The 102,787-nt window shown below is 52.8% G+C and overlaps 9 protein-coding genes across 28 annotated transcripts in view; 3 read left to right on the top strand and 6 right to left on the bottom strand.

The window, feature by feature from the left end:
- PRODH2 (proline dehydrogenase 2) overlaps positions 1–9,890 on the top strand; it is a 13,750-nt gene extending 3,860 nt beyond the window's left edge. Inside the window, exons 5-10 of one of the 2 annotated variants that reach the window (XM_033128481.1) lie at positions 4,142–4,222; positions 4,305–4,460; positions 4,537–4,703; positions 8,133–8,243; positions 8,641–8,726; positions 9,661–9,890. In XM_033128481.1, the coding sequence (XP_032984372.1) occupies positions 4,142–4,222; positions 4,305–4,460; positions 4,537–4,703; positions 8,133–8,243; positions 8,641–8,726; positions 9,661–9,845 (786 nt within the window). In that variant the 3' untranslated portion in view covers positions 9,846–9,890. Of the gene's footprint in view, positions 1–4,141; positions 4,223–4,304; positions 4,461–4,536; positions 4,704–8,132; positions 8,244–8,592; positions 8,727–9,660 lie in introns of those variants that run through there. The other variant, XM_033128483.1, reaches the window with a different exon arrangement.
- A 10,203-nt stretch (positions 9,891–20,093) lies between these two features.
- Positions 20,094–33,110, bottom strand: ARHGAP33 (Rho GTPase activating protein 33). Its single transcript, XM_033128377.1, has 22 exons — positions 32,930–33,110; positions 30,787–30,884; positions 30,624–30,708; positions 30,191–30,271; positions 29,948–30,085; positions 29,410–29,502; positions 28,720–28,842; positions 28,553–28,630; positions 28,400–28,466; positions 28,257–28,316; positions 28,014–28,166; positions 27,827–27,929; positions 26,479–26,623; positions 26,316–26,398; positions 26,124–26,231; positions 24,669–24,814; positions 23,884–24,037; positions 23,654–23,799; positions 23,500–23,574; positions 21,743–22,417; positions 21,273–21,652; positions 20,094–21,188 (listed from the first exon to the last, which is right to left on the bottom strand). The coding sequence occupies exons 1-22, from the start codon at positions 32,933–32,935 to the stop codon at positions 20,391–20,393; spliced, it is 3,795 nt and encodes a 1,264-aa protein (XP_032984268.1). The 5' UTR covers positions 32,936–33,110; the 3' UTR covers positions 20,094–20,390.
- Positions 33,111–35,030: 1,920 nt separating this feature from the next.
- On the bottom strand, positions 35,031–44,150 carry PROSER3 (proline and serine rich 3). 5 transcript variants are annotated; one of them, XM_033128419.1, is made up of 11 exons: positions 43,796–44,150; positions 42,865–43,037; positions 42,461–42,663; positions 41,492–41,619; positions 41,279–41,388; positions 40,539–40,621; positions 40,305–40,414; positions 38,057–38,229; positions 37,034–37,937; positions 36,863–36,944; positions 35,031–36,708 (listed from the first exon to the last, which is right to left on the bottom strand). In XM_033128419.1, exons 2-11 carry the CDS (start codon positions 42,868–42,870, stop codon positions 36,567–36,569), a joined length of 1,941 nt encoding a protein of 646 aa, XP_032984310.1. In that variant the 5' UTR covers positions 42,871–43,037; positions 43,796–44,150; the 3' UTR covers positions 35,031–36,566. The 5 variants fall into 5 exon arrangements, with proteins under 5 accessions (XP_032984310.1, XP_032984309.1, XP_032984308.1 ...); XM_033128418.1 differs by having other exon boundaries at positions 40,305–40,444; positions 41,279–41,385; positions 43,796–44,149; XM_033128417.1 differs by having other exon boundaries at positions 40,305–40,444; positions 43,796–44,148.
- A 702-nt stretch (positions 44,151–44,852) lies between these two features.
- HSPB6 (heat shock protein family B (small) member 6) lies at positions 44,853–47,488 on the top strand. The gene is made up of 3 exons (XM_033128552.1): positions 44,853–45,271; positions 46,210–46,332; positions 46,432–47,488. Exons 1-3 carry the CDS (start codon positions 45,074–45,076, stop codon positions 46,600–46,602), a joined length of 492 nt encoding a protein of 163 aa, XP_032984443.1. The 5' UTR covers positions 44,853–45,073; the 3' UTR covers positions 46,603–47,488.
- A 50-nt stretch (positions 47,489–47,538) lies between these two features.
- LIN37 (lin-37 DREAM MuvB core complex component) lies at positions 47,539–52,557 on the bottom strand. 3 transcript variants are annotated; one of them, XM_033128546.1, is made up of 9 exons: positions 52,360–52,557; positions 49,699–49,774; positions 49,458–49,505; positions 49,098–49,127; positions 48,931–49,016; positions 48,679–48,845; positions 47,918–48,000; positions 47,756–47,829; positions 47,539–47,671 (listed from the first exon to the last, which is right to left on the bottom strand). In XM_033128546.1, the coding sequence occupies exons 1-9, from the start codon at positions 52,391–52,393 to the stop codon at positions 47,622–47,624; spliced, it is 648 nt and encodes a 215-aa protein (XP_032984437.1). In that variant the 5' UTR covers positions 52,394–52,557; the 3' UTR covers positions 47,539–47,621. The 3 variants fall into 3 exon arrangements, with proteins under 3 accessions (XP_032984437.1, XP_032984435.1, XP_032984436.1); XM_033128545.1 differs by having other exon boundaries at positions 47,546–47,671; positions 47,918–48,058; XM_033128544.1 differs by having other exon boundaries at positions 47,756–48,000.
- Positions 52,558–53,628: 1,071 nt separating this feature from the next.
- Positions 53,629–55,037, bottom strand: PSENEN (presenilin enhancer, gamma-secretase subunit). 2 transcript variants are annotated; one of them, XM_033128561.1, is made up of 4 exons: positions 54,895–55,037; positions 54,609–54,720; positions 54,095–54,199; positions 53,629–53,906 (listed from the first exon to the last, which is right to left on the bottom strand). In XM_033128561.1, exons 2-4 carry the CDS (start codon positions 54,667–54,669, stop codon positions 53,767–53,769), a joined length of 306 nt encoding a protein of 101 aa, XP_032984452.1. In that variant the 5' UTR covers positions 54,670–54,720; positions 54,895–55,037; the 3' UTR covers positions 53,629–53,766. The 2 variants fall into 2 exon arrangements, with proteins under 2 accessions (XP_032984452.1, XP_032984451.1); XM_033128560.1 differs by having other exon boundaries at positions 54,609–54,700; positions 54,895–55,031.
- A 157-nt stretch (positions 55,038–55,194) lies between these two features.
- On the top strand, positions 55,195–60,700 carry IGFLR1 (IGF like family receptor 1). 10 transcript variants are annotated; one of them, XM_033128523.1, is made up of 8 exons: positions 55,195–55,644; positions 56,393–56,503; positions 56,636–56,731; positions 57,048–57,169; positions 58,006–58,221; positions 58,699–58,871; positions 59,176–59,506; positions 59,627–60,699. In XM_033128523.1, exons 5-8 carry the CDS (start codon positions 58,068–58,070, stop codon positions 59,950–59,952), a joined length of 984 nt encoding a protein of 327 aa, XP_032984414.1. In that variant the 5' UTR covers positions 55,195–55,644; positions 56,393–56,503; positions 56,636–56,731; positions 57,048–57,169; positions 58,006–58,067; the 3' UTR covers positions 59,953–60,699. The 10 variants fall into 10 exon arrangements, with proteins under 10 accessions (XP_032984414.1, XP_032984409.1, XP_032984411.1 ...); XM_033128518.1 differs by lacking the exon at positions 56,636–56,731 and adding an exon at positions 55,999–56,048; XM_033128520.1 differs by having other exon boundaries at positions 55,195–56,018.
- KMT2B (lysine methyltransferase 2B) lies at positions 60,422–79,673 on the bottom strand. The gene is made up of 37 exons (XM_033128369.1): positions 79,301–79,673; positions 78,123–78,195; positions 75,858–77,878; positions 75,528–75,641; positions 75,284–75,434; positions 74,716–74,995; positions 74,500–74,555; positions 73,978–74,256; positions 73,568–73,662; positions 73,191–73,289; positions 72,944–73,057; positions 72,658–72,804; positions 72,459–72,554; positions 71,903–72,020; positions 71,240–71,353; positions 70,888–71,072; positions 70,724–70,813; positions 70,542–70,646; positions 70,335–70,408; positions 69,432–69,547; positions 69,244–69,335; positions 69,027–69,164; positions 68,165–68,323; positions 67,813–67,933; positions 67,659–67,737; positions 67,400–67,560; positions 66,105–66,332; positions 64,726–66,022; positions 64,548–64,637; positions 64,357–64,466; positions 62,361–62,498; positions 62,203–62,277; positions 61,939–62,116; positions 61,529–61,636; positions 61,339–61,422; positions 61,093–61,222; positions 60,422–61,000 (listed from the first exon to the last, which is right to left on the bottom strand). Exons 1-37 carry the CDS (start codon positions 79,661–79,663, stop codon positions 60,725–60,727), a joined length of 8,154 nt encoding a protein of 2,717 aa, XP_032984260.1. The 5' UTR covers positions 79,664–79,673; the 3' UTR covers positions 60,422–60,724.
- A 436-nt stretch (positions 79,674–80,109) lies between these two features.
- On the bottom strand, positions 80,110–89,335 carry ZBTB32 (zinc finger and BTB domain containing 32). Of its 3 annotated transcripts, none has more exons than XM_033128470.1 (6): positions 89,198–89,335; positions 82,221–83,203; positions 81,894–81,967; positions 81,720–81,785; positions 81,426–81,596; positions 80,110–81,243 (listed from the first exon to the last, which is right to left on the bottom strand). In XM_033128470.1, exons 2-6 carry the CDS (start codon positions 83,102–83,104, stop codon positions 80,987–80,989), a joined length of 1,452 nt encoding a protein of 483 aa, XP_032984361.1. In that variant the 5' UTR covers positions 83,105–83,203; positions 89,198–89,335; the 3' UTR covers positions 80,110–80,986. The 3 variants fall into 3 exon arrangements, with proteins under 3 accessions (XP_032984361.1, XP_032984360.1, XP_032984362.1); XM_033128469.1 differs by lacking the exon at positions 89,198–89,335 and adding an exon at positions 84,285–84,345; XM_033128471.1 differs by lacking the exon at positions 89,198–89,335 and having other exon boundaries at positions 83,054–83,201.
- Positions 89,336–102,787: the final 13,452 nt, after the last annotated feature.

The raw sequence follows: 102,787 nt of genomic DNA, 5'->3' as shown, positions 1-102,787 counted from the left end.
TTGATTCCCTTTAATGTATTCTTCATTTCAGTTATTGTATTTATTTCTGACTGGTTCTTTTTTGTTTTCTATGTCCATTTTTGTTTCCTACCTCTTTGTTGAAGTTCTCCCTGAGATTATTGAGCATCTTTCTAACCAGTGTTTGGAATTCTGCATCTCATAGATTGCTTGTCTACATTTTGTTTAGTTCTTTTTCTAGAACTTTGTTCTGTTTTTTATTTAGAACATGCTTCTTTGTATCCCCATTTTGGCTGGCTCCCTGTGTTTGTTTCTATGTATTAGGTAGGGCTGCTAACCTCCCTGTCTTAGTAGAGTGGCCTTATGTAGTAGGTGTCCTGTGGGACCCAGTGGTGCAGTCTACTTGGTCACCAGAGCTGGGTGCTTCAAGTGTGTCTCTTGTGTGGGTTGTATGTACCCTTCTGTTGTAGTTGAGCCTTGGTTGCTGCTTGCACGTCAATGGGAGGGATCAACCCTCAGGCTGATTTGTTGTGAGGACTGACTGTGACTACAGTGGAGAAGCTGGGGTGCAGAGCAGTGTTCACTTAAGCAAGGCTCCAATCTGCCCTTTGGGTGTATCGTCCCTGGAGGTGGCTAGAAGCTGGCCACTGGACCTGCCAGCCCTGGGGCCTCTTGGGAGGGGACCAATGCAGGCCAACTTCAGCCACAGTCTGTGCCTTGCCTGGGGCCACTGGCATGAGCCACAAAGCAATCCACCACCCATGCTGTGCTTGGAGGTACCTCGAGAAGCCAAGTCTTAAAAACCAAGGCCAGCTATAATTAATGCTGCGTCTAGGGCTGCTCAGCCAGAAAGACCAGACAGGCTGAACCCAGATGCTGCTTTCTTGGGTTTTTATGAACCTTTGAGAGATTTTAGGAAAGTCCAAAGCATGAGCCAAGGCAGGCTGTTTATATGCAAAAGCCACTGGAAGCGATTTGGGTGTGCCCAAAAGTTAGGTGGGGCAGGGCCTCAGGGAATAACTAGAGTGGAGCAGATGAAAGCTGATAGCCAGTTCGACAGAGTCTCAGATATGGCGTCTGCGTCTGCATGCAGGGAGGGGGAGGGCTCAACAAAGAAACAATGGCTTCCACCAGCTCCTCTCTGTCCTGGAGAAAGCTGCCCTTCCCACCCTCATCCTGAAACCAGACAACTCAGTTCCCCTTCGTATATCTCTGGTGCCCCTCTATCCACCACCCCACTGCTGGAGCTCAGTGTGAGTAAATCAGTCAGTGAGTAAGTCTGCACACCGGCCCCTTAAGAAGAGCGCCTAGGACCCCAGCTGCCCTCTATCACACTCAGCCACAATCTTCACTGGTTTTCACAGCCAGAAGTTATGGGGACTTCTCTCTCAGGCACTGGAACCCTGGTCTGGGGATCCTGGTGTGGGGCCAGGACCCTTTGCTCCTCTGTGGGGGACCTCTGCAGCCGAGATATCCCTCCTGATATTTAATGGTCACACACAGGTGTGGAACCAGTCTGTTCCGCGTCTCTGCCCCTCCTATCACTCTCTAGGTAACTTCTTCTATATGTCTGTGGTTGTAGGGCTTTGGTTCAGCTAGACTTCGGGCGATTCTCAATAATGGTTGTTCTGTGGTTTAGTTGTAATTGATGTGGTCCTGAGAGGAGGTAAGTGCCGTGTTTACCTACTCTACCACCTTGACTGGAAAAAATCTCTCTGCCTGTCTCTTAAAAATGGAGTCCCGTCTCCTTCCTCCTTCATTCTTTAGTCCCCTCAAAGAGGCCTTCTCATATGCCTACAGCCTCAGTTTCCCCAGCCAGCACTAATGATGCCCATGTTTCTGTCTCAAGCCCTCAAGCCCTGAGCACCCTGGGCATCCCCCAGACCCCTCACAGCTGCTGGGTCCCACACTGGCCTCAGAGTCTCTTCAGACTTTCTCCTTCTTCCTGTCTCCATCTCAGAGGCAGCCCTACCACCTCCCATCTCAGGTCTGAGCCCCCACCCATCCTTGCTGTCCACATTCTCTGGTTCTATGGCACCATTATTCCTGTTTATTGCCATATCCCCAGCCCTTAGCACCCAAACAAGATACGATATATGCTAAATGAATGAATGAGTGAATGAATGAAGCAAGTGATTTTTAAACAATAAATTAACAGTGGAGAACTTATCACTCACAACATACCACTCACTGTCCTAAGTGCTTCATACAGTAGTCCCCTTTCATCTGCAGTTTTAGTTTCAGTTACCTGTAGTCAACTGTGGACTGAAAATATTAAATGGAACATTCCAGAAATAAACAATTCATAAGTTTTAAATTTTGTACCATTCTGAGTAACATGATGAATCCCATGTCGTCTCGCTCTGATCCGCTGGGACGTGATTCATCCCTTTGTCCAGCGTGTCCACACTGTATTTGCTACCCACCCATTAGTCACTTAGTAGCCGTCTTAGTTATCAAATCGACTGTTGCAGTATCACGGTGCTTGTGTTCAAGTCACCCTTATTTTACTTAAGAATGGCCCCAGAGCACAAGAGAAGTGATGCTGGCAATTCAGATGTGCCAAAGAGAAGCCATAAAGTGCTTCCTCTAAGTGAAAATGTATGAATGCATAGGAAGAAAAACATAGTATACGAGTATATAGGGTTTGGTATTATCTGTGGTTTCAGGCATTCACTGCAAGTTTTGGAATGTATCCCCCTCAGTATAGGGGGACTACTGTTATGTGTTCGAGGAAACAGCTCTTCCCTCCTCCTGGAGAGAGTTTTCTCCCCCAGGAGGGTGGGTGCCATGGTCAGATCAACCTGACCCCAGGGAGAGTTCTATTAGCAGACCCAGTCCTGCGTCACCCATATTGACCCTGTTAGAATAGAACAGGGTAGAATAGAAGCTAAATCCCACCGGTTCCTTTTTCTTTAACTTCCCAAAAGAAGTTATTTGAACACAACTGGACTCCTTGAGTCACCAGCAGCTCACATTCATTCTCTGAATCCCCATAACAAGAGTGTGAGTTACAGACAATTATGATTTCCATGTTACAAATGTATTAATTGCCTAAATGTTTATTGGCTATCTGCCATGTCCCAGATGGCTATGCTAGGCGTGGAGGAGCCAATATGACCAAGACAAACTCCCTGCCCTCAAGGAACTCACTTGCTACTCAGGAAGGGCAAGAAACACTTCATAATTAAAACGAAAGCCAATATGTAACAAGTATAAATAAGCATTGTAGGGGAAAATAAGGCTAAGGAAGGGGAAAGGAAAGCCCCAGATAGGGAGTTGCAAATTTAAACCAGGGACAAACCTCATTGAGAAGCAGTTGTTGGAACAAAGACCTGGAGGAGAGGTAAGTGGACCTCTGGAGAAAGAGTGTTCCAGGCAGAAGGAACAGCCTGAGCAAAGGCTCTGAGGTGGGAAGGTGTCTGGCCTGTTCAATGGCAGGGAGGCCAGTGTAGTTGGAGGGCAGAGAGCAAGACAGAGTGGAAGGAGGTGACAGCAGAGGGGCCAGACTGGGTGGACCCTTTGTGGGCTGCAATGAGACCTTTGGCATTTAATGAAGAAATTGAGGACCTAAGAGACTAATAAGAGGAAACGCTTAAGGCACTTACTATGAGCTAAGCACTTCTCTAGGCACTTTCTATAGATCAATTCCAAGTCACGTCTCTCTCTGAGCTTCGGTTTCCTCACTGGAAAATGAAGTTTGGAATAACACCTGTCTACTAGGATCACTGTGGAAATTAAATAAATGAAATAGTGTATGTAGTCACCTATTATTATAATAATGACAACATGTACTGAGTGCTTATTATGTGCGGGCACTGTCCTGTCCTTATTATGTCCAGGCACATTTCACATATTAACCCATTTTTATTCACACAAGAACCCCCTGAGGTATTATTATCTATTATCATCTCCATTTTACAGAGGAGGAAACTGAGTCCCAGAGAGTTTATATGAGTTGCTCAAGACCACACAGTAAGTGGCAGAACCAGGATTTAAACCCAGATTCTGGGCTCTAAGCACTGTATTATCCCTCCATAAACAGTATATATGTGATATAACAACTTTTCAGATTTCTGACAATTTCTAAACTTTTTCTCCTTCCTGGTGGTGGGGGAGAGGAGATGTAGGCCCTGAAAGGAAGTCCTGAGCTGTTCTTGCCTCCCCTGCTGCCCTCCCCCAGGACCTCCATGTCTCCTGCCTCAGCACTGAGCAAAACCAGCATCTCCAGGCCTCTCTGAGCCGCTTGCACCGAGTGGTACAGGTAACGCCTTCTGCTGTGACCTGGCCCCACTGCACCTGCTGCGCACCCGTGGGGCTCTGACCACTGTCTCTCTCACCCTCAGCACGCCCGGGCCCAGCGAGTGAGGCTCCTGGTAGATGCTGAGTACACCTCGTTGAATCCTGCTCTCTCTCTACTGGTGGCTGCCCTGGCCATGCGCTGTAACAGCCCCAGGGAAGGCGGGCCCTGGGTGTGGAACACTTACCAGGCCTATCTGAAGGTGTGTGGTGCGCTCCAGGGGGCTGTCGGCTAGAGTCCCAGCGTCCTGACCTGAAGCTGCCTGTGTGCTCTGCCAGGACACATATGAGCGGCTGAGGCGGGACGCTGAGGCTGCAGACAAGGCTGGCCTGGCCTTTGGAGTAAAGTTGGTACGAGGAGCGTATCTGGACAAGGAGAGAAAAGTGGCCCAGCTCCAAGGGACTGAAGATCCTACGCAGCCTGACTATGAGGCTACCAGTCGGAGGTAGGACTGAGTCCGGCCAGCCTCTGAGACAAATCATAGCATCTAACCTTTAACTAGAGTTCACTACCCATGATGCTGAACGTCCTGTGTGTGTCTACACGTTACTCCCTCTCCCGGGTCCAGGATACTTCCCACCTAACAGCAACCTTCTCCTTGAGCTCGCTGCTTTCTCTTTGTCCCCACTTGCCACTGTGTTTTCCATGTATAGCCAGAGGAGCTTGTTTATACCCCATCAAATCACGTCCCTCCTTCAAATCACGTTCCCCATCAAATCACGTTCAAACTTCACGTTCAAACCCCATCAAATCACGTTCAAACTTCTTCCGTGGTTCCCATTGCACCCTCACTAAACCCCCAGTCCTTACTGTGGCTCACAAAGCACCACGTGATCTGATCACCGTCACCTCTCCAATTTTTCCTTCCACTCTTCCCCTCACTCACTATAGTCCTTGATGCTCCCCAGGGCCTTTGCACTTCCTGTTCCCACTGACTAGACCGTTCTCCCTCCGGACAGCTGCATGGCTCAATTCCTCACCTCCTTAGGTCTTTAGTTATTAGTATCTTCTCAGGGAGTCTTCCCTGACCTCCCTGTAAAAAAGTAGAACACCCCCTCACCCACTCTCTTCCTGGATTTATTTTTCTCTTTAACACTTATGGCAGCTGAGTTTTTATACAGTTTCATATAAAATTGCTCATTGTCTGTCTCCCCCGCTAGAGTGTGGGCTCAGGAGGGCAGGGGTTTCTGATTTGTTCACTGCTGAACCTTCAGTGCTTAAAATTGTGCCTGTTGCATGGTGGTACTCATTCAGTACAGAGCTGCTGAATGACTAAATAAACAACTCTGAACAGTAGGTACTAGTATTCTCATCCCCATTTCACAGAGGATGAAACTGAGTCTCTGACAGGGGGAATCATTACCCCAGGTCACATAGCTAATAAGTGGCAGGGCCAAGATTTGAGCCTAGGCAGATTGGCTATAGAACCCACATTCTCTTACCCACCTCAAATCGCCCTGTGCTGGGGGCAAGATGTGGGTGAGTTCCTTGGATCCCCATTCCATGGCTCTGGGCAGAAGGAATTTATTTCTTCAACACATACTTGCTGAGAGTCTGATTTAGGTCAGGACCTGTTTTGGGCTCTGGTCACAGTAGCAACCAAGGTGGCCCACAGGTCCTGTCCTCAGGGAGCTTACAAAGTCTGACTCCATTTCACAGTGGGTTAAGGAGAGCTTTGTAGAGCTGCAGAGACTTACCCAAACTCTCAGGGCAAGTGGCCAAGCCATGGTTGGAACCTAGGCTTGTATCCAAGGCCAGTGAGGGCTTCCAGGCAAGCACCATATAACCCACATACCATAAAATTCACAATTTGTCAGTGTACCATTCAGTGGATTTTAGTATATTCACAAGGTTGTGCAACCGTCACTACTATCTAATTCCAGAAATTTTCATCTCGCCAAAAAGAAACCCATTGGCAGTCACTCCTCCTTCCCTCCTCCCCTCAGCCCCTGGCAACCACTAATCTTTTGGTCTCTGTGGATTTTCCCATTCTGAACATTTCATACAAATGATATCATGCAATGTGGGGCCTTTGTATTTGGCTTCTTTCACTCAGCATAATGCTTTCCGGGTGCAACCATGTTACAGTATGTATCTGTGCTTCATTCCTTTTTATGGCTCAGTAACATTCCATCGTATGGATGGACCGCAATTTGTTGATCCACTCATCAGTTGATGGACACTTGGATTGTTTCTACTTTTTGGCTGTTGTGAATAATGCTGCCGTGAGCATTCCCGTACACTTTTTGAATAAGCACACATTTTCAATTCTCCTGAAAGTTCAATTCTCTGGGAGTGGAATCGCTGTCACACGGTAACTCCATGCTTCACCTTTTGAGGCACTGCCAGGTGGTTTTCCACAGCGGCTGCACCATTTTACAGTCCCACCAGCACTGTATGAGAGTTCCAATTTCTGCACATCCTTTCTGGCCCAGTACCATTCATGTTTTAATATACATTTCAAATAAGTAATAAATTCACGTCATTCAAAAAAATCAAAATTTGATGAAAATGAATACACTGATGTATCTCATTTTGACCCAAATCCCCATCTAATCATGGAGTACCCCTGGCGCACTTAGGTAGCCCCTTTTGTTAGTTTCTTACATGTGTTTCCCAAGTTCCTCTATGCATACACAGGCAAACACAAAGATTGTGTGTGTGTGTGTGTGTGTGTGTGTGTGTGTTCAAAAGGCATCATGTCTACACACTGCTTGCTTTTTCATTCAGCTATTATGCATCTTAAAGAATAGTCCAGTGATAATGAGCCTAGGCCCTGGAGCATCAGGTAGCCTGGGTTCAAATCCCAGCTTTGCCACTTCTAGCTGTGTGACCTGAGGACTAGAGACTTAACCTCTTTCAGCTTCAATCTCCCCCTCTGTAAAATGGGGATAACCAGAACACATACCTCATAGAGTTGATTAGAGAATGAGATGAGTGAATATATGTGTGTCAGACAGGGTAGCAGAAGAAACAGATTCCATGCAAAGGGGTTTAACTAAAGGAAAGTTAGTGAAGGAACTGGATTTATGGAGTATGGGTAAGGTTCAGGGAACCCACAGGGAATGCTGACGCGCTCAGGAACCCACAAAAACCTGAGACTGTTATGACCTCTATGCTGTAGGTGAGGAAGAGGGGCCATGCTGGAGGAAGTGTGACCACACATGGCACAGTCAGGGTGGGCCAGGGAGGGGGCTAAGAGGCAAAACACCCGAGCTCTTTCTACTTCCACCTTCTGATCTCCTTCCTAGGACTCCATCGGTGATACAGGATGTAGAAGTTAGCTTCTAGGGACAAAAAAGAGCAGAGAACAGATCTGGAGGGCAATAGCGTAACACATGAAGGCCGTCGGGCGGCAGCTGGCCTACAGCAAGCTCAGAAAGCATTTGCCAGTCTTTGCATCTTTCCGTATCAGTGCCCAGACTGTCTTTGTTCTTTTTACCGCTGCATAGCGCTCCACTATCTTCTGTGTGCCATTGTTCATCTAGCCAGTCCCCTATTTATGGACATTTGGCTTGTTGCTAATCATGTTCTGTAGACCATATGGCAGTGAATGACCTTGGGTTAATATCATCTTGTGTGTGTGATGTGGCCCTTTGTTGTGGGACTGCCTTTGTGCCAAAGGCTTTATATACACCCTCCTCTCATTCCATCCTCACAACCTCATGTTAGGTGAACTCGCATTGTTATAAGAGAGGAAAAAGGCTTGGAGCAGGGATGTCCCTTGCAGCTGGTCCAGGTGAAAGGAAGGTATTTCTTGACTACACAGTCCTTGCCCTTCAACATCCCACCTCCCAAGAACAGAAATGCCGAGTCCCTGGGGCCTGAGCCTCACTCACCAGGTGCCATAGCTGAACAGAGCATCTCTCTTCAGTTACAGCCGCTGTCTGGAGTTGATGCTGACCCATGTGTCCCAGCGTGGTCCCATGTGCCACCTCATGGTGGCTTCCCACAATGAGGAATCTGTTTACCAGGCAACCAAACGGTATGAGGTGGGCCCCTCCCTTCGTCTCCCCCGCTCACATACCAGGGATGGGCAGAGGGTGGTGGATGTGGAATAAGAAGAGGAACAGTGTGAGGACAGTAGGTTCAAAGGGATTCTGGGGAAGATATGAAAAATATTTAATCCCTGTTCGACCTGTAGGTCCTGTAGACCCCATTGAACAATGCAGCACCCCTTATTTACTAGGGCATGAGGAGGCCAGAGTGTTCCAGGGAAGGAGCTGGGGCTCACTGGGGAGCTCTCAGGGGCCTCAGAGCAATTGTTATTTATCATTAAGTTTAGAAATATTTAAACAACTGGAACAGCCATGTGGGTGCCTAATGGCTTTCAGCTCTGGATCCAGCCACTGTCTGGATGGATGAGGTGGCCTTTTCTGTAGGATGTGGGAGCTGGGCATTCCTCCGGATGGGCCTGTCTGTTTTGGACAACTTCTGGGGATGAGTGACCACGTCTCCCTGGCACTGGGTATGTGAATGACCCATTCTCCTTCACAACTGCTATGCCCCACCCAGCCCCAAGTCTTGTTCCCCTCAACCGGATCCCTTCCCCCATTCTCAACCAACACCTGGCCATGCGGATGGCTTAGTCTCCAGACCCTTCCAGATAAATCTGTTGTTCCAGTGTCTAAAGGCCTTGCAGACCTGTGTCTCTGTGCCTGCTCTCTGTAGTTTTTGCTGGCTCTTTATCATGGTGTCTTGTTTCCTGTGTGCATTACCTTTACCATGTTGCTCCCCAGGGCCTGAGAGCAGAGCATTTGTTTTCTTCTGCTAGATGCTAAGAGCGTACAAAACTATTATACCTTAAATTCCCAGCCTGAGGCATCCCAGGGATATAAATCTGGGCTGCAAATATGTGAGGAGACTAACGCATGGCCACCTCTCAGAGATTGATTTCTCTGTTTTCTTCTTTGCTCTACTTATAGTCAGGGCCATTTCCTGGGAGTGGGGGAGGTGGGAAGGGTGGTTTCTTATGAACTCTTACTCTGAGGGTGTTCATTTTTATGTTCCAGTTTAGTGTGGGGAAGTTCTTCTTTACACCTGTCACCCTAGTCAGGTTTTGGGCCTCCATTTCTGTAGCCCCTCAACTCTGTGAAATCATCAAATAGCAGCTCAATTTGGCTTTCAGGGCCGAAGTGCTTCTCGTACATCCCTTCCCTCTCTGGTTCTCACTTTCTCTTAATTCTTGGATTAGTAAATTCCATATTCTCTTGCTAGCATTTTAGTAACTTTAAAATTTTTCAAATGTTTACTCCAGAATTTTTAGTTTTTTTCAGTGGGAAATTTTGTCCAACTCACCTAGTCTTCCATGTTTTCAGAACTGGAAGTCTCTGTTCCAGATGGGGCCTGGGGGAGCCTCTCCCCAAACATGAGTCCACATCCTGCCAACACTCTCCCTGCAGGGCAGGCCGGCTACGCAGTGTATAAGTCCATCCCCTACGGCACCCTGGAGGAGGTGATCCCCTACCTGATCCGGAGGGCCCAGGAGAACCGGAGTGTGCTACAGGGTGCCCGCAGGGAACGGGAGCTACTCAGCCAAGAACTTCGGCGGAGGCTGCTGGGGTGGGGCCGGAGGGTACCCCATTAGCACCCCCAGGGGTTATGTGGTCAATAAAGGTCCTGAGCTGCTGCCCAGGCTGCTGCCCTGCACTGAGGCCACCTCCTTGGGGAACGGCTAATCTCCACCTCAGCCAGGCCAGCTAGGGCACTCTGCAGCTCAAGAGAGACCTTTAGGTAACCCTAGAGCATAGCAAGGGCACTGACCAGAGACTAATGACGCCTCCCCCCAATGCTGAGGCAGTCTATCCTGCGAGGGGCCTGGGGTCAGTTCTACGCAGCCAGTTAGTGGCTGATGTGGCAACTTTCTTCACTCCAGTTGATGCCCAGATGAACAGACACTGAGGCACTGAAATCTGGAGGCTGGGTGTTATGAGCGCATGTAAAGGCAGTCATCACATTTCAGTCTATTCCTGAAAGTGAAGGGGACATTAACCCCTCCACAGGTCCCTACGTCCCTGCGTGGTACTTCTGACGCAAGTGGGGAACAAAGTCCTGGCACACAGGTGCAGATAGAGTGAGTAACACAGCTTTATTAGGGAGCAAGTGTCCCTCCAGAGGCCAATGCTCTGGTAAGCACAGAAGGTTATACAGAATAGAATAGAATTTAATGACGAACCAAGTCCCAGAGTCAATTGAGGTGGTGAAGGTCCCTGGTCCGGGAGAGGCGACTGGGCCCACAACGGGTCTGAGGTGAGCTGGTCTTGCAAGGAAGAACTTCGGAGAGTCCCGGAGTATCGGGGCTTGCACCTCGTACAGGGTTCTGTCAGATAGTGTCTCACCCGGAGCTTCGCGGAGGGTCTTAGCCGAGCACCCAGTCAGACCACTCCCAGCATTGTTCTGCAGCTCTGCTTTTGTCCTCTTTTCCTTGGACTTGTTTACTGCTTAGGTGATAACCAGAAGTTGTTTGCCAGGAGTTGTTTATCTCTTAGGTGATAACGAGAAGTTGTTTGCCAGGAGTTGTTTATCTCTTAGGTGATAACTAGAGTTGTTTGCCAGGAGTTTTTACCTCTTAGATGATGACCAGAAGTTGTTTCATAAATGTGTTTATCACTCAATTTTGTTAGGCTCAGTTTCACACAAAAACATGTTTTTTACTTTATTCTAATCAGTCTCACACATGTGCGGCCATAGTCCTGTCCCTACTAGTAAACAACTTGTTTTGCAAACCTCAATCCAACATATATAATACATTTTATATGCTCTCTACACTGGGCTAAGGTCACACACGCAGGGACGGACAGAAGGAAGAGGCAAACCACTCTCATTCAGTAACATTTTCTGAGGCCCTTTCTGAGCTGGACTCTGAGCTGAACAACGCTGGGGACACAACAGTAACAAAGATGGCTGCAGGCCTGGCCTCCTGGGTTCGTAGTCTACTAGGGGTAGACGGACCTATCTTTAGACAGTGACAGCCCAGAGTGGTCCAGGCTGCAATGAGGGAAGCTGAGGCAGAGCATCAGGGTGATTTTGAGGAAAGCTGGGCAAGACCAGAGGAGGTACCTGGTGATTAAGAGGGCTTCCCAGGAAATTCATAAGAATAACCAAGTGAATATTGAGAAAAGCATTCATTCAAAGGCAAGGACATGTGCATAAACAGAAGTGTGAAACAGATTGGGGAGTGGGGAGACAAAGATGGAGGATGGGCAGGGCCAGATGACACAGTCTTAGATTCCAGACTACAAGGCTTGAGCCTCGTCCAAAGGGCACTGGGGAGTCAGGAAGATTTCAAGCAAGGGAGGGACAGAGTCAGGTTTTGCTTTAGGAAGATACCCCTGGCTGCCATGTGGTGGGTGGACAACTGCTGGAAGCAGACAGGCTGGGAGCCCAGGGGAAGCTGGGGTAGGAAATCCCCATAGGGAGACGCGGTGGGAAAGGAAGGAGGGGGCTGGCAGAAAGGACAACCAGGAGGCTGAGCCGGCCATGGTGCTGATAGGCTGGATGGGAGGGAGCTGGTCAGGGAAAGGCCCAGGGCTCTGGCTTGAAGAGGGCACAGTGGGGGCAACCCTGGGATGGGAATCCTGGAGGAAAGGCAGTTTTGGGGGAGATACTGAGGCCAGTGTGGGACCCGGTGAGTATAAGGGTCCCAGGGGCTATCCAGGAGGTGTCCAGGGCACTGTGGAGCTCCAGGTGTGAGGCAAAGAGGAGAGGCTGAGGCAGGGACTGAGAGAGGAAACAGCCCGTAGGAGTGGGCGAGACGCACACGAAGAATACAGCCCGGGAATCAGGAAGGACCGGTCACCTCAAACACGTCCTGGAAAGGGGGTAAGAAGCGGGTCACACGTAGGGCGCGGCTGACAGTTCTGTGGCGGATATCACTGTCTCTTCTCTCCGGTCATCTCAGGGCCGTAGGGGTAGTGGTGCTTGTCAGGGGAGGGAGCCGACTGCACAAGAGCCAATGTGCCTGGAGGCCACTGATGCGCCTGCGCTTAGGATTCCCGCCCACATCGCCAGAGTCGATGCTCCAGGGTAACGTGGCGATCATATGGGGGTCACCGTCGGAGCCCAACGGTAGGTGCCAAGCGTCCAGGACTGGGGTCTGGGCCCCAGAACCTTCTTAGAGCTCACTGGATCCTAAGCTCTACGCCAGACCCCACCCCCAGCCCGCAGATCCCGCCCTTGGACCACCCCCTTCCTCCCCACCCTTCCTACAGCCCCAAGTCCCACCCCTTTATCAGAGCCTGGCTCCATTCTGTAGATCCTTCCCGAGGCGCACAGATACAGTCCTCAGACCCCTTCCTTCCTCAGTCCTTTCCTCTGGCCCGTGGACCCCACCCCAGCACAGAGATGCTTCCCCAAACCTCAGCCTGCCCCCCAACCCTCAGAGCCTGTCAGAGCCCACAGACCGTGCCTTAGACTGTCCTCCCTTGGATTCCCTCCCACAGCTGGTAGAATCCCACTACCTCTCAGATTCTAACCCTCAGGCCCGTCTTCCTCCAGCCCATAGGTAATCTTCAGACCCTCTTGCCAGCCTCCCTCCCACTCCTTTCCAGGGCCCAGACCCTATCCCTGTAACCCTTACACCCCCTCCCCCAGACGGTGCCCCACCCTCAGACTCCCTTAGACTCCTGATCCAGTATGTAGCTCTTTCTCAAAGCCTACTCTCCTTTCTCATTCGGAAGCCTCCCTCCAAATCAGACACCCCCTTGAATCTCTTTCCCTTTCTGACCGCCCCCAGGACTCCCAGCCAGCTGTGACCTTCTCCTTCTCCTCCCCTCGTGAGACACCCTAGCTGATCCCTGCCCAGGAGCTGACTGAGTCAGGATGTTACCGAACTCAGGTTCAGTGCAGCTTGCTGCCTGAAGAGTCCAAAACACTAGGGTGATAAGAATTGGTGAGGAGAAAAACCATTGTTTATTCTAGATGTCGGCGGCTAGGGAAGAGGGCAGACTCATGTCTAAAGAACCACCTTCCCGGAGCCAAAATGGTTAAGGGGTTTTACAGGCAGGTAAATGGGAAAGAACAAAGGAAAGCAGGCTTCATGGCTGATAGTTGAGAAGTCTTCCCCTGGCCTCTTCCGAGGCCTCAGGTCTGTCTCAGTGTTATCTTAAATCTTACTGTCCACAGCCCGAAAATTATCACGAACTGCTGGGGAGGTGAGATCATGAATCCCGATACCTGGGTGCCTGCAGATAAAAGAAGCCGCTTTTTTTCAGGTTAGGATGTTAATTAGTAAGATATGGGTAGCCTTGAGAAAGGGAACAAACGGAGTTAGTTAATCAGTGAGGGGAGAAACAAAGAGAAAACAGCTGAATATTAAACTGTAAACTGGCTAATTTTAATTACCTTGATCTACCAAGTTTCACCCTTACAAGGAGGCCACAGGTGCCCTCCCTGAGCTCCCCGTGGAGCTTGGCTTCGTTGGGGATCCAGAAGCCCAGGTGGGCCATCTTCATCGCCTGGCTTTTGCTGGGGCCCAGGCTGGGGCCTCATTCACCTCCTGAGGAGAGGTAAGGGTTTGGCTGCTGAAACTGCCTGTGGGGATCGAGGGGCAGTATGGAGGCTGCAACTTCAGCTGGCCAGTAAAAAACGTTGTACTAGGCACCTACTGTGTGCCAAGCTTTGTTGTCTGTGATGGAGATTTAGGAGTAAACATGACTTTCTGGGTCACTGTGAATGAAATTTATTATGGGAATTTAAGAGAGTGATGAGGACGAGGTAGACACACTATAAAGGACGGCCTTATGGGTGGAGTGATGCTTGAGTCTCACAGTATTCGAGCCAATCATACAAAAAGCTGGGGAAGAGCATTTCAGAAAGATGGAATAGCCAGTGCAAAGGCCCTGACGTCAAAACAAACTGGGTATGTGTAAGTAGCAGCAGGGAACAAAGGGACTCAGGGAGAGGACCAAAGCTAAAGAGGCAGCAGGTTCAGACCGGAAAGGGCCTCAAAATGAATATGAATTTTGTTCTGTGTGTGATAGAAAACCATTGGAGTTGTAGGCAGGAAATTAATATTACCCAATTTACAATTTCCGTTTTTCATTAATTTTTGTAAATTGATTGTGTATTCAGCCACTTTCTGAACTTGCTTAATAGTAGTAATTGTTTATTATCGGCAGATGGCGACAGTTTGGTCTCAGTCCTTCAATCTTGAAACTAATTTCTTTCTTTCTTTTTTTGTCATAAGGTGTTGGCCAGAACTCCCAAACCTTGTTGCCAATGGGCAACTCTTTCCTTCTTCTTGATATTTAAGGAAATAAGTCTAGTCTCTGCATTAAATATTATGCTTGCTTTTGGGTTTTGGTTTATAATTTTTATCAATTAAGGAAGTTCCCATCTAGTCTTAGTTTTCTGAGGTGTTTTTTCCTTAGTAAGTATTGAATTTTATCAATTGCCTTTTCTGTATCTACTGAGTTAAACATGATGTTTGTCCTTTACTCCATGAATGTGTTTTATTACACTGATAGATTTCCTTTTGTGGAATCATCCTTGCTTTCTGAAAATAAATTGATTGAGTTACCCCTTTTATTTTATTTAGGGGTTTTCATATATGATTACAAATGGAATTGAGATATAATTTCATTTTCTGGTTCTGGAAACTCTCATCTGGTTTTGGAATTAAGGTCATGCTCGCTTCATAAAATGAGTCCACCCCTCTTTTTCTGTTTTTCTGTTTTTGGAACAACTTGTGTAAGAGTATCTGTACATGAAATGTTTATCATTGTAATAATTATATATATCAAGAACCATTTGTGTTTTAAGAAGATCCCTCTGCAGGGATTATTCAAAACAAATGCAGAAAACCAATGTCATTGCAAGAGAGGTGGGCTCCTGAGTAAAATAAGATGCAGTGAGTGTGAGATTCAGAGATTCCCAAGGGACTTCATTTGGAGGGATTTTGTGGGAGAGACCAAGCTGGATTGGACCAAGTGCATGATTGATTAGCCATGTCTACCAAGAACATAGGAGTGCGAGGATAAGGATGCCATGCATTTGCTCTCCCTGAGGATATGGGACAGGGCCTGGAGGAAGAGGAACTCAGGGATGATAAGTGCAAAGAAATAGAGCTTGGGGCACGTTGGGTGCGGAGATGAGGGCTTGGGAGGGGTGATCTGAGCAGGATGATGGAGAGAGAGAATTGGCAAGGCTGTGGAAGCCGAGGTGCAGAGGAGGTTGCTACCTGGATTCTGCTCTTACATGCAGTGTTCAAAAATAAACTCAAGAGATTTCCTGATAAAATCCAGAGTTTGCTTTTCTTGAAGAATTGGATGGGACCTGTACACACACTGAATTCGAGCTGGGTGGAGGCTGCCTGCCCTGGGCAGTGCACAAGGCTCTTGGAAGCCCAAATCTCCAATGAAGTCCACTTCCTCTTGGCCCCTGGGTAACCATGTGATGTTGAGACCTCTGCGAAGGGGGATGGATGTCAGCATGGCAGATAGATGTCACCCCTTGTTCCAACTCTCTGGACTTAATGGTGAGTATGGCATTGAGATGGATTCTGAGGCAGAGTCCCCAGAGGCTGGAGGGCGTGGTTTTAGGACATAGGGATGGAACCTGGGGTCAAGAGTCACCCAGTCAAGGAGGGACTGTGGGGGCTGGGAAATGGCAAAGATATTGCCTGGAGTAAAGGGCAGGGACAGTCCTAAACCTCGCTGGCCCTCAGTTGTCCAGGTAAAAATGGTAAGAACTCTGCTGGGCACACGGGGCTCTTCCTCTCAATGCTGCTGGGCCACAGCTCTGCCACGCAGCTCCTGCTAGCCTTTGGCACCAACCCCAACCAGTGAACAGGTGGTGGTGCCGCCACACTCCCAGGGCCCTGAATGTGAGCCCTGGAGAGCCAGGGCCCCATCCCATCCCCCATGACGCCAGCCCCCAATGACCCTCCTGTCCCCAATGATCCCTCTTGTCCTCCAATGACTATTCCCATTCTCCTGGTGCCTCCCACGCTCACAGGGATCCGCTCAAAGACCCCACCAGGTCCCCAAGCGATCCCTCCTGTCCTGATATCCACCTACCATGTTCATTGACTTCTTTCATCTCTCATTGCACCTATCCTGCCACCTCTTGTCTCTGTTCTGTCCTTTTCTAATCCATTCCTGTTCTCATTGTTCTGCTGCAGCCTCTGCCTCGATCGCAGCTTACCTGTGCCCTCAGGCACCCTCTCTGGCCGCAGCCTGGTGATGCTGCACCTTCTGCAGGTAGGGGTGACCTGAGTCTGCACGACCAGCAGGGTCACACTCCTCGGGACTGGGCAGAGCAGGATGGTGCCAGGAGGTGAGCAGTGGCCCAAGTGGGGTGGGGCCATTGGGGCCAGCAACTCCACCCTACCTCATCCCACATGACCCCCATCCAGGTGCTGGAGCTGTTACAACTCTGCCGTGCCCACATGTCAGCACTAGTGCATGGCGGTGACTTGGCACCCACTGCATCCCTGAGCCAGTTGCAGGCTGGCTCTGGACACAGCCTGTGTGGCTCCCTGTCCTTGCTGCAGCTGATGCAGGCAGACAGGTAACTGTCCACACTGTGAAGCCTGCCCACCCACCACTCCCAGCTACCCCAGACTTACTCTCGGATTGCCCTTTACCCCAGGGCACCAAGGCCAGAGAAAATCAGGAGACCCCACCAAATCCTAGCCTTGGGGTTCAGCCAGGTAAGCAAGAGAGGTTGGGGGAGCAGGGACCACCCCTGTCCTCTTCATGCTTCATAGTCCTGCTTCCCATCCATAGCTGGGCATCCTGTGGCCACTGGAGCTGGTACCAGGCATACCCCCCTCGTGGACCCCGAAGAGCTGCTGCCAGCCCAGGGCGAGCCTGACCGTGCCTATAAGGGCAGTTCCCTCACACTCATGGCCAAATGAGAGACAGTCCCTCCCACACCCCTGCCTGGCTGCCCAAAAGAGCTCTGGGAAGAGTCCAGCTCTCCTGCTCTCCTCATAAGGAAAACCCCCTTGTCTCAGATGGACACTTTCTCTCCTCCCCATCTCCAGCCTCCTGTGGAGGGGCCACTCAGTGATCATGTGGCAGCTGAAGGCACTTGGAACCCAGCCTGATGTGCTGTTGGCTGACCTTCAGCACTGCCACCCCCAGCCTTCTCCCCAGGCCAGCCCAGTCTCCTTCCTGCCTCCTGACTCATGTTTCATAAACAGAAGACCAGGGAGTGTGGCAATGGCCGTGGTTACAGAGTCTTCACCTCTGGGCCAGCACCCGGCACGGAGCCCTCCTACTGGAGTGACTATCCCCTCCACTGGAAAGTGGGTACCCAGTTCTGTGTGCTGTCTTGTAGGCTGCAGAGAGGTGGGTGTAGGGAGGGGTACCACAAATGGAGTACAAACCGGGTGCTGGCTCTCTGACGGCCAGGCTGTGTGACCCAGGGTCTGTTTCTCTCTTGTCTGGTAGCTGGTGTAGATTGGCACACGGTGATCTGTTCCCAGGGGCAGCCCCCACCCCATGCAGTTTGGGGCCTCCTCACGAGTGGCCTGTTCTCCTCTCATCCAGCACCCTGCACCACCCCAACCTGTTGCTGTTGATGGCACTGAGCTCCTTGGCAGACCTGTTGGGGCTGTGCCTTCTCTTCGAGCCCGTGTGGCTTGTGGTATTGCAACCCCTGGAGACCGAGTGAGGGGTGGCCTCGTACTATGCCCGCTTGCTGCCTGGCTGCCTGCTGGTACAGGTGCTGGAGGCCCTGCTGTTCCTGCAGGCCCACTGCCATGCTCATGGTGGCCTTAGCTCACATGCTGTGCAGCTGGTGCTGCCAGGCCTGGCCAAGGTGAGCAGCCTGAAGCATGGGTCCCACTGCACCAGTGCTGGCTGCGGCCCAGGTGAGTGCCTGTCTTACCTGCCTGCCCAGCGTCCCTGTCTAGCAGCCACTGGCTCACCTGGCTCCTCGGCGTCCATAGGCCTCAGCAGGACTACCCCAGGGCTGCCCCTGCCTTCTGAACTGAACTGTACCTGTGGCTGCCACTTGAGCTCATCTGTGGTGATATGCCTGCCACCACCTCAGACCACTTCAACTTCTGCATCCTGGCCCAGGAGGTCTTCACTGGCCAGTGAGTGACCCTACACCTTACCCCATTGAGGCACCACGCCTGTTTGGGTCTTCCAATCATACTTCTTCACAGGAGAGCCGCCCAAGGCTGCAAAAGAAAGTCCTGAGGTGAAGGCTAAACTGGAAGTAGGTGAGAGCCCCAGCTCTGGACCCCCTGGTGCCAGCCTCCTATTAGCCCTTGGTTCAGGGTTCAGGCTGGGTTGGGCCAAGGGCCTGCTGACCACTGGGGCAGCCTCCACAATACCCGATACCTGCTGCGGAAAGCTATGGCCCAGGTACAGGGCAGGTTGGCAGGGGTGGGTGGTAGCCATGGAACCTCAAGCAGGGCCCATATCCCTACATCCAGGGGAGAGTCCTTTTGACAGGACTCGACTCCTGAGGTGAGCTTCCAGATGTATTGGATCATACTGTGCCCTGCACCCCATGGTACCCCATAAGGTTAGAGGGCAAGGAGGGGAGGTAGCAGGCGCTGGGCACAGCTCAGCTGTACCCCCTCCCCATTCCAACCACCTGGTCTGTTCCCCCAGAGACATTGTACTATGAGGTGGCTCCCAGAGCCAGGACTACACCCAGGCCTGTGCCCGCTGTGCTGTCCCTAAGCCTCTTCCCATCCCAGGTAGAAGCCAGGACAGGGATGCGAGGACCAAGGGAGCTGTGGGATACCTTGGTCACCCACGCGAGCTCTCTGCCATCGCTCTCTGCAGGCCCCGGAGACTCCTGAGGTCACGGGCCATAGCAGAGTCCACAGGGGCCCAGTCGGGGAGTTGGCCAGCAGCTTGACTCTAGACAACAGCCCCAGTCCCAACGCTGGCCTCTGGCCAGGCCACAGCCCCACCACTGAGGTCGCCTGCACCGCTGCCTGGAGCCAAATTCAACAGTATAGATACCCTGAGTCCTGTGTGACCATCCAATCCCTAACCTGTGACACCTTCCCCCATTGTTACCAACCCCAATTTAACTGGCTGTCTCTCCTCTGACCAGGGACCCCCATGGGACCCCAAACGTCCCCTGACTGACCTGTGACCCCTGACCAACACTGGTTCCCCCAGGATCCTGCCCTGCACTCCAGCCTTCAGGACCCAGCCTCCCTGCTGGGAACCAGGGCTTTGTGGAGCAGTGTGAGCAGAAATTCTCAGCCAACATGCCAGCCCTGCAGAGGCTGTGGTGGCCCACACTCAGGGCTGCCCGGCTGGACCCCCAGCCCTAGAAGCCCACCTCTTGCCTGCTGACCCATAGGGAGGCTTCCCATACCCTGGAAGCTGCTGGCAGGGAAGGCCACAGGGCAGGTGAAGCTCAAGACCCTGAGCCCATCTCTCACCCCATCCTCCACCTAGGCTCATCCTGAGCTCCATGGCCACCGGCTGGCAGCTTCAGCCTTTTTCCCTGCAGGAGGCTAGCTCTGAGCTGATCCTCTGAGAGGTCCCTTCTCCAGCATGCAGAAGTGAGAAATGGGCCCTGCTGGGAGGGCCTCTGGGCCCCTTCCTCAGCACTGTGGTAACCCTCGGTCCAGCCCTACTTCACTACTCCCCAAGATGGATCTGCTGGAGATCATAGCAGAGCTGCAAGGGGAATGCCATTTTGGAGACAGGCCCAGCCGTGACCCTACTCCTGACTCAGATTCTTAGGGCGCCCATGGCCTCCTCTGCAGATAGCTCCCCTCAGAGCCTCCCAAGAGGGACTCTCCACTCAACACCTGCTGAAATGATAAAATGAAATAAAATGATAGAGCAACTAATCTGTCTCTGCCTCTTTGTTCACCGCTCCAGCATGACAGTAGCAGTCACATTTTCACATTTTTATTCATTAATTTTGTCAGATGGTTTAGTGGGGTATGTCGGGGGAGATGATCAGGAGTTGTTCCCCATGCCCTGTGCACAGGACAGGACATGCTGGGGGGATGGGTGTGCCCCTTAGCCCAGGGTAGGGAAGCCATGATAACAGGTTAGGGACCCACATCAGAAGCAAGTTACAAAGTTAGAAACCTGGGGCAGGGATCAGAAGCTCAAGAAAATACAAAATAAGGGATTGGGTTGGGCCAAGATCAGTGAGGGAGAGAGAAGGGAGGAAGGTCTCTTGCAGCTCTGGCTCAGCAGTAGCTTCGAGTCTGGCCCTCAGAGTGGAGGGACCAGCTGGGAGTGGGGTAGGGGGGTGGGGGACCAGCCCCCTCCCTTCCTTGCCCCCCATTCCTGTACAAGGTCCCTCGGTGGTGCTCACCACCCCTCCCATAGGCTGGGGGGGCTGCCCTGTAGAACAGGAGAGGCTCAGGAGGGCCCCAGGGCCCAGGCACCCTGTGAGGGGTATGGGGGCCCCAGGGGGCCCGCTGTTTCTGGGGGAGGTGGGGAGCTGGGGGGCCAGGATCTGAATGGCTACGGGGGTGAGCAGGAGGGGAGGAGGAGCTGGAAGAGGCAGGTGATGGACCCCTGGGCCCTAGGGCTAGGTTGACATAGAGGGGCTCCGGCCGGGTGGAATGCCGGGCAGGGTACTGAGGGGCTGAATAGCCCAGGTGGTTATGGGGAAAGGAGGAGGCGGGTGGTGGGTAGCTGAGCAGGAAGTCAGGGGACCTGTGGAGCGGTGGTGACTGGCGAAGTATGCCATATGAGGCGTTGAGCCTATCTGGCGGCATGGAGCAAAAGGGACTCCAGGACCGGCTGGGGCCAGAGTAGTGGGAGCCATCACCTGCCTCGATCTCATAGTACAGGTTCTCTCCCCTGTCAAGTGGCGCAGGGGGACCCAAGGAACTCCTCCAGACTGGGGATGGGGAGCTGGGCTGGAAGGATGGGGAGGCCAGGGGGTACAAGCCTGGTTTGGGGACCCCAAGAAAGGGTGGCAAGCACTCTCGGGGGGCTGAAGAGAAGCCGCCAGGGGTTCTCACAGAAGCAGGAACCTGCGAGGAGACAGAACACGGGAACTGGGCTGATGTCTCTGGCACATCCCTTCAGCCCCCGCCTGTCCTGGGCTGGGCACTGACCTGCGCAGGGCCTCTGCGTCCCCTCCTTGAGATCCCTGTGGGCCGCTGGCTCCCATCACTTTGTTGCCTTGGTAGGGAGGGTAGGGGTCCTGGAGCCCAGACACCTGGGTGGGCTAGGGAGTTGAAGGGTGGCCCATTCCCTGAGGACCCCGGGGGCTTACAGCCCACCTCCAGGGACAGTGAGCGGCAGAAAGGGGAGTGCGGAGCAGATGGGCTGCTCCCATGTTCCTGTTGGTTCTGTCTCTGGGCCACCTGCTGAGCCCGCTCAGCCAGGGCCAGGGCCATGAGGCGTGCTGGGTTCTTGGGGGGTGGAGGCGGGGCTCCCCCAGGGCGCAGAAGGGATAGGGGTGACGGAAGCATCGGTGAATCCATTCCAGGCCCTACACAGAGAGGAATGGGAAGGCGTGTCAGCCAGGTCTTGGGCACAGCCTGAGTCTGTGAGGGTGTGAGGGGGGCAGAATAGGACTCACCAGGCTGGCCTTGGGCTCCCCGGGGGCCCGGTAGTGCCAGCTTGCTGCAGATCTCCTGTTGGCAGGTGTCACTCAGCTGGGCTTCAGTTCCATGAAGCAGTAGGGGGATGAGATGGGGGCGCAGGCCTGGGCTGGGGCTGAGTGCTGGCGTTGGGGTGACTGAGGCAGGTGTTCCCCCAGCCCCCAACAGCTCCAGGACAGCAGGTGGCACTGATACAGCCAGGGGCTCTGAGATGTCCAGGGCAGTGGGTGAGGCAGGGCTGGTGGGCCCACGGGGTGAGAGGGCCTGGGGGGTTGCCCTGGGTGGGAAGGCAGAAGCGGGGGCTGGGGGGGCTGGGCTGGCAGGAGGTGCGGGGTCCCCTGGGGTGGGGCTGCTGCAGCGAAAGGTAAGGGGATCAAAGTCAAGCCCTCGGAGCCCCTCTAGGCAGCGGGGTGGGCTGAAGTCCAGCTCGTCACCATCATCCAGCCAGGCTGAAGTTCGGTGTGAGGGGGAACCGGAGAGTGCCCCGAGCCCAGCTGCTGAGGGCTCGGACGACTCGGAGGCCTCGGAGGAGGAGGTCGACGCAGAGGAGGAGGACGAGGACAGGCTCTCACAGGAGCCAGCGGGGGCCGGGCCCACAGGAAAAGCATCACTGCTAGAGTGGGGTCGCCGTAGCCTGTGTAGCCTCTGGAGGCCTGGAGAGGGGTAGTGGGGGTCAGTTAGGGGTCAGGGCTCACAACTTTACATCCCCTTACATCAGTGAGAATAGGGCACACAACCCAGGAAGTTGGGGAAATAACAGGCAGAGGCACATCCCTGCATAGGGTCACCGTGGCTGCAAACCCAGGGAGAGCTGTTCAGACTCACGGTGATAAAGGAAATGAATGGCAAGTCCACGAGGAGAACCATTCCAGACCCAAAAGCCAGAACGAAGTCTGACAACCCCACAGGTTGTGAGCATGAGACCAGCAGGATCTCAAACAAGGCTGCTGGGAGTACAGATGGGGGCAACCACGTTTGGAAAACAATTGGGCCTTGTCTTGTTCAGTTGAACATGAGCATACCCTAGAGTATGTACCGCCACTCCTGGGTGTGTGTACAGCTCTCAGGAGTGCGGGCATGGCCGGGAGTGCTCATAAGAGCCCCCAAATCCATCAGGAGTAGGATGGACAAGCAACTCCCGAGGGGATATCCACATGGAACAATAGAGAGCAGCAGAGGAGAGTGAGCTACACCTGGCAACACGGATAGTAGTCTGTAACGCAGTGGTGACAGTCAAGTTCCACAGACAGCATGATACCCCCTTTCTTATGATACATTTAATTCAAGTTTCCAAATGACTAGAACTGTGCAGCATGTAGTTACACATATACCTGCACAGGATAAAACCTTAAAAACAGGGAGATGACGACCGTCAAATCAGAAGGATGCCTCTAGTGGGGAGGCAGCAGGTGGGAAACGGGAGGAGCTTACAGGTAAGGTCGTGGGGCTCTTTCAGTTCTGGCCAGTGGGTTCATAGATGTTCATTATATATTTAAATTTATTCAAAAGGAATGAATAAAAGACTTATTTAAAAGGATCCTGTATGGACCAATGATCACAGTGTGTCATGAACCAAGGGTGATGTTTTATCCAACTCATTGTATCTGATGTCCAGATTAAAAAACTGAAAAAAACCCCAAGACCCCTAAATTTGAAGTACAGCATTTCGAGGCCAGCTCAGGGCTCCAACCCTTCCCAGACCCCCCGGGCACAGGCCAGGCCACCGTGAGCTCACCAGCCCCACTGGCCTGCGATGACAGAGACTCCTCACTCTTGGCAGATCTAAGTGTGACTGTGTCAGGTCGGCTGCCTGCAAGGAGAGGTAGAACGATCGCAGGGACAATCCAGAGTGCATCCCCCATCACCATGCCAACTGCCTAACTTCTGACCTGAAGGCTGCGGCGGGGTGCGTGTGCCCCCGAGCCAGGGAAGAGGCTTCTTTCGGGGGATGCTGGGGCCCCGGCCCAATGCAAAGAAGGTCTTCCAGCTGCTACCTCCTGGCTTCCGCTGTTTCTCGCCTCTCTCCCCTTTCCTCCTGGGGTTTGGGTGAGACACAGGAGGCAGTCTGAGGAGCTGGGGCCTCCAAGCTAGTCCGTCCACTCCCTGGCATTCCACTCACCTTTCCACAGGTGAGGCTGAGGCCTTGGGAGCTGTGGACTCAGTAGGTGTCCCCAGCCGGCCCTGGGTACGAGCCTGGGCTTCCTCCAGTGTCAGCAGGCGAGTGGAGGGGCCGCTGCCCGCAAGGGACTTGGGCCTGGGGAGGAGGCAGCGGCCTGGGGAGTTGGGAAAGCGGGCAGCCGTCAGCGCAGGGGCCATTCAAGGCCACAGGCAAAGCCAAGCGCTACAGCCCAAGCCCCGGCCCCAAAGCGTGCCCCCCGGGCTGGCAAGGCAGGGGACCAGAGAGGATCAGGCAGGAATGGGTGGGCAGCAGGCAGGTGAGGAGGAGGAGTGAGGCGGAACCAGCTGATGAGGCAGCTCCCAGCAGCTAGCGAGGGCAGCAGCTCTGGCTTCAGTTACCTCGGGCCAGAGGGCCCTCCGATGTGCTGAATCCTGACTGGGCTGGGGTCCGGGGCAGGGCAGGGAGTCTGGGTGGGGCCGGGGCAGGGTCAAGTCTGGGGACCTCCCACCTCCTCCCAGGTGGACCCCTGGCCCCAAGTGCCCCCAGGAGCTACAAGGGGTGAAAGAAGACCGATGTCCGGGCCAGGAAGTGGGGATCCTGAGCGTAGGAGCTGAAATGAGAAGGGTGGGGAGGGGAGGGAGAGGCCGGGGCGGGGTCCTCAAATAGCCTGGAGGGAGGTCCAGCTTTAGTGGGGAGGGACAGGGCTGGAGCCCACCTGCCCTCCCACTGCGGCCCTGACAGTGAGGAGGCAGTAGCCAGGATATCAGGGGGTGGGATGAGCATACCTGCAGGGTCGAGGCCAGCAGAGGTGAAGGTGTCACTGAATAGGACATCCACGTGGGTGAGCAGGAATTCCACCACCACTGACTGCACACGCACCTCCCGGAAGGCCGCTGCTCCACCCAGCCCCACTGACTCCAGCTCCATGGACCTGATGGGAGGAGGGAGAGGGAGGCCAGGTGCCTTGAGCCACAGCTGGGGAATTCTGGGTAGGTGAGGTGGGGAGCCGACAGAAGTAATGACTGTCATTCAACACCTCTGACCTTCTCAAATTGATCACATCTAGAACTGAGTTCTTAACCTTTCTCCAAACCTTCCCCATCTCAGTCAATGCGGTCAAACACCTTGGAATTGTTCTTGACCCCTCTCTTTCCCTCGCACCCACATCCAATCTGTTCCCAAACCCTGTGAGCTCCACCCACAAATCTGTCTGGAATCGAAATTCTTCTCCCCTCCCCTCCACTGCCCCACTCTGGCGGAGCCTCCAGCCTCTCCCTCCCAGACCTCACAACCCTCCCCTCCCTGGTCTCTTGCTCCCACCCCCACTCCCAGACTGCTTCTCCTGCACAGCTGCAGGGAGCCTGTGAAGACCTGAGTCAGGTTAAGGCCCTCCCAGCTCAGAGCTCTCAGCTGGCTGCATCTCATTCCTGGTAAAAGCCAAGGCCTCATGATGACCCAGAAGCCATCCGTCACTCCTCTATCTGGTACCCCATCATCTCTCTAACCTCGTCATCTCCTCCCCTCAGCCACTCACACTCACTAGCTCACTCACTCAGCTCCAGCCGCACTGGCCTCCCTGCTGTTCTTCCTGACCCAGCCCCAGGACTTTTGCACTTGCTGTTCCCTTTGCCTGGTTTGCTCCTCCCCAGATATCCACCTGGGTCCCTCTCTCACCTTCTACAGATCTTGACTCAAATGTTACATTCTCAGTGGAGTCTTCCCTATCCACCTTATTTAAAATTATAAACCTCTACTCCAGTCTGTCTTTGTTTCTTTTTCACCATAGTTCTTATACCCACCATAGGCTGTACCACCTATTTTATTTAGGACAGAGAGCTTGCCTGTCTGAGGCTTACCCTGCTAATGGCCACAGAAGACTTCTTGCTGAAGCCTTCCTTTCCACTCTATCTAAACATTCTGGAATGCCATGGCCCTGTGCATCCCCCTTCCCTGCTTTGTAATCCTTCTCCTTGCCACTCGCCACTATCAGACCACAGTCTGTATTTTCTTGTTAATGGTTCATTGTCCACCTCCCCCATGAGAATCTTGCTCACTACTCTGTCCCCAGTGCTGAGAACAGGGGCTGGCACACAGAAGGTACTTAATATATGTTGAATGAAATGAACAAGATAACAAAATTTGGGTGGGTTCCTGGGGAGGGGGTGGGGGGAGGGGGCAGACTTGGGGCTCAGCCTATGGGAGGGAGTTGTGGGTGGCAGGCTGGTGAGCTGCCATCTTACCGTAGCAGGTTGGGTGCCCAGACGATGGCCAGGTTGCGGGCATGCATGCTGGTGTTGGCACTGTGTCTTGCCATGCGGGCCAAGTGCCTCAGCAGGTATTCCAGAGTCCTGGAAGTAGGAATAGAGGGGGACACCTGAGCCTCAACACCCTTGGGAGCCCACCACAGCCCTTCCCTGTCCGTCATGGTTTACCTGTAGTGCGGTGGGGGCAGCTGCTGGATGACGTCGTGGACACGCACCAGGCGTTCCTCCTCCCCGGGCACCGACATGGCCTCCTAAAATTGTGCACAGGTGAGATGGGGTCTGGGCCCAATGCATCCCAGCACCCTCCAACCTTGCCAGCTCCCTTACTCACACTGAACTTCCCGTAGAGCTGATATGTGAGCAACGGGTTGGGCAGCTCTCGGAAATAGAGCTTGCAGAGGGAGGACACACTGTGGATGTCCTGCAGGAAGGCGGGGCCAGACAGTTCAGGGATCCTCTCACTGTCAAACTCATGCCTGAGGCCACCAGGCCAAGGAGGAGGAAGACTTGGGTCAGAGCTGGCCTACTGGGCCGTGCCCTCCCTGCCCTACCCCCGCTGTCCACAGAGGGATGCAACCCTCTTCCTGTGCTGGGCTCTTCTGAGGCAGAGCCTTACTGCACCTGTAACAACCCTGTGTACCAAAGACAAGGGTGCTCCATTTTACAGAGGACACTAAGGCTCAGGTGGGAGGTGCCCCTGCCTATAGCCACCCAAGGCCATCTGACTCCAGAGCGTATCCCTGCACCTTACACCAAGTTGTACCATTCTCTTGGCTTCAAGAGGTCACTGGAAAACATGCCTGAAATCCCAGCAGCCCCCTCCTCCCAACTGTCTGGTGGTGTCCTACTGCTCAAGGGCAAACGCTCAATACACTTGACCTCACGCTGCATCTCTCACTGCCCCCAGGCTCCGTGCTCTTCCTCATAGCCCTGTTAGCCTCAATGCTTGTGTCTCACTGTTTCCCAACTGTCATGCGCACTGTCCCTCCTTGGCTAAGAACCCTCCTGTGGGTCCCCCCTCATTCCAAGTAAAAGCCAAAATCTTAACAGTCATCAAAAAGGCCTTGCACGCTTTGCTCCTAATTACTTCCCAGACATCAATCCTCTCCTTCTGCTTTCCTGTTGGGAATGTCTGTTCCCTCTACCATGAATGCTTTTCCCAGGACAAACACATGGCACGCTCACTCCCTCGCATGGTCCCGAGGGAGCTCTCTCTCAGGAGGCCTTCTCTGTCTGCCCTATTTCAAACTGTAGGACCCCTCCTGGATTTGTTATGATCCTGCTTACCTCCCAATATCTTGTTCTTCACAGCACTTGTCACCTACTAGTAAACTCTCTCATTTCTGTGTCATTCCCTCCAGCACGTGTTCCCCATGAGCGTGGGAGTCTCTAGTCCTCCTTCACCACTGTGTCCTCAGTGTCTGGTGCTTGGCATGTGGCAGGTGCTCAATGAAGGTGATCCCTCTGCTTCTAGTGCTCATTCTGCTCTCACCTCTCAGGTCTCAGGTGGGGTGTAACTTCCTCAAAGAAACCCTCCCTGCCTCCAGCCCTGGTCCAGCCCTGTTCTATGCCCTCCTAACTCCCAAGAACTGTGTCCCCAGCACATGGCACGGGGCCGAGACTAGAGATGATGCTCAGTAAAAATTTGTGGAGAGAAGGGGTTGGTGAAAGGCCCTCACCGTAGCCTCTGGATATTGGATGACACGCCGGAGAGCCGATAGATTCCATCTACCACCCCGTGGGCCTCGATAAACTCAGAGCAGCAGCGAAGTACCTGGGGCACTGGGAGAAAGCAGTGGGGTCAGGGCTGGGGAGGTGGCATCCTGGGTAGGAGGGGTGGGCTGGGTAGGCAGGCCTGGACCTCACCGTCCTGGCCCGAGTTGCTGAGGTGCTCTCCCAGGTCACAGCCGAACACCCTCTGCCGCAGGATGCCCCGCTGTCGCAGCCGCTGCCGAGAAGGGCGGGAGCGCATGAAGGTGCGCAGCAGGCCAGCCAGCTTCCCACGTGGCCGGGGCACAGCTGTGGGGGTAAAGGCAGATCACAAAGGGTCAGTGCAGCCACCAGTCTAGTGGGATGGGGGGCAGGGGCCTGGCCCCTTGTTTCCATTACCTGAGGTCAGAGAGGAGACACCCTGGGGAGCCGGGACACCACATGGGAGACCGTCGGCATCTGTGGGGTGAACGATGGGTGGGAAGGATGAACAACAGACAAAGGATGCAGGAAGGCCTCCCCACTTTGCCCTTGGCACTTACCCCCCTTGAGTCCTGGACTGGGCCGCTCTGTGAACAGCTCCACACACTCGCTGGGGAAGAAACCGACCTGAGGAGGGTTCAGGGTCAGTGCCTGGGCCTTCCTAGCTTGGTGTGGTGCCCTAGCCTTACCTGTCCACCCCAAGCCAGGCTCACCTGGAAGCCTCGCTTGCCCCGCCACCAGCTCCGATCCTCTGTGGGAGGCATGTCGATCACTGAGACGATGTCTCCTACCTGGGAGTGGGCGGAGGAGAGGAGGGAGGGTCAGAAGCGGCTGGGAAGTGGGGAGTCCAGCTCTGGAGTCTGCTCCCCCACAGCCTCACCTCGAAGGACAGCTCGTCTGGTGCTTGGGCTGTGTACCGTTTCACCACATGGGCAGCGGCCACCGCAGGGATATTGAGTGAGGCCTCCTCACTCAGGAGCAGTCGCCGGCCATGATTGTCCAGCTGAAATGAGTGGGAATGTGGCCGAGAAAGGCCAGGACATAATAAAGGCAGAGAAGGTGTCTCCATGCCCACTTGTCCCTGACCTAAGAGCCCCAGTCACTCAGAGCTATAGGTCAAACACCTAAATCCGTGCCCCTTCCAAAACAAAGCCCCTCCCTTCCCATCTCATGCCCCAGGACTCCCCTGCCCTGAATCCCTCCTAATACAATCCTGCACCCTCAGCCTCCACAGCAGAGGCTGCACATCTGCTATCCAAAAAGCCGCTGGGTTAAGTCACTCATAGGCGTTCTGTTACAACCAAACCTATTTTTAACTGATACACCTTGAAATCCTTACATCCCCAACCCTCACAGCCCAACACCTGCTAACACACACACACACACACACGCACACAAACACACGCTCATTCTCTCTCACAGGCATGCGCCCACACAGACACTGAAATACCAGTGCCTCCTCCACTCTGGCTTGTTTCTTTCCTGTGCCCACACACATTTCCAGGCTGTTTCTTGCTGCTCAGACATGCCTCACTCACTCCCAACTCCAAGCTCTGCTGCCTGGGCCCACCTCCATCCAGGTGAGCACAGGCCCACAGTTGAGATTACTGTCCACCAGTCCTGACAGGGTCTCCAGGTATTGCAGCAGCAGTGGCACCAGCATCTGTGGGCAGGTTGTCAGGGTGGGCTCTTGTGAGGAAACCCCAAGAGAACCTACTGCTCTCCTATGCTGCCCTAGATCACCTCTGGGCAGGACAGAAATTCAACCTGAATACATGGATTCTGCTCTGCTGTTAAGTATAAAATATTGCCATATCAGTTCGTAAATAGGGTATGCCAAACTCCTATGTGCCCCCATTGGTCTGGCCATGTGGACCTGCCCATGGAACCCCCCCAAACTTCCCATGATCCTAAAACTCAAGGGAGCCTCCAGAACCATGCTGCAGTTCTAGGGCCTCTCCATTCTGGGCCTCTCCATTCTGATTGGCTGGGACTCAGGTCATACTCGTTTTTAAATAATTATCGGTCCCCCTGCCTTAATGGTTTTCCACATCGCTGATGAAGACACAGCATGGCTGAGGAAGGAGCTAGGAAAACAAGCCATTTACCTGGGCAGCCCTGGCACCCTCTGGGGGTGGGGGAAGCTCTGGGAGACAGGAAAACCTCCGGTCAAATATGCACCGGTGGAGGTGGGCGTCCAGGGAACGGAAGTCATCATAACTGCGGAGAACTGGCCAGGAACGGCCCTGTGGGAGCAGGAAGGACAGAAGGGAGCAGTGGTCCCATTTCAGTGAGCTGAGGACAATGGCGACCAGTCCTCCAGGCTAGATGAAAGGCAGGGGTGGCCTCACCTGACAGGTCACCTGCACTCCAAACACCAGCTCATTCTCTCCAGAGAAGCTGGGGCCCTCACGCCCTGGAGATAGCAGGAGCTGTAGAGGGAAAGACAGGCCCAGGTGAGGGCCTCGCTTTTGTTCCAGTCCTGACCCCTCCAGGCTGGCATTATTTAGGTATGGGTTGTGTTCCCCAAGGGCAGGGCCTGGTGATATGTCAGTCAGGGTACAGGGTCCTGGCACAGAGCATATAGCTAACAAAAAGTTGTTGCTAAATGAATAAACGAATGAATGAATAAACAGTTCTCCCCTTCGGCCCTGCAACTGCTGCCACTGACTGATCAGATGGGGAGCAGCCAGTCCCAAGGACAGGTCTCAGGGATAGGGTGGTTGGTATTGCTTCAAGATTGGGTGGGTTCTCACCTTCCTAACAGCGTGCAAACCCTCATACCTGTATGTGGCCAAAGTCAACATTCTCATAGTGGAAATGGGCACAGTCAGCCAGCCGGGGGAAGGGACCTCGAGGAGCCGAGAGCCTGGGGGACAGGTGACATATTACTAGTGGCTCCTGTGCTTGGCACCCTCCTAAGCTGAGCCTTTCCCTCACCTCTCACCTCTTCCCAGGCTTCCCCTTCACACTGGGCCCCCCAGTGGGGGGCAGGGGCTGCACTGAGCCCTCTCCTGGGCCATCCAGGCTGTCAGTGCTTCGAGCCTGTAGAGCAGAAAGAAGAATCAGAGGCCCCCAGGGATGGGAGCAGAGAAGGACAAGGGGAGCATTGTTATTTGCCAGCCTGGGCCTAGAGGCTTGAATCACTCCACACATTGCCATTAGCATGGAGTAGCAGGGTAGGTCAGGGGGAGGTGAAGGCCAGGCTGAGCATAGGCCTTCTTCTTCCTGTGTGGCCTGGGGTAGGGGGCTGGAAGAGCTGGGGCCGAGGGTGAGGCGGGGAGAGAGCAGGCTGGTACCCTGTCCCCAGGTTTAAACCCCTCCTGTAGCCCCTGCAGCTTATAGTCATCTGCCAATTGTGCCTCTCCACATCTCTCATCAATGTCTGGACAATCCCAGCTCCCATTTTATCAGTCTTCCTGCTTCCAACCTCTACCCTCCTGCTGGCTTCTTGACAGTAAGCGCCAGTATAATTTCACACAACACAAATCTGCCTCTGTGTCTCCATTGATCATGGACCTTCAATGGCTCCGGTTGTCTTCAAGATAAAGTCTGAATTCTCAGTCTCCCTTTACCTCTCCATTCTCATCTCTCCCCATTGCCTCCACTTTCAGAGCTCTCAAATTTCTAAGAGTCCAACAAAAGCATCATCTTCTCATTTCCTTCTCGGCCTTTGCAAAGGCTGTTCTCTCTGCATGGAACACTTTTCCTCATTCTTTCAGTAGGTTCACTTCTCCACATCCCTCAGGTCTCAACTCTCATGTTTCCTCCTCTCCGAAGTTCTCCCTGACCCTTCAGGCTGTGTCAGGCACCTATTCCTGACTCCAGACTCCTCCACCCCCTGAGGTTCTGCCATCCCAGGCTTGACAACTATGCCTGGGCTTCCTCCATCATAGCCCGGAGTACTCTGAGATGTCACTGTCTGGTGACAAGTCCATCTCCCGCACTGGACTGTGACCTCCCCAAGATCAGGGCCTGGCGCCGAGCCCCCAGATCCCCAGCATGGTCCAGCACAGAGGTGGGCACAGGATCGGTACTCCTCACAGGTATGGTTGTGCCTGATTCCTCGCTGGGTCCCAATGCCCAGTGTCAGCCCAGTTGCACAGCAGGGCCTGGTAAAACCTGATGAATAAATTAACCAGCTACCAGATGGGGACGCCCCAGACTAGACTCTAGTTTCTCCCTCCTTCATATCCCTGCAACCCCAAGTACATCCTTGGGTCTTATCCACAGGTCTGTCACCCCTCCAGCTCATGCTCCCCAAGGCAGGATGGGATCTGACTTTCTCAGTGCCTGAAGCATAGGTTCTGCAAAGAGGTCTCACTGAATGTCTGTTAAGTGAGCAAACGAGGGAGTGAATGGATGAATGAGCAGGAGCAGCACGGTGAGAGAGGGAGATGGTGGTGGCGGAGCATGAGGACAAGAATACGGAGAGGACCCAAGGATCAAGCGGGAGGTACAGACTGGGCTTCGGGTTGTGGTGGAGTGAAGGGGAGAGGAGCAGCTGAAGAGGCTGAGGGAAAGGTTCAGGCTGATGGGGGGTAGAGGAGGGTTGGTTGAGAGGGGCTGGGATGGTGGGATGGGGTGAGAATGACGAGAAGGAGAAGAAAAGGGTCAGGCTGAGGATGGAGCTGAGTGGGGGTGGGGCTTGAGAATAAGAAAGGGGATGGTGGCAGGCGGAGGAGGGGGCTAGGCCAAGAAGGGGTGGAGGTTGGGGTGAGGACGCTGAGGATGGCTCTGGCAGGGGGGCTGCTGAGGACTCAGAGAGCTTCAGCAGGCCTCTTGCAGGGGCCACTTAGGGGATGCCGGTTCCTCCCCTGGACCAGCCCCTCCTCCTCCCAAGTCCAAGTCTTCGGCCACTGTCACCCCATCCAGGGCGTGGAAAGGGACGCACGCTGAGAGGGCGGGGCCGGGGTAAGGGCAAGTGCCCTAGATCGCGCCGGGGTACAAGACGGACCGCGACTAGGGGTGAGGGGCGGCGCAGGCCTCGGGCTCGGGCTCGGGCGGGGCCGGGGGCGGGGCGCGTGGGGCGGGGCCGCGCACGGACAGACTGCCACGCGGACGGACTGACGGCCGCGTGGGCCTCTCACCACCATGGTCGCGTGGCCTCCTCAGGCGCTGGCCGCGCTGGACTCCTCGGTCGTCGTCCTCGTCGCCGATGCCGCCGCCATGGTGACACAAAGGGGAGGGCGCGAGCCGCGCGCTGGCGGCTGCAGGCTCCGCCCCTAACGGCTGCCGGTGGCTCAGGCGCGCGCCCCACGGTGGCGGGGGCAGGGGGGACGCGGCGCCGCTCCTCATTGGCTCCACCTTTGGCCTTAGGAAGACGCCCCGCCCACCTGGCAGCTTTTCATTGGCTTCAGCTTACGTCCCATCCCTGGCTCGGTCTCTTCGTTCCCGCCCCGAGAAGTTTGACAGCGCCGCGCCCATGACTGCTTTTCATTGGCTGTTATTCCCTCCTGAGACACACTCCCAGTTTCTTTATGATTTGCTTCTAACACTTCTAACACTAGGCAATAGGCCCTCCCCATAGTATTCTCAGTGACCGCTCCTCTAACCGCTCATAATTGGATCCTCCCATGGGCCCAGGGCTTTTCTGCATCCCCAAGCAGCTTTTCAGCGTCTCAATCCTCTAGCCCCACCTTGTCAGTCCTGACCCTGCCCCCGCCCACAGAAAACTGACATTTCGTCCATGGACAGTTTCCACTGGCTCAGCTGCCCTGCCCGGAACATAACTTTAGGCACTCTGCAACTTGGTCTTGGGATATTTTCCTTGCCTTCTCTATTGTCTATTACAGGCCGGCCCCCCAGCCTTGACTCCTTGCCTCCCATAAGGCCAATCTTAATTATTCCCATCGCTGACTGAGCCAGGCTCAGAAAACATTGTGTAACAACCACCTTTCCAAGAGGACTCTCCCATTGATCATGCCCTCAACAAGGCTCTCACCTTAGAAAGCACATCCTTGATCCATCCATCCATTCATTCAAAAATTCTGATCACTTAATTTGTGGATACATCAGTAACCAAAATAGGGGAAATATACACTACCCATATGGAACTCAAAAGCTAGTAGGAGAAGACAATGAACAAAATAAATACTTAAAAATATAGAAGGCGATTATGTCCTATGGATAAAAATTAAGCAGAAATTAGGGAAAAGGAGTGCTGGGGGTCAATTTACAATTACTTATTTCAGTTTCTTGAACTTGCATACCTCACTCCCATCATAGATATTTCCTACATGGTGTTCCCTCTCCCTCTACCTGGAGTATCCCTTTCCCCCCTTCAAGCTCTGTGGTGGCTACAAATTCTTTGACACTCCTCTCATGAAAAGGTGGAGTCGATGTCCCCTCTCCTTTGAATCTGGGCAGGACTGTGACAACATCAACCAACAGATAATAGTGGAATGGATACCATATGATTTCCAAGGCTAGGTAATAAAAGGCAATGCAGCTTCCTTCTTGCCCACCAGAATGACTAGCTCTAAGAGTTGTTGAGGCATCATGTAAGAAATGCAACTATGCTGAGGTAGTCATGCTGTGAGAAAGCCCAAGCCACATGAAAATCATGTGTAGGCACTGCAGTCCTTAGTTCCAGCTTGTCATCTGAGCCCGGATGCCAGACTTGTGTGCGAAGAAGCCTGAGAGAGTCCATGTCCAGCTGCCGAGTCACCTTTGAGTCTTCCCAGTTGAATCCCTTGACACCATGAATCAGAGACAAATTGTCCCCAACTGTGTCCTGTCCAAATTTTTGACACACACTCCATAAGTATAATAAAATTATTGTTTTATGCCACTGCGTTTTGGGGGTGGCTTATAATCCAGCAATAGTAATTGGGATGGCCCTTTGTCAACTAGTTAATTCCTATCTGTCTCAGTTTATCAGCACCGCACTCTAACCAACTGAACTAACTGGCCACCCCATTTACCTGTCTCAGTTTAAATGTAACTTCCTCAGGAATCCTTTTAGGCCCTACTCACCCCTAAATTAGGTCAGGTTCTTGTACTATAAGCATCTTTTATTTCTCTTTATAACTAAACAGCTATTTCCTTCTTGTTTGTTTCATTTAAGTGGTTTGTTCAAAAAGGCTGAAAACAAATATTTACCATGTCTGTGACATACAGAAGCTACTTTTTACAGAAATCTATTCCATCCTCCTGTTTTTATAAATACAGACATCAAAATAATCCTGATTATATGTTCTTCAACATTTTATTATGAAAAGTTTCTAACACACAGCAAAGTTGAACAATTTACAGTGAACACCCATATATCCACCACTTAGATCTTACCATTAACATTTTACTATATTTGCTTTATCTCATATTCACCTACTACTCTATTCATCCATTAACCTAACTTTTGGATACATTTCAAAGTAAATTACAGGCACTGGTATACTGTCCCCTAAATACTCTTGAATGCATATTTTTAACTAGAATTCAACATTTTTCTTTTGAGATAAGCTTTATGTACAATGAAATTCACAGATTTCACTGAATTTTGACAAGTGCACACACTTGTATAACCCAAATCCCTACCCAGCATGGCAACTGAACTTTTTATATGGCAGCCCAAGGCTCCAAAGCCAGAGAGAAAGAGAAAAAGGGAGAAAGGGAGAGAAGGAGAGAGAGAGGGAGAGGGAGAAAGAGGTGGAAACTGTATCATCTTTTCTAATCAGTTTAGAAATTTGAAGCAGTATCACTTCCTCTACAATTCTCTTTGTGGAGGCAGTCACAAAGTTCTACCCAGCTTCAAGGAGAAGAAACATAGATTCTACTTTTTGATGGGAAATGTTTCAAAGAACTTGCAGACAAAACAATAGGTTAATAGTCCAGACAGGTGATGACAACCTAGACTAGGGTGAGGGCAGTGGAAGGGGAAGAAGGCATTAAATTCTGGATAGATTTTAAAGGTAGAGATGATAGGACTTGCTGGTCAACTGACTGTGGGGGTGAGGAAAAGAGAGGAGTCAAGAACAACTATGAGGCTTTTGAACTGAGCAGGTAGAAGGATTAAGCTGAGGAAAGCTTGGGAGGTGGAGGTTTAGGGGGAAGACTGGGAGCTCAGGTTAAGACCTGTGCAGCTTGAGACATCTCTTAGACCTTTAAGTGGGGGTGGTGAGCAGGTAGCAGGACATAAGAGCGTGAGGTTCAGTGGCCAGGTCTAGGCTGAAGATAGAAATTTGGGAACTAACAGAACAGAGATGGGATTTAGAGCCATGAAACTAGACAACAGCTCCTAGGAATGAGTATAGATAGAGAAGTCAAGGCCACAACCCTAGGACACACCAAAGTGACAGGCTGATGAAGAGGAGGGTGGGGTGCCGGAAGTAGGGTAAGGAAATGCTTCAAAGAGGGAGGGATCAATGTACCAAAGCAGGATGTGGATTGAGGACTAACCATTGTCCAACACTCTGATGACCCCATTAGCTACATGCCCAGAGGGCAGTCCCTTCTGACTCTCTGAGATAGGAGGATCTATTCCTGAGTTAAGGTGAGGCCCCGTTTTGCCTGAAGTCTTACCTGGAACCCCTCTCCTGCATTGCCCTTCAAGAAGATGAAACCAGAGGAGATTTTACGTCAACAGTCAGGAAGTAGGGTGGGGGAAGGGAGCAGCTATTTCCCTAAATTAGCATGACTCTTGGCCTTTCCAGAACAACTCCTTTCTCAGAGAAAACCAGTAACCTGAAAACAATATTTCATTGGGAAAAACAGAATTTGTAAAATTCAAAGTCGTCTGGCCTCAAGTGAGGCTCCTTCCCTCCTCAGCCGCATTCTTGGAGACCTGGGGGGCAACCAGGCTGGAGGAGACCAAGACCCTGGGTCTTCAGTATGGTCCAGCAGGAGGGATAATTGGGCTTCCACTTTCCTGGAAAAAAGCCAGGTAGAAGCTGAGGTATGTGCTCAGGGTCGGGATCTGGGGTTGTGGACGGTTCTGGGAAAGGGGGTCAAGAGAGGTGGGCACCCAATGGGGATCTCAGACGATTCAGGAGCCCGTTGTAATAAATCATGGAGATAGTCACCTTTTCTGCCGCCGCAGCTCCACCCTCTGAGCCCTTAACAACTGCAGTACAGGGTCCTCCTGGAACTCGCTGCCATCGGAGTCTGGAGGAAAAAGAGCGAGCTCCAGGGGGCCTGACTCGTGGGGTGTCTGACCGCCATCCAGATCAGGGCAGCCACGCGTATCAGCTCACCTTCAGCAGCCTGCAGAAGTCGAGCGGCCTGGGAAAGCAGGTCCTCCGCGGGGTGGTGGTCAGCAGGGGGCGGGGGCGTGACCACAGCCTCTAGAGACTCTGCCTTGAATGCAGGGGGCGGGGCCTTGACGCTTCTGGACACCTCCTCAACTGGAGGGGGTGGGACCTTGGGTTGAGGGTGCTTGACTACCGCTGAGGGATTGTCTTTGTCCTTGCAAAGCACTGGCCTCGCTGCGGGAGGCGTGGCCTTGGCATTCCGATACTTGGCCTTAGACCCACCCAGCCGGGTCTCCGCCTGCGGAAACTCTGAATTAGAGAGAGCGGGCCTGACCTCTGAGAGAGCGGGAGTAATATTGGTTTGGGGGTGTGTGGCCTTGACTTCTGAAGATTCAGGCTGCAGTGGAGGCCGGCCCTCGAGGAGAGGAGGCATGTCCTCCAGGCAATCCGGGAATAGGCGAGCCGTCACTACCTGGCCCAGGGCGCCTCGGAGCTGCGGGCCAGGCCCCTCTTCAACTGCTCGCCCAGCAGGCTCCTGGCACCGGGCTCTACCCTTCCGAAGCTTAGGGCTCTGCCTCTCAGCCTGAGTGGGATTGCTTGGTGTAGGTGTGGGCAGGCCCTGGGGGGCGGTAGGGTGCACAGTAGAGGTCGGGGGCACGTGGGGAACGGCCCCAAGAGATACCCAGGGACCCAACTGCGGGGCCCAGAAAAACCCATGGGGGCTGGAGCCCCAAAAGATGTGTGGAGAGAACCCTGGGGGAATAGGAGGCCTCTCCACATGGGTGGCTTCCGGGGGAACAGGCTGGGCCACACTGCCCCAAAGTGGAACACAGTTAGGCTGTGTTCCCAGGGAACCAAGGGTCTCTGCAGGGGCAGGAGAGGTTGGCAGACAGATGGGGACAGGGACCTGAGAGGGAGAGAAAGGGAAGAGTGTCTTCAGTCCCAGCGGCCTACCCCTCCCCCTTCCTCCAACTTCCCTTAGGATACCTTCTCAGCCCCCTCAGGCTTCTCCCTCCCCCGGCTCACCTGAGTGGTGAGGGCAGGGGTTCCCGGCAGCATCCAAGTTCTGTCACCCTGACCTTGAGCCTGTTCAAACTTCCGCCGCTGCCGCCACTGGTACAGAATGTCATCCTCTGGCCGCAGGGGTGCCAGGGAGGAGACTGGAGTTGGAGCTGGGATGGGGGCTGGTGCTGGAGTTGCTTCGGGGTAAGTAGAGGGAAGAGAGGTAAGATAGAAGCACCGGTGATGAGCAACCCAGTGACAGCCTGTGCACACACCCTTCGATTGTACCAGAAGCCTATTCAGACAGGCTCTCCAGATAATGTCCCAACTCCTCTCTGGAGTGGGAAGTGGGAAGGGGCAGAGTCAGAGGAGAGAGAGGACTCATGGGCTTCTCAACCTGTCATCATTCAATTCTTCCCTCATTAACAAATATTTATTGAGCTCTTACTATTGAGCCAGGCACTGCTCTGGCTCAATACAGCAGTGACTAAGGGAGGGCCACGGGCTGTCCCCAGTCCAGCGGGGCAAAAGGACATCTTTCCCATCAGCCAGAGCAGTATTTAATCAGTCACGATCAGTAGGGCTACCGTTGTCTCTCAGAAACCCTACCATCTGATGCTGGACAGAGAAGGGAGGGCATCATCTTAGACCTCTCCCCTCTATGTCCCCCAAAAAGATGTGTGGGACAATCCTGTGATTCTACTTCTAAACCTCGCCACTTCCCTCTACTCCGCTCCTCAGGCTCTGGCCCAAGCCAAACTTCCAGTGTTTCTCACTGGGAGTTGATAGCTGCCAGAGGGAGTCTGTTAACACTCAAGGAAGATGGTGTCCCCTCCCTGCTCAGAACCCTCCCATGGCTCCCCAGTACTAAGATAATGACCAAATGCCTCACCATGCCTACATGGCCCAGTGTAATCTGACTCCTGCCAATTTCTCCCACCTTATCCCACACTACTCGCACCCCTAGCTCTTGCCTTTTCTAGTCCACTGTCTGCACCATGCTCCCTCCCACCTCAGATCCTTTGTACATGCTAGAGGGCTCTGTCCCCACCTTCATCATTCCGGTCTCCACTGAGATAGCACTTCTTCAGGGAAGGCCTTCTCTGACTTCCTAGCACACTGTCCTCTCCTGCATGGCCCTCCTTTCTGCTTACTTTCACATTTGTTTGTGGGGTTATGTAGTTCTCTGCTCCACACTCACTATGCTTTGAGGGCCCTGAAGGTATGACTATGTGTCATTGGTTCACGGTGGAATCCCTAATCCTGCTCATAGAGCCTCATACACAGTAGGACTCAATGTTTGTTCGATGAATGAATGGATAAATTTAGTGTACAAAACAACTCATGAAGTAGATACTAGTTTTATCCCCATTTTACAGATGAGAAAACTGAGGCTCAGGAACGAGAGGTGAATAAAAGGTGAAACTTAGAGGGAAGAATCAGACAGACAAGTGCTTGAGCAGGATCACACAACATGCACGAACAGCTCTATTTACTTGTGCTTGACTGTCCCCACTTACGGGAGCCGAGACATACAGAGCACCTGTCCTGTGCACCATTGCATCCCAGGACCTGGGTGGGCATAGAGTCAAAGTAACAACAATGATGGCAGTAATAGTAATACGGGTCCTTAATCTCATCTCTGAAAATCCTGGGGGCAGAAATTTGAATGTTCAACAGTTTGCTTATTTTAGCAAAGTTGCATGGTATATACAGTGTAAACAGGGGTTTGGGGCAGTACACCAGACTCAAACACATTCGTATTTGGTTGAACAATACGCAATTGCCAACATTCAATCATTTTTTACTTACAAAGGCAAAAATTTCATATGGTTCAATGTAATATATCCATAGCAAAAAGTATGAATGGTCGCCCTACATGAGATCAAGCTAGATAGACAGATAGAATAGATAGATAGATACATTATAAATATAATTATAAATATCCTTGTTGTTGAGTTTGGATTTTGCTGTCAAACCAGGTGTGGTACCAAATTTGCAAAAAGCTTTCTGATTTTAGAGCTTTGTGTTCAGAGTGGCAGACAGGATAGAGAAAACCTGTCATACGAATGGTAGCCACTGTTAACAGAGCTGTGCTTAGTACTCCATGTATTCACCAACTCCTTTAATCCGCACAACACCCACAGCAGAGGACTACGATTATTATGCCTGCTTTAAAGTTGGGGAAACAAGGAGGGTCCAGAGAGGCCCAAGGTCACATAGCTGGGATTCCCACCCAGACTGCTCTCAATTCTTGCCTCCCAGAACTTACCATGTGCCTTGGGGTTAGAACCCTCACAGGATTCAGGGGTGAAGGTCATGGAGAAGGGAGAGGGGCCATCAGAGCTGACACGGAATGAGGAGCTGCTGGCATCGCTGGGACTGCGGGAGGAGGAGGAGATGGAGGCCTTGCTGTAGGGAGAAGGCAGAAGTGAGGCAACAGGAGTCTCCAGGGCTGCGCCTGGCGCTGTAAGAGTGGGGAAGATGATGGGGGTGGGAGAGGCACCTGCGTTTCAGTAGGCTGGCAGCTCTGCTTTGCAGGCTCAGTGTCTCCAGGTCCAGCAGGGATGAGTTCCATGTGTTGAGGTTCTATGAGGTGAGAGGGTCAGAGGTCAGCTCTCATCCCAAAGGCTGCTGGGAAAAGGGCTCTAGATAGAGGACCTGGAGTGCAAATCTGCACTCCACCTGGTACCCTCACTTCTGGCTTAGAAGATGCTCCTCCTCCTAAGGGAAGAATGACTCAGTTTCCTCTGTGGATCCACCACCCCTCAGTGCAGTCATTGTTGTGGGAGAAGGGTTGACCCTACTTTCCTGACCAGGGCTGACTAATCATAACATTCAGTCCTCTGGATCAGAGTTATTGTGAGCGAATGAGAGTAAGCCCTGGGGCTCTGGATGGAGCTGTTGGAAAAGCCTCCTCTTTCATGTGCATTAACTAAATAAATTAGAAACCTTGAGCTACCAGGGCCATCTTAGTTACTTTGAAGGGAAAGCATGCCTGAGACTGAGCCCAGCAAACAGGTACAGAGAGCCAAGAGTCAAGTTCCTCCTAATAGTGTTCAAACACCGATTCAACCATGCCTGAAAGCATCTACTTTTGGATTTTTTTTTACTGCATTAGCAAACAAATCCTCCTTGTTTTGTTTAAGCTTCCTTGAATTGGGGATTGACTCTAATTCTATCCCGGCTGGTACTGTCAGTTCATGTACCAATGTACCAAGAGGAAGGAGTGGATGGGGATGTCACCTGCTTTATTTCTTGAAGGGGGGCCATAGCCTTAGCCTGCGATGCACTGGCCACCTTGGCAAGAGTCGAGATTGCTGCGTTGGGTCTTTCTTCTCGGTCACTGGCTCCTGCTGAGAAGCCCCAATTGATTTAGGAGGGCCAGGAGGCGTGGCTGCTGAGGACATTGATCAGGAAATGTTTTACGCCAGGAGTGGATGGGACTAAAGCAGGTACCTGCTGCAAATTGACTGCTAGGGTCTAGAGATTCAGGCCGCAGCCACCAAAAGTCAGCTGGGGTTGGGCCTGCAGGCTGGCGTTCCTCTCGGCTTGTGGGCTGAGCCTGGCGGAATCGGTTGATGTACCTGTGGGCATAAGAGAATGGGAGGTGGGTGGTGTGAGGAGAATCAAATTATAACAATAATATTCACAATAGCCAATGTTTTTTGAGCACCATCGCAGCGCCTGGCAGTTGTCCCTCAATATCCATTCTCTTTTCTTACATAGTAATGCAATATTATGTAAGACTAGTACTGGGCATGTAGCCACTCTTCTATAGATACATTTACCAGGTGCCCTTGCAGCTTTATGGCCATGTAACTAGGTTCTTGACTAACAGGGTATGAAGGAATGTGATTCTGGAAAGTGGATGTGGTTGGGAGACATTCTGGTCCATGAAGGAAAGGGCAACAGCCTAGGGGTTGGGAGGACAACAAGATAGAAGGAAACTGTCTCTGACATCTCAACTGGGGGCTGCCATATCAGCCCTCGTTACTTCTGCCTGGACTATTAGGTAAGGGAGAAATACATACTATCTTGTTTAAGCCACAATTAATTTGGGACTCTTTGTTACAGCAGCTGAACTCCTGTCCTACAAATCCAAGTGCTCACTAGGCATTGTTATAGATGCCTCACAGATAGTAAGTAACTAACTCATTGAAAGCTTAAAACAGCCCTAGGGGATATGTGTTGTTAATATCTCCAATTTACAGATGAAGGAACTGAGGCCAAGATCATACAGAAATTAAATGACAGAGCTGGGATTTGAACCCAGGCAGCCTAGCTCCAGAACTCTTAACACATATGAAGGATGGTCTTAAAACAGCTGCATAAACAGCTCTGGCTGTGATGATTATTATGGAATGCCTCCCTCCCCCGCCTTTGCCCCCACAACATTTCTTTCCCTCCAGGGTTGCTGGTACTTACTTGGCTACCACAGAGTCACTATTATCAATCAGAGTGAATGGTGTGGAAGCAACCGTCTGTTCCTCAGTGGTCCTGGGTGGGGAAGGGGTCCCTGAGCTGGATGGCCAGGACTCCTCTAACAGCTCAGGGGAGTTGAGACCTGTGGTCAGAGCCATGGGAGCTTCTGGGATCCTGAATCCCTGGGACCTGGATGGGCTCAGAGTCTAAGATCGGGGAGGTAGAGAGTAAGGCCTGGAGTCATCCCTGTAGGGAAACAGACATACATGAAGTCTCGGTCCAGAGGGGAGGAAGTACATCTCACAATGGTAACTCAGAGTAAATGAGGCTGTGGTAGGGGATCCAGGTGGTAAAGGACTAGATAAGGCCATAGGGAGGGGAGGAGGGACTGTCTCTTACTCTCTCACCCCCATCTCTTATCGTATGTCTTCCTTCCCTCCAGTCCTCACTCTCTTGCTACTGGGCAGGCACACAGCACTCTCTGTGGAGTGTCCTCACCTTGGCATGCCAGGTCTGGCTTCAGATGGCCAGTAGTAGCTTCGACCCAGGGGAGCATCCCCAAAGGGCCTATCTTGGCAGACTGCAAGGGGAGAGTGGGGTTGGTAGGCAGAGCATGGTCACTGCAGCCCTGGTTGGGGGGCTAGGGGGGAGGGGAGGGGATAGCGTCAGGGTAGGAGGGTAGAAAGAGGAGGGCAGAACTAGACTACAATTCCACATGGATTCCTGGAAGAGATGGACTATAATTCTCATGAAGCATCACTGCACATTCAATTTATTGATACTGGAGGCACATTCCCACCAGCCCTTGGAGCATTCTCAAAAGAGAAAAACATGGGAATTGCTTAAAATACAGATGCATGGTCCTCACCCCAGACCAAAAGAATCAGAATTATCTGGAAGGGGGGTTAGGCATCTGTATCTTTTTCGCAGCGACCCAGGTGATTTTGAAGTGAAGCTCGGGTTAAGAACCACTGCTAAACCCTATCACGGTACATTACCCATAAATTCTTGGGACATTGTCTAAGGAGAAAAGGGTACATGGACTACAGCCCCCATCAGTCTCTGGGTTCCGCCTAAGCAAGAAACGTCAAAAACAAAACACATGGAGGTCTGGGGACAATTTCAAAATTAAGAAACTTAATTTCGAAGATGACTCTGGACACCCTTAAAAGAAAAAAAGCCCCTGGGGCCTCTAAGAGAGCGGAACGTAAGACGCATGGGCCCCCCGGGAAGGTGAAGTCCAAGGCTGGAGCTGCCAAAGGCTGTGGAGCATCTTGGGAGATGTAGTTCCATGCGGCTGAAAACGAGACTCCGGACTCTAGGCTGTGTTGCTCTCACCCTTGGTCTTCGCAGGCCTCCTGTGGTCCCCGGGAAACGGATCGGCCTCACCTGCGGTTCATCCCGCAGCTACTTCGGCGCTTCTGCCTGCTCAGCTACTTCACCGGACTGACTCAGCACACATCTTTGTCGCTTAGCAATGCCCTATCAGCTCCGTCCCTCTCTGGGAGTGCCCGCGCGGGAAGAGAGCGACCTCAAAGGCGACCAATGATAGAGAGGAAAATAAAAGTAATTGGAAAGTGGCTAAAGAGGAGAGTCTCACAACTGGCTGCAATGTCGGCCTGACTGAGAGAACGTGTTTGATTGGACAGCCCTAGCGTGCAGCAGTAATTGGCAAGCCTCTGGACCAATGGAAAGGCTGTAAGACTGGGCTCGAGGTTAGGAGGGGGTTCTAAAGCACACTCTTTCCTGCAGTCGTCTTCCAACCACGCCCCCTCTTGCTGCAGAAATCTCTTCCAGACTCCATTCTAACTACTGTTTTTCCCTTTGTAGGGGCTATCAGGGAGGCTGTCCCCTCTCTAACGGACCTCCCTGCATCAGTCGGACCTGAGGCCGGTCCCACCCGGTCACCTAACCACTTCCGTCTTGCTGCAGGAGCAGCTGGTTGCACTGAGTGCCAGGCCTGGGCTCCTGGCCGAGGTAGAGGGATCAAAACGAGCTATTTCGGGCCAGGCGCGCGGCCCCCCGGGGGCCAGCCTGGACTGTTCTTGCCCACGCCCCCTGGCTGCTGCTCACCTGGCAGACCCCGCTACCCTGCACATCCGAGACTGAGTCAGAGGCACAGAATTAGGTCCGGCTTGCTGGGGGCTGGGCTGAGATGGGAGTAGAGTCTGTTCTGTCTCCTCCTGACAGCCTGGCCCGTCTACCGCATTCTCTGTACCCAGAATTCTGTTCTTAAGACCGCCATCTGCGTCATCCCCAGAGCTGCCTGCGGGGCGGGGGTGGAGTAAAGGGACTGGGAGCTCTGAGGAGGGCTTCTCAGGCCCTGGGTCCCAAACGCCACGCTGTGCTCCCGACTCCGGCAAGGCTCCGCCTTCTCAGCCTTAGTTTCCCCTTCGAGAAATTGGGGGATCTTGATACCTCTCTGGCATCCAGCAGGCACTTACTAAATGGCCAAGTCATTGTTTGACTTTCTAAATAAGGCTCTATTAGTGGCCGGGTCTGGCCGCGGTCCCAGTGTCCCCGGGCGGCCCGCCTAGGGGCGGACACAGGGCGTACTATAAAGCAGCAGCGGCGCACTCTGGGGCACTGCGGAGCCTAGGGTGGTGGAGGAACAGAATGGAGATCCCTGTGCCTGTGCAGCCGTCTTGGCTGCGCCGCGCCTCGGCCCCGTTGCCTGGGCTTTCGGCGCCCGGGCGCCTCTTCGACCAGCGCTTCGGCGAGGGGCTGCTGGAGGCCGAACTCGCTTCGCTCTGCCCCGCCGCGCTGGCGCCCTACTATCTGCGCGCACCCAGCGTGGCGCTGCCTGCCGCCCAGGTGCCAGGCCTGGGGAGGGGCGGTAACCCGACCACTTCCAAGGCTCAGGGTCCTGGTAACTCTGAGGGAGGGTGAGGGAATGTCCCTTGACTTTGAGCAGGGTGGAGAGTCCGGTCACTCAGAGGGGCTTCCGGAGTTCCCCGAGTAGGGAATCTCAGAGGCCGGATTATTGAAGGGGGTCGCGGATCCCCGTTGATCGGAGGAGGGTCTCAGCTCCGAGGGGACTGATAGGGTGGGGGCGGTCACTCTGAGGGGTGTCTTCATGATTCTGATGAGGCTAGTGACCCAAGGAATCTAGGAAAAAGGGGAGTCCAGCTATAGTGAAGGGCGTGGGGGCTCTCAGTGACTCCTGCGGGGAGGGGATGTTTTGTTATTCTTGGGGAAGAGAGTGTGGAAACTGCATGGGGTGACCCTATGTATCCTGGAGAGGCAGAGGGGAGGAAGGGTCCTGTGACTTGAGAAAGGGGGGAGGGGGTCTGGCCGTCTGAAAAGTTGGGGAGGAGTACTAGTAACTGCTGAGGACGCAGGCGGTCCCGTGACTTGAGTGGGAGGTTAGAACGAGGACTCTGGAGACCAGTAAGAGACATCTTGGCGATTTCTGGAGGTGGGGGGTGGCAGTATGGGCCCCAGGAGGACACGCAATGGGGTCGTCGACACTGGAGAGGGGGAGGGTCTCACCCTGTGAGGGCGAAGGTACCTTACCCGGCAGGGGAAGGAGGCCTCATCACTGTGTGAGGGGGAATCCCAGTAATTACAGGAGGACAGATGAGACCAGTGATTCCTGATGAAGAGGTCCTCGGTGGCTACGAGTAGGAAAGGGATCTCCCCAGTTTCGGAAGCCAGGGTCTGCTGCGGCACCGGAACCGACGGGGGAGGGGCCTGGCTGGGTCCCGGTCCCGGGAGCCTCGACCAGCCCATGACAATCAGGGTCTACGCAGGTGCCGACAGACCCAGGGCAGTTCTCGGTGATGCTGGATGTGAAGCACTTCTCGCCAGAGGAAATCGCTGTCAAGGTTGTTGGCGAACACGTGGAGGTGCACGCACGCCACGAGGAGCGCCCGGTGAGGCCGCTGGGGGAGGGCCAGAACCAGGGGTGGGATCCGCCGATGGTGGGGGCAGTGAGAGGCAAGGGCCGGTCGCTCAAGCCTCTCGCCTTCCAGGATGAGCACGGATTCGTCGCACGCGAGTTCCACCGCCGCTACCGCTTGCCGCCTGGTGTGGACCCTGCCTCAGTGACGTCTGCGCTGTCCCCTGAGGGCGTCCTATCCATCCAGGCTGCACCTGCGCCAGCCCAGGCTCCACTGCCGCCATCAGCAGCTACTGCCAAGTAGAGTTCTGGGCTGGCCTGAACCCCGGGAGTCACCTCAGACCCCTCTTTTAAAGCTGATCTGACTCTGCCCAGCCAGATGTCATGAGCGTGCCAAGAACATCTGCTCACCCAATCTGGGATCCTGCCATTACCCTTCGAACCTAGACTCAGCCCAGATAACCTAGACCTTTCCACTGACTCTCCTGCTCTCATACTCCCTCAGCTTTCAACACCCCCACACCTCCCTAGTTTCTAGACCTTACAAACACAATCCCTCAGCCTAGTCTCGCATCCCCACTGAACCCACTTTCTTGGCATGTAAGCCCACTTAAAACTCCCTCCTATTTCCTTCTGACTCCTCTACAAACACATCTCTACTCTGACACCATATTATGGTGTAGACAGCCCTGTCCCCACCCTAGGACAGTCAAGCATAATCCCCTGTACCCCTCAAATGTCCCAGACTGCACAGACCTCCCATCCCAGACCATCCAGGCCTGGTCCTCCACCTCATTCCAACCAGACACTCCACTCCCTGCCACCCTGTCCCCCAACCCATCTTCAGACTCTAGAATTCCTTTTCTGACCCCCACCCATGGACACCTATTCTAGGCCAATTAGGACCCTCAACCTCCAAATGCAGACACCCTGCCCATCTCACCAGATTCTGTACAATAACCTAGCTCCCATTAGCAACTCTACCCAGAACCAACCCCAGTCACTGTCTTGACCTTCACGTCTCTAACTACAGGCAGTCCACCTTCCAGACCCCTCTCATTACCCAAGAACCAGCCAAGTAGCCACTTTCTTTGATTCCCCACGATCTTTCTCCCTCCTTGAATTCCCTGCTGCCCCATCCCCTCACTCCTACCTTGGCCCACTCCCCCAATAAATGTGCTAGAGCTGTGCTGACTGCTTTATGTCTGGGCCGGGAGGAATGGGCTGGAGCAATGAGAGGCCAGTGTGAGGAGGGGAATGTTTATTGGGGTGTGGGAGGAGGATAGGAACATCACTGTCGCTCATACATCTCCCGTAGGATCTTCATGCTTTCTGAGTAACGAAGCTGGTTCCGGTGAGATGCCTCCTTCCACCTGCAGTGGGGGGTAGTGAAGCAGAGGGAGGACTCAGCAGCTGGGGCAAGGCCATAGTGGGCCAAGCAGGTTGGGGATGCTCACCTCTGGCGGATGCGTTTCCAGCGCTGCATGTTGCGGTAGATGAGTGTGGAGGGTGAGGGCTCAGGCTCGGAGGGCTGTGTGGGCAGACAGGTCAGGCTGGGTGGCCATGCCCAAACAGCACAACATATGTCCCATAGCCCGAGGCCAGCCTTGCAGACCCACCTCATCATCAGGGGTACCCTGGGTCTCAGGCTGTAGTGGGGATGGGATTCGGGATCTGCAAGCATCTCCAGGTGGCCCAGGGGCTGTGGGTGGAGGCAGCTTATATATATCATGACTCTTGCTGTTGGTGACCTCTGAACCCTAGGGACACAAGAGCCCCACACCAGACCCAAGAGAGTCAGAAAAGAGGGCCAGGGGTACACATTTCACCCCTCCTGCCTTTCCCACTGACATGAGGGTCTCACCAGGGATACGTACTTAGGAGTCATCTCTGAAGGGTAGGGACCTTACCCAATTTGGGGGTCAGGTCTATCTGCCCCAGGGATCCCTGTTTTCCTATTCAACCCAGGGACCCCATCCACCCGTGCCCAGCCCAGAGACCCCCATGTACACCTGCCCAGCCCAGGGGGTCCCTATTTGCTCCCTTAGACCAGGTGGCTACACCTGTTTACACTAAGGACCCCTGCTCAGCCCCCCAGCTCTTGAGGATCCCTAATCTTGGAGGTCACATATATCTGCCCAGGGGAATGCTGTCCCTTCCCTCTCCTAGACCAGGTAGTCATGTCTGTCTATTCTAGGGAGCTCCATCTATACCTCCAGCCTAAGGGTTCCTATCTGTGAGCTTTACCGGACCCAGGAGTCATTTAAGAGACATAGAAACCTATGCCTGTCTATCCCACTAGCTTGGGGGGAAGCTATCTTGTGACCGTCTACCCACTGCCCTCGTTGGCTGATGGGCAGGGGCCTACCACCCATCCTACCTCCTCATCCTCAGGCAGTGGGGGCAGCGGTGAGCTCGGCGAGCGTTCACGCTCACGCACTGAGGGGCTGTTGCGCATCCAGGCACGGCAGATTGGATACAGCGGTGTGTTCTCACTGAACTGAGCCAAGTCCACACTCCGGTCAAACAGCTTGATCACATACGCGTCTAGGGTGGTGGGAGTGGGAGGTATGTGAACCTGCTCACATAACCCGCTATCGTTGACCGCCCTCTAGGGCCACCACCTACTCACTGGTTCGCTGTGGCCCTCCCTCTGCCAGCCCATCATCCATCTCCCTCCTCTTCTTCCTCCTCTGGTGGGGGAAGCGGGCGGATGGCCTGTGTGGGTTGGGAGAACCTCAGGACCAGGGCGGAGTCTGGGGACCTCTTGTCACCTGGCTGGGGCCCCTGCCACCTTACCGTTTGCCGGTGGACACAATGGAGCAATCCCTGTGGGGAGAGACAAGGTGTCAGCAGGCTGACCCTTGAACAAATGCCTGCTCAGAACCCCCCAAAGGGCACCCTAGAGATACTGAGATCCAGCTTGAGATGATCACATGGACCCCACGAACCCCTTCGGCCTTGTGTCCCACCCACACCCTTGGGCTGCTAGGTACCAACTATGAGGGGACCTAAGCTTCTGCTGCCCCAGGGTCTTTCTACACATAGACTAGTTAGGAGTGTGGTGGAGGAAGCACGGCGCCGAGTGGTCAGGGCTTGGATGAGGGAAGAATTCATCCACCACAAACCCTCAGATACAGACCCATCCACAACACTTACTTGTGGGTGTCTGAGGGGGTCTTCCCAGCTTCCTCATCCAGACGCTCCCTGGTGGCAGAAAAGAAATGTGGGCTCAGGGTTCTGAGGACCCGAAGCGGGAAGGCACTGAGTGGCCTCTCCATTGGGCCCCTTCCTCCCTAAGCAAGGTTCTGGGGTCCCACGCAGATCCACCCAGGACCAGAGGGTCCAACCTGCCAGGGCCCCCAACCCCCTATGACCGTATGCTGGCCCAGGTCCCAACCTGTCCATGTGACTCTTCTCCAGCAGACACTGCAGAACGGCATCCAGTTGGTTCCGGGCCTTGGCCATCTCCAACTCTGGGGAAGAAGGTACCAGGCAGGAGTCAATTCCCAGACCCAAGGCAGGTGGGCAGCCAACTGGGCTGGGGAACGGTATGCGCAGACACTCCTAGAGCCAGGCCCAGGCGTGCTGAAGGTGCAGGGGTCAGAGACTACTGAAGTGATGAGCAAGAGCTTGGGTTCCAGGGCTGTCCCACATGCGCATGTGTGACCTAAGTCAAGTCATCTTACCTCACTGAGCCTGTATCCTCATTTTGAAAATGGGTCTTCAAATGATATCTGTCTGCTAGGACTGTTGTAAGGTTTATGTAAAACCTATGTTGTATACAAATCTCTTAGCAGAATGCCATAATAAGTAGCATATACGGAATGCTTGTTATGTGCCAAGCCTTGTTCCAAGCACACCACACATATTAAATCACTGAATTCTCACAATAACCCTGGCAGGTAGGTATGAATTTTACCCTCATTGTACTGATGATGAAACTGAGGCACAGAGATGTTAGGTACTTGCCCAAAGTCACACAGCTAGGAAATTTGCTGGGCTGAGGATTTGCACCCAGGCCTCTGACTCCACAGCTGAAGTTATAAGGCAGGGGCTCAAACTGGGTGCAAAATCCAGTCCCCAGTTGTGCTTCGTTTGGCTGAGGCAGTGGTGTTATTTTAAATCTGAATTAAATCTGAGTGAGCTGACATTTAATAATTGGGAGATTTCACCCAAAATACACACTTTGGCTTTTTTCCCCCAGGAAATGAGATCTGGACCCACCTTCCTGAATGCCACAAGCCCTGCCTGACCCCATCAGCCTGTGTGTTTGCTTCCCTTCATCACAGAACTTAAAAGAGGTAATGATGTTATAAATATTCACCTCTCACCCTTTGAGGTGTTTGCTCTTTTCTTCCAACTAGTAGGCACTCTGGCCCAGTGCTCAGAGCCTGGAAGGATACTTGGGGACATGGCTCTGGCAAGCCCTGGGACTTCCTGAGAAGACCAGGAAACACAGGGAGCAGGGATTCCCAATATCAATCAGAGGAGAGACAATGTGAAGGTGGGGGGTTGGGAGCAGCTGAGATTCTAGCAAAAAGGCTTAGGCAGGAGTCAAGGAATGGTTCATGCCCATATCTCTTTCTGTAGCACCCATTTCTCTCCTGAACCTCAAATCTTGGGATGCCATGCACTCCTAGACACCTCCCCCTGGACACTGCCCAGGCTCCTTCCAACTACTGGGTCCCACACTGGCCTCAGTGTCTCTCTAAACTTATCCTCTTTCCAGGGCCCCCATATCAAGGGTAGCCCCACTGTCCCCAGTCCCTCCCTGGGCCTCAATATGAACACCTCTCTCCTTCCCCCACCCCAGCCCACCAACCCCATGACCTGTCCGCTTGGCCTCCTGAGTTTCTCTTCCACCTATCCCAACCCTACACCACCCACCCTGGTCCTTTTCCTTCCTTCCCCTGGGCTCCCATCCTCAGTCTCCCCTTCTGATCCACTCTCCACAAGGTGACCAGGAAAATCTTCCTAAAACCAAACTTGACCCCGATCCTCCCCTTACAATCCTCCAAGCCTGCAGTGTCCCAGGACAGAGTCTGAGATCTTCAGCATGGTGTTCACAGGCCTCCATGACCCTACCTACCCCTTCCCCTCACCCACTACCATCATTTGTGGTCAGGGCCCCTTCACTTTTCCACTCACGATTTTTTTGGCATTTCAGGGGCATCTTTATTAACTCAGTCAGTTCAAAACCCTCCCCTATTTCCCTCAGAGCAAAACCCAAAGTCCTATCCTGGGCCCACAAAATCTGTCCCTCTCCCCTCTCCTCTTTGACCCTATCTCCTCACACTCTCTACCTCACTCAGTCTGTTCCAGCCAAACTGGCCTCCCTGCTGGTCCTTAACCAGACCAGACAAGGCTTCCATCTCAGGGCCTTTTCAAAGCTATTTCTTTTGTCTGATTCGCTGTTCCCTCCCATAGCCTCATGGCTCTCTCCCTCACTTTGCCTCAGTCTTGATCTCCTTGCCTTCTCCTTTTTCCTTTTACTGCCACTTACACCATCTTAACATCCTACACCATTTTACTACTATTTTTTGGTCTGGATTCTGTGCCTCTTCCACCGCCCTTAACATTCCAGTCCTGGGTTCCCATCAGCTCCGGCTCCAGCCCAAGATAACTTCCTCTCTCAGCTTCCGTTTCCCCATCCACCACACTGCCTACTTCCTAGGATTATTGAAATACAGTGACTATGAGGATTAAAAGTTTCCCTGTACATCAGGCATTCAGCACAATGCTTGACTCATGACCACTGCTGGAAATGCAGAATCTGACGCAGAGCCGAGTCCTTTTAGTCACACGGTTCGGGACTCCCATGTCTTACCGCACCACACTGCTTGAGCCACCACCATTCAATCTTAAAACTATCTTGAGCACAGACCTATGGAGGTTATGCAGGTGGCAGAAATCGCTCGATGGCTGACATAGCGATAGTCAGAAGGGCTGCAGGGAGAAATCGCGTAGTCCCTCTTATCACGATAATCCTGTCTATCGGGACTCCCATACCTGATCCGTCCCGTGCTCCCCTACACGCCCCCGACCTCGGGATCCTCACCTGATTTCTCCACTTTCACCTTCACCGGGAACATGGTTTGGATCTGGGGTCTGGCTAGCTGGGTCAGAGGAGCCCAAAAGAACCTAGGATCATAAGTCAAGGCCGGAGGCAGACGGGGGTAGGTCAAAGATTTGATTCCTGTGCGGACACTACTCCACCCTGAGCAGCGTCCGGCCAAGACCGCTGCCGCCACCTCTAGTTCTTCTGTGGGCGGGTCCTTCGACATTCCCTTGTTCCTATTCGTCAGTGCAACCGTCGATCTCGCACCCTAACCAATTGACAGCTGCCGCCGTCAGCTCCCAGCTCTAAGTCCCACCTTTCTGAGGACGCGTTTTCGGAAACAAACCAACGACATCCCGGGGTGCTTTCTGGGAGGTGTAGTTCTAGCTCCGGAGACTCCGCCAGAGTAACGGCGCCTGCGCCGCGCGAGGCACGGTGGGAGACGTAGGATCAGGGAATCGTGAGGCTTTTTGGAACTTGTGTTAGAAGCTTTGCGTAACACCAGTATAAGTATTATCAGGATTTACTTAACCGTGGGAGTCTCTCTTGTCCCTAATAGGAAGACAAGTCTTAAGTTAGGCTGCGTTCCCTTTTACTGAACACTCGCTAGGTGCCAGTTACCTGTTAATCTCTTTTCAGGCACCTCATTCACTTAGCAGATATTTTTTAGTGTGGGAGTCACTCTTCTAGGCATGGGGGACACTCAGGGAACGAAACAGACAGAAATCTTTGCCCTAATAGAGTTTTTATTTTAGAAGATGGGAGCTAGGCAATAAACAAGTAAAACAATTTAATGAGATGTAGTAGGGGCAAGAATACAGCCTGAAAGGGACATACTGAGTACCAAGGTAGGGACGGTCAAGGAAGCCTTCTCTGATAAAGCAGACAGCTTCAGAAAATGGGAAACTTCAATTTACCACATATGCCTTGACCCAGGTCAATTCTAGGAAGTAGCATTGTGATCAACACTACAGATGAGAATACCGAGATCGAGTGGGAAAATAATGTTTTCAAATTCACATACTACCAGTACAAGATAACAGCCCCTAGGAATAGAAGCATTATTCCTTTCTTGGTTCTGCATCTGTAAAATAGGTTTCTAGAGCAGGAAATTTCCTATTTCAAAGGGTTATGAGTAGTATTCAGTGAAAAAAATGCACATAATGAGTGACGCACTAAGCCGGGCACAAAGTAAGCATTCAATAATTGCTTCTGAATATTAATAATCACTTTATGTTTCAACATCCAAAAGATCCCAGGAAGTCAACATAGACAATTAGGGTTATTTATTGGGGAATGTCAGCAGAGAACATACATGGAAACAAGTCTTAGGGGCTTAAGAGTAGGCTCAGAGTAGAGGACCCCATCCTGGGAGAATGAGCAGATCCCAGGCCTGTGCAGAAGTTGTCAGGGAGTACCCAGGGGTATGGTGAAGGAGAGATAGTCCCCAAGGGCACCCCAACGGGGCCGGTAGATCTGGAAAATGGTGATCCAGGTGGTGAGTACAATCACCCAGAAGAGGAAGCCCACAGCTGAGCGCCAGACATCTGTAAGAGGGAGCAGGAGTAGGTAAGGTTGGCTTCCACCTGCCCTCTGGTCACCCACCACAGACCAGCTCCCTCCCACAGACAGAGCCCCAGAATTCTGGAACTTCCATCATACTCTCCCACCAAAGCTCCCTGCTCCTCGCCCCCCTCCCTGCCATGGCCTTCTTTCAACTGTGTCCTGGACTTACAGCCTTTGATCTGGCTCTGCTCTGTGTATGCCGGGACAAGGAAGGCCTCTCGGAAGAACCAGAAGATGTTGACCAACCAGAGAAAAGGCAGGAAAGCAAACCCACCTAAAGAGAAAAAAACAAACTGGGACATAAGACAATGGGTATCCACCCAACACTCACCTAGAGGACTTATTTGGAAGGTCCTCTCCCACACCCAAGTTTAAATTGAGATCTCTTGCTATTAGGGACTCAGGAATCCTGGCTCCTCCCTGGGATCCAGGAATCTGATTCCTCAACCATTTCTTTCTGAGGATCCAGGAATCCAGCCCCCAACTCTCCTCTTGGGACCAAGAAGTTGAAGCCCAGCCTCTTCCTTCCTCAGGACCCAGGCCCTTCCCTCAGACACAGGAATTCGCGTCTCCAGCCGCTTCATCCCTTAGATCCAAGAATCCAGGCTCCCAGACCCTCTTCCCTCAGGCGTTCTAGTCCCGTTCCTTATCTTCTCCTGGGACCCTAGGAGACTGGCCCTTACCCAGGTAGTACTTCCGGCACAGATTCAACTTCTCCTCGTTGGACACCCGCTCCAAGTTCATAGCTGCGCTGGGGCCAGGTCGTCTCAAGGGTCTGCGAGGGAAGAAACAAGCCTTGACACTGTGAGATGCAAAGATCGCGAAAAACCACGCCCCTTTTTACCACAAAACAGATCAATTGTAGGGTGGGTTTGCTGGAAGAAGGGCACCCCTACCCCCACTAGCAAACTGAATAGATGGAGACCCTCTTTATATTTATTGGGGTGCGCGAAACGACCCCCAACTCACCAGTGAAGTCTACTTCCTCCCGCTTGGACGCCTTTGGCACTTTCAACTGCAGACGTTTGCGCGAGATGCCGCAAGTATCTCTGGAGTTTGTAGTCTTTTTTGATAGGCAGCGCTGTACACGTGAGCTTCTATAGGTGATTCCGTGGAGAGGGCGCAGGCCTCCGACACGCAAGCGCATTAGGGAGTTTCTGAGCGCGTGATAAGCATCCGAAGGCAGCAAAGAACTACAGTTCCCAGTGCTTTTTTAACCAACGGAAGTGACTTAAGGGCAGACAGATTTGGAAAGTTTGGGCAAAAGTGGTTGAATATTTAGCTTCGATATTCGGGACTGAGAGGGACAAGAGAGAACCAGCACAAGCAGTGGCCCGTCGGGGGGTCGGAGACAGAGCACTAGGTTTCCTGGTGGCTGGGCGGCGTGGTGCGGTGTTTCTGGGGTGCCCGGCCTCCCCGGTTCATCTCTGTCTTTGCACCTGTGCCAGGATTAACTGCTCTTTTTACTTTAAGATTGGGCCTGTCGGCATGGGGACCGGTGCTCCCGGCTTCACAACCGACTTTCAGCCAGCTGAGACCCGGCACGGAGCTTGACGGTTAACGCCTCCGGCCATTCCCCTTCTATTTTCTATCATCGCGAGGTCCCGCCTTTCGAGGTTTTCTGAGGCCCACCGTACCGCCCCGCTTTTTTCTTGTCGGACCTCTCAGGTTCCTCCCCCAACCTTCAGGCTCTTCCCCCAGGAACTTGGCCACGTCCCCGTACGTACAAACTACACCCTTGGGCTGTCCCTCACTTTTCAGTCCCTCACCTTTTCTGCATTTCTTAGGGGCAAGCATCTCTAATGCACTCAAGACGCTTAGGCTTTTTCTCTGGCGCTAAGTCCCACCCCCAACCTTCGTATCCCACCCCTTTGCGTAGTCCCGCCCTCTATGCTCAGGCCCCGCCCCTCTGAGTTCTATTAAGACCATAGTGCTGCTCAACCTGTACCGAAACCCACCGAACACCGCCCAGACCGCAGACGGATCGCACTGTGAATGAGGGACCGGTTTGAGGGGCAGGGCGGACAGCTCTTAGCAGGCCACCCCCTGATTCCACCCTGCCCCCTCCTCCAGGTCACGTGAGCGATATGGAGGTACAAGAACACCAAGATAACTTCTTTGAGGTGAGGGTTGGCAGGGGCGGGTTGAGTTTCCTGTGGTCCAGGAGCTCAGCTGAGCTCCTCCTAGTCTTCCACAGGAAGTGTTCACCGAACTGCAGGAGAAGTACGGGGAGATTGAAGAGATGAATGTGTGCGACCACTTGGGGGACCACCTCCTGGGCGATGTCTATTTGCTTGCTTTATTCCCATTAGAGCCCAGAGGTGGAAGCATCTCAATGCCTAATGGCCACCATTGAAGCGTTATAGCTTGAGATCCATCACTAAATCCAGTCCATCCCCAGAGCTGCTAACTAATCCCCTAAGGATTTCTGAGTTTGATTGCCGCCCCTGACCGACTTTCCCATCAGTTTCAGCATGAGGATGCAGAATGGGCAGTAGCTGAACTCAGTCATCGCTGGTTCAGTGGGCAGGCTGTGCCTGCCGAGCTGTCTCCTGTCACTTCGGCAGTATGAGATCAGGTATGGCAGTAGAGGGGTGGGATGGGCACCTGCAGTCTCAGACGCCTGTGTGTGTGTTAGTTGGGGGCTGTCAGTGATAATGGCCTCCACCATCCATCCATCCATCCATCCATCCATCTATCCTCAACCCAGAGAATATACCCGCGGTGGCTTCTGAAACTTCATGCACCTGTGGCCCATTTCCTGGAACCTGCGGCAGCAGCTCTATGGGCGGGGAACCAGGGGCAGGTACCTCAGGAGCAGCTTGCCAAGACTTCTTATACCCTAAGGCCCTTATGCCCTGAGATGAACCTGATCCTATGTCCTAGTGACAATGTCTCAAGCCTTTGGTATCCTAAGACTGGAACTGAGCCCCATTCCAAGACTGCACTTTAGTCCCCAACCCAAAACCAGCCTGAACCCCAAACCCAAGACCAGCCTGGATCTCTAATCCTGAGATAATGCCATGAGCATCTATTCTGAGACCACTTCCAGGAACTCTAGGTATTTCATCACCTGCTCTGCCCCATGCCTTTAACCCTCCTCTCCCCACTACTGTCCCCAGGTCACCACCGAGGTCCCATACCCGACACCATCCCCAGGAGAGAAACTGTTGATGTTCCCCAGACCACCCGCATGGCCGCTTCTGAGATCTTGGCCTTCTTGCCTTCCACCCGATAGGCACAGGTATTCCTCACCAGGACCCCTCCTCAAAGCTCCCTTAACTCCCCAGGGTCATCTTCCCTAGCTTTTGGGACCTGTTGCCCCTCTACTAATGAAGTTCTGTATGTGGGTGCATAGCGTAAGTCCGTGGGTGTCACTTCCTTCCTTTCACGTCTCCTGACGAAAAAGGGGAAGTAGGCTCGTCTCTGGTCACAACTAAGCGGAAGAACTTCAACTAATTGGTGGAAAATCAGCTGGTTCAGGGTCCAATGCCCTAGGACCCCCCGCCCCCAAGTGGGACTGGTGGGGTGCGGGCTCCTTTGTACTGGAGAAACTTCAGCACATTCATCGGAGGCTTCTTAAGGGGAAGACTTCCTGGTTGTGGCAGGTTGGAGGATTCCCAGCCTGGAAGAGATTGGGGTTAGGAGCTGAGGTAAGGTGACTTGGAGTTGAGTGGGTGTCTCCAGTGGGTGAAGGCTGTGTCCTCTATCCCTGCTTCCCTGACATGGGCCTCAGTAATACCTAATACTTAAGCTTACTGTATGCCAGGGGCTGCCCTAAAAGCTTTATTTCTAGTAATGGTTTACTTCTGGTAACGGTTTTACTTCTTCACAATAACCCTATGAGACAGGTGGTAGGGATTATTATCCTATTTTATGGATGGATCATGGCAGAGGTGGGATATGAATCCACAGAGTCTGTCTCCAGAGTCTTTGCTCTAGCCACCTTGAGGCCTTGTGGCTTCTGGACCAGGAACTGGACTTGGGGGTTGGGGGTAGATTCTTGGCTTCTGTAGGGGCTTGGGGATCCTATGCCCCACATCCACTGCTTCTTTCTTCTGCTCTGATTTAATGGAAAAGTAACAAAGGCTGTGGCCGGAAGTCCTGCGGTCTTGGGTCCCCAGGCTGCAGGCCCCGCCCGGATGGGGCCCCAACGCCTTCTGTTTGCTGTGCTGCTCCTGGCCCAGGCGGCGCCGCGAGAAACCTCCCAGCACTGCGGCCGCCTCGAGTACTGGAACCCTGACAACGAGTGCTGTGGCAGCTGTCTGCAGCGCTTCGGCCCGCCCCCCTGTCCGGGTGAGGAGCAGGGACTGGGCGTAGGCATATGTTCGGGCAGAGCTAGGGGGTTATAGGGAACCGGGGAAGGAGCTAAGTTTGGGGGCCTCGCTTCAGGGTAGAGGCGGCGGGCCTTAAAGCAGATAAGGCTGGTATGGGGGCTGAGCTTGTGGAGAAACACATAGTGTGGGTTACGTGAGCGCCACGGCAAAAGCTTGTGACTTGTTAGAGAAGTGGATTCGGGCGGTGAGGAAGAGGTGGGCTGGGCGGATAAATCCGCGTGTGGCGGAGCTCAGTGTGGGAGCGGGAGGGGCATGAAGAGGGCGGGGCCTGTGGACACGGTTTCGAGACTGGCAGGGCTGGTGGGAGTGGAAGGATGGAGGGGTGGGTGAGTAGAGCACAAGGGGCGGGGTCTGCTGGGATAGGGCAAAAGGGAAAGGGCGTCGCGGAGGAGGCGGGGCTTGGAGGCTACACCTGAGAGTCCCTGTCTCCCCCTAGACTACGAGTTTTCGGTAAACTGCGGGCTCAATGACTTTGGTGATCATGTAAGGTATCCCTTCAAGAAGTGTCCTCCTGGGCAGTGCAACCCCAACAGCGCGGAGCTTTGTAGCCCTTGTGGAGGCGGTGTCACGGCGTTCACACACGCGGGAACCGGGCGGCGCTGCGGAGAGGTGCTAGTCCGGCTACAGACGGCTCTGAGCAGCTTGCTCGAGTTGGGGCGGGGTCTGCACCCGTGGTTTGGGATCGGGTGGGCGGTGTCTGGATCAAAGGAGGTGGTGTAGCTCCACATCAGAGGATAGGAGTGGGGACATAGTATTTGGGGATGACAGGCCTGGGTTGAAGTAGTAAGGGCCAGGGGCGGGGGCTGAATCATGGGGGAAGTGGCCCCATGGAGGGCTATACGGATGGGAACCTTGGGCTGAAGGGGCAGGAGTGGGGCGTGCCTCCTGCTTTACTCCAACCCCCTATTTCCAGAAATCGGTCCCTACCAAGGAGCCCTGCCCCCTGAAGCTTGAAACACCCAGCCTAAATTCTCAGGAATCCAGCTCACCGGATATTTACAGTCCCGAACAAACATCTGAGCACAACGCTCCTCGGCAGGCCTTGCCGACTTTTGCCCTGCCTCTGGTGCTGGTTCTGCTCTTGACCTCAGCAGCCATCTTCCTGTTCGCCCTGCAAAGGCACCGCCGCTGCCGCCAGGGGAAAGTCATCCTCCACCCCTATCCTGGCTTGGCTTGTGGTGACTCCAACACCCACACCTTCTCGCAGTCGTCCCCTTCAGGTTTCAAGGAGGCATCAAAGGCAGGTAACCCAAGGAAGGTCTCTGCTTCCACTCCTGGGCAGGGGTTAGTCCCAGACACACCACCAGGGAGGGAGGTGGACTGGAAGCCCACCCTTTCTCCCCCTCACCCCTACTGTCTCCCAGAGCTGCCAAATCTGGCGTCGCAGCCCCTCTCTCGACTCCTGGATGAGCTGGAGGTGCTGGAGGAACTGATTGTGCTGCTGGACCCTGAGCCTGGGCCAGGTGGGGCACTGGCTTGTGGTACCACTCGACACCTGGCTGCAAGATATGGACTGCCTGCTGCCTGGTCCACTTTTGCCTACTCACTGCGACCCAGTCGCTCACCTCTGCGAGCCCTGATCGAGATGGTGGTGGCAAGGGAGCCCTCCACTTCTCTGGGCCAGTTTGGCACACACCTGGCCCAGTTAGGGAGGGCAGATGCACTGCAGGTGCTGTCCAAGCTTGGGTGATCTGGGGCTCGCCCAGCCTAATACTCAATGTTTCCCTTGAAATCAGTGCCTGTTGTCTCTCGGCCTCATTAAGGGGCCCTCTTGAAATATCGTCTTAATTGGGCCAAGACCCAGCAGACATCCTTACTTCCTTCTCCCCACACCAAGAAAAGGACCCACTCCATCATACACATTAGACCAGATGACGGAGAACTGGCCTCAGGTGCCTCTGGGCAACCAGGTCCCTTGAGAAATACTGCTACCCCTGGGAGAGCTCATCCCCAGGGACCCAGCAGGGTTCTAACTTAGAATATGTAGAACATTTGTTGCTCTGAAGCCTTGGACAGACCCCATAATTTACTGGTGATTCTGAACAATGGCCTCTCACCCACCTGTTGAGGCTGACGGGCTTCATTGGCTCAGGATGGGTGTGGGGCATGGAGAATCGAGCTCCTACCTGGCCCTACCACTATACAAACGGGAAGACCACTTTTCCAAACATTGACAGACTTTATTGTGGGGGGTTCCCACCTGGGATCCCACCCTCTTAAATAAAAAAAGTGCATAGAAAAGAAGGGATTTAGAAACCTTTGTACATTATTTACAACCTGGGACCCCAGGGCAGTAAGGGGACGACTGCTGGGTGGACTGGAGGGGTGGAGGCAGGGCCTTGCCACCTGCATGCCCACATCCACCCTGAACGTGACGGTGGGGGTGAGATGCTCTGGGAGGGACTAGGGAGCCCCAGACCAGGGGCAAGATGGCAGCAGGAGGCATGGTGGGCAGCACAGCTTCAGTTAAGGAACCGACGGCAGCGCTTGGCGCCACAGTTGCAGGGCAGCTTGTTGCTGGCATCCTCAATGGGGAACTTGTAGTCATAGGTGAGCTCCTCACCACGCAGGATGCGGCGCAGGGCGAAGATGACGATGTGTTTCTGGCCCTCCACGTGGATGACTCGGGAGAAGCAGTTGGGCTCACACGAGTGGTTGATGAAGCGGGCGGCATTGCCGTGCATCGTGGCATCCACCACATCAAAGTCATCCATGCGGAACATGTAGCACCCAATGCCCTACAGGAACACGGTGGGCGCAGTCAGGTGCTCTGTTCCCATGGGCGGGCCCTGCCTCACCCACCTCATTCCCATGACCTGGCAGAGCCCACCTTCCCATCGTAGAACTTCTCCCGCTTGTCAGTCAGCACAGAGCGAATGACAATACCAGAGTACTCAATGACCATCTCGCCGGCATCGATGTTGCGCTTACAGAACAGGCCCCGCCCATGGATGGCAGATCTGCAGGGTAGGATGGGCAAGGGGAGCTCAGGGGGCAGGGGGCCAGAACCAAGGCAGCACCACACCAGGGCACCTGTCATCCACCCAAGGGGCATCCTCCCCCCAACCCCACTAACCTGTAGACACCCACAGCCTCTTTGGACGTCTTCTTGAGGTGGCGAAAGCGCATGGCCATGGGTAGCTCCAGGCTGGTGGCGCGTCTGGTGGAGGACAGCAGTGTCACAAGGGCTGGTACCCAGGAATGATCTCTCCTCCCCCTGGTGTCACCCGCCTTAGGACACTTCCAGTCCACGCCAGCACCCATACCTCGTTGACCTGAGCTGCACCTCATCCTCTTCCTCATCACAGGTGGCTCCCTCAGGGAGCACCCGGTGCTGAGAAGCCAGGAAATTGAACATGTCAAAGGTGCACTTCCTGCAGGTGGAGGGAAGAAACGAGGGAGGCTCGTAGCCATTCCTCTGAGATGCTACCCACCTACTCTTGGCCTGGGTCTGCTGCTGGCAGAGCAGGAGAAACACCACTATTATTGAAGATACAGCAAGCAAAAGGGGAATGAATGGGGTTTATTCTTCTGATAATAAACTCCAGAAATAATTCCTGGAGTGGCCTAGGGTCTTCTCCCTGGGCCTCAATTTCCAATCTGTACAGACTTAATTCGTACCCCAAGGACTCCCATAGGGCCCCCCAACCCAAGCATCATACCCCAGACCTCTCACCGGAGATAGACCTCAGCGCGGGCCGCCCCATGGGGGTTCAGGGGTGGCTCCTCCTGACCCTCTCCCTGCTGGTGGTAACGGAACTTATAGTGTTGGCAGCGTTGGGCCCCGGGCAGCTGCTCTGCCAGGAAGATGACAGCATCGTGGTGGATGCCCAGGAGTCTTGCTCCACTCATTCCTGGGGAGAGGCCAAGTCATGTCGGAGGCCCCTCATGCCCTTGGGGAGTCCTCCCAATCCCCAGCATCCCTGTGCACCCCACTTACCACTAAAGGAGAGGTGTCTAAGCCGGGCGTGCCCTCGGGCCTCCTGCACCTTCTCAATCAGAGCTCTCCATGCCCCTGAGGAGAGGGAAGGGCCAGGGCAGTCAGGATGGTACTGTATGGGACCCCCTCCCTCCCGGTCACCGCCACTCCTGACTCACCCTCCAAGCTCTCTGCCTCCACGCTGAACCCATCCTCACTGCTGATCTCGAAGCGCAGGTGCGGGCCAGCCCGTTTTGGGGCCTGGTTCTCTTTGTCCTCCGGGGATGGAGGCTCTTCCTCAGAGCTTGAAGCCTCACCTGGTCCCAGAGAGCAGGTCAGAGTAGGTGAGCGTCACCCCTCCTAGAGTCAAAAGCCCCAGTTCTCCATCGCCCGCCCGCCCTCCCTTCCTGGGCACAAGCACAGACACCGGGTCTGAAGGCCTCCCCCTGCTCTAATTGCCCAGTGAATCCTACAGACCAGACCGGACATTGTTTTTTTCTAAGAGATCTGCGGTCCCTTTTCTGCAGGACTTCTCGGCTAAATGAGCAGTTCCATGAAGGCGTGGAGTGCTTTAGCCCTGCAGGACACACTATGGCTCACTCAAACCCAGCCTACCATAAATGCCTTTCTACCCCTCATTCTTCTGTCTCACACACAACGAAAAATACTGGAGAATTATATTATTTTGTACATCTATTTTTATATGCAGTATATTTCTGTAACTATTACAAATATATTATTATATAGACCCATACTCACAGAATCAAATACACGTACTTTCTGAAATATTTAAGGGATTTGTCAGGGCTTAAGATTTTAAAGCTCGAGCAGACAGGACTTGCTGATGTAGGAGATGCGGATGTGAGAGGTAGCGGGTCAGGGGGCTCAAGGACAAATCCGAATTTTGGGGCCTGAACAACTGGAAAGATAAAACTGCCCCTGACAGCTATAGTGAGGGAACTAGTGGGGGAGAAACAAGTTTGAGGTAAAGATCGAGAGCTCAGTTGGAGACATGTGGATCTGAGATTCCTCTTAGAAAAACTCCCCTGGCAACGTGCTGGTGGAGATGGGGAGCAGGCACCAGGAAAAAGGAGTGTGGCTAGCAATTTGGGGGCTATCAGAATTCGCGATAGAACGTAGCGTTATGAAGTTACATGAGAGCACCTCGGACATGCCACAGTTGACAGGCTGGAGCAACGAGGAGGCAAAACCAGAGGGGAAAGGGGTGAGTTCTAGAAGCCAGGAAAGGGAGGGAGGGATCAGCACACCAAATGCCGCTGGCTCAAGCAGGACGTGGACTGAGGACTGAACACTGGGTAGAGTGGGAATCATGGAAGTTTGCATGGAGCACACTTTAGGAAAGGCAAGACTCACATGGCCACCCTTTCTTCCCACCTCACTCAGGAAGACTCCATAAACCTGACTCTTGCTGTGACCCACATCACCTCTAGGCCTCGGTGCCCCTGGGTGCACCTCTGACTCTTCTTCCACCTCTTCTTAGCCCTTTCCCATCCTCACCTCCATTCTGTCCCCTGAACACAACGTCCTGACTCCAGGGGCCTCCCCTGGACACTCACTGCCTTCTTTCTCAGTGCTCATTCTAAGCTGCAGTGCATCTGCTAATGTAAATGTCTATTTCCTCTACCAGAACGTGGTACTCCCTAAGGGCAGGCAGGGACCTGTCAGAGTCACACTGCTACACCCTCATGCCCTCTCTGACCCCATAAGCAGTCTTTCTGCTGAGCAGTCTCACTCTACCTCACTTCACTTCCACGTTCAGCAGCTGCGCTCTACATAATGAAAAAATCCACATATTGTGACAAGACTGGGGCCACCAGAAACTCTAAGCCTCAAGCTGCTGGATTACCAGCTTACTTGGCTGCAGCCCTCTGCCCTCCCTAACCGACAGAGTACTTCCCTTCTAGCTTCACTGAGTCTGTCAGCCATACTAGTCCAAGTGCCCCCATGCTGTGTGCTGATATGTCAGCAGGTACACCTAACCTCACCTTTCTTTCATCTCTGGGGTGTCCTGTTCAACCCGACCGCCATGTCTCCTCTCACTTCCTTTTCCATCCACTTTTTTGAAGTGGATCAATTCTCCACTGTATCTGTCAGTTACCCCGCTGAGCAAGCACAGGGAAAGAGGCAGTGAGAGCAGCAGTGGCTGGTCCCTACCTGAGTAGTGGTGCCACTGGGACTCAAGCAGCAGGTCGGTGGGACCATCAGGAGCCTGGGGAGGACCACCTTCTGGAAGTGGCAGCAGAGGGGACCGGTCCTGGAGGGGCCTGTGAGGAGAGACCTGTCAGAAGAGGGAAGGGACAGTGATCCCAGAGCCAGAGCCTCCAGGAAGGGAACTAGCCACTCACCTGGGGCTCTCCTCTCCAGTGGGCTCCCCAGGGTCATCCAGGTCGAGAACTCCGCGTACTGTCGGCGTTTTCATCCTCACTCGGCTAAACCTGGCGGTGGGGGAACCACGTGAACCCCGAGCTGCCTTCTCCTGTCCACCTGCCCTGCCCGCTGCGCAGCCTCAGCATCCTCACTCACCCGGTGCCACTGAGCCCTGGACCCTGGGGGGGACCCTCCAAGACCTCTCCATCTTCCTCCAGCCGGGGGGTCTTGCTCGGGGGAGGCGCTGGTGGGGAACGGCCAGAGAAGGTGGACACTCTCTTGACGCGGATGGCCTGGCGGGGCGGGCTGGAGGGCCCACTGCTCAACACCAGTGTCAGTGGAGGGGGAGGCGGGGGTGGAGCAGGGCGGACTACCCCCACCACTGGCAACACACCCAGCAGGGGTCCTGGGGGCAGAGTCCAGGAAGTGGGGGCGGTGGGGGGGATGGGAGAGGGCAAAGGTGGCTGCTTCACTGGGGTGGAGACAGGTTCACCCTCCCCAGCCATCTTCACAAACACTTGCCCCAGTTTGTTGACAAGGATGATTTTGGATGTGGCAGGTTTGGGAGGCTCAGGAGCAGGGCCCAGGCTCAATACCCGGACACCCGGAGCCCCAGGAAGCCAGGCAAACGTCCGTGTGGGGTCAGCTGGGCTAGGGGGCAGGCCCTGGGGGGGCTGGCTGCCATTGGCCAGGGGAGGTGCTGGGGGGAGTGGCTCCTCTCTGGGCCCAGTGCCCCCCTCCCCAGGCCCCCCTAGGTTCTTCAACACAAAATCCACAATTTCTGACGGCAAGTCCTCGGGAGGCCGGGCCCTGTCCCCCACAGCCCCGATGACCCCAGCCCGGCCTGCTGCTGGCCCTGAAGGAGGAGTCCCCTGGCCCCGCGGCTGCTGGACTGCTTCAGCCTCGCTGTCTGTGCCGTCATCCACTCCATCCAGCTGTTCGATGCGGGGGGCTCCAGGGAGCGCGCCAGGGGCCAGGGCAGGGCCAGACACCACAGTCACAGGGAAGTGGACGTAGCGGGGGGTAGGGCTGGCCTCCTCCTCTGAGCTGTCCCCTGGGCCCCCATGGCTGCTTCCCACTGCCCCTGCGGCCACAATCTCTTCCTGAAAGGGCTCAGTCCCCAGCAGGCTGGCCGCAAAGTCCAGGTCAGCAGCACTCAGTCCTGACACCACCTCCATGTCCTCAAAGTCTGGGCCCAGGTCTTCAGGGGGTGGCGGAGGAGATGGGGCAGGGCCAGGGGGAGCCAGCTCCCCTGAGGTAGGTGTGAGGGCTCTAACGACTGAGGTAGGAGGGGGCACCCTGAGCTGAGGGGAGGTTCTGAGAGGGGAAGAGGCCCGCCGTGATGGTGGCAGCCTGGGGGCCAGGGGGCTGGGACGATGGGAGCGTCGGGGGGGAGCTGGGAAGTCCGGATCGCCCACTGTAGGGATGTGGTGAGTCAGAGAAGATGGACTTCCTGTGGGAGGAAGGGTCACTGTCAGCCAGGTGCTCCTGCCTCACCTGACCCAACCCTCCCCTGGATACTTCCAGGTACTCACCAGGGGAGGGCAGAGGTCCAAAGGAGACACCTCCCAAGGGCCTCCGGGATGGTGAATAGTTGGGCACTTTGATTCGAGCCCCTGAAAAGGAGCGGGGGGCTGGAGGAGGAGCGCTACTTGGATCCAGCCGAAGAGTGGGGTCCAGGTTTTGGACGGGTGAGTGGTGCTGAGGAGCTCCAGGGATAAGGGCATCTGTATCTGGTGGGGGGTCCACATGATCTGGAGTCTCTAAAGAGGCAAGAGAACGACATTAGGGGTGGCAGGGGCTCTTTGTCAAAGCCTCTCCTCAAATGGCCTCCCTTCTTTTGAGCCAAGGGCATCTTCTCCGCCCCTGCCCCTAACCCAGTCCCAATGGACACTGGTTCCCAGTCATCACACAGACCCCAAACCCCTCTGTTGATTTCTGCAAAACCTCCACATGCACCTGGGTCACGGTCCATTTGTGTCCCTTCCTCACCCACCCTCTGCCATCTCCCCACTTCCTGGCTGCCTACTGCTCGGATTCAGGCCCTATAAGCCACGAGGGGCACTGCCCTCTCTAGCACGGCCAGTCCTACCACTTTCTTACCTGCTCTACGCATCCCTGCCACATCAAACACATCCGCCCCATCCTGGCACTGGCAGCTACCTATTACCTGGCTCCGCCCAACCTGTGCAAACTGATCTCTGTTGCCTCCTCCCAACACTCCCTTGTTTTCAGCCAGGACAGCTGCACCCTCCTCCCCTCTCCACTTCGTGTCAGGCTCCAACCTGGAACAAACTCCTTACTCACAAACACAATCCCAATCTCCTCCTCCTCCTCCTCCTCCTCCCACTCAGCCCCCAATAGCCTTTCACTTTACCCATCTCCAAGCCCATTCTTTGCTCTGTACCATCCAGCCCTCAGCTACCAACATGGCCGTGAAGGTGCCAGTTTGGGAACTAAACAGGTCTGGTTAGAATCCCGGCTCCATCACTATTCTACTGTGGAGTGACTACCCTTTCGAGGTGCAGTTCAGCAGAGCTTGTACCTTCCTCAGAGAACTGTGGGGAGCATTACCTGAGCGTGTAGCCCCAAGGCTCCTTACATTTGTACAAAAGTTGTCACCCCGCCCCCCAATTCCTGTGAAATGCTGAGCACAGCCCCATGGCACATAATGCACAGCCATTAAGTTATCTGTGATTGCCATTACAACAAATGAGAACGGCAAGCATCTTGGAATTTCTTTAGGGGAGAGAGGAATAAGGGTGGGTGAGTAACCATATGGGGAGGGTGGCATTCAGGGAAGAAAATGAGGCAGTTCCAAGGCTGTTACCTGTGGAAGGGGCGGGGCTGTGCACAATGGTCTGGTTCTCCTCTGCTGCCTCCAGGTGAACTGGCTCTTCCCTTGGCCCCCATGGCCGATACTCGAGAATTCGGCACCGATACCAGCAGCGCCGCCGAGCATCCACCGTGCTCCAGTACAGACGGGAGCACCTGTTAGGTGGGAGGGGGGACAAGCGGGTCAGAACAACTTGGGAAATGAGATCCAGCACTGGAGTCGCGAACCCCACCCATTCCCCCGGGTTGCTCACTGGTAGCCAATGGGGAAGAGCCGTCCCTCGCAGTCCGAGAGATCAGACAGAGTACCCAAGGAGTCAATTCGGATGGAGCCTACGGGGCAGAGGAGAGGTCAGGAGGGGGGCCAGGCAGGGTCAGGAAGAGCACCACAGACAGCGAGTGGCTTACCAATGAGCACGTTGATGGCATCAGGTTCGAGCCCCGTCAAGAACTTTCGCTTGAAGTTGATGCCCTCAAAGTCCACATAGACTCGGCGGAGAACATCAAAACCATCGGGGGTCACAATCTCCTGTGAGGGGGGATGGCCAATAGGGTTGCTGCATTGGTGGGGGGTGAGAGGGACGCAAGGGAAAGCTCTGTAGGCAGGGACTGGACAGTTAGGGGCTTGGCTAAAGGACTTGGGGAGAACAAGGAGACACTGAGAGACAGCAGGGGCCTGGTCTGAGGGGCTGCAGGGGTCCCCGAGTGGAAGGGAGAAAGAGAGCAGCGGGGAGCTGTCTCCCCCCTGGTAATGGCCCACCTTGCCATCCAGCAGGTCTGTGTGTTTCTGACAGAAAACTTTCTTGTCATCCTGGAAGATGCAGTAGCTGGCCCGGGCACACATGAAGTGGAAGTTGCTGAGGCAGGAGGAAAGGCAGCAGCCCACCGTGGCTCCAGGCTTTAGGCAGAGCTCACAGCGCTGCGGGTGGAAGGGGCTGCTGAGGGGAGAAGCCAGTGACCGGGGCCAGGGCCTGATGCTCAGCATCACTGTCCTTGAGACTCTGCTTGGGCCCGTCTAGCCCAGCACTTCACACAGCAAAGGCACTCACCAAACATAACCTCTACCCTAGCTGCAACCAAGGCCAGACTGACATCAAAATTATTTCAGATTTTTCTGAAGCAGAGTGTTGCAGTAGAAGAAAAATAGCAATAGCAGCATTTACCCTCTCACACATGGTTCTAATGTGGAATCTCTATTTTCATTTAATCTTCACATCTGTCCTGAGGTAGGTACCTCTCTCGTCCTACTTCCTGAGGGGGAGCTTGAGGTATTCTACAGTACCTGCCCCAGGTCCCACACTGGGAAGGGGGTATTCTAGCCCAGGCAACACCTCACCTCATGGGGATATAGTAAGAGCTAAATGCCATACTGGATGGAAAGCATTTGGCACGGTTTCAGTCAACAGGAGGACTTCTAAGCTTTGGTCTCCTAGGCCAGAGGACACATATAGGGAAAAAGCCACTATCTGTGCCACGCTGAAGCCCTGAGCCAAAGAAAAAAGGAGGTACCGAGCAGCAGCAGTGAAGGACAGGGGTAGAGACTGTGAAACGAGCTGTCGCCACGGAAGGAGCCCTACCCAAGACCCCGTGGGCTGCCCACCTCTCCATGCCCGTGCCCTCACCATCTGCCTCCCTCGAGCCACAGCAGCATGCACATTCTTGAGGGAACCATCGTTTTCCTCAAACACTTCGGCTGACCAAATGGCACAGTTGACATGTGTCCACTCATTCTGCCCGATGTACAGGAGCCGCCCCGCCTCCTGAGGGCAGAGGAGTGACATGAAGACAGGCCCCAGGGATCAGGACCCACAACCTGGGGCTTCACGCAGTCGCCCTCACCTTAGAGTCCGCGTCCCCATATTTGAGACAAAGGGCACACTGACGGGGGTCGTCCATGTGTGAGAAAGCAACTGGATCCTTGCCCTGAAGAGCTGGAAGGAGTATGGGAAGGATGGTCCAGGCATCAGGACCTGGAGCCTGGCCCACCAAAGCAGGGGCTCTGGCCTCCAGCCCACATTTCTCAGTACCTGCTGAGGGGTCCCCTGGAGGCTGCCCTGATTCTGGGGTTTCTGGTTCCTGTTGCCTCCACTGAGCGTAGACATGGTCCAGGGATGGAGGCAACACCGCATTGGGAAGGACTCCGCTGTGGACAGGCAGGGTCAGCATCTGACACATCTAACCAGGGCGGCTGGACTGGGACCCCCCCCACCACCTCAGCCTTTATGCCTTGACACCCTTTGTCCTTTCACCATGTGGCATTTCTCTCAAGTCTCCCAAACAAGCCAGGCCCTCTCGTGGCACCTTTGGCACATGAAATGCTGTTCCTCATGCCTGAATTACTCTTCTTCCACATCTCAGCTTGGATGTTAGTTACCTCTTTTAGAAAGTCTGAGGTCCTGGGCTCTAGCAGGAACCTCCCTGGGCTTCCTCATCATCACCCTGACTGTCTGGGTCATCAGTGCCTGCTTAACCTTCCAAACGTGGCATGCTCACGGCTGTCCCCAACGCTGTCTTGCACAAAGTCGAGACAAAGCGAGAACTAACTCCACAATCTGAGTCTCTGCTAGTCTACCACCACTGGGACTCTGACCCTGGTCCCACCACCCTCCAGCCCTAACTCTGCTCCTTGTCTATTCTCAGCCTACCGTGTGTCCCCGAAAATAAGACCTAGCCGGACAATCAGCTCTACTGCGTCTTTTGGAGCAAAAATTAATATAAGGTCGGGTCTTATATATTGTATTTTATATATGACTTGGTCTTATAATAAAATAAGATGTGGTTTCATATTAATTTTTGCTCCAAAACACGCATTAGAGCTGATTGTCTGGCTAGGTCTTATTTTCGGGGACACACGGTAGGTTGACTCTGGATTCCCAGGTGTGTCCTTGGCCTTTGCCCTCACTCCCTGGCTCCCCTCCAGCCTTGCTCACTTTGGCAGCCGGGTACTCCGTCGCCAGTACTTGGGGTCGTGGGCGTCGAACCAGCCAAACGTAGATTCTAGCAGCTGGGGAGTAAGTAACAGGATGAGAAGTGGCTTCCTCAGGAGAGTTGGCAACGGCAGGGTCTGAAGGACCCACTCTCTCCTCCCCACTATCACGCAGGCCACCCTACAGGTATCTCCCAAAGAGCTCCCTCACCTTTAGTAGGAGCCCCTTCGTCTGGCCTCCTGCCCGGCGCTCTGAGGTCTCTCCTTCTTCTGAGTGCCTCATCAGTATGCCCACCACGTCCTCCATGAAGCTGTGCTGTAAGGGGGCTTGTCAGGATCCACGCCTTCCCCTACCCCAGCCTTCTGCTCCTGGCACCCACCTGTCCCACTCACCACGGACTTGTAGTGGCCTGCCTCAAAGCGCTGACTCACAGCTTGCAGATCACAGGGCCCTGGGTGCAGCTGCTTTCCATCTTGCCCGCACTGCAAAGAGGGGAAGTCAGCAGGGCTGGTGCTGGGTCTGGCCCCACCCCATCCTGCGCCCGAGTCCTCCAGACCTGGGTGCACAGCAGCAGTGGGCCCACCACCTTGGAGCTCAGCAGGCCCTGGAGCACCTGGCGCAAGCCCCCCTGCAAAGCCCCACTCAGGGCCTCTCGCCAGCGGGGGTGTGTGGCCCCAGCACATGGTCCACAGGTGTACAACACGGAGTCTGGCAGCCCCGAAAGGATCTCATAGTCTTCATCTAGAAGAGCCAGGGCGAGAAAGGAGAAAATGGTTCGGAAGGATGTGAGGGCTGCCAGCAGCGCCTAGGCCGCCGAGGACACAGAACCCAGCTGTCCCCTGAAGGCGTGTGGGGAGGAGGACAGGGACCTCTGTAGGGCTGAGGTCACATCCCGGCCCCCCACTCACCCGAGAGCCCCTCGCACTTGGCGTGTACCCAGTGGTCACACTGCGCGCACTGCATCATCTTGCTGTCATAGTCGTTGTCTTCATAGCAGCGGGTACAGATCGGGCAGTAGTTTCCTGAGGCAGAGGAGAGACGAGGGCAAGTCAGAGGGGCTGGGGCCACCACCTGCCCCTCAGTCTCCGCGGGGGTGGGGGGCTGGGCGCGCCATCCCTGACTGCTGCACGGGCTGCCTCCATTAGGGCCCATCTTGAGTCCCTACCATTCCCAAACAGCTGGCCATGGATAAGGCCTCTTTTCTAACCCTGTAGCCCCAACGCCGCACAAGGAACAGGGCCTTGCTAAAAATGCTGCCTGCATAGATGAAGAAAGCCCAGTTTTTCAAAGTGCTCAGTGGAGACGTGACGTTCCAGGAAGCATCTCAGGGACCATCACAAGGGTGAGGTCCCAGGTCCTCCATTTCCAGTGTCCTCAGAGAGGCTGTGTCCCACTATTTTATGTACTGAATAGGCTTCTACGGAAGAGGACTCTGAACAGAAGAAAAAGTTCCATGGCTAAAAGTGGGTGGAAAGCCACTAGAAATGAGCTTGTGTTTTAACTGCCTGTGCAGGAGCCTGGCCCACACCCCGGTGGACCCCCAGGGCCCAGGACCCCTGCCAGGTCCCCACCTTTCTCATAGAGCTGAGTGCACCTGGGGCAGAGGCTGTAATCTCCAGACCACTCGACGTCCCAGTTCTTGCCTGGAGTCGCCCCACAGCTTTTACAGCGCACGCAGGCTGAGCATATCTGGGGGGCAGGGGAGCAGGGTGACATTCAGGGTAGAGCCAGACACCAGGCTGGAGCAGTGCGAGGGGTGGTTGGGCAAAGAGGGGTGGATGGTAGGCAGGAGACACATGAGGAAGGATGGGTAAGAGATGCAGAACAGGAGGGGAATGAAGTGGGGAGATTGGCAATGGGGAGACTGGGGGAGTGGAAGTTAGGCGAGAGCAAGGGATTCTGAGCCTGGGACTACGGAACCCATGAGACCCTGAAAATATTACGTGCAAATTCTGCAAAAAAATCTTGTCTATGTGACGTTCCTGAAAAAATGTTATGTTTATCAAACTCTCACAAGGACCTCCAAATCTTCCCCTCCTCATGAGAGTCCTGGCCTAGAGCAAGACTGGGGGTGGTGGTGGCATTAATCAGAACTCCAAAGCAAGGGGTGTGGGCCTCATCTCTCACCCAGTGGCGCCGTTTGCGTGTGGCCCGGGTTGGGTAGCTGGGCCCCAGGCAGGCTGGGTGGTAAGCATGGCGGCATCGCTCACACTCCAGGAGGTGCTATTGGATGACGGAGAAAGACAGCAATGGTTAGGACCTACTGGCATAGAGATACCCCTCTCCTCCGTATCTCCACCCACTCCCATGGTTCCTGTGCCCAAACCTTGGATCCCCGGCCTTTGCGCCCACAGACGTGGCAGAACTTGCAGCGGCGGCAGCACCAGGTGTCATGATGTTGGGGCAAGGGCCGCTCAGCCTCCTCCAGGCAGAATGGGTGGAAAGGGTCACAGCAGACTTGGCAGAACACCAGCTGGGGGTGGAAGAGTGAACGATGGGCACAGTGTGAAGCCAAGAGGCCGGGGCATGAGACCCTGCTGAGAGGGCCCTAGAAATCAAGCAGTCAGGCCTAATGGAGACTTGGGGGCTGTGAAAAAAGGTGGGGATCCAACCTCATGCAGGCCTTTGCTGGCACACAGCAAGCACACCATAGGTGGCCCCCCTGGCACGGAGGTGAGCACACTCAGGCCTCCCATCAGCCACACGTTCTCCAGGTCACAATCCTCCTGAGGGAAGGGAGGACACAGGATCAGAGAGCAGTCAGGAACACATGTCAGATCTATCCTCAAAGCCCTGGCTTCTCAGACACAGTGAAGTTTCCTCTGACCAGTCCCTGCCACCGTCCCCTCAACACCATACCTTAAAATCCACACGGACCCGGTGCACACCATCAGGGGACTTCTGTTTTCCAGCCCAGCCATTGGGAAAAGAAGCAAAAGGGCCAGGGGCCAAAGCATCCTAGGGAGGGATGGTGGTGGTCAGAAGGCTGCCCGCCCCACAACTGCAGATTTTTCTCCTCACTGCCCTCTCCCCCAGCCTGCCCGACCCTGTCTTTTGCCCAGGTCCTTTGCTTTCCAGAAGGACAGGCCTGCCTCACGCCTCAGGGCCTGTCTTCTGGTGTGGACACACCACGGCACTCAGGTGAGCCCGTTACCCTGACTTGCCAGGAAGCTCCCGGAGGGCAGGAGCCATGCCTTCCACAGGGCTCAGGGTTCTTGGTGTGGGGCCGTGCTGACCTTGTCCAGGCGCCTTCGGGCCTTGAGCTGCAATACAGGCTGCAGGGTGGGTTTGCGAGGCCGGCTCTGCTCCTCAGGTTCTGGCACTGGCAGCTCTAGGCAGGACACAAGATCAGTGAGGCTCCCCCCTCTTCCCTGCCCCACTGCCCCTCTTCTACCACTCCCAATATTACCTAGATCCCCAGGGCCTTCTCTAACCAACCAAGGTACGCTAGGGTGACCCTTAGTGAGGCATTGCAGAAGCTACTAGACACCTCGCACACCGGCTCCCCTGTCCACCTAAGACTGCCTCCTTCTCCGCATTCAGCTGCTTTCTCCATCACACCAAAAGAGCCCTGGGTCAGAGCCCCGTCCCTCTCACAGGAAAGACACACAACTGACTGACAGAGGAAGCAACAAGCAATTCGCACCATTCTCTCGGGGGGTCCGACGCCGGGGAGCAGGGGGACCCCCGGGCTCCGAGTCATCCGAGTCCTCGAAGATATCATAGGAGGGTCGCTGTTTGACGCAGCGCCGGGCAGACTTGCGCTGCAGTAGGAGGGAGTCCTGCTCCTCGGGCCCTTGGGGGGCCACCACCTCCTCCCGGGGCCCCCCAGCTCCCGCCCCCCGGCGTGGGCCGGGAGGACCAGGGGAGGCCTCAGGAGATTCATCGGAATCCCAGGGCAACAGCGTCTTCACTATCGTCCGGCCTGTGGGAACAGGGGACTTAGTAGGATTTTGAGTTCAGCCAGGACATAGGACATTGGGATGGGAAAAGCCACAAAGAAGTGAGGCGGAAGAGAACAAGTATGGGAGAGACACAAAAGCACATGATGGAAAAAGACGACAGAGGTGGTGGACTGCGAAGGGGAGGTGAGCAAAGAAAACATCGTGTACTCATACCACGAGTCTAAAGAAGACTGTGTAAAGAAATGCTCCTCAAAACTCATTACCTTTTTTAGCCAGTCGTTCCATCTTCCGAGCCTCTATCTTGTCGCACTTCCGGTATCTGGGGAGGGGAGCAGCACGTCACCAGGGTAGGGGACTGGTGGTCTGGGGGAAGAGAGGAAGCTCTCCACAGGATGCCAATCCCACTGCTATGGCAGGGCGGGAGGCCTGGGTGACGGGCAACCATGGGTGGGAATGGAGGCTGCACCCCAATTACTCACACACAGCACTGCTTCTTGGTGTTAGGGCCCCCAAACTTGGGCTTGTCCAGGCAGTTGACACAGGAACCACAGTCCTGCACACGCAGGCAGCCCCGGCAGTGTCCACACCGTGCCATCCGCATTTTCTTCCCATGGTGGGAGGGCAGTGAGCGCCGGGGTGTATGGGCCAGGGGCCCTCCAGACCCTGTAGGCTCTGAGTCTCCCCCAGGCCCTGCTGACTCCACCTTTCCACGCCGTGACCGTGATGGGACACTCTCAGTCTCAGATGCTGATGAGGTATCTAGTGCAGCAGAGAGAGGATGGAGACACAAAGCCACCAGGCTTTCTACCTCATCTCCCTGTTCTTTCCTAGACCTCCTTCAATTGGCCCTCTGGTCACCACTTTCAGACAGTGCTCAGGTTCCACGGGCCCCCAAACCCACTTTGTCTAACACCTAGCATGTGTTCCAACCCACCTGCCACCCAGCCCCAAGCACACAACTCAGCTCACTCTCCTAGGCTCTTGGTACATTGGCTTGCCCCAGACTTGACACAGCTGTTAAATCTCCCCATGACACACCCACCCTACCCTCCGTGGCGAGGTCCTGCCGATCCCGGAGAGGAAGAGCACTGAGGCGGGGGACATCTTCGGGCACCATGGCCCGGGCCTGACCCAGGGCCACAGCAGCATGACGGCAGACGTGTTTGATTCGGGGGCCTTGCACAGGGGACTCAGGGCCCTGGGGGAGGAGAAACCAGTAATACATGTGGGGAGTTGCTGCTTATGTTCCTGTAACCAGCCTTCTTCAGAGGGCCCTCCTCCCACTCCATACCGATGGTCTCTCTCTCTTAGTTTCCAACGATTCATCTTCAGACCTGACAGAACCTCTATCTGAGAGCTGCTTGACAGTCCCCGTGACCTCCTCCATCTGCCCTCCAGGGCTTGGCTGGTGGGGGAATAATAAACAGGGTCAGAGGCTGGAAAAGTGAGGAAAGATGAGGCCAGGGCAGGACACCCAGGAAGTTGGGGTACAGGGGAAGGACTGGCTCTGAGGGTTCCCTGCAATGCTGGAGGGTGTCTAGGGAGGCAGGAGTTTAAAGGATTTCAGAGAATCGAGGCAGGATGACTAGGTGCGGGGGCCTGGCCGAGGCACCATACTTACCGGCATCAAAGACGCCACTTTCTGCTGCTGCTGCTGGTCAATCTTGAATAGCTGCACCTTGGCTCTCTTGAGAAGACTGAACATTTTCTCCTCTACACCAGACAGTGGTAAGGAACCCAGGTCTGCAATCCGGGTCTTTTCCAGTGGTGGCGGCTGCTGTGGTGGGGGTTGTGGCTGCAGTTGTAACTGTGGCGGTTGTGGTGGTAGTGCCTGGGGCAGCAGCTGGGTTTGCAAGGCCTGCAGGGGCTGCTGCAGCTGAGCCTGAGGTTGCTGCCCATTGCTCGGAGCTGGAATTCCAGGTGGGGGCACCTCGGCCTTAACAGGGGTGGCAACCACAGGGGCAAATCGAGGCAGGCTGAGGTGGTTGGTGCGGCCCACTGCCCGTGGCTCAGGCTCAGCTGGAGATTCATCAGCGGGAGGCGGCTCTGGCTCAGGGGCTTCAGGGGCTCCAAGAGGAGGAGTAGTAAGCACCGATTCATAGATCTTCAGGTGGGCTTCACTTGGGGTAAACTGAGGGGCCCGAAGGAGGAGGGGCCTCCTGGATGGGGGGACAGGGGCAGGGGGTGGAGGTGGGGCTGGCGGAGGGGCAGGGGGAGGAGGGGGCAGTTCCCGGGTCAGCGAGGTCCAGCGAAATGTGGGCTCCCTTAGGATGGACCGTCTCTTTTCAGGGAGTGGGACTGGAGTAGGTAGGGGGGTTGGAGCACATGGTGGAGAAGGGACTGGTGCTGGTTCCTGGGGGGCGAGTGGGGAGATGGCAATGGGAGGCCGCAGAGTAGGTGAGACCTCCACCTTTGGGGGCTTGGGGGGGTCTTCATCCATAAATCGCCGGGGTGTCTTGATGACACGGGAGGACCGGGCACTCACCACAGGCATAATAAACTGCCGGATATTCTTGAGGAATGTGGTGCTTTTGGGGGCCACAGTGGGGCTGTCTTCCAGAGGGCCTCCTGTGGTGGTGCTAGGAGTTGGAGTGGGAGGAGAGGTGCCCTCTGGCCCTGCGCGAGCAGCTTCCCGCTCTGCCCGTTGGCTGGGAGTCAGGGGAGGCCGGCCCCTCTTCCTGGAGCATGTAGCTGGGATCACAGGAGGTGCGGATTCTTCTTGTTCCTCTGGGGCAGGAGGCGGTGGAGGGGATGGTGGGGGTGGAGGGGTCACTGAGGGTGGTGGAGGACAAAATGGGGATGGAGGAGACGTTGAGGGGGATGGGAGAGGTGGGGGAGGGGGAGGAGCTGGAGGAGTCAGGGGTGGTGAGGGCAGCTTTGTCTCTTCCTTTTCCTCGGCTAGCATCATCTCTTCCTCAGCTACAACTCTCTCTTCCTTCTCTTCCCCCTCTTCTTTGTCTTTCTCTTCTTCTTTCTCCGCTTCTCCCTCCTCCTCCAACTTCTGCTCCTTGCTCCAGCAGGGGCCCTCTCCCTGTCCAGATCCAGCTCTAGCTCTTTCTTGGGGGGCATCCTGCCAGCTTTCCTCATGTTGATCTTGACCCTGACCTGATTCAAGTTCCAAGGACAATCGTCCCATCTTCACTTTTTTGGCCTTTGAAACAAACTTGATCACGAGGGGGAGGCCGCCTCGGCCTCGGCCCCTGCCTCCACGGCCTCCTCGCCCAGACTGTCCTCCACGCTTGGGGGTCCCAGGTCCTGGGCCAGGCCCCTCTTTGCACTTCCAGCTGCCAGTTCGGTGTTTTACTGGAACCACAGGAGGTGGAGGCTCAGGTTTGGGGATTGTCACAGCCGCTTCTGCCACCATTACTGCTTGTTGCTTCTTCCTGCAGGGGCCTGCTGGCCGTCCTGGGGGCCGCCCCCGAGACCGACGGGGGGTGGAGGGCTCACATGTCCGGCTTCGGGGGGCTGGGGGTGCCTGGGCCCGCCGGAGAAGTTCAGTCAGTGCCTGCACCATCCGTTCTGTGCCCTCCTCACCCCGTTTCCGGGCAGGAGTCTTTGTAGGGGTAGGAGCCACATCGGCTAGGCGAGGAGGTGGAAGGGGGGTCATCTTATGCTTGCGGCCCCGACCTCGGGGGGCTCGACCTAAAAGGAGAACAGGTGTGGGGAGATGGGTCAAGCTAGCCTTGCGGACTGAGGAAGGAACTCCAGGAGGGCAGGGACTAAGTCTTACTTGTCTGTTTCCCCCCACAGCCCAGCCTAGCTTGGGCTTTGAACACAGAACATACTCAGTAACTGACAGAGACTCTAATTGAACAGGGAAGAGCTGACATAAAGAGTGAGAATAACATTCCTATAAAGCTATAGAAATAGTTTCCCCATCACTCACCTCGCTGGGACCGGAGCGCAGAGCGCAGGGAACTGGGGGCCACATCTTCATCTGAATGAAAACCCTGAAACTCCTGATTTAGGGCACCAAGGGTGGAGGGGAGAAACAGCAGTCAGTGCCAAAGCTCTAGTTCCCCCTGAGACTCGTGTCGAGGAATATCCCCAGCTTCCCCCGTAATACACCCCTTCCTATTTACAAAAGAACTGAAAAGACTAGAAGGTGAGGGGAGTAGAAAACAGGGTCTCCTTAGGGATGGAAACGCGGGATATTTTGAAACCCCATCTCCTGTGCCAGACCACACCAGCACCGCCAACAGTGGCCTGCTGGCCCCAGAGGAAACAGAATGGGGTCTTCTCAGGCCACACAGCAGGCACTACCCTCAGATTTTCTCATACTCCAATTTAGAAGAAAAAAAGTGGGACCTCTGTGTACACCCTCACAGGCCGCAGTTTCTTCCTGAATGAAGATGGAAATAGGGCCACCCAAGCATGGTGTGTATCAAATGGTTTATCACGTTAAGATCCACTCTGAACCCTCAGGTGGCTACAAACCCACACCTTCCTGCCTTTTCTCAGGCTGGGGATAAATCCAGAGCTGAGCTTAGACCTGCCAGAGTGTCCAGTCTCTGCCTTCATTCCATTTCTCTTCAACCTGTGCCCCTAAGAGGAAGCCCTCCACCATGCTACCCTCTCTCCTCTTTAGGTCAAAAGAGGAAATGGGGCACTGGTGAAACCAGGGCTGTGTCAGAGGTTATGAGGCTGGGCGGGGCAGCTTACAGGTAAGATCCCAGAGAGCCCTAGTCTGAGTCCACTAAAGCCACGCTGCTGCTGTCAACCACCACTGGCTGGGCATGCAGTTCCCATAGCCTTCTGGCCCAAACCTCCACTGCCCTAGCTTTGCCAGCTACCAAGAAGGATCAGCCCAGGACACTTCAGCAGGACCCACCTCGGGCCCAAGTGCTCAGCTGCAGCTCGGGCTTCTCTACCCACTTGCAGAGGCCCCGTCCACCGACAGTTCCGTGCAGCCTACCACCTCCCATGCCTATTTCCAGGGCCCTTTTCCTCCGCAGGGGCTCTGAGGACCCCGCTTTCCCACGTCATTCCTCGGGGCCACCCGGACCCCTGGAAGCCCCCGGCCTCCGCCCCGCCCGGCGCTGGGGACGCCTGTGACTGCCTCACCTCATCGTCGGATTCCCCGTCACTGCTCTCCTCCTCCGGCACGCAGCCCCGGCTCGGGCCCCAGCCTCGACCCCGGCCCCGGCCCCTACCCCGCTGAACGCGCGGGCCGGCCCACAGGCGGCGGAGTCGGCGCAGGCCCCGGCGGAGCCCCAGCAAACGGAGCAGGGCCGTGTCCTCTCCGGGCTCGGCTCCGCCCGGCCCCGCCGCGCCGCCGCCGCGCCGCAGAGCTACCCGCACTCGCTCGGCTCCGCTGCCCCGTCCGCCGCGGCCCCCGCCCCCGCCGGAGCCCCGCGGACGGCCCGGGAAGCGGCCCCGCGCGGAGCCAGGCCCCGGGCAACTGCCGCCGCCCGCCGCCGCCGCCATCTTGGCACCGTGAGAGGGGCCGGGGAGGCAGGGGGAGGGGCGGCCCGTGCGCAGGGCCGGGGGGGAGGGGAGGGAAAGTAGGGGCGGGGCGGCTGCGGCTCACGACAACAAGCAGCGCCGCCGCGGGGCTGGCGGGAGCCGGGGGCTGGGCTGGTCACGCGCGGGGCACCACGGGAGCGGGAGTCCGAGGCCCGCCGGCCGTCACCCTAGACCGCGCCTGAAAAGCATAGACCTCGCGTCGCGGCCGGAGAGGGGTGAGGCGCAGGGGCCTCCGGGAAATGTAGTCCGGACGCTTCGCTTCTTCCGCCGTGAGCTAGGGCCGCGAGAGCTGGGGCTGTGGGGTCCGGGCTGGACCCAGAAAGGAGGCCATCTCCCGGGCGTCCGGGAGGTGTGATTCTCGCTCCACACTGTTCCTATCGTTCTTGTCTAGGCCATCGGCCCGCATGAACTACCACTCCCAGTGTGCGGGGGCCTTTGGATCCTGAGAACCCCGGAGACACTGGGTAATAGAGTTCGCGACTTCAGGAGGTGTGGGCTGGGCAAGGGGCGGCGGCCAAGGGTTAGTCTCAGTTCGAGGTCCCACACAGCCACCTTTCCGTACGGCGTGGAAGAAAAATGCCGCAGAAGCCGCGGCCCTGCGGCCCTTTTGCTCAACGAGAGGAGGCGGGTGACCGAGAGCAGGGCGGAGCACGAGTTGCTCTCGAGCCCCGGGCCCCCAGACTCAGACTCCGCACGCCTTTGCTTGCTGTGGCAGGGACAGTAACTTGGGTTTTCACAGCCCACCCACACAGGGCTTGCTGCTAAGTCTGCCTGGACACCCAGCCCTCGCGGCCCGCTACCGCCGGGGGAGAACAGGGAGGCCCGGGAGATGGAGAAGGTGGCCGCCGCGCTGAAGAGCAGGCCCAGGGCCACCAGGGGCCGCTACAGGACTAGCGGCCAGGCTGCGGCTCTGCACCCCTACCCCCCGCTACAGACTGAAGTCTGGGCTCGGCTTTTCTTTTCCTGAGGAAGGCACAGGAAACGCTTTATTTTGGTGATGAAATCAACAGTCCCCACACAGTTAACCTGCACTTGTGCAAACTTCACGGCCCCGACCCCACACGGGATCGCTGGCCTAGGCTTCTGCGGCCCGCGGTCATCTGGGAAAGAGCTTTCAGCGCTCTTCCTGCGGCGCTTCATAGAGGCGAATTTGCTAGGCAGCTGAAGCCGCGGCGCCGGTTCAGAAGCCTAGCCAGCCCGCCTGCTGGTCTTTCATCATTTAATTCTTTCATTCTTTGGCTGAAGCCAAATAAACTACCGACGTCTCGTCAGGTGGAAGGGGGGCTACAGGGGAGAGGTCGAGGCCCGGGATGGCCTCGAGGAGGAGGAGTAGAGGAAGGTGGAACGAATGGTCCATCCGGGCGGGAGCTGGCTAGGTGAGTGGCCGCGCATGTGCGCCTGCATGGAGGCCAGGCTGGAGCACCCCGCGCTGCACAGAGGGCAGCGGTAGGGTGCGGCCCCGTGTGTCCGCAGGTGCTTGGTCATAGCAGAGAAGTCTCGGGAGCGCTGGGGACAGAGGCTACAGGAGAAGGGCTTCTCTCCTAGGGAGGGTAGAGGGTAAGGCTGGTGAAGTAAAGAAGGGGGCGAAGGCTGGCCTAGGGGTAGATTGGCACGACTGGGCAAGGGAGTTGTGCGAGAACCTGGCACACAGAGAGGGACTTAGGGGCGGGCAGACCGGTGCTCGGAGAGAAGCAGACAATTTACACATGCCGGACGCCCATACCTGTGTGGACTCGGTAGTGTGTTTCCATCTGATGTTTGAGTGAAAACCTCTTTCCACATACAGAACAAGAATAGGGCTTTGGCCTAGACGGAGCAGGAGGAGCCAGGGGAGGATGTTGGCGTGATGGGTGGCCTGCTGTGCCCCTGTGACCCACACAGGTTGCAAGTGCACCTGTGGGGACAGAGAAGGCGAAGGAGGGCAGGGCTGGGAATCCCAGAGCCGGATCACTGGAACACCCAGGCAAGACATCATGCTACAGTGGGGCTGAGGCAAGAGCACCCTCACCATACTCACCTGTGTGCCTCTGATCAGACTCTTCTGTCTCAGGGCTGAGCTGTGTGGGGCCCTGGGGGAGGGAACCTGGAGGGAGCATAGTGAAGTAGGGGTCCTGCTCAGGTTGGACTCCTGCGGTTCCAGCCCCAGCAGAGACCATGTTACAGGGTTCATGCGGGACAGTGAGGGGCTTACCTGGGGTAGGGCTGGAGGAGGCCAACTGGTTCTGGCTCCAGAGCCCTTTGTGGAGGTTCAGGGACAGTGGGATCCTGGGGGTGGGGTGGGAAAGAGTTACAGCCTTGGCAAAACCTGGGATCCTGACCAATCCCTTGCAGGAGGGGGAGGTGTAATAAGTTCTCCAGGGCTGGGCTTTGGCTTCCCCTGTGGTGGGAGCTTCTGGTTCTATCTCCAGCTCAGGAAATGTACAGTAAAGATAAGAGATGTGGTACCCTTCCACCCATCACCACTGCCTCTCCTGAGCCATTCCCTCCCAGCCAGGCTTCCATTAGGCCCTTCACTCACCTCTGGTTCTGAGGCCAGACCTCTTGCCAGGCTGCAGTGATTGGGGTGCTATGGGAGAAGGGGGTGCCATATCTGGGCGGCAACAGCAGGATGCTCCACAGAGCAGGCTGGCCCTCCCCCAACCAAGGGGCCTCAGCCCACCAGGGCCTAGGGGTGATGCTGGTTTGGAGGGAACCTGGTGGGGGAAGGGAGCCAGGGAACTCCCCCAGACTTCCTTCAGAGCCCCCTGGACTCTCCCTCACCCACATGATCACTTCTTGCTTCCCATCTATTCCCGCGTGGCCAACAGGGAATTGGTTGAGTTTCTCCTCTGATCTGATCTGTTCCTTCTGGTCCTCCTGCATTGCCTCTGCCATCTCAGGGCTCTCTCTTGGTGTCCTGTGCTCATGCGCCATCTCATGTTCTTTCCCACCAGCTCTAAGAAACTTATCCGGTCCCTGTTCTCCAAGCCCCCTCACTCCTCTCTCAGAATCCCTTGTGTGTTTCTCTTGCTCCTCCTGAAGTTCCTTCAACCCTGGATTCAGTTCCACCCTAGCCCTGTCCCTTCGAGCCCTCCTGCATGCCTCTTCCAGGGACTGCACCCCTAAGACCCTGGCTGCCTCCTCAAGGGGCTCCAGTTCCCCAGGTTGCAGCTCTATGTTCTCCCCATAAACAAAGTACAGAAGCTGTGCAAAAGTGGAAGGGCTGATTCCTTTCACCAGAGACCAGCGACCCCTGCGGCCCAGCTGCTGACTCACACCTGCCAGCACTAGGCTGTGAGCAGGGAACTCCTGGCTCCCCACGGTAATCAGGGTGTCACATAGTGCTGGCCGGAGCCTGGCTGCTAGCCGTACCAGTCGATCAGAGCCATAGGGGCTGGGCAGTCTTGTCGGGGACACTGGCATTATGCCTTGCCTCGGTACCAATCTCAGAGGTTCTGAGAGAAAGGCCACAGTGTGGGGTCCACGGTGGAAAGAGGAGGGAAGAACAGCATATTTTCAAGCCTGTGGAGGGGAGGGGGGAAAGAGTGAGTTGTTGGTTCTGGATCACAGCTCAGTCCTGAATGGAGCAAGTAAACTAACCTAAAAGAGGACCTCAGGTTATCTAGAACCATAATAGAGGCCAGGGGTGGGGTAGGATGGCAAGACAATGGAAATTAGACCAAATTCAGGACTTAAAGAGCAGGGACCTGGCAGTTAACAATTATATCAAGTAGTGCGTTTAAGACTAGTATAGATGGGTGCTGCCAATGGGAAATCTGACTTAAAGTATAGCAGACATATGCTTTTGCTTCTCCAAGCCCCTTTGCAGAGAAAGACCTCTGAGTAGGCCAGGATCTCCTCATTTCAGACAAGAGAACACCACCAGACCCAGTCAGCCCCGGCAGTTAGGGATGGAGGAAGACAGCTTCATGGGAGAGTTGAGAGAGCTAGCATATCCTCCACACAGGCCCAGCACGCGGAGCTGAGGGGCCTGAGAGGCAGAAAGGTCAGCAAGACGGGTCATAGCTGCAGGAGGGCAGGCTGAAAGGCATTAAACATCTCCGGAGGCTGAAGCTTCTAGAACACATCCTCAGAGAAGGAACGTGAAGGGACCAAAGACTCCCGTCCAGTGAGTTAAGAGAGCAAGTACTGAAGCCACAGGAGAGAAGGCTTTTGACCCAAGGATGGAGAGAAGTTTTGGAGAAGACTGACCCTCAAGGAAGCGAGAGTAAGGGAAATGAGAACTGTAAAGGGAGAGGCTATTTCCTTTCAAGGTGAAGATAAGGAGATAGTTTAATTTTGTTTTTCATTAGCCAAAAGTGAACAATGAAAAGAACCCAACAAGGCAGATTATCACACATCAAAACCACCACATTGGTTTTTAAGAAGAGAACTGGGAACCCAGATACAAAGAGACAGACCCAAGTATCTCAGTTCCCAGCAGGCATATTCCTAGGCGTGGGCTCACCGTGGGTAAGGACCCTTGTTGGAGGGAGGATTACTACTTGGACACTGCAGGAAGAGGGCTACAGTTGGCAGGAACTAGACAGAAAGAGAGGTATAATGAGAGGGAAGACTCAGCTGGGAAGAAGAAACCACTCACCAGTTGTAGCTTCCTCCTGGACACCGCATGTTCTGAACTGCTGTTTGGGCTCCTGCCCCCAACCCCCAGCTAGCCCCGCCCCTGACCTCACAGTCTTCCATTGGGTGTCCCAAGTATCAGTCTGCCAGTGTCCCCCAACGGGGTGTGGTTTTATACCGCTGGCTGTGCTTCATCCTTCTAGGAGCGACTACCCCCTCTACTTCCAGAAACCACACATCCTGCCTCCTATCCTCCTGTCTCCTTATTTCATTTGTGAACTTCTAGAGCCAAAGAAGTGCACCTGAGGCAACAAGAACTTTGAACTAATCAGACCTGCATTTGAGTCTCATCTGTGCCATTTACTAGTTGAGTCACTTTGAGCAAGTCATCTTTCTGTGCCTCAGTTACCTCATCCATGAAATAGGGATAACCTCTGCTTATCTCATTTGGAGGTATAGTTGAAAATGAAATGATAAATATGACAGTGGTTTTTCAGTACATAGTATCATTCAAATATTATTAGTTCTGTTTCTTAGAGGTGTCAGTAGAGCTCTAGCAGCTGGAAGCTGTTTCTACTATCAGAAATGAAAATGACTGAAACATCTGAATTCCAAGGACAGAGTAAAAGAGGGCCAAAAGCATGTCTAACTTGGTACTAGGAAGCCTTGACTGCTATGTGGGAATGACCACTGGCATCTGGGTCACCACTGGGGACTGGGTGTGTGAGTGACTCAGATCCTCCCATCAAGCTCTGGAGGGGGCAACCCCAGGAAGGGCCTGCGGTGGTCTTCGAAAAGAAAAACTCCTTTTCTTGGGTTGATGACAAATGACATTTCTCTGAAATCAGGACTCCGGGGTTTCTTTCACTTCCTGCCCAAAGGGTCAAGGTCCTCGGAAATTTCCCCTCTTTTCACACTTTAGCACTTAAACCGGGGGAAAGGATGAGGTCTGACAAACTCAAATTTCTTTTTCTGTTTCTTATTCCATTATCCCTCATCCTGTGGCAAATTTTCATTAATTCAACAAGTGATAAATCACTTATGATATGTGCCTGGCATATCATATATGCCCAATAAGTAACGAAGATAAACAAGTCAGGCATTGGTAGGCTGCTCTGGCGACAGGACATAGTCTGGTTCCCCCCAGGCTTCTTGTTTAGATCGTGGTCCCCTCCTAGACTCAAATATTATGTCTCTAAACCCATGTTTTTTTCTTTGGCTCCAGAACCCCCAAATGTTCAGCCTTCTAGTCTCTCTCTCTTCAGACCCAGCATGCCTTCCCTTTACCTTTCATTCTAGCTTGGGTGCAGGCAGATGTTACCCCTTCCTAGGTCAGACAGGGTGTGCCAATGGGTGGGGCTGGTGGAGGGGCAATAATAGGGTGGGGAGAGGGGAAGATGAGTCAGAGTGAAAGGGAAAATGCAAATGAGCAAGTTGTATTCATTTGCTACTCTGAAATGTTTTCCATTTCTTAGCGTTCTAACTCCTCACACCACCACACCCAGGGACGCATTAGACACGCATATAAAAGTCACTTGGCCTGGACACATAAAAGCACCAATCCCTGATATGTATACAGAGGGAAACATCCTCCAACACAGTAATACACAATCCCTGAAGATATGGAATATGTGGGGAAAGCCACGAGGGAGACATCCCCAAGTGTAGAGGGAAAGGTACAGGGGTCTGGAATATGACATCACCATCTAGTGGAGTGTAGTCCCCCTTACCGCCCAGCCCTATATCATGTTTCTGTGACTCAGCGCCCCCACAGGTGTGATTTGCTCATTGATGACCAAGAGAGTTGCAGACTGTGCTCAAAGGGCAGCATCTTCTGTAAGCCAAATGTAGTTGACAGGAAGTGTCAATGGGCTTTTAGGAAATCTAAAAGGGATCGAAAGGAGCAAGGGGACTCCCCATTCAGTGAACAAAAGCCCCCAAGAATGGGAAACCCCATCTTGCCTCCCACTTGGTGTTTACCTCACCTAAGGATATCCCTTTAGAGGTCGCCTCCTTAGAGGTATCTCTAGGGCCCTCTACACCTCAGCCTTTAGGTTGGTGACTCTCTAGGCTCTTCTCTCTCCCTGCGTTCTTGACTGCACAGCCCAAGTCATCTGCTTGCTCTGAGTGAGCACTGACAGCCGATGCAAATAGCTCTTTGATTTGGAAGGACAGGGGCATCGCTGTTTCTATTCTTGAAAGGTCTGCCCTCGCCAGTCTCAGAAACCTTGTCCACCTTCCACTTCCCAGGCTGACTCAGTACAGGCAGAGCCAGAAAACTGCAGGTTATGAGGATGCAAGCCAGCATCTTGGGAGAGGGTAGAGTGCATAGGAGAAATTAGATAGGACATCATTGGAAGAGAAATATGTGGGAAAAGGAGGTATGACTTTTGCCTCTCAGTCCTTTATAATACTAAATAAATTTGAAATCTGGTAATTTTTATTCTTACTGATAAGCTTGACCAAGAGCCCCTACAGACACAACCCAGCTTGATATGAAAATATCAACACAGCAATACAAGTATGGATTCTCTTCAAGTATAATTAAAATTAAACCATCAGAATAGGCCAATTAGAGGAATGGTTATTTGTTTTATGAAAAATATTCTCCCTTTATCTCACTTATTTTAACTATTGAGTATCTCCAAAGTCAAGTTAAGCAAGACTCAATTTAGAAAAATTCTATGAACTTTTCACTCTTCCCAGGAACACCTCTCTTTATGCAAATTAAGGTGGTTAACCCCCCACACACACTCACACACACATAGCATTTTCTAAAGAATAAGACCCGTTATCCAAATCATACATAAACTTTCAAATGTTCACTCTTTCTGGTTAAGTATAATACATCCAAAACATACCAGAGAAGAGACATCACAGAGGGAATTCATTTCCTTCTTCATTTAAATCTATGTTCTGCATAACCCAAAACCAGATACAGCGAGATGAGCTGAATCTGGTCATAGAGACCCCATCATAACACACCTTTTGTGGAGTAAGTGGAAAAATAACGACTAGAAGTCGAAAAACTTAGGTTTCACTACATCCTCACAGTGAAGGGCCTTTTTCTTCAGCCCTAATATGGGGCTAACTCTTCCTCAACTTCCTCACAGGGCCTGTTTTCAAGACAAGTACTGAATACCAGTACTGCCTTAAACCCAGGAAGAGGGCCTGACTCTGACATCCTCTGGCTGTGTCCCTTCCCGTGGGCTGAGGAGTGCAAGGTCATCTAGGAAGTACCCACCTGGAACCTGAGCCGCCCAATTGCAGACCATGCTCTGGGAACTCAGAACTCTGGACCTCCCAGCCCAAATGGCCCACTTCCAGGATCTACATGGTCCTCAACCCCAGATCTATATTCATGACAGTGGGCTGTGGGACTCATGTAACAGCCTAGGCCCTGACTGTGTGTTAGGGGCATGGAAACAGGTTGGACATGCCAGCTAATATGTGAGATACTTTGAAGTGTGCATCAACACCAGGGGTGGGAAGAAAAAGGTGAATCTCCATTTCTAGTCATGCCCAGGCCCCATAAATAATATGGGAGCCTGCTTTATTTCAATACTTCTTAACATCTTAGGGGGTCACCATTCCTTTGAAAATGTAAGCCATGGAATTAACTCCTTACATCGGAAAATTGTAGACTTTTATGACATTTTGCATATGAATGACAGGGGATTCACAGACTGCTCTGAAGCCCGTTATTGAACAGGTCAAATACTCCTGGATTGTCCTTTGACTGCTTTTGCCCCGTACTCCCCAAATCCAACATGCATGAAATTTTATGATTTCCAAGAGTTCACAGACCTTTGAAATCCACTTGTAGACCACCCTTTTGCATTCCCCACTCTTGGTTTAAGAACTCCAAGTATACATGAAAGCACTCTGAAAGCTTTAATAACACGTAGAGCGGGAAAGGCTGAGTGAATATAGATTTCAACACCCTGCCCCGTAAGTATAAAAAGATCTTTGGTAAAGACAACATGGGTGGTTTCCTTAACAGTAGGATATCTCACACATCTCTTCCTGTGCTCAGGTATGATATCCATCTTACTCATGCACCTGCCCCCTGCTTATAGCCTGATGTCTTCTGAGAGTGACCAGAAAGGGTGTGGGAAAGAGGTGAGGACAGGAACTGAAAGGCCCCAGACATGACCCAATCCTGGTTCTATCTAGAGCCACCACAAGGCAATAATACTTCATGGAAGGCAAACAACTTGGCTGGGGTTTGGAGACTCCCCACGCCCTAGAATCTTCAGAAGACCACGAGACTAACCTTCGGGCCACATGGTACAACCTGGACCCAATACTGGAAAATCTGCCAAGAGCACCTCAACTCAGAGTCCAAAGACCCCTAAAAGCCTTGCAGCCTCATGTTCCCAGCACAGCCTGGATGCAATGACCCTTGACAACTTCTCTTTGGGCTTTTGACCTCATCAGTGCTCACTCTCAGCCCAGGTTGCATTCAAAGATGCCAGAAACCTCTCAAATGCCCACTAGTTTAATCTCTTGGCCAGTAATTCCCAATAACCTCTGAAGAATCACAAGTCTCTCCTTCCAGTCGCCAGATCTAGGCTTAGTCCAGAGATCCCAGACAACCTCTCACAGTTCAGAGGCCATACCTCATTGCCAATGACCCCACGCAGGGCTCCAAGGGCTTCCAACTGCCCTACAACACACTTCCAACTCAGGCTGGCTTAGGGACCATGTACCAACTCATAGGACATGCTGGCCAGGCCTCTGCCCAGCCTGGGCCCAAAGTTGTTCAGGAGGCCCCATTTCCAGCCTTTCCAGGGCAGAGAGAGTTCCCAAGGGTCTAAAGCTCTCAGCCCTCATTTCCCAACCCTCACAGCCACCAGTCAAGCCCCCCATACCCCAGCTTTGCTTGGGCCAGGCCCAAGCCTGAAGAAGAGTAAGAAAAACCACGGCACTCACCAACTCAGACCGTGTTCCTCTCCCCACTCAGCCTCACATACACTAAGGGCGGCACAAGCCCAAGTGGCGGTTAGAAAATGGGGAGCGGCGCTAGGCCAGGAACGCGATGCCCAGGCGCGTGCACAGCTCGCTTTTCGCGCCTGGATCCCAAGGCAGATACCGATTGGCTGCGGCGCTGGCGGCACACTCTTTCCTGGCTCCTGCCTGGTGAGCGTGCTCAACTGACTGAGAGGCACCTAGGACAGCTCCACTGCCTCGCGCCCACCGATGATTGGTTGAGGAACTCGCGCCTGCCCTTGTGCTGTGGCGGGGCAGGGCCTTGAGTCTGATTGGTCTGTGGACTGATGCTGGAGGCCTCTAACTGACACCTCGTACTCCAACCTAACTCCAATGCTGATTGGCTGCGCAGTTTGCCTTCTCTCACCCTTTCTATGATGAGACTGAGACTCGAACCTCCTCCACCTGAATAGCCTTGGAGGCTCCCCCGACAAGAGCTCAGGGATACCACCAATTTCTTGCCTTTGAGTAGCTCTCGTTGCAAACCCTTTCACCTTTCTCTCAACCCCTTACATATCTGTGGAGATGTGCGTGATTAGCTGAAAGGCCCTCAAGAGCCACCAGGCTTCATGTGCCTCAGGGCAGCTCGCCTTTCTCACCTCCTGCCCTGCCCCACCACTGATTGGTTGCAGAACGCACCCTGCCTTACCCGGAAGTATTCGGGGACAGGAAAGACGCAAGAGGGGGCAGTGCCTTGACCCAGGAATGGTCCAGATATTCGCGCTTCAAATGCTCATTGACACCTCGACTGTCAGTTGAGCCAGGATCAACTGAGTACTTCGTGTACCAGACCCCCACTACGCTGTATAGAAAATGGCCTATTGCGCTGCCCCGCCATTAGTTGGCCTGGGCTTAGATCCCGGCCAGCAGGCTTTTTGCCTAGGCAGGAATTTGGGCTGACACACCGCGAGCTCGCACCGCGCGAATCTACGAGGGCCACCTGCCTCTCCTCCCACCAGCCCGACTGCGGTTGCACCGCTGATTGGCTGGCCCCACTCTTCTCAGCAGCTTAGCCTTGTGTTCGCGCTTGGACGTATCCAATGAGGAGCAATGGCGCTTTAAGAAGGCGGGCATAGCGTAACCGCTTCCACTTCTGATTGGTCCCGAGGCTTGCAGCTTCGCTTTTAATTGATCAGAGGGCCGGGAGGCGGGAGCCCAACCCAACGGTTTCAAGCGGTTAGGGTTCTGTCCCTGCGCTTCTGTTCAGCTCCCGGGCTCTGCGGAGTGTTGTCTGTCTCTTCCTTCCTTGCGACTCGCTGAGGACCTATAGGTTGGGAGGCGAAGGTGGGGGTTGGCCCAGGAGAACCCTCTTGGAGAGGTCGTGACGCAGAGGAGCCTGGGACGAATAGATGGAGCTGAAACGGGAGGGAGACTGCCTAAGGCGAGTGTCCGGTCCGCGGGAGCAAACCCCTTAAAAAGTAGGGGAAAAACAGGCGCTGTAGCTGTAGCAACAGCAGCTTCCGCTTACTGAGCCCTTTCCGTGTACCACGCACGCTTTGTGCGTCATCTTATTGACTTTTGCTAAGTAACCCTGTGAGGGAGCTGATTACTATGCTGGGTTATCCTCAGAGGTCCGCGGCAAAGTCACTCGTCTCAGGTCCCGCGGTGAATATGGGCGTTGCTGGGACTCCGACCTTGTTCTGGTGAGTCCAGCATTCAAGGTAGCCTACAGTTAAGTAGGGTTGATCTTGTAGATGTGGGATGGTGTCTGATGTGGTCACGTTGGCCCTGGATTACTTCATCTACAAATGAGGGTTTTTGGGGGGTTTTTGATTTTTGTTTTGGACTTAAATCTGATCCTGAAGGCTCCAGCACTTAGCGCATATTTGCAGTTCCTCAGTTTGGCAAATGCATTTGCATTCTAGAAAAGGATATTTTAAAAATCACCTTCATGATGGGTATCTTTGCCACTTTTACCGAACCAGGCCAGTTTGAAGTGCTTTGCATGCATCATTTGATTGAATTCTCATAACAAGCTCTATGCGATACTTACTGTTTTTATTCTCACTTCACAGATAAGCAAATTGAAACTGAAAGAAGATAATTGATTTCCCTAAGATTTCACCAGAAATAATTGCAAGAGCAGATTTGAACTAGGCCTGTTGCAGTCTGACTCCAGAATCTAAGCTCCTAACCATTGGGTACACTGTCTCCCATCCTAACAGCTACAGTGTCCACAGAGTCTGCACACATGGTCCTAGGGAATCCTCAGCTGCCCTAGGAAGAGGAATAATGACAAAACCCATTAGAACAGACAACCAAGGTGCATGGAGCTGAAGACACTCAGTCACATAGCTAGTCCTTGGCAGAGCAAGGAATAGAATAATATATAACCTTCTAATTCAAACCCACATTCTTAATTACTCCCCACACTGCTCCTTTCCTATTTAACAGATGAAGAAAGTGAGACCCTAGGAGAAATCAAAGCTGGAATTCAGACCCAGGTCTATCAGACCCAAGAGATTATCCCTTGAACTAGACTGCCGCTAGGAAGTACTTGTCTAGTAGATCCTGGGTTGGATCCGGTGAGGGGTTCTCTCACCCAGCCAGCCTTGTCTGTAAACAATGAATTCATCTGGTCCTAACGTTGGCCTTAAAGGTGGTTGCGAGTGTATTTCACAGCCTCAGGACCATTGGAGGCTTCTCATTGAGAAGCCCTAGTCATAATTGCTGCCATTTATGGAACACTTTTTATGGGCGAGGCAAGGTGGAAAGCATTCTGCGTCATCTATGCATCATCTCACTGAATCTCTGTAATAATTCTAGGACATAGGTATTGTTATTGTCCCCATTTTACACATGAGGAAACTGAGACCCAGGGAGGGATGGAATATTCCTTTGTGTACAGAGCTAGTAAATGGTGGAAACTGGATGGGAACCCAGAGAGCCTTACTCTAGAGCCCTGAAATCCAGCTACCCAGCATGTGCAGGCATGAGAAGATGGAGTAAGGGACCCTGAGCTCTGGCAAGGTGGAGTAGGAAGGGTTGTTGGCTTCATTCTGGGGGTTGGATTAGGAGAATCAAATGTCTGAGAAGACTAGAGAAATAACTATAACTTACTGAGCAACTACCCCGTGCCAGACCCTATGTTAACTAAGTTTTAATATACATCAAGTAGCAGAGATCCTTGTGGCTAAGAAGCTGGACACTGGATCTAAATTGCCTGGGTTCATATCCTGGCCCTGCTATTTACTAGTTGTGAGACCTTTGGCAAGTTACTTAATCTCTCTTGGCCTCAATTTTCTCATCTGTAAAATGGGGATAATGATAGTAAATCCCTGTCAGGACTGTTGAGAGGGTTAAATAAATTAATAGAACAGTAGAACCCGGATGGGAACCCAGAATGCGTTACTCTTCTCTTCCCCAAAGCCCTAAAACTGAGTTGCTTCCTCAGAGTCACCATCACCTGCCTTGACTCTCATGTAGGCACTGAAAATTAGGCTAGATATTTGCCGTGGGACAAGTGTGCTCCCAAAAGAGGTATAGCAAGTGCAAAGGCCCTGAGACAGAAGTGAGGAACATGTTTGAGGAACAGCAAGAAGTCTGGCTGGAGCCAAGCAGATGACTAAGGTTCAGGAGCTCACCTCAACTGCACAAGTGTTCATAACAGACATAAAAATGATCCTATAACTTTTCAGAGCATAAAGGACTTTCTCCAAGCTTTGATCTCTGGATAAACCCAAGGCCATGATTACTTTTGAGGCTCATAAAACTTAGAACTCAGGGCTTATTGCTCTGCATTCAGGGTTCATGTGTAAGAGTCAGGAGACTTGCATTTACTCAAATATTTATTAAACTTTGTCAGCATATGCCATCTGTGCTGAGCCCTGGAGAAGACTAGCCCCTTTGAAATCTTTAAATTCAAAGATTTAACCTTCTAGAAAGAAATTATATCCTTCCAGAACCAAGTGTAAAGTATAGCAACTGAAACCCAGAAAGGACACTTAAGGCGGGGCGAGGAAGGGAAAAGGGTAAGAGAAGACTTTCTCTATTTTTGGAGTACTTACTATGTGCTACACATGTTCCTTGGTACAGAGTATATAATGGCAAACAAGAAGAGACCATTAGTCCACTGTGGCTGACAGAACAAAACACTGCTGACGGGGTGATTTTAACAACAGAAATTACTTTCTCACAGTTCTGGAGACTGGAAGTCCAAGATGAAAGTGCTGGTGGGGTCGATTTCTCCTGAGGCCCCTCTCCTTGGCTTGCAGATGGCTGCCTTCTCACCGTGTCCTCACATGGCCTTTCCTCTGCGCATGCAGCTCCTGGTGTCTCTTGTTCTTTTTATAGAGTGCTACATACTGAATGTTTGTTCCTGCCTCCAAAAACATCCATATGTTGAGATCCTCCAATGTGATGTGTGGGGGTGTGATCCTCCACACCCCCAATGTGATGGTATTAGGAGATAGGACCTTTGGGTGGTGATTAGGTCACAAGGGTGGAGCCCTCATGAATGGGATTAGTGCCCTTAGAAAAGAAGCCCCAGACAACTCCCTTACCCCTTATACCATGCGATGTTACAGAGAGAAGACAGCCATCGATGAACCAGAAAGCAGGCCCTCACCAGATCCCATATCTGCTAGAGCCTTGATCTTGGATTTCTCAGCCTTCAGCACTGTGTGCAATAAATTTCTGTTGTTCATAAGACACCAAGTCTATGGTGGTCTATTATGGCAGGCCAAACAGACTAAGACATGAGGACACCAGTCTTCCTGGATTAGGACCCTACCCTTATGACTTCATTCAACTTTAATTTCTTCCTTAATGGCCCTGTCTCCAGATACAGTCACATTGAAGGTTAGAACTTCAATATATTAATGGGGGGGGCACAATTCAGTCCATAACAGTGAAAATCTACCATTGAGGGGCTCACAGTCTGTTGGGGAGACGCATATCATTTACTTCAGAGGGAGAGAGCAGAGCAGAATGGTTAAGATGTCAGATCTGACAGGGTTTAGGTCATACCTGTACCACTGACCAACTGTGTGACTCTGAGCAACTTTCTTTAACTTTCTGTGCCTTGAGAGAATCAAATGAGCAGTCACCCACGAAGTTCTTAGAAAAGCCCCAGCACAGTGATCATTAAATGTTGGCTATTGTTATTAATTGCAAGTAAAATTAAAACTGCACTAAGTAGTATGAAGAAAAACCACAAGATAGATACTTTAAGAAAGTAAAACAGGACTCTGACCTAGCCAGGGTTTTCAAGGACGATTTCCTGAAAGCAGTGATGCTTACACTTCAGCTCTGAAGGATTAATACTCACTAACCAGACTAGGGATTGGAGAGCCTTCCGGGTAGTAGAAAAGCAGGTCCTAGAGCTCTAGGGCAGGAGGAAGCATGGCCTGGAGTTTCAATGTCAATGGAACAGACAGAGCAAAACAAGTGGAAGCAGGGCAGAGCTGCTGGTGGTTGGCAGGACCTGGCTTATAGGCCATGCTCAGGACTGCTGGCATTCTCCTCTGAGCCATGCAAAGTCACAGAAAGAAGTGTTTATTTTTTTTTTTTACAGAGAACAGTTTAATGAACCTCTATGTACCTATCATCTAGTTGCTTCAGTTCTCAACATTCTGCCTGATTTCATCAATACTCCTTCATTTAAAAAAATTGTTTTTCTCCATAAACACATTCTACTTAATGAAAGCTATTAGGGCAAAAATCTCTTAAGAAGGGGAAACATAATAAAGGTACTTTATTATTAGGCTATAATACGATCAATAGATACAATGTTTGGACTTGCAGTTTGATCTGTTGTATATTAACTTTGTGTCCTGAAATCTTGCTATAATTGCTTATTAGTTCCAGGAGTTTTTTCTTTTTATTGATTCTTTTGGATTTTCTACATGGACAATTATGTCATCTATAAAAAAGAGTTTTATTCCTTCCTTCTCTATCGGTATACCTTTAATTTCCTTTTCTTCCCTTATTGCATTAGCTAGGACTTCCAGAATGGTGTTGAAAAGAAGTGGTGAGATGGGTCATCCTTGGCAATTTGATCTTAGGTGTTCTTTTGGTATAGCAAGAAGAACTTGAACACTAGGGACATTCCTTTAATTATGTGTCCAACAGTACTGAAGTAGAACTCCAAAAACAGAATTTTCTTAACCTTTTACCTTTTCTACTTTATTTCTTTCCATTCCAGTGCCCATGGCAACTGAGAAGACATCTAAGAGGCATCTAAGCAATTCTTCATGTCTTTAATGTCTCCTACTTGGTTTTTTTTTTTCTTTTTTTCTTTATTTTATTTTTTAATTTATTGGGGTTACACTTGTTAGTAAAATTACATAGATTTCAGGTGTGCAATTCTGTATCACATCATCCATAAATCATACTGTGTGTTCACCACCCAGAGTCAGCTCCCCTTCCATCACCATACATTTGATCCCCCTCACCCTCATCCCCCACCCCCCAACCCCCTTACCCTCTGGTAACCACCAAATTACGTTCCCCAGATTAATTTTCAAACCCATGGCCATTTTGTGGTCACCAACTGCCCTCCAATCCCCTCCCCCTCCCCCCCTCCTACTTGGTTTTTGAAACATGAATTTACTTAAAGCACTGTTCCCTTAATCTTCTGTGATTCTTGACATTTGGAAAAAGGCACCTATTCTTAGGACAGCTCTTTGGTGACCGGAGGAAAGGCTCAAAGTCCAGGCTGTTGTTAGCACCAACTGCTTCCCATCTGGCTTTGTCCTGGGAACTGCAGGCCACATGAGGAGATCACAACTATGGAACACTCTCAAATAGGAGCATTTAACTACTTCTGCTGGGGACTGCTGGTGTCTTTTTACCATCCTGGATCCCCTGTGGTAGATGATTTGTTAAAATGGCCTCCATAATTCTCCCTTTTGCACACCTCATACACTGACCCTGGCCCTAGCCATTGACTTGTTTTGACCAATGGGACAATAGCAAATGTGACAAAAGCAGAGACTTAAAAATTGCTTGTACACTTTGGGACTTGTCCTCTCTTACTGCTCTTGGGAACCCGGCAAACACCAGCATGTGAATAAGCTTGGGTAGGCTCCCTGTAGACACATGGCCCAATCAAAGCCAACACCCCAGCCACCTACACTAACTGCCAGCCAGCCATACATGTGAAGGAGCACCCTAGATCAACTGGCCCCCAGCCACCCCTCTGCAGCAGTGTGAGTAAGCCCAGGTGAGAGTAACAGAAGAACTGCCCAGCTCAGCTGAGCCCAAATGGTTCCACAGAATAAGGAGCTAAAAAATATTGTAAGCCATTATTTTGGTGTTAACAAAAGCTAGCTGAGATACCCTGGGCCAGAGGAGTTTCTGGGCAATAAATATCACTTGCCTTGACTTTGGATATAGATCTTGAAAGTTGAAAAATTCCTTCAGTTTCCAGACTTGTTTCCTTAATTTTCTGAATGAATTTTTATGAGATGAACTTTAATACCAGGGATCTTCTTTTGATCATTTTCCATAGCAGGATTGGAAATGGCTCTTCAAAAAGACCATTGTCTCTGTTTTGCATCTTTCTATTTCCTTTTGCAGAAGTCCTGAAAAAACAGTTCAGTGAGAAATCATGATTCTATTTCATGTTTTCAATAGATCTCTTACTTGGGTGAAGTGTCCCTAGCTGGGGCCAGCCCAGTGGCTGAAGTGGTTGGAGCCCCGAGCTCCTAACGCCGTGGTCGCGGGTTAGATGCCCATATGGGCCAGTGAGCTGCGCCCTCTACAGCTAAGATTGTGAAAAACGGTTCTCCCTGGAGCTGGGCTGCGGTGGCTGCCGCAGACTACCGTGAGCAGACTACCGTGAGCGGTCGGCAGCCCGCGCTAGCTGCCGTGAGCTGCTGTGAGCGGCTGACCGAGGACCTGCGACCGACTGCCTCAGCCCCGGAGCGCAAGGCTCATAATACCAGCATGGGCCAGGGAGCTGTGTCCTACACAACTAGACTGAGAAACAACGGCTTGAACAGGAGTGTGTGTGTGTGTGTGTGTGTGTGTGTGTGTGTGTGTGGAGGCAGAAGAAGGAGGGAGAAATTTCACCTCTCCCCCCAAAAAAAGTGTCTCTAGCTAGACTCAAGAGGGTGCTGGAGGTGGCAGGCTGCGATGTGAAGAGTAACAGCCACCTGCTGCTCACAGCGCAGGAGGAACAAGAACAAAGCACTGGAATCTGGAGAAAAGCCCCTAACTCCTGCAATGTCCTTCCAACGCGCTCTACTGACAAGGCCTAACCTTGTGCCAGCTGATAAATGTTGGGTGTTGGAATTAAGAAGCAATAAAATAAATTGATAACGGGCACAGGTGAGCAATGGGGGAGCAATGGGGACCTCTGATATTAATAAAAACGACAGTGATGATAATGGCCAACATTAAATTCTCAGTGCTTTCTGTGTCATTTATCATCAGGAGGAAGGTGGAAGTGGAGAAGGAATAGTCCTTTCTGCCTCTAGGGTCTGTTCACCTGTATAATACTATGACTGATTTAATTTGATGTACAGAGCAGTGTGTCCTTAAGGTTAAAAATATTTGACGGCACTTGTTCTTGAGTTTTGAATCTTTCATTTTTGAAGAACTCAAATACTTTACAAAGTGCTGAGTAGGTGATGGTGATCCAACTTGTTTGCTAAATGAATATTTGTTTAAATCTGTACAGTTTCAGTGTTTACTTATACGATGCGTGTGCATGCTTTCAAATCATTGATTTAAAATGCTTTATGTTATTTGGCTGTTTTTAATAAATGTGAAATTTGTTTTTTAAATAAAAGTTTTTGCTTCCTCCCTCACCTCCTAAAAAATCCACCCTGCTCCGAGTAACCAACTCCTCCCTGCTCCCAGGTGGGGCCATTAGTTGGAGCTGACTCCATCCGTGCTCCTAGGCAGGCACGTGTCCCAGGAGCCGTCAATCAGAGCTCTCCGCAGCGCCCCCACATGGTGATAAGGCTGCACAGCATCCAACCTGGACAATGGGAAACAATCCAGAGAGGCAGCATGTTGCTGCTGGAAACTCACACATCCACTCAGGATGAGGATGTGGTGCTGAAACTCCCTGCTTCCCTTCCCCACTAGTTTTAAAAATTCTTTTATTTTTACATTTTAGTGTTTCCTTAGCACTTTTCTCCTCCTCTAGAAGGTAAGCTTTATAAAGGTAGAGAGTGAGGTCTTGATTTGTTCCCTGCTGAATCCCCAGAACCTAGAACAATGCTTGATGCCCATGATAAACAAGCAATAAATATTACAATGCATGAGTTGATGATATTCACTGAAAAGATAGTCACACTTTTATCACGCAGGACAGGGACAGATGCAACCTGTCTCAACAAAGCTTCTTGGGCCCCCTGGGGCATGAATATCAGTGACATTGTCTGCATAAGATAGGTTTTCACTGGATCTGGAAAATTCAGTTCTTAGAATACTACAGACCGTGAATACCCAGGACTTACACCATGGTTCTGGAAGACTTAATCTAACACTGTAAGCATTTCCATTTAAGGGAGGTTAACTCACACTGGTCTCCTGGTTCTCACCCAGAACTCAGGATTAGCAAGGCCACAGTGCGGAGCCAGCAAGGTCAGTGGCCAGATTTCTTGAAGACTGTTACTGCCTCCAGGTTCCCGCCCTTGTGGGAAGCCCGTTCCCTGCTGTCCGCTCTGTCTCTGACCCAGAAAGAACACTTTCAGCTCAGTGGTGCTGAGGGGACCACAATCAAAATATCCATTTCCTCACAACTTGTTAAACCATTTTGGTTAACATGGTTAAAAACATTTTTGATAAATGAGTGGGCCAGTTGGTAACCCGAACATTTTGTGAGTTGGTTTCTAGTGAATTGCCATTTCCTTACTTTCACTCCATTCCTCAACCCTGTGTAATTTCTAACTCAATTCAAAATGAAGAATTCTGAAATAATGCCATCAGATAAAAATTTTCAAATAATGACATTGCGTACTCTGAAAAAAATCATGATGCAAGTGTGAGTGTAAATTATTTTTTAAATATTCACCAATTGTGAAACTGGATAATCATTCCTGAATTAAGAAAAATTAATCATAAACATAGAACAATTTATAAGAAAGGATGTATCCTGTGCATACACAAACTTCTTTTTTTCCTCCTCTTTAGAGTTCTACAGATAGAGAAACATACAGTTTTTTTTTAAATAATCTTTTTATCTTGGAAAAATTTTAAGTTTACAGAAAAGTTACAAAGATAATACAGAACATTCTTGTATACGCTTCTTCCAATTCCCCCTACCGTTAGCATATACATAGCCAGGGCATGTTTCTAAAAACCAAGAAATTAACATTGGTACAATACCATTAACTGAACTCCAAACGTTGTTCAGATTGCACTAGTTTTTCCACTACTGCGTTGTTTATTCTCTTCCAGGATCCAAACTAGAATTGCATTTAGCATATATTCAATTTAGTGCTTTGCATTTTTCTTAATGAACATCTCTATTTTGGAGATGGCTTCATATAAGCAAATATCAATGTGGTGCCATTTAAACGTAGCTGCACAGTAGTCCATGGTGTCAAACAATGACTTCTATAACTAGTTCCCTTCCGATGTGATTTAGGCTCTTTCTCAGTTATCGCTTTTCAGTTACCCTTTTGCACAGGTCTTTGCACGCACTTGGGAGTGTATATGCAGGATAGATTCCCAGAGGTGGAACCAGTTGAGTCAAAGGGATGTAAAGTTTACATTTTAGTGGATAACCCAACTTGCCTGTATGGAAGTAGTGTAAGCCACCGTGGATGTAGTCAGAGGTACATTCCTGCTTGATTACTATATAACATTATAGTTTATTCTTTCCATTCTGTGATCTCAGATGTGAAAGAAAGATGGGCTCAGTGAAGAAGGAGAGAAAGGTAAGCCTGGGGAGGTAGCAAGGAGACAGGCCACAAGGGCCCTTCAGGGCCTGGCTGAGGAGCTGGATTTTGTGCTGAGGGCACTGGGGAGCCATGGTGGTTTCCAGGCTGTATTGAGCCATGGACAGATGTGGTGACGTAGAGCTGCAGTAGGAACAACTATTGAATGACTGCCTCTCTCTTGGGTAGTCCTGGGAGCCTCATCTGGCCCTCATCTTTTTGCTCCCCTCTCACCTACAGGAGTGGGCCTCTGAGTGGACGGACCAGGGCAGACAAACTTGTCTTGCCAGCTGAGGCCCTCCTTGGCCAGGCCAAACTGCTGCCAGTCCGGCTGAGCTGCACTGTACAGGTATGTGGCCAGATAGAGCCAGAGAGGGCAATGTGACAGAGGTGGAGCCTTGCCTAATTGCTGCCCAGAGGCCAGCTTGACCCCAGCTTGAGCCCAAGACCCCAGCATCTGGCAAGGCCTGATCTGTCTTAACTGCTCAATTAAAGCTTGAAAATATTTAGCGGAATTACTCTTTTCTCAATGCACATCTCATGTCTTGCGGTGACATTTTTATTAAGATTTAGTTCTTGACTTTTGTTGAAGGACGAAAGTAATAATCGTCATAGAATATTTGGAAAATACCAAAATGCCCAAAGAATGAAATAAAAATTCCCTGCAAGTGTCTTCTCTTCCTTAATAACAATGTTAATTTTGGGGAGACTTTGTTTAACAATTTTAATGCAAATGTGCACCTATTTATATTTTTATCAGAAAAGCAATCATACTTGGCACGCTATTTTATAATCTTTCTTTCACATAACAATTTTGCAAGAATTTTCTCATAGCATTAAATATGATTTTTAAGGAAATCAGTGTGGTTTTTAAGGACAAAACTGAATTTATGCATATCTCCATTAATCTCCATTAATCTCCAAATATTATCTACAAATACATTAATCTCCATTATTTCTCAAATATTCTTTAAAGATCCTCAGGCAAAAAAACCATTGTATTAACTCTAACATATGCTGAGCCCATGGATTAAACATCTCTCAGCAAAAGCAACAAGCATTTTCAAGTGTGACTTTATTAGTGCAAATATCTGAGTCACTTCAGAGAATCAGCTTCTGTACGAGGATGGTGGAGCCCCAAACATTTGAAATTGGTGTTCACCAGATATAGTTGCACACTCAGCAGGCAGTGTATTTCTGCATTTCATTCTGATTACACTGGGTCGAGAAGATTCCTGATTCATAATAAAAAGGTCTACCAGTTCCTGAGCTCTTAGAATGTGTTGGGCCATATGCTATGAAGTAGGGACTGTTGGAACCCCCATTTCACAGAGGGGCACACTGAGGGTCAGAGTATGGTGGGGCTGGTGAGAACCCAGTGCTGCCTGATTGCCTGTCTCAGAGAATCAGAGTCATAGATGAGATCATTGTGAAATTGCTCATGAGGACATACATGAATTTAAAAGATTAGGCCGAAATTCCCCCTTTCCTAGACATGTTTACAAGGTGGCCAAATATGTGTCCAGAGATGGAGGAGTTTCATTCCAGGGCCTGCAGAAAAGCCAATTAGGCCGCTTAACCTGGAGGGGCTCTTCTGGGTTAAAATATGACATCACATTTAAGTGGTGTCTTAAAATTCTGGCTTGGAAAGTAGAGCTGTATATCACTTAGTATTTTAGAAATCCCTTTACTACTCTTTGTTCTTGAAAAGTAATAGATGAGCTTTACAAAGTTTTTTTTAAGCATTATAAAGATACATATGATGTGAAAATTCCTTTTCCTCTCAGCCCTCCATTCCACTCCCCTTCGCAAAGGAGTCCTTCGTGGGAAACATGTATACATAATTTTTACAAAAATGAAATCACTTATGCATACTATTCTGTTCCTTGCCTTGTTTACTTAACAACAGCGCATGATGATCTCTGACACAGCTATACTCTGTAGTACATTGCAATATTTAAAAGAAAGAGGTGAATTCTTATATACTGACAAGGAAAGATGACCACAATACATAGTTAAGTGAAGAAAGCAAGTGGCAAAGCAATATTTAAGGCATAATTCTACTAAACAGCTGTACGTGCTGATATAAGTATACATAGATACGTAGACATAAACTTTTGAAAAGTCAAAAAGGACATTTATTATGTGTTAATAGCAATTATCTAGGGAGCTGGACCAGATTTTTTTTTTTGGGGGGGTGCGTGTTTCTATAAAGTGGAACATGGGACACTTCCATTTCTAAATTTTTTTAAACTTTTAAATGGAAGGGTTACAAATTATTTTTGCTTTTTGGAAAGTATTTTCTCTATTCTTTTAAACATTATTTTATGACCCATTTAAATGTTATTTTAAAAACCTTGACCCACTTCTTTTAAAAGACCAACCCTGTATATGTATCTATAGGAATAAAAATACTGTATGTGGTTTGCAAGTTTTTCTACTTTGCATTTCTTGGACATTTTTCCAGTTTAAAACTACTGTGTGGTAGTTTTCATTTTTTACTACTGTGTGGTGTTTTAGAGTATAGACATAGCATTCCTAATTTGACCAGTCCCCTAATGATATTCATTTAGATTACTGTAATGAACATCTTCATATATGCTTTACAATTATTTATACCGTTATGACATCTTTTTATATCAGCTCACATAGATCTATCTTCTTTTTAACAGCCACAGAGAATTCTGGTCCAAAG

Source organism: Rhinolophus ferrumequinum, chromosome 15 (genome assembly GCF_004115265.2).
Source record: "Rhinolophus ferrumequinum isolate MPI-CBG mRhiFer1 chromosome 15, mRhiFer1_v1.p, whole genome shotgun sequence".
NCBI lineage: Eukaryota > Metazoa > Chordata > Mammalia > Chiroptera > Rhinolophidae > Rhinolophus > Rhinolophus ferrumequinum.
This window is presented reverse-complemented; position numbering and strand designations above follow the sequence as displayed.

Bases quoted from the DNA above. Each gene is read 5' to 3' on its own strand.
- ARHGAP33 (XM_033128377.1), bottom strand. The intron at 30,086-30,190 runs GTGAGGCCACCC...CTGCTCCCACAG, and splicing joins GAGTGCAGGTGACCTGTCAG to GGCCGTTCCTGGCCAGTTCT. The intron at 28,167-28,256 runs GTAATGGAAACA...TTACCCCCACAG, and splicing joins TGTCTCCTCTCTGACCTCAG to CTGTGCCCCGGCCACGTGGG.
- PROSER3 (XM_033128417.1), bottom strand. The intron at 41,389-41,491 runs GTACCTGCTTTA...GGGGCTTCTCAG, and splicing joins TAGCAGTCAATTTGCAGCAG to CAGGAGCCAGTGACCGAGAA. The intron at 37,938-38,056 runs GTGAGCCGGGGG...TCTCCCTCTCAG, and splicing joins CCCCTGCCCTCACCACTCAG to GTCCCTGTCCCCATCTGTCT.
- HSPB6 (XM_033128552.1), top strand. From the start codon at position 45,074: ATGGAGATCCCTGTGCCTGTGCAGCCGTCTTGGCTGCGCCGCGCCTCG. The intron at 45,272-46,209 runs GTGCCAGGCCTG...GGGTCTACGCAG, and splicing joins TGGCGCTGCCTGCCGCCCAG to GTGCCGACAGACCCAGGGCA. The intron at 46,333-46,431 runs GTGAGGCCGCTG...CTCGCCTTCCAG, and splicing joins CACGCCACGAGGAGCGCCCG to GATGAGCACGGATTCGTCGC.
- LIN37 (XM_033128544.1), bottom strand. From the start codon at position 52,393: ATGTTCCCGGTGAAGGTGAAAGTGGAGAAATCAG. The intron at 49,128-49,457 runs GTAAGTGTTGTG...CTCTCCCCACAG, and splicing joins ACCCCCTCAGACACCCACAA to GGATTGCTCCATTGTGTCCA. The intron at 49,017-49,097 runs GTAAGGTGGCAG...CAACCCACACAG, and splicing joins ATTGTGTCCACCGGCAAACG to GCCATCCGCCCGCTTCCCCC.
- PSENEN (XM_033128561.1), bottom strand. From the start codon at position 54,669: ATGAACTTGGAGCGGGTGTCCAACGAGGAGAAGTTGAATCTGTGCCGG. The intron at 54,200-54,608 runs GTAAGGGCCAGT...TTTTCTCTTTAG, and splicing joins GTGCCGGAAGTACTACCTGG to GTGGGTTTGCTTTCCTGCCT. The intron at 53,907-54,094 runs GTAAGTCCAGGA...TCCCTCTTACAG, and splicing joins GCAGAGCCAGATCAAAGGCT to ATGTCTGGCGCTCAGCTGTG.
- IGFLR1 (XM_033128524.1), top strand. From the start codon at position 58,068: ATGGGGCCCCAACGCCTTCTGTTTGCTGTGCTGCTCCTGGCCCAGGCG. The intron at 58,222-58,698 runs GTGAGGAGCAGG...GTCTCCCCCTAG, and splicing joins CGGCCCGCCCCCCTGTCCGG to ACTACGAGTTTTCGGTAAAC. The intron at 58,872-59,175 runs GTGCTAGTCCGG...CCCTATTTCCAG, and splicing joins CCGGGCGGCGCTGCGGAGAG to AAATCGGTCCCTACCAAGGA.
- KMT2B (XM_033128369.1), bottom strand. From the start codon at position 79,663: ATGGCGGCGGCGGCGGGCGGCGGCAGTTGCCCGGGGCCTGGCTCCGCG. The intron at 72,805-72,943 runs GTTGGATCCCCA...TTCCACCCCCAG, and splicing joins CCAGCAAAGGCCTGCATGAG to CTGGTGTTCTGCCAAGTCTG. The intron at 64,638-64,725 runs GTGAGTGAGGAT...CCCCACCGCCAG, and splicing joins CCAGGGCTCAGTGGCACCGG to GTTTAGCCGAGTGAGGATGA.
- ZBTB32 (XM_033128470.1), bottom strand. From the start codon at position 83,104: ATGCCAGTGTCCCCGACAAGACTGCCCAGCCCCTATGGCTCTGATCGA. The intron at 81,968-82,220 runs GTGAGTGAAGGG...CCCCACCCCCAG, and splicing joins GTCTGGCCTCAGAACCAGAG to GATCCCACTGTCCCTGAACC. The intron at 81,597-81,719 runs GTGAGTATGGTG...CTGTCCCCACAG, and splicing joins GTCTGATCAGAGGCACACAG to GTGCACTTGCAACCTGTGTG.